Source organism: Erpetoichthys calabaricus, chromosome 3, assembly GCF_900747795.2.
Source record: "Erpetoichthys calabaricus chromosome 3, fErpCal1.3, whole genome shotgun sequence".
Lineage (NCBI taxonomy): Eukaryota > Metazoa > Chordata > Cladistia > Polypteriformes > Polypteridae > Erpetoichthys > Erpetoichthys calabaricus.
In genome coordinates, this window is record NC_041396.2 from 160,115,450 (window position 1) to 160,259,628 (window position 144,179).

Consider the following 144,179-nt stretch of genomic DNA (forward strand, 5'->3'; position numbering starts at 1 on the left):
CTTGTCCCTGTGGGAGTGGGTGTATATGGGCTTGTTCCTGCATTATTCTTAATGTTGCTAGAAACATCTCCTGATTCCCCCTTCCCTGAATTTTATTAGACAGGTTTGACAATATTATGCAGTAAATTGCTTTTCTAAGTAGATGAAATTTGTTTTTACCTTCAATAAGCAACATTATGCACATGAAACAGTACTATAACCTCTGTTACTAATATTATTACTACTACTACTTCTGGTACTATTTTGAAAATAGTATGTTTCATTTATTTTCATTGTTGTTTACAGTTCAAACTTTTATGGAATGTTATCCACAGTAGTTAAATATGTAAGTCAAACGTGCAGTGCTGGCTTGTTTACAGATAAAGATGGCTTTCCTGACCTGGACCTTGTACCTGACCACCATGCTCCCGATGGTGACAGCTGTTTCTATTCTGGTATGGTAAATTCCATGGGATATGTTTGCCTGTTATTAAAAAACAATAATAATATAAAGATAGTAAGGTTACATTTTCCAGTTGAAAACATCAGGTCAGTCTCACTTTGTCCCGCTTGATCACCTTATGCAGTAGAGACACTGGGTGTTAAATTACCAGAGCTGGTTTGCAATGAAGATTAAAACCATACATTCGTTCTCTGAAAGACCACGGCCATTAAATTTTGAACGAACACTGAACAGTATTGAGTGATATTATTACTTTACCCTGACTCCAAATAATACAACTTAAATTGTAAAATATCTTAAGATAAACTACTCAGAAATTTACTTACTGGCCTGTACTTGAATTTATCAGTTTGGGCAATTAATTATTGTAAACAGCAAAAAAGAAATAAATAATTCAGTTAAAATGATTATAGTTTTCTTCAACTTAACTTTTACTCAAAAAGAATCACTAAATATTTGATGGCATGTTAAAAGATTAACCTAAATGATATAAAAATAATTTAGAAATTTTATCATTATTATTTTTTATTGATTTTTCTTACCTCATTGTGCTATGATAACCTTTTCACAATGTGGCAATACATCTAGCAGTAATGTCCTTTAAATGGGTGGGTGGCAGTTTTTTCACCAATAATAATAATAATAATAATTTACAAGAAAGCTAATGCTTTCTATTCAGTATTACAAACTAATGGATTTGAGTAGAAACTAAAACATACGTTTTGCTGCCTCATATTTTCTGTGACCATGTGTAAGTGCTGTATACATGTATGTGTATTTTTGCCCATTATTCACATGTTCATATGGGTTGTCTTTGCATATTCTGGTATCCTCCATTATCTTAAAGATTTGTGCATTAGTTTAATTGACCAGGGGAGATTCCTTGCCTTGTGCTCAATGCTGTTGAGACTGTAATTGCAGAATTACGTAAAAGAACAAAGGCTTGCTGGTTTGTGAATGTTTGGGAGTTTACAAATTGATATATTTATATTACAAAAAATATTTTTTACACATTTTTCATCATAGTTTTCAGTAAAACAAAATGTGACCTGATTTTCTTAAAAATGTTAACTTATTTATATTTTAATAAAAACTAGAAGCATGTTCTTTATTTTTTCCATTTTTTTCTAAGTGTCTCTTATTCTTTTTTTGTTCCCTTTCTGTTTTATGTGCTACAGTCAGGTAAGCATTCTTTTTACTTCTTAACAAACATTTGTTTCTAAAAATATGATCTGTCTCTGGATGATTAGTAACTTTGTTAATTTACGGATCATGGGAAAAAATGTGAAACAATATGAAATCCATCATTTAAATCTAGTTAAGGCCATTACTCATTGCATACAGCATTACTGTAACCTTGAAAACACCTTTTCTTCATGGGTCAGCAGTGCTGTGTCATGGTCACTGATTATGTGAAGTTTCCTCACTCACCTTTTGTCTCCTTTAATTAACTGCAGTTTCGTTCATTGTTATGTTCATAAGTAAACTTTAATCACCCAGATATGAGTGAGTGCACACAATGTAGGTGTGTGAGTGTGCTCTGTGAAAGACTGGCGTTCCAAAAAAAGTTTGTTCCAGTCAGGATAGGTTGTGACTCCTTTTGGCCCAGTTTTAGAAACTGCAGGCTTAAAAAATGCATTGATAATTGTTAATTTTATTTAGCCACACAGTTTAAAATAAACTTAAATATTATCAGCAATGAAAACCTAAGTTATAACTCTAAATCACATCACACAGCAAGTGATGAGTTTGAATTGATCAAAAATAGTTATATACCAAGGAGTATGGCTCTCGCAATAACTCATATAATGACTCATTTTCAAAAAAAGGTGTCACCAATGATGATATTGTAAGAAGATATTTCTTCATATTCTCCTCCATTCTGGGGCAATGCATTTTGGGTAGTCTTGGAGTAAAGCACCATAATTATTATACTCTATCCTTTGCTGTTTATGACTAAAAATATAGTTTCTGTTAGACAATATTTACAATGTTTATTGTTCATCTTAGATGCAGAAATCTCCACCGAAAGTCTGGAAATTCAGAAAATTATTGTGGACAAGCACAACAATCTAAGGAAAGCTGTGACTCCGGCGGCAAGCAACATGCTCATCATGGTACAGTGATGGGAAATGGTTCAATGGATCAATTCATAAGAATTCTGTCTACATTTATAGAAAGCCTTTTTAAAGGAAAACATTTTACTTAAACCTCTTTCAGTGAATGCAGGCTAGATCACCATTATCACATTTCATTTTTTTTTTTTAAATATTTCTTTGAATGATACCATTGTGGCTTAAAAAGACTGAACAGAGCACATTATGAATACACAGAATAAATTAACCATACCAACACAAAAGTACAGATGGTAGCTTTATTTAACTGGCAAGTATTTTAAAGATCTTTTTATGAATAAAACTCTGCCTTGCACAATCAGAAAGCTATGATAAAGAATGCAGTTCACACTTTTAAAATACTTTCTGTTTTCATCTCTTTGTAAGAAGTCCTGTTCATTTGCAGAAATACTTCACAGAATGTCTTTGGTTATCCCCTTCCTCTACTCTGACTCCATTTGTTAATCTCCTTAATAAGGACAATGGCCTGTCTCGTCTTATTAATCATGGCCATTCAACTAAAGAACTTAGTGGGATTTTACATTTTAGAACACACATGATTTCCTAATGAATATACAACTACGTATAAGGTTGTATTTGCTGTTTCCATTAGCAGCAAGAGTGACAAATAATTGTTTTAATTTGAATTTATCTATAATCATCATGAATCTCTATATTTACAAATCATTGCTTCATATTGTTTCAGTGTACTGTGAATTTTTCTTACAGCAATGGAGTAATGAAGCTGCATCTAATGCTAAAGAATGGGCTGACACCTGCAGTTTCAACCACAGCCCTTCATTTAAAAGAAAGATTAGCAGTAAGTAATCCTAAATGTTTATGGCTCCTAAATGTTAAAAACAATCTTCTGGGTAAAAAAATTAATGCAATGAAAGCACAAATATGTTATACTGTAAAAGAAGAGTCAGTACTTATACCAGGATAATTTTAAATCACCGGCATTGTGGTTTCAAATCCCAAACCAGTTGACGTCTGCGTGAAGTTTGTGCTTTCTCCTTGTGTTTGTGAGGATTTTCTTTCGGGTATTCTGGTTTTCCTCCCACAACTACAAAGATGTTCAAGGGTTCATTAATTGTCATGTGTACAAGCACCGGTACTGTGCAAATTAAAATGCTTACTTACATATACCCTCAGAGACAGAAAACATGCAACACCAATAAACATTGTTTATTAAGTAAATAAGTAACTGATTGTTCAAGAGTTTTATCACCTTTGAGTATGAGTTGGTGATGTTGATTGATGATTCCAAAGTGGTACAGTTGTGAGTGTGAGCATGGCCCTGAATTGGATTTGAACAGTGTATAGCTATCTCATATAAGCTGATTTATGTCCATTTGGCAGTTACATTCTGTTGGGTGCATTCAGCATTAATGCACTTCAGCACTACATGCAATTCAGCACTACATTTATCAGTTCAAATCATAAATATTTGCAATACTATTAAGAATCCTACAGCAAATAACATACAATTTAGACAACAGACAAACTGCCATTATAACTTAATAAAGGAAAGTTTAAATAGAAAACGTTTAGGAGTTAAAAAAAATATGTTTATATATATATATATATATATATATATATATATATATATATATATATATATATATATATATATATATATATATATATACACTAGGGGATTCAATCCTGCTCACTTTGCTTGCCAACCACTTTGCGTCTCTGCCACTGTTGTGAAGAGGGGGGCTGCACGCACCCCAAGGAGACACGGTCGCTCCTCCGAAATCCCCTCTTAAACGGTGATATAATGGGAAACAAATACAGGTTTTTTTTGCCTCCTCTTTGCTCGATCAGCTGCTGGCTTGCTGCTGCTGCCGTGCTGCATGATCTGGATTTCACACGACACTTCGAACATTTAAAAGCCTGTACAGCAGCTGTATTACTCTTTGTGTTTTATTTCCGGCCCCAGGCATGGTTAAATCTTTTGGCACAATGTCCTGTCTCGCGGGAGGTGAGTTCTTGATATTTTTTAGTTTATAATTTAAAAACAACATCACATTAAAGTTTGATAAATTCTGAAAAGAATGATACCAAACATATATATGTAGGTTTTAAAATAAGCCGATATAAAGCATGACAAAAACGTGACATAAAATCATTGCACTTTTAGGCTTAGGATTTTATATATACGGCATTCACTCCCATATCACCATAATGTGTCAGAAGGCACGGCACGCACCCTGACCAAGTGGGGCATCAGAATAGCACATAAACCCACGAACAATCTGCGCATGGTCCTGTTTAATGCTAAAAACAAGAAATCGACAGCCGAAACACGAAACGCAGTTTATAGTATTCCATGCAATTCTTGCTCAGCGGTATACATAGGACAAACGTCAAAAAGAATCTCAACACGTGTACAGGAACATCGCAACGCCGTCAGAAGAAAGGACGCACTATCGTTGATATATGCACATACTAAATCGACAGGAAAACACATTCAACTGGGACAACGTAAAAGTAAAATTTAAGGCCAGTACTAAAAGTGCCAGAGAGTTGGCTGAGTCTTGGCTATCAGATGAAAACGCCATCAACAGACACTTGGACATAAATCCAGCATATGCCAACTTAAGAAGGACATGTACACAATAATTAAACTATACAACCCCCCCACCCCCACCCCACCCCCCCTTGATCATACTGACTTAGTCACCTCCACCCACCCCCCCCCCCCACTGAATGTGTTGCTATATATTGCCTTTGATTCTTGTAAGTCTAAGCATTATCCTCTGATGAAGACCCCTGATAGGGGTTGAAAGCTCAGGAATAAAAAACTATTTTATGATACGTGATTTGTTTCTTCTCCCTTCATGGATCTCCAGCTGCAAATATATATATATATATATATATATATATATATATATATATATATATATATATATATATATATATATATACAGAAAGTAGTTCATTCTATTTACTGCTGCTTCTGACAGGTGGACTGTACACTTGTGAAACTGAAATTTTGATTATTACTGAAATATGTTGAAAATAAATTACTGTTTAAAAAACTTTTTTTAGCTAGTGGATGTGGAGAAAATCTTTACATGTCTACAGAGCCAAATTCTTGGGAAGATGCAATTCAAGCCTGGTTTGATGAAGTTGAAAATTTTACCTATGCTGTTGGAGCTAAGAATGGGGAAGTTGTTGGACACTATACTCAGGTAAATTTGAACTTCTCATCATAATCTTACTATTAAATTTGTGTCTAAATTAAAGAAATATTCAAATATATACTTTTTTTGTCAGCATGATAACATAATGGTTAGTGTTGTTGCTTCACATCTCTAAGCACAAGCACTACATCTTGCAGCGTAAGTGTTTGCTTTATGCTTAGTGCAACTGGAATGTACAGCTATATAGCAACCCAAAACCTAAAAAAAAATGTGGCTTCAGAAGGTGAATGAAGTCTACTGAAACACAATGAGTTTCTAAAAACTTGAAAAGATAAGATCCAGAAATTCAGTAGCTCACAAATTAACTTAAAACGGTTAATTATATTTAAGTAATTAACAATTTGCACTACATTAAATATTCAATTAATATAACATAATATACTCAAAATAGGAAGTTAGCTGCAGCTTAAAGTAAATATCTTCAATTTAATGATACATCAAAAATTAAACATATTTACAATGATTGCTAATACTGTGTTTACAGTTCATTAACACACTTCCTTTAAAAAAGTAATTAAAAAGAAACCTTAAAATTTATAATAGTCATTACTCCAATGAAGGATAAAGTATTAGAAGAGCTTATAATACTATAAATTTACGATAAACATACTCCATATTTTTTGAATGAAACTGGAAGGAATCAACACAGGGAGAAACATAAAGAAGCAATGCATAGGCAAAGCGCAATGCACTATCTAATGATTATTTGTCCCTCTGGGTTTACTCATGAGCGGCATGGTGGTGCAGTGGGTAGCACTGCTGCCTTGCAGTTAGGAGACCCGGATTCGCTTCACGGGTCTTCCCTGCGTGGAGTATGCATGTTCTCCCCGTGTCTGCTTGGGTTTCCTCCAGGTACTCCGGTTTCCTCCCACAGTCCAAAGACATGCCAGTTAGGTGCATTGGTGATTCTAAATTATCCTTGGTGTGTGTGTGCCCGGGGTTTGTTTCCTGCCTTGCACCCTGTGTTGGCTGGGATTGGCTCCAGCAGACCCCCGTGACCCTGTAGTTAGGGTATAGCAGGTTGGATAATGGATGGATGGGTTTACTCATACACAGAATTTGCCCTCAGTGCTTAATTGTGTGGCTTGCCAATATTACCCAACTCACAAAAAAAAAAAAAAAATGAAAGCTTAGGTCTTGTTAGATCCCACCTCCCTTTCCAGCCCTTTTTCCACATAACATTGAGCCTGTCTACCTGATCTTCTGACTGTGGATTCATTGTAGCACTGGCACTGGGCAACCATTAAACCATTAAAGTCGACAGGGTTATTGTTGTCTGTTATGACATTTGATAGTACAGCTACAGTCATGTTACTTTTAATAGCAGAGAAATTATAATAATGTATTATTATACTATATTATATAATCTATAACATGATGCTCCCAGATTCAGTAAATTTAGAGATGTGCTATATATCAAGTCATGAATCTGTTTTACAACTCAGCTTATGCTTCAAGTTACTAAACATCATTTAACTTTAACTTTATTAATAAAAATCTACATTTATATTGGATTAGAAATGGCAAACACAGTGGCAGAGGCACAGTTTGCAGTAGAGTAATCATACCTTCTGCCCAGAAGGGATTTTTACTGAATGCCTCTCAAAAACAAGCCAAACAGTACAATTCCAGTAAAGAAGAAAAAATGGGTTCAATGATGCTCTATTGGACTTTACTGGCATTGCACCTATCATGTTGGCTGCCAAAATCAACAAGTTACGGGTAAAAGATGTTTCCCAAATTGAAGACAGGTGGTGAGAGGAACTGCCATGACTGGAAAGGGGATCTATGGTATTTATTAATACATTAGTTAATTAAGGGTAGCACAAAGACATGTTGGCTAGTGTTGCTTCTCTAAGGTCTGAGATTTCAATCCCACACCAAGGTTTCTATGTATGTGGACTTTGCACCTAAACTGCTTTCCTCTGGAAACTCTGGTTTTCCTCCACATCCCCAAGATGTATAAGTTACGTTAACTGATGATTCTAAATTAGCCCCTTGTGGGTGATTGTGAGAAGACCCATTGATAGAGTGATGTCCTGTCCAGGGCTGGTTCTTGCCTTGCACCCAATATGCTCAAGGGAATCCTACTCCACCACATCTATTACATAGAGTAAGTGAGTTCAGGACAGCGGCATTTTTTGGTAAACTTGATATTAGTTAAGTTCATCCACTGGTACCAGGGGTAGGCTCTGGCTCTACCAAACTGTGAAATTAATTATACAAGCTCAGGAAATGATTGAATGGATGGATAGATGCTCAGTGGTGGTAGAATTAGGCACATTACACATTAATGTCTCTGTCTTTATTCTATTCAAGTGGTACATATTAAATAAAATTGACAGTAAGGTAGACCTAAAAGCAAAATTAAATAATAACAGAAGTGAATCAGATGTCACAAAATAAATAATTAATTGTGTTGGCTTTTCCCGTTCAGGTGGTCTGGTACAGGTCCAACCTGGTGGGCTGTGCTGTTTCTTCCTGTGAAGACTCTGACTACAATTACTTTTATGTTTGCCAATACTGCCCTCCGTAAGTACAGTTTTCTTTTTTTATAGTATTATTTGCAAAATTTCATGCTATCATGCTTTGAATTTACCATAAAATGAATAATATACATAATTACAATCAACACTGCAAGACCACCACTCTCTTTACAGTGCTTAAACACTGTTGTTTAGCCTTTTGACAAGAAGACCACTAGTCGGCTTGCAGGCAGCTGCTTTTCACTTTCCTAACCTTATTTGCGTCACTGAAACTGCTCTGCACACACCAGCCATGTGCAGGTAATGCTGACAGGTTTTCAGGAAGACATTTGATCGACAGCTAATTATTAATTAGTTAGAAATTTCAATTTATCTTTTTATTAATACACTTATTTTATTCAGGGAATGTGGAGTGATGCAGAGGTTAACACACAGCTCAGTTTGCTGTCTGTGCAGAATTTGCAGCTAATCTCCTATCTTTAAGGTTTATTCTCTAACATTTCAAAGACATGCAGTCTAAATCAGCTGAGTCCTCCAAATGAGCCCCGTATGTTTGAGTGTGGGTGTGTGAATAAGTGTGTACTGCAAAGGACTGGAATTCTCTCAATGTGTGGGTCCTGCCTTGAACCTGATGCTTCTGCTAGAGCACCCAACAACCCAAAATAGTAATGAACAGGTTTCATTAAATCAAGAGATGAATGAGTGGACTTCCTGCAAGTAATATCACTGATTGAAATGTGTTAACCTTTAGTATGAATTGTGTCCTCCTGGTATTTTGTTACCTTTACAGTCATATCAAACATTCATTCATCATTTACTTATTTGGCTGACACCTCCAAGGCAGCTTAGAATATTTGACATACAGTTGGTTCCATTTCTTTTGTTTATCTAAGTTGAGCACAGGCATATCAAGTGACTTGCTTATGGTCACATAGTATCAGTGGCAGGATTTGAACCTAACAATCTAAGGGTTTGAGGTTCAGAGCCTTAACCACTGTGCCTGTCACAATATTTGCACTTTACAAAACACTATGAATAAATTAGCAGATTATCATGTTCCCACAGTGAGACAAAAACTTAAGACATAAATACTGTATATTGTGATCGTTTTTAAATCACACATACTGTATTTCCTTATTTTGTAAATCTGTTTTATTTAAAAGGAATAAATTTAAATGCAAGTACCAATCATTTTAAGTTCTGATAGAAAATCTATCAACTAATCACGTGAGTCCCCCCTTATACCTTAAAGTTCATTAAATAAATGTGCTATTATCTTCAGTCATAGATAAATATTCATTTTTAAGCCATGGACATCCAGAAGATATAGTGCAGGGCCAACTAATAAATAAATAATGAGAAGCAATGGATGACCATCAACTGACAAAAGCATGAAATCTATACATGTAAAGCACCTTTGGTCTTTGCTTTTGGGTCATCACATAATGCAAACTCCCTCCAAATAGTAAAGCACACTTTGGCCAAATGTGCTGTTATAGTGAGAAATGTCAGTGAGGAAGCAGGTGAGGACTTTAATCTGACTTTTCTTTGTAAAGAGGCATTTAGCTAAGATAATAACTGATAACTCAAATTCCTGATTTAAATTTTTCAATTCGTAGTTTTTATTTTTTATATATCATTAATCAATATGCTTTGCTAGGCTTCATTTTGGTTTTAGTCATTAAGCTGATTATTTTTGTTTGTAATACTGGTCATTAATTTAAATGGATCTATTGGTATTGATAAATGCAGCTGACATGACCAGCACCCTTTTCAGTTTATAGTGTCTGAATTATTAGTAGCACTGTCACAGCTATTGCATTTTATATGGATGGATAAGTTACTGTTGTTAGCCAATTGTTTACAATTTAAGATTTAACTGGAACTTTACAATATAACTTAATGAAGCACAAGTAAATGGTCATTGCTAAAGTGATTCGTCTTTTCACTTTCATAGAATAATTGCTGAACATAAAGACACCAAAAAATGGCCTGGTCCTTTCATGAAAAGTAGCCTGGAAATCATAGAGGACATGACGACATGACCTTTATGACACAACTGTCTTCTGTTATAATTACCACATCGACTCATGCAGACATCTTTTCATATGATCTGCAACGTCAGTGACTACCTCTGGGGTATGAATGGAAGGCTTTCTTAGTTTTGATGCAGTGGTAGTGGAACCAGTAATACTGTATACCACTTTTTCACCAACTGCTGAACTATGTGGTTTGCAGGAGAACTCATAATGAAGCATTTTTCTGCAAATCACTCAAACAAAACACCTCAACTTGAAGGAGCCAAACCAAACATCTTCTACTCCTTCTTTTGGCTACTCCCGTTAGGGGTTGCCACAGCGTATCATCTGTTCCATATCTTCCTGTCCTCAGCATCTTGTTCTGTTAAACCCATAACTTGCATGTCCTCTCTCACCACATCCAAAAACCTTCTCTTAGGCCTTCCTCTTTTCCTTTTGCCTGGCAGCTCTATCCTTAACATCCTTCTCCCAATATACTCAGCATCTTTCCTCTGCACATATCCAAACCAACGCAATCTTGCCTCTCTGACTTTGTCCCCCAACCGTCCAACTTGAGCTGACCCTCTAATGTACTCGTTTCTAACCCTATCTATCCTCGTCACACCCAGTGCAAATCTTAACATCTTTAACTCTGCTACCTCCAGGTTTTTCTCCTGCTGTCTGGTCAGTGCCACCGTCTCTAGCCCATATAACATAGCTGGTCTCACTACCATCCTGTAGACCTTCCCTTTCACTCTTGCTAATAACTGTCTGTCACAAATTACTCCTGACACTCTTCTCCACCCATTCCACCCTGCCTGCACTCATTTTTTCAACTCTCTTCCACAATCCCCATTATTTTGTACTGTTGATCCCAAATATTTAAACTCATCCACCTGCGTCAACTCTACTCTATTCCACTGACCTCCCTCTCATTTACACACATGTATTCTGTCTTGTTCCTGCTGACCTTCATTCCTCTCCTCTCTAGAGCATATCTCCATCTCTCCAGGGTCTCCTTAACCTGCTCCCTACTATCGCTACAGATCACAATGTCATCAGCAAACATCATAGTCCATGGGGACTCCTGTCTAATCTCTTCTGTCAACTTGTAAATCACCATTGCAAATAAGAAAGAGCTCAGAGATTATCCCTCATGTAATCCCACCTCCACCTTGAATGAATCAAACATATAGGTCCATAATCACAATATGCTGCTTCCTTAAATATACAGTAATCCCTCCTCCATCGCGGGGTTTGCGTTCCAGAGCCACCCGCGAAATAAGAAAATCCGCGAAGTAGAAACCATATGTTTATATGGTTATTTTTATATTGTCATGCTTGGGTCACAGATTTGCGCAGAAACACAGGAGGTTGTAGAGAGACAGGAACGTTATTCAAACACTGCAAACAAACATTTGTCTCTTTTTCAAAAGTTTAAACTGTGCTCCATGACAAGACAGAGATGACAGTTCTGTCTCACAATTAAAAGAATGCAAACATATCTTCCTCTTCAAAGGAGTGCATGTCAGGAGCACAGAATGTCACATAGATAGAGAAAACAATCTCTAGCAAACAAATCAATAGGGCTGTTTGGCTTTTAAGTATGCGAAGCACCGCGGCACAAAGCCGCAGGGAGAGAGAGAGAGAGAGAGAGAGAGAGAGAGAGAGAGAGAGAGAGAGAGAGAGAGAGTTTGTTTTTCAGTCAAAAATCAATACGTGCCCTTCGAGCTTTTAAGTATGCGAAGCACTGTGCAGCATGTCGTTTCAGGAAGCAGCTGCACAAAAGATAGCAACGTGAAGATAATCTTTCAGCATTTTTAGATGAGCGTCCGTATCGTCTAGGTGTGCGAACAGCCCCCCTGCTCAATCCCCATACGTCAGGATCACAGATAGTCAGCGCAAGAGAGAGAGAAAAGTAAGCAATCTAGCTTCTCAGCCATCTGCCAATAGCGTCCCTTGTATGAAATCAACTGGGCAAACCAACTGAGGAAGCATGTACCAGAAATTAAAAGACCCATTGTCCGCAGAAATCCGCGATATATATTTAAATATGCTTACATATAAAATCTGCGATGGAGTGAAGCCGCGAAAGGCGAATCGCGATATAGCGAGAGATCACTGTATCATGTCTACTCTCCAGCATACACACAGATAACAAAACTAACAAAATGAAGCAAAAAGTACACAGGGACTTAACCTGTCTACTGTTGCAACTAAAACCACGGTAAGGCTACCTGCTGTGCACGAGGCTAATATCTTTTGTGCCACCCTGGATTGCTTGATCACGTTTGATCTTTTGGTTACCATTAGGATTGTTGTGGCAAAATCTTCTCATGTTTAATTGAATGATACCAGATTTGTGAACCTTTCTTGGACAAAAATACGCACAATTTTACATGAAAGCACAGTATAGTTTTCTGAATGTGAAAATGGACACAAATTGATGATATCTCAGAAACCACCCCTTAAAAAGACATGTCTATTTTTTCCATAAACATTTAGTGTTTACACCCTTCTAGAGAGAACTTTAAACATGATACAAAGCTATATTTATAATAAAATTAGCACTAAATTAGCATTAAATTATACTACTTTGTTAAAAAAATTTGAAGGCCCCAGATCAATGCAAATTTTGGATTCATCTGTCCATGTTCATTGATGTACTTTATCAAAACAATAACACTTCCTACGAGCAAAAACAACACTGCATGGCACAGTTACTCATACACTGCCAGTTCAGTGGCAACAATTAATCTAACACACACACACCTTTGTGATCTGGGTGGGAAACCATAGATTAGATAGAAAAGCCTACGTGGGAAGTATACATAGTAGTTCTAATTACTTTACCGCTAATAAACGTTTTTGCACGATAATGTTTGCAAAACCTTGTGATGTCTCCTACGTTTACATTTATTTTCCTAACAAAGCGACTTATAAAACAGGTCAACATAATAAAGTAAACCTCAGTCTGAGGGACTGTTTTGAGCATCACAACTGACCATCTCTTAACAATTAATAACAGTTCGGCAAAACTTCCAGACTGACAGTCTTTAACACTTCTTAAACACATTACATTCTTAAATGCCTCTTAAACACATCTGTCTTTCAAAGCAACTCCATCCATCTGACAATCAATTTAGTTAATCTGCTTGTTCCATTTCAGAACCCCTTGGAACTTTTAAATCAACATTTATTTAGTAGTGAAGATGATACAATATAAACAGAAATAGACAGCACTATTGTTAAATTTCACACAATTTTAGAACTTCACTTACCTTCATGTACAGTAACTAATAACAAGATTATTAAACCAATCATCTTGCAGTTTCCTGTGTATAATAATCATGTAATATGACAATATCTGTCTGTGTTTTAACAGTGGAAATTATCAAGGTTTACTCGCTACTCCTTATAACGCTGGTACACCATGTGCTGACTGCCCACAGGCTTGTGAAGATGGTCTCTGCAGTAAGTGTGAAATAACATTCTTTTTGAACATTATGATATGCTTTCTAATCAATATCTGATTCTTGTTTTCCATCTCCTTCCATAGTCCCATCCCCCTATTCTGCAGCTCATTTCATTTTTTTCATTCAATCCTGGGTTTCACTTTTTAATTGCTGACATTCCCTTCTGTTTTCAGCTGTGTCATTCAGCAACCCATTTTTCCAATACATCTAACAGCTCTGCAAATGTTGTCAGTTAAGTCAGAATGTCAAGAAGAGTTCCTCAACATCAACAAAGTGGAGTTTATTCAGTCAAAAACATAACAGGAAAACATGGAGTACTAATTAAATTAGCAAACGCAAATAATGTTCCTCACTGATAGTTACTGGAAGGGCTGAAGAATGTTACTGATATGATAATACCTGAAGCTTCAAATCTGCATTTCATCATGTGAAGATTTACTTTACAAATTTAAGTACTGTAGAATGGCCAGATAATGCTGGGTGGTCTTTTCTTTAGTATCCACACTGTCTAGATCTTTTGTTTTTTCCCTTCTCTGGCCATCTACCCATAGCATACTTTACTAAATTGGACATTGACTTTTACCTAAATATTAGAGACTTAAAAAAAGGGGTTTCCTCCATTTGACCTATTTTATATCATTAAGTTTTCCTTTGACTATTTGTAAAGCACTTTAATTTACAATTTTGTTATGAAAATGTGCTATATAAATGGATGTTGTTATTGTATGATTATCGTCTTGCCATTTCATTAGAAGGCTTGCACATCCACCCAATGTCCTAAAGTGAACACAGGTAAACCTTTCACTTCCTATTTATCCATATCTCTTGAAAATGCCATGTCTTTAGAGTACACTGCTAGCAAGCTCATGCTCCAACCCTCCTCATGACTACAAACACAGTGGAACTCCACCTTAAGAAACAGCACAGTGACCTCGGTAGCCAGTGGAGCAACTACAGCCCTTAAGCCAAGGTTGAGCAAAGTCTATCCTGGAGGGCCATAGTGGGTGTAAGTTTTTGTTCCACCCCAATTTCTTAATTATTGATGCTGAAACACTGATTGCTTGAGCAACATTTTTATGCTTCATTTTATTTGTGTTTCTTGTTATGATTTTCAGCTTCTTTTAGTCAAACAGCTGTATTCACAGTTTTTAATTGTTCCTTATGAGGAATAAGATGCAAATGACAAAGGAACCAGCAGTTCTATAATATTTTTATTTTATTAATTTTCATTGTAATCATTCCATACAAACAGATCAATTAATAACCCAACAAATTTGAAGACTAATCAAACCCCACCCCTGAGAAGGAGAGCTTAGCTAAAGAAAAATTGCTTTAGGCTTTTTAATAAGGCAACATTAAACAAAAGAAAGGGAGAAGTAAATATCTATGTAAATAAGAGATGGAGAAGGGAGTTAAATGCGATAATAGTTATTTCTCTTATTCTAAAATAATATTGATTAAATCCTGCCATGTTTTGAAAAAATTTTGTACAGATCCTCTAACTGAAAATTTGATTTTTTCCAATTTCAAATAATATAAAACATTGGTTTCCCACTGACTTATCAGAGGAGACTTAGGATTCTTCCAATTTAACAAAATAAGTCTGCATGCCAAAAGTATAGTGAATGCAATCACCGTTTGCTTGTCCTTCTCCAATTCAAGTCCATCTGGAAGAACACCGAACACAGCTGTTAATGGGTTAGGAGGGATTGTGACCCCAAGGCTGTCTGAGAGGCACTTAAAAATTTTTGTCCAAAATGATGTTAGTTTGGTGCAGGCCCAAAACATGTGACCCAGTGAGGCAGGAGCTTGGTTGCAGCGCTCGCAGGTTGGATCCTGGCCTGGAAACATTTTGGACAGTTTTAAGCGAGACAGATGGGCTCGATATATAATTTTTAGTTGAATAATTCTATGCTTTGCGCATATAGAACTCGAGTGAATTCTCTGCTTTGCGACCTTCCACTCCTTTTCTGATATATTGATTAAGAGATCTTCTTCCCAATGTCCTCTTGGATCTTTGAAAGGTAGGGACTCTAATAAGATTTTATATATTGCGGAAATAGTGTTTGTTTCCTCGAAATTGAGCAGTATTTTTTACAGCATTGTGGAGGGTGCAAGGTGGGGGAAATCGGGCAATTTCTGTTTAACAAAATTTCTAATTTGATGATAGTAAAAGAAATGTGTAGCTGGGAGGTTGAATTTTGAACATAATTGTTCAAAAGATGTAAATATGTTGTCTATATAAAGATCTCTGCGCATTTTAATCCCAAAACTTTTCCAGGTATTAAAAACTGGATATACTTGCGAAGGTGGAAAGAGGTGGTTCTCTTGCAGAGGTGCCACTGATAAAAGATTTTCCATCTTAAAATGCTTTCTAATTTGGTTCCATATTCTGAGTGAGTAAAGCACAATTGGGTTTTTAGTATATTTGCGATATCTTTCATTTATTGGAGAGCAGAGCAGGGAGTATAAAGAAGTACTACAGGATTTTACTTCTATTGCGGACCAAGCCTGTGTATGTTCATTTATTTGTGTCCAGGTTTTTATGGCTTGTATGTTTGCTGCCCAGTAATAAAACTGAAAATTAGGTAAAGCCATGCCACCTTCTGCCTGAGGTCTTTGTAGGGTCGCTCTTCGAATATGTGGGTGTTTTGAGTTCCAAATGAATGAGGTTATTATTGAATCTAACTGTTTAAAAAACGATTTATTGATATATATTGGAATGTTTTGAAATAAAAAGAGAAGTTTAGGAAGGATATTCATCTTAACAATGTTAATTCTTCCGGCTAGAGTGAGATGAAGGGTTGACCATCTATGCAAGTCTTGCTTAATTTTTTCCATACAGACGCCAAAATTTTGTTGATAAAGAGCTTTATGTTTACTTGTGATATTTACCCCTAGGTATTTAAACTGATCTGCTATGGTTCTCCATCTAACTCATTTCTGTTTATGCCTGCATGTATTCATCCTGCGCTATCTGGTTTAATAAAATATTTGAAAGAGAAAAAGGTGAAGGACTGAAAATTACTTATTTGCTTTAGACTTTAAATCATTTGGATGATATTCTTTTGCCTGAAGAAGGGGCCTGAGTTGCCTCGAAAGCTTGCATATTGTAATCTTTTTAGTTAGCCAATAAAAGGTGTCATTTTGCTTGACTTTTCATGATATTCTTGGAAAGGAAAAGATTTATGATATAAAGACGTAACACGGTAGAATGAAATGCCTAACAAGCCAAAAAATTAAATAAGATCTGTTATTGGTGTCCAATTAAGGGACAAAAACCTGCAGCCACTACGACTCTCCAGGACTGATTTTGGCCACCCTTGTTTTAAGCCCTTTTATTTAAAGGAGCAGGTTCCCATTTGCATTCCTCCCTTGTCAGAAACGGGACCTTGCTTGTCTTATGTTGGTGTCCTCAGTTACCATATAATGTTTTTGGAATATAAAGCCATCTTACTCACAGTCATTTTGGATGTCTGTGTCTAACTACACTGGTATAAAGAATGTTTCTTCCTCTGCCAGTGTAGCTTCATTAATGTTTAGTCCTTTAATCACCATATACAATTTCTTGTATGAGGAATTTGTCATTTATCTCATACCCCAACTTACTCTCCAGAAATTTTTTTTTTTTGGTTCAGAGTGCAGGGTCAGCTATTTGTACAGCACCCCTGGAGCAAATGCAGGTCAAGGGCCTTGCTCAAGGGCATCACTCCTGGGATTTTGAACCAGCAACCATCGAGTTACTAGCCCAGATCCTTTACCCACAGAACCACCTAGACAGCGCATACTGGTGCTTACTGATGTATTTCCCTTCCCTCTACCATCTTTAACTCCCTTTTGCCTTTGCCAGCCAGGTAGACTATTGTAAAATCTTCAGTGTACAGTATAACATCTTACATTTTCTTCAGTTCTACGTATCTTTATTTCCATGCTCCATCTATCAGTCAATACATTATCAAACCCACTTAATCCAGTGCAGGGTCATGGAGGAAGCTCTACACTTTTAAAGATCAGAGTTTTAAGCTTGTTAAACATCACCAGTGTAAGATTTCAGAACACAAATGTTTTATTTAAAATCAGCTCCTTTCTTGGCAAATAGTTTTATATTAGACTAGCCGTCCCCTGCGGCTCCACCCACGTAGTAGTGAAATGGGACAGTGAGGAGGGCCCTGCCTGGCTCCTGACGTCATGCATCCTCCTTCCCCTCGGCCAGCAGCCTCTGTCTTGGATTACTATGAATATATTGCTCCTGAAAACGAACTATGATTCTTAGCTTGATGAAGTTGCAAAATCAACCGGAATGTTCAAGCAAATTATAGATAAAAACCTGATCTAAATCTGTTAAGTAGTTCTCTCATGAAAAGTGGACAGACATACAGGTAGACAGACAGACTTTAGATTTTATATATGTAGAGACATATTGATGCTTTTCATAAGTCTGCATTTTTACAAGTACACACTGATTAATGGACACATTAAGGCCAATAGAAGGAGTTGTTACTGTTTTTTTGTGGCTATGTTGCTGGACTTCAATATTCCAGTGTAATGACTACCAATGATGAACTACATGACTCTGGGCAAGTTAGTGATGATGGCTTACTGTATACTATATTTTGGAAATATGTAAACATTTGCATTGTGCACGTATGATTTATAAGTTACTTTATATTCAAGAATCAGATAAATGAAATATTACATAATTTGCACAAGGTTTAGTGTTGGTGCTACAAAGTTCCAGGTACCTGGATTTTATTTCAAACCTAGTAACTGTCTGTGTAACATGTGCACATTCTCCATGTGTCTGTTTTCTCCAAATATTCTTACTTTGTTTCACATCTCTAAGACATGTACATTAGGTTAGCTGGTGTCTCTAGCCTGCATTTGTGACTGAGTGTGGGTGCAAGTGTGCCCTGTAGTTTTTTTACTGGAGTGCGGTGAGTTCAGATGGATGAATGAATTTTGTGAAGAAAGTTTATTTTATAAAAACTAGGGGGCTTTGCATCTCTGATGCTCACGTTGTGTAGAGGGGGGCTGAACGCACCCCAAGGAGACACAATCGCTCCTCAGACACCCCCTCTTAAATGGTGATATAATGGGAAACACAGTTTTTTTTTACCTCCTCTTTGCTCGATCAGCTGCAGCCTTGCAGCTGCTGCCATGCCGCATGATCTGCATTTCACGCGGCGCACTTCTGTCACATCACCTATGTCCATATATTCGATCTCTTTTCGCTTTTACCTTTTCATCAATATCGCATTGAATTTTGATTCCGTGTTTGGAATTACAGTGTGACAACGCAATGTATAACTGCCTGTGAGTGAATATTGTATCTTTCTCTCTACAAGAAATGTGTCTGACATAACCACGCAGGACTTTTCCAAATCTCTTTGCATAAGCTCTTGTTGTCTTGCGGGATGTGAAAGTGTCTCTGAGACAATCACGTCTCATCTCCTTGCAAGATTTTTTTTTTATAATAGAGAGATATACAGTGCTTTTAATGAAATATTCAGCCTTTGGAAGTTTTCACATTTTGATGTTATGCAATCTAGAATCACAGTGGATTTAATTTTGCTTTTTTGACACTAATCCACAGTAAATGAACTTTTAATGTCAATGTGAAATCTCTGCAGACTTTACAGATATCAAACATATAAATACTCACCCTCTTCAGGTCAGATGCACCTTTAGCAGTCTTGACAGCCTTGAGTCTACGTGGAAAGATCTCTATCAGCTTTGCACATCTGGGTGCAGCAATATTTCCCCATTTTATGTTGCAAAACTGCTCAAGCTCTGTCAGGTTGCATGGGGATTGTGAGTGAATAGCTTTTTTTTTAAAATCCAGGCACAAATTCTCAATTGGACTGGGATCTGGACTCTCCAAGACATTCAAATTATTGTTTTTAAGCCATTCTTATGTAGGTTTGGCTTTATACTTGGAGTCGTTGTCTCGCTAGATAATCAAGTTTTCTTCCAAGGTTTGGGTTTCTTTCAGAATGCATTTAGGTTTTCCTCCAAGATTTCTCTGTATTTTGCTGCATTCCTCTACTCTCTCAAGCCTTCCAGAGCCTGCTGCAGAGTACCATTCTGACATCATAAACCTGCCACCACCTTGCCTCTCGGTGGTGATGGCGTGTTTTTGATAATGTGCAGTGTTCAAACATGCTGTTTAGTCTGACAGCCAAAAAGCCCAAATAGAACCTTCTTCCAGCTGACTTCAGTGTCTCCCAGGTGCCTTCTGGCAGACCCTATCTGAGATGATAGATAGATAGATAGATAGATAGATAGATAGATAGATAGATAGATAGATAGATAGATAGATAGATAGATAGATAGATAGATAGATAGATAGATAGATAGATAGATAGATAGATAGATAGATAGATAGATAGATAGATAGATAGATAGATAGATAGATAGATAGATAGATAGATAGATACTTTATTATTCCCAAGGGGAAATTCACATACTCCAGAAGCAGCATATTGATAAAAAAAATAATATCAAATTAAAGAGTGATAAAAATGCAGGTATAACATACAGTATCTTTGTATAATGTTAACGTTTACTCCCCTGGGTGGAATTGAAGAGTCGCATAGTGTGGGGGAGGAACGATCTCCTCAGTCTGTCAGTGGAGCAGGACAGTGACAGCAGTCTGTCGCTGAAGCTGCTCCTCTGTCTGGAGATGATACTGTTCAGTGGATACTTTAGTGATACTGTTTAGATGCTATGCACATGTATTTTTTTTAACAGTGACTTAAGAGTGTGCAACTCTTCCATAGGGCTACAATTAATGAGCACCTGAACAACAGTTGTTGTATGTACAGTCTCTCCAATCTCAACAACTGTGGCTTGCAACTCCTTCAGAGTTATCATAGGTCTCTTGATGACCTCCATCACTAGTCTCCTTCTTGCGTGATAGCTCAGTTTTTGTGGAAGTCTCCGTCTAAGCAGATTTGCAGCTGTTCCATACTCTTAATTTTTATACTGATGGATTTAACTGGACTCCAGGAAACACTCAGTGACATGTGCTTTTTATTAACCTTTTTAAAGAGTTGTTTAAAGTGTTATTTTGTCTTCATTTTGTATGTTAAGCCACGGTACTGACTCACCTCAAGTTGGACTTTCCTGATGAGATGCATTTAGACTACAGTCAACTGAAACCTATTGACTACAGACAATTTAGTTATTTATGTGACCTCTAAAACCAATTGGTTGCACTAGGGATGATTCAGGTGTGTCATATTAAAGGGGGTGCAACACTTATGCAATCTTTCATTTTGTATTTTAAATTTTTATTTAATTTAGTTTGATTCCAATAGATCTATTTTCAAGTTGACATTAATAAGCATCAAAAAGCCAAGTCAAATTCATCAGTGATTCAACGTAGTTTAACAATATAATGTGAAAACTTCCAAGGGGTGAATTTGTTTTACAGGGACTGTACCAGCATGCTCTTTGGTCCTGAATTAGAATGTTGCAAGTTTAGATGAATGAATGAAAGTATGAACTTTGTAAAGAAAGTTTATTTCATCAAAATATTCAACTATCAACAGAACAATAGCACTTGCATTCAATAATTACTTTATGACTGAATTATCACTAATTTTGCTTTTTACAGTAATGAGAAGTCAAGCAAAATGACACCTTTTATTGGTTAACTAAAAAGAATACAATATGCAAGCTTTCGAGGCAACTCAGGCCCCTTGTTCAGGAAAGCTTACATATTGTAATCTTTCTAGTTAGCCAATAAAAGCTGTCATTTTTTCTTGACTTCTCACTAAATTCATAATGGTTAACACGGTACAACACCCTAGTACCTTTTACAGTAATAAAGTGTTCAATCAGTTTTCATATTTGTGAAGTTTCTATTCAATAACTAACTGTTTATAAACCTGATTGTTTTGGCTTGTGCAAACTAACCTTTCTCTTCTGTTTTTTTTCTCTTTCATTTAAGACAACCCCTGTCCCTACTTCGACAAATATGGCAACTGTGGTACTCTAAGAGATAAATTTGGATGCTCTTCTTCTGTTGTATCTTGGTGTCCAGCTTTATGTAAATGTACCAGTGAAATAAAGTAAACATGTGTAAAAATAGGAATATAATTATGGCAAGCACAAATACATTGGTAATAGAACCAATAGATTGACAATGTATAAGAGAATAATAATATGTTTTACATAGTGGAAATAATTATGTCATATTTAAATGTAATATGGTGCTTTCAATCTTGTTTCTTTCAAAATTACTATTAAATATTTTGTTCATTTCCCTATATTTTAATTATCTGTTTTTTTTCTTCTGAGATAATTTGATAGAGACATAATAATGTGCTCAAGCTTGGTCAACATGAATTAAAGAACACTACGTAAATATGGTACTTCATCATTTTACAGATTAAAAACATTTTCACACAATGAGAACACAATCAGTCAACATTATGACTTTAAGGCTCCATAGTAATCCAGAATTTGGATTTTAAGAAACATTAAGATTGTGTAATACTAGGAATGAACTACAAAGATGTGCTACACAATCTGGCCATGGAGGGCTGCCATCATTTAATCAAAAGATAATTCCTGGCTGCATTTTTACTCTTGTTGTTTGTCTGATCTCTTGTTGCATCTACTTTGGAACTGTGAAGTCAGAGTTAATCAGAAATATACTCTTCTTTTTGTAAATAGCAGTTTAATGAGTCTTACAAATTAGTTACAATGAATATGCAGTTCCCTTGCTGGGTATTTTACATGCCATCAAACACACAAATCACCCTTTAAAATATATCTAACAGCATAACAATACAATTCTGTACATTAAAAGTTGTGGTTTCACCCATGCCAGCAATAGCCTAAAGTGGGAGCACAAACAGAATCCTCAGTTGCATCTTAGGAACTGGTGTGAATTTTAGCTGCTTTCACTACTCTGCTCAAAGAAATCTCACAGTGAACCACAGCAGAGTGTCCATGTTTATTTGACCTTGTCTTCAACTAGACTAATGGCAGAGCACTGCAATGTGCATGTTCATACTACCCATAAACCTTTGGGAATGTGTTATATTTCATCAGCTTCTATCTGTTTTGGTCACAGTGCAATTTTCAAATTGCCTTTACTTTTTGATTTACCCTCATATATAATGACCTCTAAGGCACAGACATCAGAAGTGTGTCTGTCTTACGGAAAGAGTGCTGATCTTATCAAGAGGGTTACTTTCCTCGGCACTGACATGTCTCTTCCAATGAGGTCAGTAGACAGATTGGGAGAGCATGGGGGGGTCATGAGGTCACTGGAAAGGGGTGTGTAGTGCTCCCGATATCTATGCAAAAGGACAAAGGTCCAAGTCTTTAGAGTCCTAGTGCTTCCTGTCTTGCTATATGGTTGTGAGACCTGGACAATATTCAGTGACCTGAAGACTGGACTCCTTTGGAACTGTGTCTCTTCGGAGAATCCTTGGGTACCGCTGCTTTGACTTTTTGTCAAGTGAGCAGTTGCTCATGGAGCCCCGAATGAGGCACATTATTGTGAGGGAGTGTCATTTACGACACAATAGTCATGTGCCACGGTTTCCCCAGGGTGATCCAGCTTGCAGGATCCTCATTGTCGAGGACCCGAGTGGCTGGACCAGTCCAAGGGGACACCCACATAACACCTGGCTAAGCCAGATAGAGGGTCATTTCTGGATGGTGGGACTGCACCGCGTGTCTGCCTGGGGGGCTGCCAATCAGGATCCTGAGCTGTTTCATCATGTGGTGTGTGTGGCAATGCACAGTACCAGTGCATGCTCCCCAACCTGACCTAACCTCGTATATACATATATTTATATTTACTTGCATAAACCCATCTTTTATTATCCTTATAAATAAGTTATATCATTTTGCTTATTGCAGTGAGCATGTTTGCATTATTTGTTAAAAAATTGTCTATAAGCACATCTGAACCACAGAGAAAGTGAGTTATTTAATGTAGATTTTTGCCAATTTATGAATCTACTTCATACATCATATAAATGTTTTTATATTTCTGTCTAGAAGGTGAGACAGTGATGCCCCCCAACACACACGCACACACACACCTACAGTTTAGACCTCTTCATGCCTGTCTCATTGTTGGCTGGTCTGATCTCCATTCTACTTTGAGTGCAAGCAGCTGGTCACACTTCCTGGGAAGTACAGCTATGTAGCTCATATTTTTCTCTGGGGTTGTTGGTACTTGGAAGCTGTGCTTCAGGTGCTGCCATTTCTGTCAAATGACCCAGCCAGTGCTTACTTAACAGATAGTAAGGCTGTGCATGAAGGTTTTTTTTTTTTAACTATGTCATTTTTTTAAAAAACTTTTTTGAATTATACACTTTTTCCGCAAACCGAAAGGTGTAGCTATCTACAGACAAAGTGCAAGCACATAGAGGTAATGTTCAATATGACTCGAGGACTTTGATAAATTATGAAACACTGTGTTTAGACAAATATTAAAGAAGCTAGAAGAAACTGGTGTACTGCACAAGTTAAAACTGTACAGAAGACAGAGCAATAAGAAAAAAGCCATTTTCTTAATCTACTGTATCAGTAAGAATGCAATTATGTGCTGCTAATGTTTAATGTCATCAGTATTGTGATGATTCGCCCCACAGGCAAGGGGTTATTGCCAGGAAGAAAAGAGGAGCAGAGAACTAGAGACAGGCCAAGGAAAGCTCAGACATAAAACAAGAGAAATAAAACTTAAGTGAGGCTTTGAGAATATGGCAACAGAATGCCAGAGGTTAGTTGATCCAACAATTAAACAAAGTATCTGGTTGAGATATTTGGGCAACTAGTTACAGGCTAACACAATGAGACTGGTGGACTGAATAGCCTCCTTCTTATGTACCAAGAACACTGAAGGTTGATGTTATAAGATTATTGTTGCCCACCCAGTAGATAAAAAAGTGTCTTGGGAGGGTTAATATAAGGATGGAACCCCCACCTAGCTGATACAGGGTAGTATATAGTCCTAGGACATGAGAAAGGAGACTGTGTTTCCAATTTTAAAGGACTGGCTGGAAGCTAGTTATTTCCTTCTCACAAACACAGATCCACGGCAGAATGACTGGCCATGTTAAGAGAAGCAGTAGGATACCTAGAAGATCTGTTATTTCAATGGCTACTTAAAGTACAGCAGTGCAGTGGTCTCATGGGCCAGTTTAGAGTTTATAGACATACATCAACCCTGAACATGGTGTAAAGGGACCTTGTGATGAGGTTCAAAGCCATGATGTGGCCAGAGCTTAATAGATCCTAAAGTAAGATGGTGGATAGGTCAAGGGCTCACTAGTTTGAGGAACACATGTCAAGATAAATACAGAAACATGGAGATGAGAGTGAGAGAGAGAGAGAGATGGTAGGTGGAAAAGGGAGTACTTGGTGTGACACTGGGATGTAGGCAACACACCAGACATTCTGACAGGGTGCAAACCTGTGCAGACAAAATGTGTCTTCCTCCAATTTAATTCTTATATTTTGCACTCTCCTTTTCCCTTTAGTCATCTTCACTTGTATTTTTTTTAATAAACATATTTTTTTGCATATTCTGATTTATTTTGCATTACTGTATTTTAGGTGAGTAGTTTCTTTTTGCTGTAAGAACTCCCCTACATTTACAATGTATATGTAACATCATCTTTGGAGTTCTTTCTCATTTTTTAATGGAAATACATCAATACAACAGAGCATACCATACTCTCCCTCCAAGAGCTCTGTCTTCTGTTGAAAATCTCTCCTGTACGGCCATTAGTGTGTTGTCAAAAACCTCAAAATAATGCTTCCCATAGAAGTCCTCTGGTGTTGAGAATGTGCAACCACCTCAACCACTTTCAATTCATACCAGATTGTCATGGAAGCTCCAGTCCAGAGACATCTGAAAGAATTAAAAGCAACACTCACTGAGACTGCAGAGGTTGTGGAAACAACAACTGTTGCCTGGGTGCTTCACCAGACACAGCTTTATGGGAGAGTGGCAAAGAGAAAAAACTGTACATGACATCTCGGCTAGAAGGCAGAAGGAAGTCTCTGAAGTCAACCGGAAGAGAGGTCTATGGTATGATGAGACCAAAATTCAGCTTTATGTTCATCAGATTAAACACCATATATGGCATTAGCCAAAAACACACCACCCCTGTCATGAAGCCTAATGGTGACAGCATCATGCTGTGGGGATGGTTCTCTGCAGTAGGCCCTGGAAGGTTTGTGAGGGTAGAGGGAAAAAATGAATGCAGTAAAACACTGGCAAATTCAGGAGAAAAACTTAATGCAGTCTGCAAGAAACCTGCGACTTGGAGCAGATTTGTTTTCCAGCAAGACATAACCACAAGCATAAAGCCAAAGCTACAGAGGAATGACTTTAAAACAACAATGTTAATGTCCTGAAATAGCTTTGTCAGAATCCAATACTCAGTCCAACTGAGAATTTGATTCTGGACTTAATAAAGATGTCTCACTCGCGATCACCACACATTCTGATAGAGTTTGAACAGTTTTGCAAGGAACAATGGGAAAAAATTGTTATGTCCGGATGTGCAAAGTCGATAGAGAGCTCTCCACACAGACTCAAGGCTGTCATGGCTGCCAAGCTTAATACTTACTCGAAAGGGTGAAAACTCACACAATGCGTTATTCTGTGTTGTATACTTGTCATTAATTTAGACCACTTTGAAGTGATCTGTTTTTACTTTGACATTAAAGAGTCTTTTTCTGTTGATCAGTGTCAAAAGAGCCAAACTAAATTCACTGTGATTCAATGTTGTATAACAATAAAATGTGAAAACTTCCAAGGGGGTGAATACTTTTTTTATTGGCATTGTAAATAACGTTTCATTCTATGTTTAAACTTTAAACATTTACTCATTTGTTTGTACATTTAGTAATTCAAGTAAAAGGGATTTGTTCATTATTATATATGCAAGTAAGTGCTTGCTTGGCCACAGGAAAACAGTGACTTAAACAGTGTAATAAAGAAAAATGGTTCATTTGACTTAAAAACAATGAACCACTTTTCAAGATTATTAATAGTGCTCAAACCTATAAATATTCATGCTCCACCTAATACTGAACTTAATCTAACAGTGGGTCACAGGACTTTGGGGTCTGTACTAGCAGCATCACAAGACAGGAAACAAATCTAAAACTTTTACGTTTATTTGCTTTGCAGAGGCTTTTATCCAAAGTGACTTAAAAAAGAGATCTGTCAGCAGGGACAGTCATACTGGGCCATTTTAGAGTCACCAATTAACCTAACAATTAGATGGGTAGCACAGGGCCATCTTAAAAGCATAGGCCCCTAGGTAAAATAGTGTGCTGGGACCCCTATTTTGATAGTAAAACAGAAACACGCATAGGCATCAGAAACATCAGTGGCCCCCGGCTGGTACCAGTGTTACGGTAAGATGTCCTGTGGAAAAAAGGAATAACACTGGAGTCCTGTGAAGAAAAAGAAAAAATAGGCAAAGGAAGGAAGATTTTGCACAGGTAGATCTGAAACCAAGAACTGTAACATGTCATGCTAGGTACTGCCACAATGAAGTATCACAATTTGCCAAATTAGATCAATTTACCTCCATAAAAAAATGTAACAAATTATGTGAGATCTAGCTGAAAAAGTAGGAGTAGGGTAAAGCACAGATGGAAGCTTTAAAATGACCACTTTATGTGTTCTTAAATGCAGCATGAATGAACAACTCCTTGTCTAAATATGAGATTAAATTATTGGGGAAAGGATTGACCTGTACAAATTAGGTCAAAATGACCCATAAAATGTATTTGATCATGTTCAAATGAGTAATTTCTGTTTTTTGAGCCAATAAAAAACACAATGATTCCCAAAAGTGGTAAATAAAGATTTCTGGATGGTGGCCCACATCCTTCTTCCTGGAATTAAAAAAAACTTTTTTTTTTCCTTATTGAGGGGTAGTATAAAACTGTAATTTCCACAACAGTTTTTCAAAGTGTTGTATTGTTAAGCCCCATATAAAAAAAAGTCAGATCTGATGTTTAAAAGGAGCTTTTTTTTGGTGAGCCGGATGTTTCAGAGTTCGTAATCAAGACTTTTTTTTGCCAAGAGTGTTAAAATGGCTTGGTAAGTGTACAAATTATAAGGCCTACTGGAGGAATGCAGATGGCTAATTTACTATTGATTTATAATAAATCAAAAAGCATGTCTAATTTAGGTAAATAGATGTTATACCAATATGCATGTGTTTACACATCCTTAATAATCCATATGTCCATAAGAAGGAACAGTGGCAATTTATACAATATATTTTCAAAAATCGCTCAGGGGTTAGACTTACCAAAAAATTGTCTTTGCTTTGTATAGAAAACAAAATTATTATTTTCAAATTACAGAACATGTTTTATACGTATGTAAACCTAATTTGTTTTCATTATGTTCCTATAAACACATTACTATTTCTAACTTGTATTTTTTAACCTTGCAGGATATGGACTTTAACTTTATATTACTTCTTTGTAGTACTCTGGACACCATCTGCAACAAAAGAAAAGGTATCATTTATTTCACTTCATTGTTGAAATCATACATTTTTTTTAATACGAGTAATTTTCTAAACCTGCTTTAATCAGCGCGAGGCTGTTTATATTTTTTCATTACTTGGGACGAATAAGTAACTCATCTCCAAGTATTTATGTTTTATGTAACATATGAAGCTAAAGTTCTGGTGGTTTTATTTTTCTTAAGTTATTAAGCGTACAGAACAGAAAGAGGATTTTAGCGACCAATGTTACCAACAATATTCGGGTCCAGTTTCACATGTGTTGCAAGGTGCTTGAGCTATTCTTTGTGGCATTTGGTGTAAAGCAAGGAGACAAACTGAGGGAAAATGCAATGAAAAACAACGCCTATTCACACTGAAACAGCAATCAATGACCCTGGGAGGAATATCTAATAAAGTGCCATTTGATGTACTGTATTTGTATTTCAGAAGCCTAAATTTGTAGAAACATTTCACATTTTATAAAACAGCATGACTGCATTTTTTAGGAACTTCTGTCTTTTTCTTGGCTAATAAAATTTGTCAGTCCTTCTTAGAGATAGATCAGGAAAAACTACAGGCAACCTAAGAGTGGAAATAGTCAAATTCTGTATGAATGTTTACAGTGTTTTCTATTTACTATGAGTAGTTCATAAAAATTCCAACGCTCTTGTTGATCCTATCACCACTCTACCAAAGAAAACCTTTCAAAAATTTGTTCGAACCCCTGAGACACAAGTAATATTTAACCAGTTAGAAGAATTATCTCCCAATTTATTTATCACCCATTTTACTGTATCCAAACACTACTTTATTATTTGAACTTGTTGGTGATTCTCCTAATGTTGAGGTTGAGATTATATTGTCTATCGATACTGACAAACTCCACCTTTGTACCTTCTTTTCAAAGAACCTCTTGATGACCGAGCACAAAAATGAAGTGGGAAATAGTGAAATGCTAGTTACACAATTGGCACTGTAGAAGTCACATCATTTTCCAGAGGTTGCAACATAGCCTTTTGTGATTTTTGCTGATCACAATACTCTCACATATTTAAAATCTGCTATACAGTCAAATGCTTATCAGACATGATGGTCTCTATTTTTCTGCTATTGTAATTTTTGAATCTCATGCTATTCTTGAGGTAAAACTATTAAGGCTAATGCTCTTTCTCATAAATTCAACAAGTAGAAAACTGACCCAGCCTTTATTCCAGTCTGTAGCACAACTTCCAAGGACAGAATTCCCAACTTTAATTAGGCAATCAGAGGAGAAAAAGGTTTAACCAGATATAATTATCTTTAAGATGGCCTATTGATTCTTGGATAGTTTTGTCTAAAGGTTCTTTTGTGTAGTTTTCATCCCTTATTGACAAAGATCTTTGAGTTAATAACCTAATACTTGTAGCTGTTATTCATGAAAAAGACATTCAGCAGTATATAGTGTCTTGTAAGAAATGTACCATTGCTAAGATTCCCTCAAACTATCTCCTTGTTTTTTTTCAACCTGCCCCAATCCTAAAAGGAAATCTTTAAGAGAGGGAGGTCGGGAGCATGTACTGATACAGTGTAGCTCTAAGGAGTTTCATTTTTTACCTTCAAGGAGTTTAACTACAATTCTAGTAATAGTGGACCACTTTTTGAAAGCAGCACATTTGTCCCATTAAATAAATTCCACACATTTCAGGAATTAGCTAAAATTTTTTATAAAGGAATATTTTAGGTTACAAGGATTCCACAAATCTCTAGTTTCTAATCATTGATCCCAGTTTGATATTTTTGTTTAAACGTTGGTGTTCAGTTAAATTTACCATCAGGGTATTACACCCAGGTAAAAAGCAAACTCAACAAGTTTTGAAAAAAAAAAGATTTGGAGAAATTTTGTATGTGTACAGTTAACAATTCTCAGAATAATTGGAAGGAATTACTGATTCCCCAGAAATACGTTAATGACAACTATGATGAATAACAAAACAAAGAAAGTTCCTTTCTCAATAAACTTTGGTAATTCTTTAAAGTGGACTAAAAAAACAAGCTCTGTTATTTATTGTTGTTGATTCAAAAGTTCAGACAAATTATCAAGTCTTCCACCATTTTTTCTATGGGAAGTATCATCATATCAGAAGTTATAAACCATATGTTTAGCAACAGGGTTTTGCAACAAACAACATGTTGGTACCCCTGAATCTAACTCAAAAAATAGTGACAGCCATAGAAAAATGGCAATATAATAACATAGAAAATTGATAAAAGTGAATAATAATTAATACAATAACACAAACACATCCAGAAATTATACAGAATAATCATGACAAAAATAAAATGTGCTGTTAATAAATTCTGTTAAACCCATAAACATTTCAACACAGACGGACTGATCCAACTGAAGACAGAAAACCACCATATAGGAAAAGTGAGAATAAGGACAATCATGTGCTATATGTAAATAAAAATATATATATATGTATTTATTAGTCCATAATAGGCCTCAATGTCAGGTTTGTTAGTGTTAAAATCCCTGTGTTACGATTTACATTTTGTCAGAAGTAAAAGGACAGTGAATCCCAAAAATCTTTAAACAAGGTGTTTTTAAAGTTGTAATTATAAATTCCAATAATTTTCAATGAATAGAAATGCACAAATAGGAAAATAACTAAGTTACATTAATGAATGAAAGCAGACAAAATAATAATCAGTATAAATTAAACTAAATATAATTATTATAAAATCACCACCAAGAGAAGAAGTGAATTAAAATAATTCATAGTTTTCTTTAAGAGCTAACAGAAGAAGAATTCCAGATACTGATATTACCAGGATTCAAAGATAAAGTGAATGAAAACTCCCCAAAATCTTCTTACTTTAATGAATAAAACTAACCAGTTGCCAAAAAAAGAAAAATTCTCATCAGAACTGAAATGTACAAGAAGCAGTGATGCAACAGTACATTATTACAAAGCAACAAAGAGAAGAACAATTACTAAGAAAGTTTTTAACTACAAAAAAAGCAATTAACTAAAATGATCTGAAATAAACCAAAAGTTGAGAGTGGAGCTCCAAAGGAGTCCTATTACCCTGAGGAATGGTGATACAGGATTAGTTCTTTCAGAAAACCAGCAAAATAAGAACATGTCCTCTTTTTTAGCCTCATGTTCTTCGTATAAGAATCAAATGTAAAAACCAGGCATACTGGCACCTTTTTGTTAAAGTGGCTTGAGTACTGTCAGTCAGTGGTTGAGTACCAACACTTCATGGTATGAACCCCTCCCCACTTTCCTTTTGGTCAAAACTGTAACGAGAAAAGGGACCCCCAAACACACAAATACATTTTGATATTTTCCATAGATACATAGGAGATTGATTCTTAGAACAATCAAACCTCCATGGGGACCACCAACCCAACCGCCCCATACCATCCGCTATATATGTATAACTATGCACTGAAAAATTTGCACAGATAGACAGTACCAGCAATTATTTGGTTCCACTTCCAGCACTGCTTAGAAGACCACCTGAATTAAACTTTCAGTGCATCTTCCTTTGTCCTTCTTTCCTGCCTTCTGTACCCTCCTTTCACACTCTGGTATCTGGCAACCATACACAGAAAGCATCATGAAGTGGGGTGTATAACTGTTGACTAGAGTTCCATGGTACATTGGACTGAGTATTGTGCGAATACTCCAGCATGGAAGCCCCAGATGTTAAACCAATGAATGATGGAGAGAGGCAGGTGTATAATTCAAAAGTGTGAACAGGCTTCCAGATTGTGGACTACATTAACTTATTTATTTAACAATATTTAGAAAAAAATGCATTTTGCATAGTGAGAGCAGATGATGGAATGGCTGGACTATGCAATATTGGAATAGCAGGAGATTTTTCCATGGATGTCTTTGATATTATTTGTTGTTGTCCAGTGTTAGTCACCATAGGCTCCCATTCTATCAGAAAATATTAAACATTTTTCTAAGCCATCACTACAAACCACATGGGGTACAATATTAAAAAAAACATAACTTTTGTTTGGTGTATTCCTGTAGAGCAAGGATTATGCCCAGTATATATTAAAGAGATATACTGTAAAACATTTTATACTGTATGTTTTAAGAATGAAATAGCTAATGTATTTTATATTAAAAATAACATTTTTGTTTTTCATGAAGAAAATGTTTACACTAATCTCTTTTTTTATTCTTTTTCTCTATAACATCGTATGAACAATAAAAATGAACAACGGTAAGACGTAAATACCTCTACAGAGTTAATATTTATACAGTATTCTGTTTACCTCTTGATTTTTCTATTAACTCATGTATTGCTTGAGTACATTTAATACACACATTTTTTAAGTTCATAGGGTTAATATTTTTACATTTATTTATGAATGTATTTTTACTGGAAATGCTAAAGATTGTATTCTGTTATAAAGGCTTACTGTATATTTATTGGGATTATTTTACACTCCTGAAAATGGAAATTACAAAACCATGAAGAGTTAAATCTTCCTCAAATTTTGCACGGTGCTTATTGGTATATTTGAGGTCCTAACATTTGTCATTGTAAAAATGTATACATTCTAACATTAAATTTGGTTAAGTAATAGATAGATAGATAGATAGATAGATAGATAGATAGATAGATAGATAGATAGATAGATAGATAGATAGATAGATAGATAGATAGATAGATAGATAGATAGATAGATAGATAGATAGATAGATAGATAGATACTTTATTAATCCCAAGGGGAAATTCACATACTCCAGCAGCAGCATACTGATAAAGAAAATATTAAATTAAAGAGTGATAACAATGCAGGTATACAGACAAACAATAACTTTGAATAATGTTAACGTGGAATTGAAGAGTTGAATAGTGTGGGGGAGGAACAATCTCCTCAGTCTGTCAGTGGAGCAGGAAAGTGACAGCAGTCTGTCGCTGAAGCTGCTCCTCTGTCTGGACATGATGCTGTTTTATTACTGTTGGTTCCATGAGTTTTTCTTCTGCCACAATTTGAAAACAGGAATGTCTCAATGACTGAGCATGAAACAGACGGGGATAAAACAGAAGAAGCAGAAAAACTAGACATCCAGTACGTGTGTCAAAATCTAAAATACTAAACAGAATTCATATCAAGAAGAAACAGAGCCTATATTACTAGACAGAACTCATCTATCTATCTATCTATTGAGGGGGACAGCACAGACACAGACAGGTAGACATGTTGGTTTCACCACACACACGTTTATTATACATTCTATTTACAGTTCAAGTGCACAATCCCAGTGCCTCAGCACCAAACACCCCTTTAAGTCCTTGGCCACACTCACAATGCCTTCTTAGTCTCTGGTCCACCTCCACTACTCTCCACCAAGCTTCATCTTCTTCCTCCCGACTCTTGCCCTTGATTGGAGAGAGGCGGCCCCTGTTATTCACCCCGGAAGGACTCCAGGTGCATCCTGAGGGCTTCCGTAGTCACACCCCTGTGTTCCCCAAAGCAACCAGGGAGGACGTCCCCTCGTGTTCTGGAGGAAGCACAAACCCTCCTCCGCTCCTCCTGGGCATCCCGGCCGGGCATGAACCACCTCCGGGTACCACACTATCTATCTATCTATCTATCTATCTATCTATCTATCTATCTATCTATCTATCTATCTATCTATCTATCTATCTATCTATCTATCTATCTATCTATCTATCTATCTATCTATCTATCTATCTATCTATCTATCTATCTATCAAGAAGAAATAGAACAGTAATTCAAAACCTTTAATCAAAATAAGAGCAGCAAGACTTTTAGTTTTTTATTCATATGCTAATGACATCAAAAGCTGTAACTTCCAGGAAATGCTATCCTGACAACCCGCACTGAACTCAGCAGGATATTTTCAAGTATAATTAAAACATTATAAGAGACTAGAAAAAAAGTTCTATTTGATAAAGTAAATAAAAGATCTAGAATCATAACACTGTTCAACAGTATCTCCATGGAGCAATAAACCCTGTTGTCTTCTCCCTTCATTGCGATAATATTTTTTATACTTTTGAGAGCTTCCCAAAATGATAATGCACTGCCTCGTACTGCTGCTGTCTCTAAGTAATCTCTTGAAAACTTCACAACTACTGAGTGGCCTAACCTCAGGTCACCTAACCTGAGTGTAACTGAACACCTATGAAAAGATGTCTAAATTTTTCCCCTTATCCAACTGCAAATGTGACTCGGCTGAGGTGGCCAGAAACATCAAACAAGTATGGAATGGCATCCTGCAAAAAACAATGTAGGTCCTCATTGACTCAATGCAACACTGCATTCAAACATGCAATCCAGTTGATGGCAGACATAATACTATGTCTTCTGATTTTATTTTATTTTTTTATGATCGTCATCATTTGTGCAATGTTAGATGGAAATTGGAAGACATATTGATGGTGCAGCAATTTGCATTTTCACCTGTGTACTTTTCTTTGCTGTATGAATTTCATCGAATGCTTTAAATAAGTTGGATAAACTTAAATTTACAAAAAAGTGAATAAATATTAACAGCTATATTATGCATCTTAAGTTATGTTTCTTCTCATTGCAGAGGTTACGGTATATAATATGTCTAAAAAATTGCAAAATACAATTGTTCGGCTGCATAATAATTTTAGAAAACAAGTAAATCCAAGTGCAAGGAATATGGTTAAAATGGTAAGAATATTTGTTACTGTGCTTTACATAAACGCAATAAAACAATTGTTTTGAGTGGTGGGAATAAGCTTCTGTACTTTATTATCCATATAGAACTAAATACAGTACATTATTAACATGGTTTTTTTTTTACAAATAATATATGTTTAAGTGAACTTCAAAAAATCTTTTACCTTGTAATATACAACCTGGATTCATTTTAGACAGTTTTAAACAAGTATTTGTGACTGATCAAAGATTTTTAGTTGAATTATGGAATGCTTGGTACATATTGAATAAGAAAGTATTCCGTGAATGACTAAGTTCAACTCATTTTCTGAGATTTTAATTGAAATATCTCTTTCCGATTGTCCTGTAGGATCATGAAAGGGTAATTCTTTGAAACTTTTTTTATGTATTGTAGAGATAAGTTCTGAATCTTCATCTAGACTAGGTAGTTTCACATGGGTGTAAGGTATGAAAAACTGTTTTGTATAATGTAAAAATGTGTGTAGCTGGAAGATTAAATTTGAAGTGTAAATTATTCATGAGATTCAAATAACTCAACACAGAGACCTCAACCCTGAGTGTTTTCCATTGGTTAAATATGGAATATGGTTTGATAAGTTTGGAAAAGGTTATTGTTGTGTATGGGAGAAACAGATATGAGCTTCTCTGCCTTAAAATGGGTAATTGGAGGACAAATTTGTTACTGGTAAATTGACAATAATTAGCATTGACTGGAGCACAGAGCTGAACATCCATACAGATTTGTGGATTTCAAAAATTATATTGTACAAATTTTTGCAGTTCAGTCTTGAAACTGAATTCCAGATAAATGATCTTACAATTGAGTCTAACATCTTAAAATAATTCAAACATGATAGTTTATATGTTACTCACCCCATGTGGTTTGCAGTAATGGCCAAGAAAAACTTTTAATCTCATATTTCCACGGAGAATAGTTTCTCATAGAAGGGGTGTCTATGGAGACCAATACTGCACAATAGCAAACAGTATCAAAAATATCTGGAAAAGAGTAATGTATAAACAAGAAATGTGTTCAAAAGTTATTGAGCTTTTGAATTGAAGACAGGACCCTTGACCAATGAATGAGGGGGAGTAGTGGATCCTAATGTGCAACGTGCATTTTAAAATATGTTAGTTGATTACCAATATACCACAATATGTTTAATTTTCATATGGGTACAGGCTGAGATCAAGCCAATAAAATCTGTACAATGTTAACTAAACATAGGCTTAAAAACATTTTTTCAAATGTGCATAACGGTGTATCCATTACAGTTTACTGTTTAGTTCACTCAGTTTAGTTCAGAAGGACATTTAAATTTGGTTCTTTGAATGTAGTTTGTTTGTCTATTTAACTAAAGAAACTAGAAGATGAAGAAGAAAAGACAAAGCAGTAAAAAAAGCGCATCTATATTAAACACAAACAAAAGATGACTAAAAATAATCTAAACAAAGACGCTTTGATAGATTTAATTAAGCTAAACTTTTAATATATTTAGTTAAATGCAGAGTTTGCATGTATTATGTTATGGTTAATTTTGTAATAAACAATGGCACTTCTGACTCCTGAGTGCCTAACAGAAAGTATAATGTAGACTTAGTACATTGCTGCCTATTATGTTCTCTTTGGGAGAGGAAAATCAAAATTCAAAGAAACTAAAGGAAACAAATTGGAAATTCATGAAAACAGTTACCAGTTTTTTCGTAAAGTCCACACCAACAGTAGTAACCAGACCTTCAGTTTTTGCAATACTGACACGAATGCTTCTATTTTACACAGATGTGGAGTCCAGAGATTGCCTTAAATGCATACAAAATAGCTAAAAGTTGTAAACTGCATCATAGCTCACAAGATGAACTGCAAATTTTAAGTGAGTAGCAATTTCATCATCCTTGATTTACTGTGTACTTTCTCTCAGTACAGCAATATTAACTGCAATGAACTGCCTTGTCATTAATGGTTGATTCCTGCCTTCCACCTGCATTAATCACATTAGGTTGACACTCCCCACATTTTGGGATGGAAAAAGGCATATTTTGACAATAAATGCTAGACAACACACAAAATCACAGAAACATTTTCAAACCTGCTTAATCCAAAACAGGGCAGTGGGAGGCTGGAGCCTATTTTAGCCTTTCATATGTTTTAACTGTGGAGGCTCAATAAATGGACTCTACAGCTGGAACCACAAACAAAATGAGTGCTCACCAGTGTTCTGTACAGTATAATACCAGAAATCTAAAAATATCATTATTTATTCCATAGAAGACACAAGCAAGACACTCAGAGGAAGGAAATATTTAAGCCTTTAAGGGTGTACTCATGATCTACACAAGACACTAATACTGCACTCACTTTGTGCCTCTGATGACTGTGTTTATAATATGAGTCACCCTATAATCATATCAGAAGTGTGGAAGTCTGGTTATAAATAGAACTTTTTCATCTTTATCAACAATATTAATTTACATATGCAACTGAACAAACAAAATGACCTTTGATGGATTGACATCAAGTCCAGTATTGATGTATACCAACAGTGCTGAGATAGGCGCAAGCTACCCTCAACAATGCATTGGAATGAAAAAGTTTGGGAAAAATAAATATGTCTCCATATATTTTGTAAAAGCGGGTTCAAATGAAAGGTTTTTATTTGTAAACAACACTTTAAAATGAGCACCAGCAACAACACAAGTAAAATCAAAGATTCTTTTCTTCCTTCCATCCTACTGATAATGTGTCACCCTCCGACTCCCAACTCTGACTCATCAAGGTGACGCAGAGCAGCTCCTTTTATCTCAGACCCAGTGATAATTCTGATGCGAGGATATGGTCCATTGGAAGTAATTCTAGGTCATGCGGAAGTCTCACACAGTCGGGATTGTAAACCTCTGCAGTAATGCCTGGCAGCACCCATAGGACCCCAACAGGGCTGTACTCTAGGACTATAGTTGCCAACATTCCCTGTGGCTATCTGAATGGGTACTGAAGCCCAGAGATACTGCCATTTAGTGTACTGGGGGAGAAAATATTCACCAGACAATATCTCCTCCAGTCCTTCCATTACAATGGCCTCCCAGTCAGGTAGGTGTGCCATTTCAACCCAGGCAGGGATGCCAGCCCATGTGTGCCATCCATTACAGCACATAAAGAACAATAGTTAATAAATAAATGCTCTCAAAATGCATTATAGCTTCGCAAAATAGTATGATTGTTCCCAGGTTCTGAAATGTTAAGATAGCAAGAAACAAATGTATGGCAATTTAAAAAGAAAACAAACCAACAGTTAAAAGAGAAGGAACTAAACTTTTTACCGACTATTTTGATAAAATAAATGTTACAATTCATGAAATCAGTTATTACTATGTGTTGTAATGTCGTGCAGGTTCAAATGAAGGATAAAATTAAAAGTGTTGGGCTACTACTCCCAGGAACTATAAAACAGTTAGTTTTTAAACTGAAAAGGTGATATTGTCATATCAGAGGTTTGCAGAAGGCTTTGAATTTAATGAATGTATATGCTAGAACAGCAACCCTTAAATATACTTTTCACTACTATAACATTTACTTTGTTAACCATGCTTTTATTATCCATGTTTGTTAACAGTATTCTGTTCTGTCTAATATGATTGTGTTTTGGGGTGCAGCATTTGTTTAACTCAAATATAGTGGTCATATTTTAAAATATACGGTGTAAGGATAAAGGATTCACCCTATTCCACTATTGCTCAAAATGTTTGACTGTTAATACTTTCTGGTATTAAGCCACAATATAATATAGATAAATGGCACCTGAGTGAACAAATGGCACTTTTATAAGTTGTTTTGTTTTATGTAATGAATAAAGTTATCATATATTAACTGTCACTTTCTAAAAAAAAGTAAATGGCTCTTATCTGCATTAACACAGTTAAAGGCATAACCAGAGTCAGCTGCTGATGACATCCCGCTCTATTCAATATAAACCTCGGTTAGTTTCACCCTTGTTATCAGAGTCAAGTTGTTAGCATAAAGATTCAGCAATGACACCATCAAAGATAAAGCTAAAAGAAATCTGAAAACAGTTTTTGGCATCTATCAGTCTGGAGAGGGCTACAAAACCATTTATAAAGCTCTGGGATTCTATAAACCCCAGTGAAAGCCTTGAACTCCAAATGAAAAAACAGTTGGAACAGTAGCAAATCTTCACAGGAATGGCTGGCCTGTGAAAAATTTTCCAAGGGCACAACATAAAATTATCCAAGGACTCATAAAGGAAAATACAATCCAGAGAACAACAGACTTATTTTGTCTTAGCATCCCTCTAAAATCAGAAAAACACCAGGCAAATATGGTCTTCAAGATAGAAACCAGTGCTAAAGAAGAACATGAATGCTTGTCCCTTATTTGCCAGAAGCAATCTATATGATGTTAATAGAATTTCTATGGGTAGATGAGACAAAGCTGAAGTTTTAGATGACATGAGTCCCATTATGTTTGACATATGCAAATACAGCATATCAGAACAAGGACATCATGCCAAAAGTTAAAGGTGGCAGTAGAGGTGGTAGTGTGATGGTATTAGATGCTTTGTTTCTTCAGTGTCTGGACCATTTTCTTTAATCAAAAGACTCTTTTTTATAAAATAAATTTCTTAAGAAGAATGTTTTTCATCCATCCATGAGCTGGATCTCAAGCTGAAGCATAGATAGGCCAGGCTGCAAGACAATGATCCAAAATACAGAACCAAGCCCACATCAGAATGGCTGAAAAGCAAGAAAACTTCCAGATCTGACCATAATGGAGACAACAAGATAGGACCTGAAGCGAGCAGTTCACTCTGGAAATCCTAGCAGTATTTCTGAATTAAAGCAGTTTTAGAAGGAAGAATGAGCTAACATTCATCCACCATGATATCAAAAACTGATGTTGAATTATAAAAAGAGTCATTGCCGCCAAATATTGTACAAAATGCAAGAGAGGAGGTCTGCCAACTGGTATTAGGTAACTTTTTTTCAGTAATTAATATCAATAAAAAATGTTTTTTGCTCGCTCAAGTGTCTTGCATTTCATACTAGATTTTGGTTGAAGAATAGATATTTGCAATAGCAGTGGAAATTAGAAGGGGAGCGAATGCTTTTTTACTGCACTGTACGGAACTTATGAACAAAACGTAAAACAACTGAGATGCAATGCAAACTTCTTAGCACTAGAAATTTGTGCATATCTGCCATGGTGCTGTGTTGGGATTTGATCTTACAGTATGATCATTAAACTTGAATGAATTCTGGAAATCTGAGTGGGGAAGAGGATGTGTCAGAACATTCATCTGTGATCATTCTGTGTAGTTATAAGTGAATGAGTGACACCAAAAAAGGTATTAAAACAGAATAATTACTTTATGCTATATGTATATGTTCACTTTAATACAGATTACATGTGTGGGGAGAATATCTACATTGCTACCAGGAAGAACTCATGGCACAGGGCCATCCAAATGTGGCATGATGAGCACAAACATTTTAAGTATGGAGTTGGAGCAATAAACAACTTCGTAACTGGCCATTACACTCAGGTAATTAACTTATAACACTTAGTGTGTCCCTGTGACTTGCTTTCCCTTTGCCGCAGTGCAAATGCTTTGACAGTGCAGTTTAGGAATTAACTTTGATTTCCTCAAAGCATTTGTTTCTATTTGACATTTTCTGCTATGCTCATTGTTCAGTTTTCTTTATCAGCTTTTCTCAGTTCTTGATCACAAGGGCCAGAACCTACTACAGCAGAATCAGTTGCAAGGAAAGAATCAACCTTGGACTGTTTATAGCAGTTGTGGAAACTGGCTCGGACACAGACAGGCAGACACGCTCATGTCACCCAATACACGTTTATTTACAATACTATTTACAATTACTGTGCCAGAAACCCCAATCTTCCCCAAAGTCCAGGCCAACCACTCTGCCTCTTCTGACTGCCTCCTTCTCTCTTTCTATCACCTTGTCCTGCTTCCACCCGACTCCTGCCTCGAATGAAGGGAGGCGGCCCCTTTTATCCGTACCCGGATGTGTTCCAGGTGTGCACCGGCAATCCCGCGGACACGCCCCAGTGTGGTGGAAATGCCGTCTGTCCTCCTGGAAGCACTCCGGGTGTTCCCTCTTTTCTTCCCCCCAGCACTTCCTGGTGTGGCGGAAGTACTGGGGTCCAGGGTCCTTCAGGCAGGGGGACGCCCCCTGGCAGTGACCACGGGCCCCTACAGGGTTGGGCTTCCAAGCCCTGTACCCGTGGCCCCCAATACAACCAGGGCGGACGCCCCCTCGCGGTCTGGAGGAGGAATGAGCCCTCCTCCTGTCTTCCTGGGCGTCCCGGCCTGGCATGAGCCCCGTCCGGGTGCCACACAGTATATTTTCCTACACACAACAATACTCATTCACACCAGACCATTTCACAGCTGTCACTTAAACTGACATGCGTGACTCTTTTGGGCTGTTTCTCTAGCTATTTAAATTTAAACTATATGTTCACACGTAGATGTAATATTTAGCTGTATGAATGAATGCACTGGTTTTGTATTGTAACAGTAGCGTCAGAATGAATTCTAACATTGTCATCATCACTAGTTCTGCTTTTGTTGTTGTTTTTGCTAAATGTGCACAAAAACAGCCTCCATTTTTTTCTAAAATCTAACTCAAAATAATTTGGTCAACCTCATAGAACTTGATCTTACAATCCCAATATTCGGCACTTTCTTGATGTCTTGAATGGGTACAGTGTGATCGCCTCATTGGGGTCATCAGGTGGGCACCCTGCTTCATCTGTATTTCGTTGATAGGCCCAACGAGACCTCCATAGGGCACAACAGCACCATGTGGCATCCCAGGTGCACTCCCCTCCACTTTTACCCATTGCTTGTCATTTTGTAGGCCATTTGTGATCCTTTCTCTGCAGTCAGATCCAGCTGATGCTTCACTCGGCAGCTTCTGAAAATGATTTGACGGCCTGTCATAAGGACTGCCTTTGTATTCCCATCCCCTTCAGCAGCCTGATTGTTGACGTGGCTACAAACCCTCTACATCCTACCTCTACTGGGAACATGTTGTTCTGCCTCAACTGCTATTTCTACATACCTAAGAATTTTGCATTCATATGCCTTGTCAGCTGCTGCCTTCTATTGTGCCATTAACTCCACGATGAACAAGGACTTCTGCGAGGTTGACCACAAGATATGGTCTGGCCTAAGACTAGATGTAATAATTTTTCCAAGAAAAATTTTCTTCTGACTTAGATCAACCTGTATGTTCCAGTCCCGGGCAATCCCCAGGAGGGTTGGTTCCTTTCTTATAGATGGTTTCACTGGAGGTTGTCCTGCTCTTTTGGATGGGATGTTGTTTGGGAATCTGGTGACGGGGGAGAGCACTGGTGGTACGATCTCCTTTCTTCCAGGAAACAGTTGTTGTAGAACCTGGTTATGCCTTCAGGTGTAGCATTCTTGGGACAGACTAGCTTTATAGCTGGTAAGGATGTGCTTTAATGCTGAAAATTGGTAGAGAGAACATGATGTATTTTCTCCAACCCACTGATGTAGGTTCATAGGTGGCTCTGATGATGAAGCTAATTCGGCTTCCTTCCATCTCCCACAGATTGTTCCAGGTGAGCTTAAGATGCTCCAGATTTTCCCAGCTAGTCCACTGGCCATGTCTGGACTGTGAAACTGCTCTTGCATGTCTCTCTGCCTCCACATGCTGCCAAATCTCAGAAACCATCAGCTGCCTTCACTGGGTAGATGTTGCCTTACTTCCATGAGGGTAGACTTGTCCCTAACCCAAAATCACCTCTTCCTCGTTGCATCTGTCCCACAATGTCTCTATGTCTAAGAATAGACATTGTTAGCTGTACAGTGTCAAATGGAGTTCACTTCCTCCTTGTTGCACATCTAGGGGCAACTGCTTGTGTTGTGGCATCTTGAGACTTTTTTAGAGTCATATCCAGCCTTACGTTGGTGCATTTGTACTCCTTTGTGAGGCTTGAGAGAGGTAGCTCCAGCGCACCATATCCATATAACCCGATGCTGCTAAGACACCATGGGAGACCTATCCATTTCTTGATAAATTAACTGACTGTCCTCTCCAGCTTCTAGAGTTTGGAGATTGTGACCTTGTAGATCGATAGAGGCCACATCAGACAGGGGAGCAATCTGAACTGAAGACACACCACAGTTTCACCTTGCTAGGAAGCAAGGTCTTGTCTATAATAGCAAGGCCTTTAATGGTTTCTTCCCTTAGTTGGTCACTCTCGTCTGAGTCTTTGAAACTTGCATTGTACCACTGCCCAACTGGCTTCTTGACTGGCATCTTCAACATCATCGGAACTGATGTTTTGCCTATGTGAAATCTCTGGTCTACAAGTTTTCCTCTGATAATGGATATGCTCCTGGATTTTCTGGGTTTCAACTTCATCTTTGCCCATGTTATATTGGCAGGCAGATTTTTCAGCAAATGCTTGGTATATTCGACAGTTGACATCAGGGTGGTGATGTCATCCATGTAGGTATGACTGGGATGTAATCGCTGTCCAGAATGCAGATGCTGTCCTCCTACAACCCATTTCAAGGTTTGGATGATCACTTTCATTTCCATAGTGAAAGCTAATGTGGAGATGGTGCACCCTGCCATTATTCCCACTTCCAGTCGTTGCCATAATGTTGTGTACTCTGTGGCTGTAATACAGGACTGCAAATCTTGGAAATAGTTCCTGATCAAGTTTGTGATGGTCTTTGGGACAAATTTGAAGGCTTTCCAGAGGAGAGAGTGGGGAACCAATCCAAAAGCATTGGCTAGGTCCAGGAATAAAACATACAGATTTCTTCCTTCCCTTCTTGCAGACCAGAGTTGATGCCATATCATGCTTGTGTCTTCTAAGCATCCCAAGAAGCCTGGTATACCAGCTTCCGGTATCTACTGTATGTGTCAATCAAATTGTTCTGTTCCAGGTAGGTTGTTATCCTTTGAGCAACAACGCTAAAGAATATCCTATCTTAACATACAAGAGATTGACCAATGTTCAAGGCATCCTTTACCTTAGGGATTACTACTCCCCTCACTCTTCGCTAATCTTTTAGGATGGCTTGAGTCTTCCATGTCATCTTCATTAGCTTCTACAAGAACTGGATGACATTTGGAGCATTTTTGTATACTCTGTAAGGAATTCCATTTGGTCTTGGAGCTGAAGCTGCTCTTGTCTTCCTCACCATTTTCTCTACTTCACTCCACTTTGGGGGGCTATCATCAAACTGATGTTCTGGTTAAAGAATAGGTGGCATATCTGGAGGTATCCTATTCTGCTCAAATCTTCTGTTGTCTGTGTGCGTTGTTTTCAGATGGTCTTCCTGCTCCCTCCTTAGTGACCCATTCTTTTCGCTTGTAAAATGTCCTCTCTCAAATCTGAAGGGATCCTTGTAGAAAGAGGCTCTTGCCCTCTCCTGTGAAATCCAGACTAATGCTGATTTACACTTTCACAAGTGCAAGTAGCTCTGAATCTGTTCTTATTAAGGCTGAGGCCATAAAAGTTAGCTTATATAACACAGCAAGACAACTATTAAAGTAATAATTTTACAGGGAGATTGGCATATTGCCACCTCACTGATCCAATGTCCTAAATAAGTTCTGGATTGGATTAAGTAAGGTTAAGGACATAGAAGTACTACAAGTACAGTGTAAAGGTGGTGTAATTCTTAGTTGAGTGTCCAAACAACATGTAAGCGGTATGTGAGACAAGAAATTAATTACAATACTTTATTTTTTTATAATATTTTATTATTACTTTACTTAAAAGAAAATATCCTGTAAATAGTGTACATTAATGGTTAAATGTATCTCATCTTTCACTATACAACTGTTGTCTGGTACATTTCATTTAATTTATCTAATGATTTTAATTAATTATAGAAACAATCTGTTGTGTTTAGCTTTTGCTGGTGCAAAGAGCTAGACTGATTGCCAGTTGAGATGCAGCACCATAAGCAACAGGCACCAGCTGGGAGGTAAGCAGAAGGAAAAGGAAGCGGGTTAGAGCTAGAGGTGTTGTGGGAGACAGCAGGATGAAAGAAAGCACAGCATTGATTCAGTCTTTTAAAGAAATGGACCAAGTGTTGCAAAGGCACTGTGAAGCAATTCTCATCAGCTGAGCTATGGTTAATGCAGTTAGACAGTGTTTTACATTTAAGTATGCTGGCAAGTTTTCCAAAAATTTTTAGCATATTGGTGAAACATTTTTATCTAAATCCATGCCACAAAATAAATTTTATCTGATACTGGAACAGCCAATATATTGCCCACTCTGACTGGAGTACACTATATGTGTGGGTGGTTGTGTTACAATATATTAGTAAAGACAACTGTTATTTTGAAATGTTCTGTGAGTGACATAATGTGCTAATCAATGTAACTAAAATGTGTGTATATACAATGGACAGTATAGTATGTACTATGAGAGCTGTTATCAGTTTATACAGTATTATGAAGTAATCCAATAAAGAAGGAGGACCTTCATTTCATTCCCTGGTGGCAACTGTTGCAATAGTATATTCTCATTCTAAGTATTATGATACCAAGGACATAATGTATTTGCACTGAGGATTGTCACATACGACTGGCATTCTAGTCGTGAATAGTTCCTAACCCAGACCAAGACAGAAAGTCTTGTTCTGTCCTCTGAAAGAAGAGCAAACAACATTTACCTTAGGCAATAGGTTCTAAAAGACGTATGTTTTTATTCAACAGACTATTCAGGCTTTTTAACTTGCAACAGGTTCACTACTTTTGTCCTATTACATGCAAATTCCAACTTCAGCTTAAAATCTCTTATTAATTCCAATTTTGTACATAACTTTTCATACACTACGCACTGTTTCACTGATCAGTGTCCATTTTCATTTTGCATGTGCCATCTGTTATTTTGTTGCTACTTATATTTCTCATGCACTATTCTTAAAGGCTGCCACAACTCCTATTTTAACACATGTGACCTGATAATGCTGCTTTCTCTCATATTTTGCATGCCCCACCTGTTAATGCTGTCATATTTTGTATGTTGCATGAGCCGCCTCTTCCTATTTTCTAATGCTTGCACTTTTGAGTCAGCATACTTTTCTTCCAGGCTGGTTTTCAAGCAAACTGAACTACTGTTTTTGGGTGCATCATCTGTTCTGTCACAAAATAAATAAAACACAGATTATCAGTTACAATATACAATGAAATGAAATTGAATGAAAACTAAACCTCAGAATATAATCATAAACAGTGCAGCCAACCATCTTCAGTAATGAATATTACACTTTTTACCTTGTGATTCAGCAGTTTATTTATTTTAGTAAATTTAAACTGTTTCTTACTGGGGTGTTGTCCATAATTGTGTATCACACTATAAACCTTTTAGTCTAAGTTTCATGGACAGTAGCATAAAAAGTAGCAGATCCTTTCTTTTTCTTTTCAGGTTGTCTGGTTTATTTCTTTTTTGATCGGGTGTTCTTTTGCCAAGTGTGGAACATCAAATCCAAAGTATTTGTATGTTTGTCAATACTGCCCTGGGTGAGTACCACTTCTGTGAAAATAATATGACAGCCTAAGAGGGCAATAAGCTGGATCACTTGCTTGGTCTTTTGGAAATCATTTTTAATTCTTTGGAAAGCAGGGCAAAAAGGAATATATTGGCAAAAGATCGATTTGATCTCCCGTAAATTGAACTTGGCACAATTTTCTGACTGCATCACTTCCTTTATTAAAAAAAACTCACTGATTAATTGCAAAGCAGAACATTTACAAAAAGTCGATTGGTGAGCTGGGACCAAGAAGCCTAATTCCAGTTTTCCATCTGTTACATGCAGTGTTTAATTTTCAAATCTAATACTAGTAAATGAGCAGTTAATTAAATTTGCAGTCCAAAAATCTAACCACTAATTAAAAGTTTGTTTTTTCATGAAAACATAGAGATATTGCAGTTACCAAGGACCACATTTGAGAACACTTTATTTAGGTTATGTTTAAATGTTACCCAACTTTAGAACCTGTATAGTTTAAACACTTCCTCTAGACCTTTACCCATGTAAATTTGTTTGGGAGAGTTGCTTTTAAAAGGATAGAAACAAAATTGACTGACAGAGTTACAATAACAGAATAAAATAAAGTGAGCAGTGTTTTTGATTTGAACAGATAGCAAAGTTACTAAAAAACTGTCTTTTAAAGGTTCAAAACAAATTTCATTTGCCCCATGCATTGTTCCTTGCTAATTTTTGACAATGTATTAAATCCGCAGTATACACTGAGTGACATTTTAACAAATCTTTGCTCAGACTTTATATCATTGGGGTTTTTCAATTGTTCTGAAATGAGTTGCTGTTGGTCGTCCAAGTGGAACCTCCACAGGTTAAGATCATTTGATGGAAGTAAAAGCAAATGCCATGTAACATTCTGAGCAAATCTGGTGTGGCCAAATCATATAATTTTTCACTATAATTGTTAGTCTGAGGCTAATTCTGACCATTAGACAACTTCTTTGTTTGACCAACTATTCTGTTTTCAGATTATGAATTCACCAAAGGCATTCTTAATTAACTTACAGTGTGGAAATCATATCAATAAGAATTTCCATTTAGTTTACTTGTGTTGTGTTATTTATTAAGAAAACAGAGGCTACATAAGTCTTTCAATCTGAAGACATTTATTAATAGTAAAGCTATATACTGTATATATATTTACTTAATTCTAGTCTGTAAAATAAGAATAATGTGTATAGTAGGTGAAAGAAGAATGCTTGTTATAAATCTTGCCTGGGAAATGGCTGTTAGTCTTTTGAACGTCACCTAATGGCATACTTGTAGAATACAGCTACCTTTTGTTCAGCCCAGTTCTAATAACCTGAAAGTATAATGCAGTAATTATGAAAAGAACAAATGAATAATAAGCCATTATCAGTGATGCAGCCTTACAGCTCTTGCACCAGTCTAAATTTCCTGGCTCAGTCAATGTACATGAGGAGTTTTCGCATTCTGCCCACATTAACATGAGATCAGTCCATTGGTACTCCTTCTGCCAAGAACTTATTGTATAATATTAATGTCTGACGTTTTTAAAAGCATAACATGGATCTATCTGTTTTGCATGCAGAGGAAATACAAATGATGACACTCCATACAAAGAAGGAATGCCTTGTGCTGACTGCCTGGAGTCTTGTGAAGACAGACTGTGTAGTAAGTACTTTATTTAAATCAGTAAACCAATACTACGCGGAGGCCTACTAGTTCACACTATTGAATGATAAATGAACTATTTCTCTTGTTCTCACTAAAACGATAACTTATTGGCGACAGGTTTACTAAAAGCTATGCTCATATCTTATACTTTCAAGTTTTTATTGCACCATTAAAATGACGTTATCCCTAATCTGGAAATTTCAGCTTAAATAAACACCCCACATTTATAAACATCTGCTAAGCATTTTGGCAGAGTAGTTTGTCATGATGGCTAAGCTTTACATTTCTATAAACAATGACACAACTCAAATTCCTAACTTATATAACTAATATCCTATTTTGATTTTCTTTACATTAACATTTTATTTACAACTTTTTGAGTTGTGAAATTTACTAAAATGCTTTAGTGTTTACAACCCTTTAAAAGGAATTGACTCATGCTGTTGCCAACACATCCAAAATGCAATGTGTAAAGTATTACACATTGGAAGTAAAAATGTTAGGTTTGAATACACAATGGGCGGTCGGAAAATCGAGAGTACACCTTATGAGAAGGATTTAGGAGTCATAGTGGACTCTAAGCTATCGACTTCCCGACAGTGTTCAGAAGCCATTAAGAAGGCTAACAGAATGTTAGGTTATATAGCACGATGTGTGGAATACAAGTCCAAGGAGGTTATGCTCAACCTTTATAATGCACTGGTGAGGCCTCATCTTGAGTACTGTGTGCAGTTTTGGTCTCCAGGCTACAAAAAGGACATAGCAGCGCTAGAAAAGGTCCAGAGAAGAGCGACTAGGCTGATTCCAGGGCTACAGGGGTTAAATTATTAGGAAAGATTAAAAGAGCTGAGCCTATACAGTTTAAGCAAAAGAAGATTAAGAGGTGACATGATTGAAGTGTTTAAAATTTTGAAGGGAATTAGTACAGTGGATCGAGACTGTTATTTTAAAATGAGTTCATCAAGAACACGGGGACACAGTTGGAAACTTGTTAAGGGTAAATTTTGCACAAACATTAGGAAATTTTTCTTTACACAAAGAACGATAGAAACTTGGAATAAGCTACCAAGTAGTGTGGTAGACAGTAAGACGTTATGGTCTTTCAAAACTTGACTTGATGTTTTCTTGGAAGAAATAAGTGGATAGTACTGGCGAGCTTTGTTGGGCTGAATGGCCTGTTCTCGTCTAGAGTGTTCTAATGCTAAACAGTTTGATCAAAAAAGAAAAAAAATGGTCTCCATGTATTTCCTTCTGTGTATATTTATGAAGGTGTCACAGTGGGTAATGTTGCCCCCTCACAGATCCAGTCTCTTGGATTCTAATCCCACGGCTTGATGTTGGCTGTGTGGAGTTTGCAGGTGGTTGTCTCTGTCTTTGTGTGAATTTTCTTTCATGTACTCTGGTTACCTTCCTATGCTCTGAAAAAACATACTGGTCAGGTTAACTGGTGGTGAGTGATAGACTTGAGTGATTGGCTGGCATGACATAATAGGCTCTCATCCCCTGTGGCCCTGAATTGTATAAAGTGGGTGTGAGAATTTTACATTGTATATTAATTAGCAGCTAGTGTTGCTAATGAATACTTGTCCCTACAAATTACAAAATATGACTTTGCCCAGCCCACTCATTCTATGAGCAGAATTTGCATGTTTTACCTATGTTCAAGGGAATTTTCCCCAAGTACTCTGTTTTCCCTCTGTGATCCAAAAACATACAAGTTAGATTACTTGGCAACTCTAATTTGGTCTGTTATGAGTAAGTGTACCTAGCAATAGGTGGATATCCCATCCACAGTTTTTCCAGTTGTGTGCTCCATCCTGCTTTTTTGGCTTCAGTTTATTGAAATTTCATAATGTGAAAAGTAAGCTCCAAAAATCAAAGAATGTGTACTGTTATAAAAGTTCACGTAACTGACAGCAATTTGCCTTGTGTTTAACATGTACACTATGAGAGGACTGTTGATCAGTGGGATTTAGTTAAGGGATTGCCATGGTGTTCTTATACTTTAAGACCAATAAATAGGCCTGGGTTTGCAAGGATTTCAAAAAACCATTAGGTGGAGCTATAGTCAGGTATCCCTGATCCAAATAGAAACTAGCAGCTAAAATTTAAAAAATTCACCGAGAACTGCTAACAAAAAAGATTTCACAAGGCATTTGCAATCACAGAGACATTGAACTTGGAGTCAAGAGAATAAGGAAAGGCCAAGGGCTTAACTGTTAAGAGGAACAGAGCCCAGAGAAGTTGAAAAGGTGTGGGTGGAGTCTCCATAGTATGATATAGTGACATGTTCTCCATGTTGTTAGACAGCGATGAAATGTGCAGACGTGGGTCTATTAGAGCTTTCAGGTTTATTTAGTGTTCTTTATTGTGTTGTTATTTTTCCCTCGTTATTTTTCTTCCTTTATTTGTAGGTTTATAGAATTGATATTGATGTGCAAAGTATTATGTGTTTATTTTTCTGATAAAATGACTGTTTTGTACACATGTTTTGTTTGATTTTGTGTTGAAGAAAGCTCAAGAACAATGCAGATATTGTCAGTCAGTCATTAGCCAATCCGCTATATCCTAACACAGGGTCATGGGGGTCTGCTGGAGCCAATCGCAGCCAGCACAGGGCGCAAGGCAGGAACAAACCCCGGACAGGGCGCCAGCCCACTGCAGGGCACATACACACACACACTCACACACCAAGCACACACTAGGATGCAGATATTGTTTTAGAGTAATATATCTTTTCAGCATTGTGTTAATTTAAAGTTTAGCCCATGCAACTATCATGTAGGATCATTAATGATTTCTTTTTTAAAAGAAACTCTACATTTGTCTATGTTTAATGTTTATTTTATGTTTATTTTCACTGCTTTTTGAGATATATTGTGCAACAGGATGTAGTACTTCCACCTGCCATGTGAATACAGGAAAATTGATGTGAACAAAAGAAGAACATTCAGCCTCCATCTATAAAATGTCACAGCTTAGAAATGACTTGAGGTTCGGTTCTAAGCTGTGACATTTTATAGATGGAGGCTGAATGTTCTTCTTTTGTTCACATCAGTTTCCTACACGGAGTCCGGTTCTTCACCTAGTCTAGTAATGTGAAGTCAACTGGATGGGCACCACATTGTTGGTCCAGTGTATGTAAGGGTACTCTGGGATAAACTTATGTGTTGCTGTGTTTTTTATCTTTATTATCAAAATATTCCATTCCCACTTTATACTGGAAAAGGCAAGGGTGATAAAAATGAATGAGTGATTTAGGTTTTGATTATTTACTAGTAAAGTCCTAATCCCTGAGTATGTTGTCAATATTCTGTCCATGTGAACAGACACATAACTAGATAGTTATGGATGAATGTATGAGACTGTGATCGAATAAGGTGATGCAGGTCCCACAGATGAAGGCTGGGGTGCCATCCTAGTCATTTCCGTTTAATTCAGTCGCAGAAAAATGTAACAAAAAGGGCCTCTATGCACACCAGTATAACCAACAAAAAGAAAAAGATAACAAGATTCATCTTTCTTTTCAAGTTATAAGGAGTGCCATCCTACAGTGCAGTCTGTTCACAACTGACCGTCTCCTTCTGGCGGCTGTGGGCCTTATAAGTAGGAAACTAGAAGGGGCTGACTTAATTGCTCTCACAGGGCATCTTCTCGGTACTGCAGATGAAAAAAAAAGAGGAGAAGGTTAGCGCAAGCTCCCCTTCTCACCCCACGGTGGTAGTACTTGTTTCAGATGAGCCTGGTGGGTGATCCACAGATGCACATGAGTGACAGTAATGCATCCCTAATCGAAAAACAACAAGCAAGCAAATTAAAAATGTAACAAACAACGGTTAGATAACAAGAGGATACTTGTTACATGATCAGCAGTGTGCTTCATTTTCACTTACTTAATATGTTGAATGATGAGCTCTCTTCTTTAGGACAGACTTGGACCAGCAATACACTACCATATCACTCGACAAGAAAAAAAAAAATTGAACTGATGTCCCTGAAGTGGCACGACAGCAGTACTAACCACTACATTACCATGCAGCTCCCATAATGAAATCTGTATATCATAATAGTAAAAATGACAAAAGAAGAAAAATCCAAGACTTTGACCACCTGCAATAAATGTCAGACATTTCTTTCACAAAATGAATATCCCACCCAGATGGGTCCCCTCACCCTGTGAACTCCACAGTATAATATACTGCCAGCAAGCTCAGAGGTAGGGCCTCACATTACATACACCAGATGAAAAGAAGACACTGTAAATTTTAACAGCCAAATGCTGGAATTATAGTTTTGTGCTAGCAGTGTTTTTATATACTATAATAATTATCAGTGGACAAATACAATAAATCTGTTGTATGCTGTACAGTAAACATATATGCTTCATTTAGAAGAAATATAAAATACAAAGCTTTACCAGCATGGGATCTTGTCAAACTAAACCTTCTGGACGATTTCCAGCCTTTGAAGATCGTCCTACACACAGCAAACACTGTAAACGGCAATTCTTCAAATGGAAGAAGGCTTTTCCATTGAAGTGGGATATGTGCACTGAGGTGATGGATGATTGGATATCTCAGTAACGCTTCTGAATAGTCAAGAATGACAGTCATTAGGTAGAGGTGAATAACTTAATTGTTAACCTGCAAGAAAAACAGTTCAATGTATTCCAAAAACTCTTGTACAGCATTTGACCAAACAATAAACAATGGAGTAAGGAGAAGGGGATGAAAACCCTGTAGTCTCTGTTGTCATCAGAAATGGCTTAATGTTTATGATGAAAAGATCCATTTCTGTGAAGAAGTTTTTGAGGAAGTAAAAAAAAGCCAATAACATCTGGTTCAGTTATGTACACATATTGTATATTTGCTAAACTAAATTTCTCTGTCTGTAATCTAGAGTTGCATCAGCTTGCATCTGCAAAGGAAAAAAGGTTAAAGGTTATCTCCGCACTGAAAAGGAAAGAAGGTTAAAGCCACAACATTTTAGCCATGTAGCCTTAGTTAGGCTATATATGGGCATATGTTTTAGGCATTTAAAAGTATATTAGCATTAGGCAGAAGGCAGGAACCAAGGTTGCATGGGACACTAGTCAATCACTGTGTACTCACACTGGGTTTATTTAGGTTTGCAAATCAACCTAACAAGCATTGCCTTGGAATATGTGAGGAAACCCACATGAAGAACACACCAATGCCATACAGATAATGGTTGGGCCAACAAGGCTTGTGATTTATTCCTCGACACCAATGCAGATGTGATATGCTTTGGTTGCCTGCAACCCAGTAGTACAATTAAACAGGTTCTGAAATTGGATAATGGATGGCATTTTGATTTTGAATAATTTGCTTTCTAATACAAATTCACAAACATTCTCTTACTTGTTAGCTAATCCTTGCATATACCAGGACAAGTACAGCAACTGTGAAGAGGAGAGAGAAAAATATGGATGTGACGATTCCTTAAATGAAGACTGTCCAGCAACATGTAGCTGTGAAAATGAAATCAAATAGTTTTTTGAGCTGTTGGCAAGGGAAAGCAACTGCTGTTACTATTTAGAAAACAATTGTAATGTAAATCATTTTTTATTTTTAAAGCAGAATTAAGAAGAATAGTAATTAAAATTGCAAATCAAGTACAAACTGATTTAGTGGTGATTGTGTACTACTTGTGACTGTGTTTATCTAAAGGCTTCAATATTGTGAAGCTAAATTTCGTTTCTGATCAGTGGAAAAATTACTTCACTAAAATGAAATATTTGAATAAGTAATTCTAAAATGTACCAGCAATAAATCTTTTCCATAATTCTAATTGAAAACTGTGTTTCTTTGATTCCTTTTCCATTCGCTTGCTTTAAACTTCTTTCATCGTGTTACTGTATATAAGCATTAAATGGCCTTTAAATTTATGGCTATGGCATTAAAAACTGATCCCTACCAGGATGAACCTTACAGACAACGGCATACAATGTAATGCTGCAGTGCTTTTGGTAGCTTATGATGGACACTGTGGACAGTGTTTTAAGACGCCTGGGTTGTCAAAAATATAATAAAGAATTTCTCAGTACACTGTACATGTGACAGTATTACTACTACTAGTACTTAAAAGATAAATTAAGAAGAGGAAAAACAAAAATATTTTTAAATAATAAATCTTTTCACTAACTATCCACAACTATGCATTGCTATCCACTAAAATGCTAATTTTTGATTGCTGCCATATATTTTTATTGTCCTGGTTTAAGCCTCTTTTGGCTATTTAATAATTATTTTCATAATTATTGTGTGCAGCATCTTGCTATCTAAGGAATAATGTTGTACTTTGCACAAAAGAATATGTAAAAGGAGACATAACAACATGAAAGGGTGTGGCACCACTCTGGTGACTCCATAGAATTGTAAGTTGCAGAAATGTCTTTTCAGATGCGAGTTCAAAACAGAATTAACTCAAAGATGGACGAACTGCTGATCATATGGCTTCTAGGCAAGAAGGGGCAGACAATGGAGGGGACTTCACAGGTGGAATGGTTGTTGGTCTTCCATTCTGCAATGGGAGGAAGAGAGAAGGTATTAGCACACAACGTGTAATTACCAACACCAGAACCCTTAAGCCGTCTCCTAAGAGCATGTGCATGACAAAGGTTTAAGCTTAGACATTTACTATAAGTTCACTTTATATATTTGTTTTAAAACAGTTTCTCTAAAGTCCTGTAAGAACCATCAAAACTCTAGGACATGGGTGGGCAACATCAATCCTGGAGGTCCGCAGGGGCTGCAAGTTTTTGTTCCAACCCAGTTTCTTAATGAGAAGTGAATTATTGCTAATGAAGGACTTATTGCTCAAGTGACATTTTTCTGCTTCATTTTAGTGGTCTCGCTTGTTAAGGTTCCAAACCCTTAATTGCTTATTTCAGTCTTAAACAGCTGCATTCCCTGTGTTTTTAATGGGTCCTTATTGGCAATAAGTTGCAAATGACAAAGGAACCAGCAGTTCTCCATCTGGTTTGTTTACATTTCCACCTGTGTGGATTCATCTTGAACTATTAGGTTTAATAAATGTGACAGACTGGAAATTATCCATTTTAGGGTTCAAAGCATTTGGATGATTTCCTTAGAAAGGAACAAAATCTTTGATATAAGAACATTACATTGCAGATTAAAGAGACATAAAATTAAATAAGGTCTGAGATTGGCAAAGATTGGTTTTCTAATTAAGCAATTGGGTTGGAATGAAAACTTGCAGCCAATGTGGACCTCCAGGACCCATACTGCCTAACCCTGCTGTAGGGCTTTTTCTTGGTCTTTGAGATTTATAGTTCTTATACTTGAACTATTAAATGGGAATGCCTTGTTTTTTACATCTGCTGATATGTAGTTACAGAATGTTCAATCATACATTCATTGCAGAATCAGTCACAGTGGCTGTAGAATATGCATACGTTTGGGAGCAATTTAGTGTTAATTTAATTTAATGTACAGATTGTTAGGATCTGGGAGAATCTGGAGAACCTAAACAAAAAACATACATATACAGGAAAATGTGCAAGCTCCACACAGATGGTGACCTGGCCTGAGCTTCAACCTGGGATTCTGGATGATGTAAGGTGTCAGTGCTGCACCACTGTCTGGCTATAATCACCTTGGTTAGCCACACTATTGGGTGTCAGTTTGACTCCATTGGTCACAGCATTGCATCCATTCCTTTCTTGCTCTTGCCATTCTTCTCCATTTAGGTCCCATCCATTTTTGTATCTTGTCTTCCCATAAAAGTGGGTGTCCTTCAAGTGGTCACTTCCACTCATGTTGGTACCACTCGGCAACTGCACACGTCCACCAATAGTTGTTTAGTCATGCGTCATGTCCTGCCCATCTGAGTTTGCTCTGCTGGTACTCCATGATCTCCTCATTCTGGATGTGATCTCTTAATGAGATTCTAAGCACTGACTGTTCCACGGCCTGCTGTGCTATGATCAGCCATTGCTCTTACCTTTTCTTTGTACCCTGTGTTTCACTTATGTATAGCATCGCAGACAAAACTGTGGTGTTGAAGAGGTCTGCGCAAGTGGTCCTGTCCATCTTTGCTTTTAACACATCTTTAAACGAGTTGAATGCCTTCCATCCAGTTCTTATTCTCTGTGAGATCTCCTTTTTCATGTCCCGCCTCATGTTCACCTCCTGTTCGAGATACACACAGTCCTCAACACCTCTTCTTTTTCATTGTTTCTGACAGTAATGTGACTGCGAGCTAAATCATTTGACCTAATGTATTTTGTTTTGTATGGTTGATTTTCATACCTACTGCTGATCCTTTGTGATCTAGAGTTTTCAACATGGTCTGTAGTTGCACAGTGCTTTCTGCAATGAGTACAGTATTTTCTGTGAATCAGATTTGGGTCAGCCAGTCGCCACTTATCCACATGTCGATGTCCCACATTACCATCTCGAGGCACGTCATGAAGAGCTTTGGAGAGATGGTGTCCCCTTGCTTAACATCCTCCTCGACCAGAACCCTTATGGGTGACAACAGCAGCAATATGTCTGTTGTGTACCCGGAATTTAGCTCCCTAAAGAGGTCCATATATTGTGCTGCAACTCCTTGCTTTTCGAGGGATCAAAGTAACACTGTCAAAGGCTTTCTCATAGTTATCAAACACGATGCACAGTGGCAGTTTGTATTCTCCCACTTGCACTGGCTATATATGGTAACTCTCTGCACCCTGTCCAAGTATGGTTTCCACCTTGCGCTCAGTTCTGCCAGCATAGTTTTAGCCCCTGTAACCCTAAATTAGGAATGTGAGATAGATAATTGATAGATGGATCAATGATTAATGCATCTAAACAAGTAACTGATATTGTAATTTTGATTTTTGTCATCTCCAAAGACATACAAGATAGGCCTAACAGGTGAGTCTATTTGGGCCCTGTACGGGTGTGTGCATGAGTGGGTCCTGTGACAGGCTGGCACCTTGTCCTGGGACCGGTTCCTGCCTTCTGTGTGATATTGCCAGGATTTGCACTCATATTTTTCTGAACTGCATTAAACAGGTTTGAGAATATTAGGTTATGTTATATAGTACAACTTGCATATATAAGCAGACTTTTTTTCCATCACTATCCTCACTGATACATTGAAATCATCTAACCCAGTTTTATAAAGGATTCTTACTTGCTAAAGTTAATGAAGATAAGATAACACTATGTGGTAACTGAATGCACACTGATTTAAAATAAACTCTTCTCAGATATAATTCTAAGAGAGTGCTTTAACAACACTTGTATGTCAAAGAAGGCGTAACAAGCAGATCTGGGAGTACTATATCTTGACTCCCCTTAATAAACGCATGAGAGGAAGAATTTATAAAACCCAAGAGCACCCTGCTGGGACGCTGTGTCTAACTAATAAGATAATATCTAAAAAATAGACAGAGGTGATAATACCACCATAAATCATGGAAAGAAACACATAGGACAGTGATACAATATTTGTCTTTCAGTTCTATTCAGTTCTATTTCAGTTTGTCTGTCTCTGCCTAAGACGTATAGTCAGTAAATTTTTTTTGTCTTCATTTATTCTTGATAATCTTTCTCTTCTATTACATTGTTTTCTCTACACATTTTATAAACTGAGATGAAGAAAAGAAATTAAGTTTTATTAAATAACAAAGTAAACAAAGCTAAAATTAGGGTAGTGTGTCAGCATTAAATGAACTTGTATTTACAGTAACATAATTCAGAAGTGACAGGCAGTTGATTCCAGTGTCACTAGATGGCACTCAGAATCTTCTTCTTATTATAAAGCTGCACTTTCTCATTAGTAGAATGCTGGATCTTCTTTAATAAACATTGCAAACTGAACATGCCATCCTTTCTTCTAGCTTGTAATACATATGGAAAACTGTCCTGGGCTGAATATTATTTTTATAAAAGTTACTGTATTGTATTTTGCAAAAATATAATGAATATTTGCAGTATAACAACTAAAATGACATGTAATCTCTTATGCTACCTACTTAATTAACAGCAGTGGTCTTCACAAACAGTCAAGGATGTGGGCAGTGTGAAAGGCGCTATATCAGCACCGACCTGACACAGACTGACAGCAGAGGCACGTATAAAATGAACCAAAAAGATTTATTTTCTTCAGCTGAGGTCCACGTCTTCCCCGTGTCCCTCAGTCCTAACACAGTACCAAAATACATCATAGTAACACAAAACACCACCACAAACACTCTTCTTTCTCCTCCACTCCTCCAAGGCAGCTTCGTCCTCCTCCTCCTTCTCCCGATTCTGGTGCACTGAGTTGTGACCGCAGGCTCCTTTTATAGCCCACCCGGAAGTGCTTCAGGTGATAATTAACCTAATTAAGGCTGTACTTCCGGGTGTGGCTGTGTTATCACCCACACAGGCTCAGGAAGCCTTACAGCTCCCCCTGGCCGTGGCCACGGAACCCAACAGGAATGAGCTCCGAAATCCCATGCCTGTGGCCCCGATGCAACTCAGGGGGGCTGCCACGTAGTGTGAATCCATTGGCTGCTCTCCCGGCTCTAGTGTCAAAGGGGCGTCCCAGCTGTCCATCACAGCAGGTATTGTAAGAACAGGGTTATAAGTGAGGGAAGACCAAATATGTCCACCAGCCTTAGTGAAATGTATCAGTTCATCCATTATGTAACCAAATTTGATCTATTACAGTGTTACTCTTGGGACAGATGACTTTCAGAAAAGTAAAGTTCTTAAACTTTTACTCAGAAAAATTGATGACTGGCCTTAAAACAGACAGGGGTTTGAATCACAAAAGAAATGAGCTAACCAAAAACTGGCAAAAATATAAGCCAGAAGAGCACTAAGGCAACCTTTTATTGTGATTTGTTTGAAGAAGACAAAGATGGAAATATTCAGACTTTTTAACTAGGGCTCCTCCAGCCTGCTTATGTTGCATGTGAAACGTCAACAAGATGATGTCACTAGCAATGTATGCAAGTGTCACAAATAAGATGGTGACGCCTGTGGAAGTCCACACACAAAATAGTGTCTGCTGCTGATAAAGGCAAACTAAATGGTCCTGTTGTGACGTTACCAGTACAGCATTAAAATAATAATAGAAATAATAAATAAGCATACTTTAGTGCAAAACTGTTTCTAATATGTTCCAAACACTCAGGGTCACAAAGACCGCAAGACCATCCCAGTTGCAATGGATATAAGCCAAGAACCAGACCTGGACAGGACATCAAACTGTCAAATGCAACCCTCTTGTGCTCACCATGTTTAGTAATGCCAGGCCAGGTTAGAGTTGCCATTCAACCTAATGGGCGTGGGATAATAGGAGCAACTAAAGCAAGCACCCATCCAAAAATCTAAAGAAACATGGTTCTAGCTTAAAAGATGCTACTGATTACTCGGGGTTTGGCATCAGTTAAAGCAGCCATGCTTATGCACCCTATTAATAAAGGCAAATTAAAAAATTACTCAAATAAAGCTGAGCAGTTTACAGTAACAATTTGTTCTCTGGCCTTAAGACATATTTTTAACAACATTCTAAACAAAGTAGCTTCTAAGAGTACTAATGGTGTGTAGGAACTTGGTAGCTGGATGAGATTCACCAATATCTACTGAGCTATCCAGTAGTTAGTGAGCTGCCGAACCTCTCACTCCATTAGACACATAAACGTCTTAACTGCATTCATATCTGTGCCATTTACTCTAGCTTGGCTGTAAAGTAAATGAAATATAATACCAACTGATTGCCTCTTATTTACATAGAAATAATAACTTAAGAAACAATAGCACTAGTATAAAACTTATAACTAAATATGCCATAACACTTTACACCATTAATGTAACTCACGTCACCACTCTGACACAGAATGTTGAAATGTTATGGCTGCTATAATGAAAATCTTGATAAGGCCGTTAAAAAGAAGTTCTAATATGTCGTGTCTGGGTCAGCATGTACAAAATGGCAAGAGGGCTTTCCCTGTCTACTGGACATTTCAGATAAGTAAATGGAAAATACATGTGCTTGTATGATAAGGTGCCCCATTCCAGAGTACAGTGGTCTTATCAATTCTAACAGTTATTCAGCGCAGCAAATTTTCAAACTGTTAGTTTCAGTTGAAGCATGTTTTAAAAAAAAAATGAATTTAAAGTATGACTTCAGTCTAACTGACAGGCAAAGACTAGATGGTGTAATGGCTGCCCGGCTTTACAAACCATCTTCCTTTTTCTCATTCCTTGTATCTTTCTATAGGGAATATTTCACACTAAGCTGATGTCTTATTAATGGAGAAAATGAAAACCCCTTTATATTGTTTTCAATTATAAGGTATAAGCTATTTGTAGTACTTTTTTAGTTAAAAGGTTATAAAGTGTCAAGTTTTATTGCTGTTAGAGTGGGTTTAAATGCCTCGCTGAGCTCTTCACCTACACTCCCAGGAGCTAAATTAGGAAAAAAAAGTTTGTAGATTTACACTAAGTAATTGCATTTTAAGCAATATTTTAATTTTGTATATGCGCCACTTAGCCTATTCTGTACATTTTTGAAACAACTGGTGTGCATTATTTTCTGTGTAGTGTGTGTGTGTGGGGGGTGTTCAAGTTATACCATTTGTAGGTCCCAGTTGAGACTCCTTTGTCTTGTTAATATGATTTATATAAAATGTCATTGCATTTCAATTAAAAGTTCTGTGTTATTATTTCACTTCTACATTAGAGAATTTGAACATAACAAGGAGGCCCTTCCTTGTCACCATAAAGTATACTGCAAAGAAAGATCATAACAAGGAATTGAAAATTTAATTTTCTTGAAATGCTGAGGCATATTTGGGGAGAAATGGCCTCTTGATTTTTTTGTTTTTTGTTGTCATTTTTTTCCAAAGTGTTTCAATTTTTCCTTTGTTTTCTTTGTATTCATTTTAAATTAAATGATTGTGTCAGTTGTGCCATCATTATATATTTGATTAAGTAGCAAGTCATTTAATGTTCTGATTTTCAAAAATAAAATCACCTATTTAAAATAAAACGAGAAATACTGAGGCTTATGACAGCATAACAAAACCAAACATCAGCAGTACACGTGACTCGCTACCTCTTTGACTATTCCCACCTCAGTGTACCTTAAAATGTTGGTGTTATCACTTATGCCCACCCTAGCTAGAAAGGCTGTCATTTAACTGTCTTTTATGTGGATTCCTTGCCTCATGGGTTTAAAATACAGATGTACACCTCAATGCCATGTTAAAGGAAGTGGATGTGGGAGGTTAATGGGCTGAAACTTATAAGAGGAGTCTTAAGGAAAACTCAAAGAAGCAACCAAATAGTAAAATTCTGAAGGCAAGCAACCAGCCACTCATCCATTCTTTTGCTGAACTGCTTAACTCAGTTCAGTTGCTCCCCACTCCTACTCTGTAGTAACCAGGCCTTCTCAATGGCCAGCATGGGATCTTGACTGGTATTCAGTAATTCCCTGCTGCTCCAGTAAGATAGTCCTGTTCCACTGCCTTTCATGTATTTCCCAGGAGTCTTCAGCACCTTTACACTGGGCCTCTTTCTAAAGGGGCGCTCACTCTTTGAAGAAATTCTACATGGGGCATTCTCAAGGTTACTGATTCCAAGTTGCAGTTGCATTCAGACGGGGCTTGATTTTTATTTATTTTTTTGGACCTTTGGTAACAGAAGGCACATAGGAAAAATGTGTTTCTCTATAAAATTCAGAAAGAGTTTTGCCACAGAGTTCACTGCCCTAGTTTGTTAACTAGCATGTTTGGCAGGACATGGTTTTGGCAATACAGGAATGTTGTGTAGCTCTGTGGTGACAGTGCATGAATTTGGAACTCATTATAAGTTATTTACAGCATTCAGTTGTGTAAGGTTTTTTCTCTTTGGTGAGAGGTATAAGGACAAAACACAAGCACAACATATAGGCAATGCAGAAAAATCCCACCACTTTTTTGTTAAATGTTAAGAAACAACAGGAATTGTTATGCCTGAAACCCCTTGGTGATGAGGCTCCACTCCGTGCTTCTGGATTATTGCTTAGGATGGTAGCTGTACTGTATGCAGCCCTACTAACTTAGTAACATTGATTTATTGCTTTTTTTTAATTGACTTGCAGTCATTTGCACACACTGTAAGTCATTTGGCTCTTTGTGCATTCAACATAAGTACCAGTTTTAATAAAATGTTTAAATGTGTAAAAGGTGACGATAAAGGGTCCAAAAAATGTTATCTTCTCAGAAAAGTAAAATATAAAGGATGAATTTAGCAGATATAGGCATGGGAGTAATGCATCTAATTAATTAAAGTGCCCAATAACAACTAGTGTAGAATTGGCTTCTAATTAAAAATATTGGCTCAGTGAAAGTCGGTAGCCGTTGGATCTCTCCAGGCCTGCATGATCCCCATGCCTAATGTATAGAGTGTGTCAGCAGCTGAGATAACAATAAGCTCTGTGTTGAATTTAACAGATAAGTAAAACCTGTGCTTTTGTACTTCAGGAACTGCAGACAGAGAGCTGGGCAAGCCATTTGATTCAGCAACAAGTGCAATTAAAAGCCATGCCTGACCTCAAGTAAACATTCAAATATTATTTAAATGAGCTTGATAACCACTGTGGACATCAAGAGGGGCTGACAAAGTCTACCTTACATATAAGGACATCACAACAATATCATTTTTTTCTAAAAACCTATATATTGTGTGCTTCTCCTGAGAAGTTGCTGAAGTGATTTTTAACATTTTTGCTTTGCGCCCTCCCCCACCATAATCTATCATCCATGGGGAAACGTGGCAAAAGCATTAGATTCGACAAAAAATTTCAATCTCGGGTTTTTTGACGGATCTCGACGTTTCAGGATCTCCTGATACCTAAGACATCAATATCTCGATGACGGGTGTGTGTCTGTCTGTCTGCAACAGTTTCTTGAGGATGGTCTAAAGCTATAACAGCTGGATGGAAAAATACCAAACTCGAAACTTAACCCTGTTATGAGATGACGATGTGCTGATTAGTTTTTGAGCCAAATCGTGCAAGAGAAAGAGGCACTCTAGAGGAACCCTCAAATACCATAATTCCACAATTAATTATGAATTCTACTTGTCAATTGCTATCGTAATGACCTATTTTATGATCAGAAAGATCACCATCAGAGCAGTAATTACTGAAATGTAACTTAGTGTGTAGGGCGCAAAGCCTACTGACGCTCACGTCCGAATTTTTCTAAATGTCATTCAACCTACTGTATAGATCATTTTTGAACTGATCTTTCATGTTCCAATGACTTTTAACATATGTATCTTAAAAAAAATAATTTCATATTTTTAATACAAGGATAGCACCACTCTTAACAGTGTTGTTTCCAATCTCCAGAGTTTGATTTGTTTACTCACCCAGTCTTGGTGTGTGTTTTTGCAAACAGACAGATGGAAGGGTATACTTCAAAATAATCAAATAATGTGCAGGTTAAATTAGTTGGTCATTTTAAACCTTCTCTCTGAGTGAAGGTACAGTATGTACTTCAGTATGCCTTTTCATGGAGACGCATCAGATCCTGGGCTGGTTCCTCCCATGTGCCACATACTGTTAAGCAGTTCCCCCAACACTGAAATGGGAGCAGTGGTGTTGGGAAAAACATGGATATGACCATTACCCACACATTTGTAAAACATATATTAAGATGACATGTGTGTTATTATTAATTATGCCAGATCGAAAATTATCAGGGATTATGAAAGAAAACTTGCAAATAAACAAATCAATAAAATAACAACAGCAGTTAAATGTAACTGTTGTCACACATGTGTATCTGAAGATCACCTTCCTGACTCATCCGTAGTAAGCAATATCACCCTGGGATAAGAGGAGGTGCTGTTATAAACACACAGAGATAATGCCCAAAGAAGGTAATTGACTCTGCCCCCTTCTGGTCGGAGGACTATATATTTGAGGTAGCTTCTAATTGTGGACTAATGCTCGACGGAGCCATTTACTTGATAAAGCTTTAAGAAGGCATAGTAGCCCTATATTTTGTGCTGTAGGCATCCATACACACTGCTGTTTGGTCTGCTCTCAATTGTTAATTAAACGGGGAGACCTGGCTGGAGCTATAGCATTTATTTTGGGTTCTATGTCATACCTTGCACAACCATACAGTGTAGCAGTAAGTCAGATTTAAAATGCTTGGCCACCTAATAATACAAGCAACAGTCATCTCAAACAGTAGGGAATGCATTCAATAAATGAAGCATCCTCCAATCAGCTCTCTTGTCTTGATGTTCAATAAATCTTCTACTGTATATTAAAGCAGTCACATGATAAAGTCATTTATGGCCTCTTCAGTATAAACGCAACATTCTCAACTATTTAGTTATGCCATCAGTTTAATTGCCTATTCTCTTGGGAAAAATACAAGATGATAAGAGAAAGGAAATTACATTACCCACCCTGAAAAATGTACAAAGTGGTAATCACAAGTGATCTAGGAATTCAAACGATTGCCAAAATGGCAAAACATTAATGCAGTATGTTTATATTGCTTCATTAACTAACCTGAACTGGAAAATGTTAAAAGTTTTCCAAATATGATGCACTTTGATTAATATTTTTTTCAGTTTAAAACCTAGTAAAGTGCCCACTCTACTTCACTGTATTACTGTAAACCATTTAGAAAAACAGTTGGTTCTGCTCCTGATTTTCTTTTGCTCTCCCACATATGTTTAGGATTAATACAACAGACATTCAGAAGACCACATGATCATACAGCAGTGCAAAGTGCACCAAACAGTACTGTATATAAATATTATTTTTACCTTTGTTTCCAGTTATACAGACATTATTTCCATTTTTGTTCCTGCTTCACTTAAGAACATTAGAAGATTATCAAAAGGCAGATATACAGACCCTCATTCTGGTTGGGATATAAATGCTTCAAAGAGGAAACTTCAGCATTCATTACAATACAAATCTGATAAAAACGTACAATTAAAAATATATATTTTTAAATAGTTGTGTCACAGTAAAAACAAGAAATAAAATAATGAGTTAATTTTGAGTTCCCTGTTTTAAATTTTGCATATGCCCTGATTATATCCTGCAGCCACTTTAGTAGAACTGAAAATTAGAATTTGGAAGAGTGACAGGAATGGAAAATAAAAATGTTTTTATCTGAATGCAACGCTGGTGGCAGTTTCCTTAAATTGTCTTGCAGACGACCTCATTAGTGACCTGGAGGCACTGCCCAAGCTTGCCATGATGCAGAACCAATGTCACAGGATGTAGTTAGGAAAATCAAGTTTCAGGAAGTACAGTGAATTAATGCCTCTTTTTTCTTTAAATTCTGTAAAAGACAGTCCTGATTGCAAAACAGGTGTCTGCAGCTAGTTTTCACTAACCCAGGCACTCATTTGCTTAAACATACCACAAAGTTAAGCGTACATTTTGAATGGCACCATATTTAATATCCATCCATCCATCCATTATCCAACCCGTTGAATCCGAACACAGGGTCACGGGGGTCTGCTGGAGCCAATCCCAGCCAACACAGGGCATAAGGCAGGAACCAATCCCGGGCAGGGTACCAACCCACCGCAGGACATATTTAATATCCATATTTTTAAGTCAGTAAAATATCAAATGAAAATACCTTCAATCGAATCCTTTTGCAGGCTCATACTGTAATCATGAGTGTAATATAAACAGATCATAAACCGCCAGACAAAGCTTGCACTGCCTCCCACTTCAAGCCTGTCATTACCTGGCAATAAAGACCCAACTGCATGTAAAAAGCCAAGGCCTGCAAGCACTCCTACCATACAGGCCCCAGCTACACTCATGTGGGATGCTGCCCTCCTTAGATGCTTTGGCTGAGGCACAATACCATTCATTGAGTGATTCTTTTTAGACACTCCTCCTTCCCAACACTATACCACGACATTACAACTTTAGTTTGCCTCGCCTCTCATTCTCGATCAGTGAAATATGTTTGAAGAGACCAGACTTGCTGGTGACCAAGTTAAAAAAGGCCACGTTCAGTTAAATGTAATGGTAGTAAGGGAAGGAGTCCTCATTATTACAGGTTACAAGAAACAATACTTTAGGTACTACAAAAATGCATCTATTACACATTTACTCTTATGTGACAAGACCTTAAGAAAGGCTTCTTTTGGTCTTCCTAACACTTATCCATATTACTAACCGAGAATGCTAAACCGGATGATGGACGCAGGCACATCCGGCAATGGGCCGTAGCTGCAAAAAGACGTACTGCGCAGGTGCAAAAAGAGTCCGCGAGAGTCGGCTGAGGAGCCGAGAAAGGCGGATGAGGGGCCGCGAGAGGCGGACAAGACCACAGAAAAAAGGAGTGAGCACAGGAAAAATTGAGAAATGAGGCGCAAAGACCACCGAAAAAAGGAAACGGCACATAAAAAAGTATTCAAACGCAAGCAAAGCACGAAACACATTGCACACGAAACTAGACCCAAAAAAAAAAAAAAAAAAAAAAGAGGCTCGCGCACAACAGCAAGGCACCCCCCCCCCCTACAGGCACCGGACGGGACACACACCAAGAGGGGGATTCAACAAGCCCATGGAACACAAAACAAAGAACACAAAACCACCCCACAGACCCTACAAGCAAGGGACGGGACACACACAAAGAGGGGGATTCAACAAGACACAGGAACACAAAAAGAAAGAAGACGCTCGCGCGACAACAATCCTCAACCCCCCCGCCCCAACCCCCCCCCCACACACACACACATCCATAAAAAGTGACACCCAAAGCCACATATTCTAAAGTGAACATCAACACCTTCACACTAGACAGCATAGGTGTCAGCATTGGTGGATCTCCTTACAATAAAGCACTATTAACCGTTCAACTGCAGAAAAGGAAACATATTAACAGTGACTGCGATCCTTCTTATTACTTATCCATATTTCGCATGCTGAGAAAGAAACAAGTCATGAATACACGGTCACGGGTACAAAACGAAAAGGAAAGGATAACAGGAACAAACACACGAAAACGAAAGAAACAACAAAATAGACGGCTATGCAGCATAGGTGGATCTCATTACAATAAGGCACTATTAACCGTTCAACCGCAGAAAAGGCTCCATATTAACAGTGAGTGCAATACTCCTTATTACTTATCCATATTTCTAAAAGAAAAAATGTCTCGACTCCAAAAACGCAAAGCTCAACTAAAGCTTCTAACTAACGATGTACCTAAAAGTAAAAACTTTATGAACTGCATTAGATCCTACAATGGTTCATTTGCTTTTGCATATACCGGAGTAAATATCAGGCCACCAAAAGGCAATGGCCCATACTACTTTCGCATATGTGCACAAATACTGCATCGCATTGGAACAGTGCACCCTGAAACAAATCAACAACGCAAATATGCACAAATCTACATCCTAGATCCACATGACGCAAACTATCAATCAAAGTGCTGCATCGCAACAGGCACGGATTCAAAACGAAACACCTCCCGTCTCAGACATACGTTAATGGCAGCGAAGGCTACAACGGGCTTCTCACACAGCACAGGCAAATCGATTACAGCTCCAAAACAACACGTCCCAAATACTACACATGCAACAACGCGCCTCTCAAACGGCACAAGAAAAACATACACCAGTAAAATTCATTCGGATTAATGAATGTCATTTGCAATCATTGTCATTCAGTTCACTTCCCTGAAGAAACAACTGGAAATACAAGTTATACATTTACACGTTGTTGTCAAAAGGGTCAAATTAGACTGCCTTCTTTACATTCATATACTGAATATCTACAGAGGCTTATAACTGACGATGTACCTGAAAGTGAAATCTTTATCAACTACATTAGATCCTACAAATCGGTATCCACTATGAACATTAACGGTGGCACTGCACGTGACATCCGTCTTGAAAAAATGTTGTTTATTGATGAATGTTCAATGGCATGAAGTCACTTACTCAACACCATTCATAAACTTCTACAAACGTTTATGAATAATAATATTCGATTTGAAGGAAAGGTACTTTTATGAGGAGGAGATTTTAGACAGTGATTAGCTATTCTTCCAGATTCCATGCACTCAGCTATTGTTCAGTGCACCTTAAAATACGCAGACAATTGGCATTGCTTTCAAAAGATACAGTTAGTAAAAAAGATACGATGTCCAGAACCAGATCATAACAATTGCTTATTACAACTGAGAGATGGTACACTCACCAATACAGATGGACTTCAGGCACATATTATTACAATTCCTCAAGCCTTTATCTGCGACAACTTAGTTACAGAGACATTTCGAACAGCAATCTCATTAGACCAAATGCCCCTTTTAACACAACGCACTATATTATGTCCAAAAAATATTAATATGGAAAACATTAATACCCAAGTCATTCCATTACTTCCTGGAGAGACACAACTCTTTCTAAGCTCTGACAAACTTGACTCTGATCACAACAATAACCATCTTAAATGACCTTACAAGTTCTGACCTGGAATTACCTTTTACACTTAAACGGCGTGTACAAAGAAATTTTCAAATAAACCTTTACACTGTGCCACACACTTTATTGTTTGCTTTCTATTTGCATCATCTACACCGTCACACTATTCTATATCTCATTCATACATCACGCTCTTTGTCATTCCCAACACCAGGGGTTGGCGAGCGAAGCGAGCAGGGGGCGGAGCCCCCTAGTTTTATATAAAACTACTCTGTACAGGGTGGCATTTTAACATGATGATAAACTGACTTGTTAATATGAAGTATTCACAGGTCTTAAACTAAATATCAGGAGAAATGCCACCTTGGACCACTCCAAAGTGAAGTTTTGTTAGTCAGTCATGTTGCAGAGATGAATAAACACTTGTTTACATAAGAGTAAATAATAGATGCATTTTTTTGCAGCACCTAAACTAAAATGTTACTGAACCAGTTAAAGCTATGTTCACACTGCACCTCGAAAAAGTTTTAAACTCTGTTTGCAACTGAGAATTCACATTCTGTCATTACATCTGCAACCAGATTCTTTTTGTTTAGGTGGCACTCCATTCACAATGTATCCCGCCTGGCCTCCCAGGATGAAAACATGGTTTTACGCTCCAAATGGATTATGGAACGAACCCATCTTAGCCAGTTCAGTCAGTGTCATTATTATTACAATTGTTGCATATTCATAAATCTCTATGGCATGTAATGGAACCCCATAGATGTACTGTATGTTAAAAATCATGCAGATAAGTAGAAGCCCCTCTGAGTGACATATGGAATGTGTGACTAAAGAGGGAAGTGGATTGCATATTGGAAATAAAGGTTGGAAAATTAAACATTTTAAAGTGTTAAAGCATCTGTTTTCCTTATTCTATAAAAGACTATACACTCACTGTGCAAATTATAAGGAACACCTATTTATGAATGCAGTTAGCTAATCTGCCAATCATGTGGCTGCAGCACAATGCATAAAAATCAAGCAGATCCAGGTCAGAAGCTTCAGTTAATGTTCACAGCAAACACTAGAATAGGGGTACGTCGGTCCTGGAGGTTTTTGTTCCAACCCAGTTGCTTAATTAGAAACCAATGTTTGCCAATCTCAGACCTTAGAGCGTGTTAGTCTGCAATGTATTGTTCTTATATCATAGATCTTTTTTCCTTTACAATAAAATCATTCAAATGATTTGAAGCCTAAAATGGCTTTTAGTCTGTCACATTTTTCTCTTAAATGTTTTATTAAACCAAATAGTGCATGATGATTCCACACAAGTGTAAATAGAAACAAGTTAGATGGAGAACTGCTGGCTCCTTTGTCATTTGCATCTTACTGCTAATAAGGAGCCATTATAAACAATGAATGCAGCTGTTTAAGACTGAAATAAGTAATTAAGGGTGGGAAACCTTAACAAGCGAGACCACTAAAATGAAGCTGAAAAATGTCACTTAAATGCTTTATCCACCATAATTGACTGGGTTGGAACAAAAACCAGCATCCACTGCAGCCCTCAAGGATGGACGTTGATTACCCCTGCAGCAGAATGATGAAAAAATGTGATCTCAGTGATTTCAACCATGGCACGATTGTTGGTACCAGACAGTCTGGTATGAGTATTTCTGTAGCTGCTGATCTCCCGGGATTTTTACACAACAGTTTCTACAACTTTAGATTTTTGAAAAAATCTAAAGTTGAGAAGAAAATTTGAAGTAGGCCTGTTTTTTGAAATGGCATTATTATACGCTATTATTATTGTTATTGTTATTTAAACTTAAAAAAATGCTAAAACCAGTATCTTAAAATTTCCCCTTTGTCGATCGGTTTATTATGATAGAAGTCTAAACTCAAATTATTGAACAAAACAAGGTGCAGGTAAATTTACTTTTGAAAAGTTGCAATGGGGTAAACAGGATAAAAAAAGTTGGGAACCCTTGCTCTAGAGTTCACTAAGAATCAAGTAAAAACCAAAATACATCCAGTGAGTGGCAGATCTGTGGACAGAAACACCTTATTGATAAAGAGAGGTAAGAAGAGAATGGCAAGAACGGTTCAATCTGACAGAAAAGCTATGGTAGCTCCGATGAATGTTCCATATACCTTTGGTGAGCAGAAATGGCACGTGCATCTCCTGGTCTGCGTGTTTTAACTTCTTTGCAGTTGCTCTGTATCTCCCTTTGCCAGCAAATAGTTGAGGGTAGTTAGTTGCGGGTAAAGGATTGGCAGCTGCAACAAAACCACTTTGTGCTTTTGTGACTGGCATGTCAAAGTGCTGTTTAAAAGCATTAGACAGTACAGAAAATGAATTGCTGAGATATCACATATTATGAAAAATAAAATTTTACATCACAGAATGGCTGGAAATGAGCCACTTAAATTAAAAACTGATTACTATGGTTGAGTAGCAACAGATTCAGTGCAGATGGAATCATTGCATTACATTCTTGTCCATTGCTTCTGATGAGGAAGACAGTAAAATTAGTCTGCAGCTTTGAAGTGAAATGTAAACTAAGATCAGTATAGACCACAGGATGAAGAACATGACAACAGTACATCAGAAATCAAACATTTACAGCTCTGTTTGCATTTCTAAAGTAAATCATGAATATTTTTAGCATGAATGGTATATATCCTGTTCACATTACCGCTCTCATGAAAAGGATAAGGGAATGGGACTTCTTACAAAAGAAATTAGTACTTGAGGAAGCTGAAAAAGTGAAAAGCAAATAAATGGATAGAACAGAAGAACAACTGAGTAAATAAACACGGGTATACATTCAACAAGAGGATGTCAGATACCAATCTCTCATTCAATCACTTGGTCCCTTCTATACTATTTAACAGCTAAAAATATTGATGTCTTTTGTAACACAGATGATGTTGTTGTTGTTAACAAATACATTAGAGGTCAAGCTAACTCACTTTCCTTAAAAGCAGCAATCAGTCTTTTGTTCATAAACCATGTTTTTACAGCTTTAAACTAAAAGATGAAGCCACACTGCATATTTTTATTGTTAAAATTAGAATATCCATTCTTCAACTTGACATTTGTAATTAAACTTTTTAGGTTCACAGTGCCATATAATGCCCACCCAGCAGTTTGCCTAATACAAGTACAGTTCGGAGCTTAAGCAGCATATGTGAAATTCTTTTTTGGGATGCTTGGATTACACACATTTCCAGGATTTGCTCTGGAGTTGAACTGCACTACCGCGGCCAAATTTTACAATCAGCATTGGCACTTAACCAATTATATAATTAGGAACTGATTACAAAGTGTTCCAATGTATTCTGGAAGGAACACCAATGGGGACAGGAATGGCCTAAAGTGGCATCTACTACTTCTTGCTAGCAGCCATCAGCCTTTTCCTTGACTATAAAAAATTAATCTCCCAATTCAAGTGTTTAATTTTAACCGAAAATACCAGCAATCTCAGTTCATAAAATAACTAAGAGGCAGTCATTGCAGGTTATTGACATACATTTTATCTGAACGGGAATTTTCATTGCCATTTTGAGTTGTGGTTTGAGAACATCTTCAGATTGTAAAAAAATCAAAACTTTATCCAATTTAAGGAACACAAAAGAAACATCTATAAATCATCTGTAAATCAATGACAAATACACGTGAAAGGCGAAACGTATATTGTACTGCCATAGTGGAAAGAAGGCAGAATGTAGGGAATAAAGAATCAGAAAACAAGATTTGAGACGTAAAGTTCATACTGAAAGGTCCGTCATCAAAGTTTAAAACAAAACCTAAAAACTGTAGTAAAAAAAAAAAAATTAGAACAAAAAAAAGTTTTTTGCTAGTGACACTAACCAGAAATATACACGCTAGAGATCTGAAGATTCTCTCAGTAATCTCACATAACCAGGAACAGTAGAGCACTGAACTTCACATAATTGATAACATTACACACTACACACTCCTGGTAATTCATGGGTACGAATGCTAGAGAAACGTGTATAAATAAAACGCACAAAATGCCAGTGCCCATAAAAATAATCATGGTATTGCTATGAGACTTTAACAATTTTCAATACGATTAAATACAATCATAAACATTTCTTTGAGATTCTGGTGTATGTTGACATTGTAAAAAGGAGATAAACAAACATAAAGAGTTGGCGTATCACCTTGGTGACCCCATATAATTGAAAGTTTTGCAAAACAAAAAAAAATGCAATAATTGTGGGGATGTCTTCTGAGATGTGAGTTTAAGAAACAACTGGAAAAATGATGGGTTATATTATCAGGTGTCAGAATGGGGTGGGTCCAGGTGGACGGACAATGGAAGTGACATCAGCAATGGTGTGACTGTCAACTTTCAGTTCTACAGAGGGAGAAGAAGAGAAGGCATTAGCATACACCGTCAACCCCTTTTTTGGTGGGTAATTACCACCACCACAGCCCTTAAATTGCCTCCCATGTGTACATGAGTGACAACATGTTTGCATCACACATTTTCTGTGGATTTGTTAGCTGAGCATTCATGCTTTGAATCTCCTGTTCTACCACATCCCAAAGAAGTTCTATTGGATTAAGATCAGATGATTGGGAAGGACACTGAAGAACACTGAACTCAATGTCATGTTCATGGAAGCAGTTTGAGATGGCTCTTGCTTGTGACATGGTGCATAATCATGCTGAAAGTAGCTATAAGAAGATGGGTAAATTGTGGCCATGAAAATATGCATTCAGTCAGCAATAATATTCAAAAAGACCATGACATTCATAGAGTGTTATTAATGGCCCCAATGTGTGCCAAGAAAATATTTCCCACACCATTACACCACCAACAACCACTTGGACTGTTGACACAAGGCAGGTTGGGTTAATTAATTCATGCTGTTGGTGCTAAGTTCTGACCTTATCATCTGTGTGCCTCAAGATTTATCAGGCTAGGCTACAATTTTCCAGTGTTCAGCCATCTGGTTTTGGTGAGCCTTTGCCCATTGCTACCTCAGCTTTCTGTCCTTGGCTCCATTCTTGGCTTGAAAGGAATGGAACCTGACATAGTCTTCTGCTGTTATAGCCCATCCACCTAAAGGTTCGATATGTTATGCATTCCTAGATGCTTTTCTGCTTCCCACACTTGTACACAGTGGTAATCTGAGTTTCTATAGTCTTTCTATCAGGTCGAAGCTATCTTATCATTCTCTTCTGACCTCTCTCATGAAGAAGATGTTTCCTAGATGTTTTTTGGTTTTCAAACCATTCTGAAAAAACTGTAAGAGAATGTTGTGCATGAAACTCCAAGAAGATCAGCAGTTACAGAAATACTCAAACCAGACATAAACAATCATGTCAAAATAACTGAAATCCCATTTTTCCCCATTCTGTTGTTTGTTTTGAACATTAATTGAATCTCTTGACCTGTATCTGAATGATTTTATGCACTGCGCTGCAGCCACAGGATTGGCTGATTGGATAATTACATGGATAAGCAGGTGTACACGTGTTCCTAACAACTTGTATAATGAGTATATGATTTAAATGTGAGTTCTCCATGACTTTTTCTTCTTCTTTAGGCTGCTCCCGTTAGGGGTTGCCACAGCGGACCATCTTCTTCCATATCTTTCTGTCCTCTGCATCTTGCTCTGTTACACCCATCACCTGCATGTCCTCTCTCACCACATCCATAAACCTTCGCTTAGGCCTTCCTATTTTCCTCTTCCTGGCAGCTCTATCAGCATCCTTCTCCCAATATACCCAGCATCTCTCCTCTGCACATGTCCAAACCAACACAGTCTCACCTCTCTGACTTTGTTTCCCAACCGTCCAACTTGAGCTGACACTCTAATGTACTCATTTCTAATCCTATCCCTCCTCGTCGCACCCAGTGCAAATCTTAGCATCTTTAACTCTGCCACCTCCAGCTCTGTCTCCTGCTTTCTGGTCAGTGCCACCGTCTCCAACCCATATAACATAGCTGGTCTCACTACCGTCTTTTAGACCTTCCCTTTCACTCTTGCTGATACCCGTCTGTCACAAATTAATCCTGACACTCTTTTCCACCCATTCCACCCTGCCTGCACTCTCTTTTTCACCTCTCTTCCACAATCCCCATTACTCTGTACTGTTGATCCCAAGTATTTAAACTCATCCACCTTCGCCAACTCTACTCCCTGCATCCTCACCATGCCACTGACCTCCCTCTCATTTTCACACATGTATTCTGTCTTGTTCCTACTGACCTCCATTCCTCTTCTCTCTAGAGCATATCTCCACCTCTCCAGGGTCTCCTCAACCTGCTCCCTATTATTACTACAGATCACAATGTCATCAGCAAACATCATAGTCCACGGGGACTCCTGTCTAATCTCGTCTGTCAACCTGTCCATCACCATTGCAAATAAGAAAGGGCTCAGAGCCGATCCCTGATGTAATCCCACCTCCAACTTGAATGCATCCGTTACTCCTACCGCAGACCTCACCACTATCACACTTCCCTCGTACATATCCTGTACAATTCTTACATACTTCTCTGCCACTCCCGACTTCCTCATACAATACCACAACTCTTCTCGAGGCACCCTGTCATATGCTTTCTCCAGGTTCACAAAGACGCAATGCAACTCCTTCTGGCCTTCTCTAAACTTCTCCATCAACATCCTCAGAGCAAACATTGCATCTGTGGTGCTCTTTCTTGGCATGAAACCATACTGCTGCTCACTAATCATCACCTCAGTTCTTAACCTAGCTTCCACTACTCCTTCCCATAACTTCATGCTGTGGCTCATCAATTTTATTCCCCTGTAGTTACTGCAGTCCTGCACATCCCCCTTATTCTTAAATATCGGCACCAGTACACTTCTTCTCCACTCCTCAGGCATCCTCTCACTTTCCAAGATTCCATTAAACAATCTGGTTAAAAACTCAACTGCCATCTCTTCTAAACACCTCCATGCTTCCATAGGTATGTCATCTGGACCAATGGCCTTTCCATTTTTCATCCTCTTCATAACTGTCCTTACTTCCTCCTTGCTAATCTGTTGCACTTCCTGATTCACTATCTCCACATCATCCAACCTCTTCTCTCTCTCATTCTCTTCATTCATTAGCCTCTCAAAGTACTCTTTCCCTCTGCTCAACACACTCTCCTTGCTTGTGAGTACGTTTCCATCTTTATCCTTTATCACCCTAACCTGCTGCACATCTTTACCAGCTCAGTCCCCTTGTCTAGCCAATCGGTACAGGCCCTTTTCTCCCTCCTTAGTGTCCAACCTCTCGTACAATTCATCATACGCCTTTTCTTTAGCCTTCGCCATCTCTCTCTTTACCTTGCGCCTTATCTCCTTGTACTCTTGTCTACTTTCTGCATCTCTCTGACTATCCCACTTCTTCTTTGCCATCATCTTCCTCTGTATACTCTCCTGTATTTCCTCATTCCACCACAGGTTTCCTTTTCCTCCTCCAACTTGCGGTGCATATGCACTAACAACATTCATCATCACACCTCCAATTTTCAGCTTCATAATCATTACTCCGCTTGACACTCTTTTCACCTCCAAAACACTCTTGACACACTGTTCCTTCAGAATAACTCCTACCCCATTTCTCCTCCCATTCACACCATGATAGAACAATTTGAATCCATCTCCGATCCACCTGGCCTTACTTCCCTTCCATTTAGTCTCTTGCACGCACAACATATCAACCTTCCTTCTCTCCATCATGTCTGCTAATTCTCTCCCCTTACCAGTCATACTGGCAACATTCAAAGTTCCTACCCTCAGTTCCACTCTCTTTACTTTCCTCCTCTCCTCCTGCCTCCGGACACGTCTCGCCCCTCTTCTTCTCCTTCTTCTTCGACCAACAGTAGCCCAATTTCCGCCAGCACCCTGGTGGCTAACAGTACTGCTGGGGGTCGTTGTTAACCCTGGTATGGAAATTTGTATTGTTGTCTGCATATTGATTTGGCAAAATTTTACACCGGATGCCCTTCCTGACATAACCCTCCCCATTTATCTGGGCTTGGGACTGGGACGAAGAAACACACTAGTTTGTGCATCCCCTGTGGCTGAGTTCTCCATGACTAAAACCCACAAATAGGAACCAAACTTGTCATGAAAATTCAAGAATATATACAAGACAAAATCCAAAGGAATCCAGACCATAACACATATACTATAAATATAAAATACAAAATAAACAAAAGAAAAAAAACTGCTACCTGGTCTCTTTCCAGTCTGTCTGTTTTGATGACACACCAAACTTCCCCACTTCAACATACCACCATTGTTTTATGGTTTCTCTTCCTCCCGCTAGTGAGTCCTTGCCCTATTCACCTCCCAACTTTAGATTCAATAAGCCTCTGGCCATAGTTAATTTAAAATACCAACTGTTATAACACAGTAAATTCTGATAAATACTTTTGGGTTCAGTAAATTTTTATTGTCATCAAGAACTTCAATTTTTTTTATTGTTCACATATTTTTTTATTTAGATGTTCTTTATTTTTATTGTTTTGTTATGAATATTTCTACTGCCATTGTAGCTCCATTTGTTGCATTGTGGTCCCGGAAATGGCACTTTCTAACATTAACATAATAGTTTATATGTTAGTAACTGACATCCAAGACTGTGACTAACTAAAAAGAAACTCTCTTCGCGTTTCCCTTGTTAAATTCTGGTTCACAGTTGCTGCATCTTCTTGACTTAGATTTTTATCAGCGATTAGCATCTGATCTTTCCAGTATTTTGATTTTATATCTATTAAAAAATTGTGCTAAAGTCTGATGATTTTTTCCGTATCGTGGTCCCTATCTAACTTTTTTACTTGTTCATCTTGGCAGAACACCATCTTGGGTCACTTTTGTGGCCACAGTCAGCTCTACATATGCTCCTGGGACAGTAGGTTAGTACTCTCTGTAGTGTACCTCCAAGCAATCATTTGCTTTTCTGCTCTTTTAAATCTTTTAGGGACTTCACATGCTGCCCGAGGCAGGCACAGTCCCACTCCTGCCCTGAGAGTGTGTGCTGTTATAAAATGGGCTCAGTGGAAATAACTGGACTCTTGCTACTCCTATGCTTTAGAAAGGCAATAAGTCTGATTTCTCACCTCCCATGTGCTGCTGTCTATTAGCAAATTACAGTCACCTTATAACCCCCCCATGAACTCTTTCTAAACTTTAGATGGTCAGATATTACTGGTAATTGCAGGCTGTTCTGTTTTTCAGAAGATACATAAAATTTTATGTAAAAGGACTGGGAGAATAACACGTGGTCAAAAATATGTGCCAGAGTCAAAAACCCAAAAGTTAAACTGATCTTTCACCAGTCCTAATCACTAACATGAAACTCAGAGTTTGTATAAAACAAATAGAGATTCAGTAACCATAAAGTCAGAACCAAACAGTAACTACACATAATACTTTTTGAATCCAGATCTCAGATAGGGAGGACTCTTGTGTGACAGCCTAAATATTGTCATGCTGATGTTGTCAGCAATCACGACCTCCTGGTGGATGATGGCAGTGTCACCCTAGTAACAGGAATGTAAAAATGTCATCGCGGAACAACAAGAAAAAATGTAAAACTTTCAAATGACAATCTTTATATATACAGTAATACGCTACCATGGCTGTTCGTTTATCTGTCCAGGATTTTAAATCACCTGTAGCTCGTAAACCGTTTGACCTATTGACCTGAAATTTGGTACACATATACTACTTGATGTCTACTATCCGCTTTTGGTGTGATGATTGACCTCCAAGGTTATTCCTCTTTTATTTTATTGTAGAAACAACTCCACTTTCACTGTCACTCCTCCTACCTCTTCATATCTTAAATCATTCCTGAGGCGGATTGAAGACTTAAGTTCCAGCTTAAGTGAAAAATGAAAGAAAACATACTAAGTAATTGCAACACAAACACTGACTTAATCAGTTTTAACGTGAAAAGATGCCAACGAAAGAAGAGAGGAAGCAGCAAACACATCAACCTCTGAGCAGACGAATGCTAAACGTACAGAGGAACAGGATGAAAACTATGAATGCTCAAGTCAAGTGTATTATTGCGCTGTTACTGGTTCAGAATATTCTATTAATGGTTAATTTGATTTTTTGTATATCCTGTGTATATTTTGATTCAAAAAACTACAGAAGTCTGGAGAAAAATTAAAGAAAAGAAGCAATTTGTAAAACATGCTCAGCTGAATATTTCCCAGTTTCTCCATTGTCAGATTTTTTCTTACTGCACTACCTATTTTGTTTATGGCAGAAAATGAAAACATTATTAAAAAGCAGTCATCAGAATTATTTGCATGTGAATGATCTGCCTTATCCAGCGATTCCCAAATTGGTAGTTTTATATTCTAACATTTCAGCACTTTAGCTGAATGTCAATTACCAAGAAGAAAAATTAGAGCATTGCACTCTTGGTTCTTCTTTCTTCATCCTGTTGTGTCATTTTGGTGCCTTCAACTATAAATGTACTTTTTTACAATGCAATCCTTTGAGGAATGTTGATTTCTCTTTTTTTATTTGACTTATCCTTCTTTAAAGGTGAATTACTCATTGTGTTATGGCTTCCTAACTTTGCTGCCACATTTTCAAACTCATGAGAGGCTAGCACTTAGATATGAATGGCAATTTAAAAATCTGAAGCTAAATAAATACCTTGGAGTATAACTTTCTTCATTTGACAAAAGAGTTAACTCAAAAAGAGTCATGAAGACTCATGCACTACCTGAACTTGGATCTATTTAAATAAAAATAAAGACATATTTGAAAGATTAGAATCTGGTAAAATATAAAACATGAAAAGAAACTCACAGATGTAACCAATTTTTCAAATGTTTGAAGTTTATGTCATATATGTAGGAAGGTCACTTTCTTTGGGTTTAAAAAAATATCAACTGAAACATATTGTTTCATTTAGAAGAGAGAAAATAAATAGTGCAAATACCCATGTAAACCAGTCTAAAATCATGTTAACAGTTCCGTGTAAGTGCTCAAAGTGGCACAGGAGCAGTTGCTAGACATGACACGGTGATCTCAGGTTTGATTGAAGGAATTTTTGTGGATTTTGCACATCATTCACTTGCTTGCAAGGCATACCTAAAGATATAATTAATGGGAAATTATTCTTTATTTTGATTTTATGCATCCTACAAGTGAATGACGTGGGAAGACTAAAACCAGGAAAAAGCATGGAAACAAAGGATTTGAGAGATATGAGAGTCCTGTAACCAATTAAAACATGAAGGTCAGAAGTCCTGCTCAACTAAATTACAAGACAGACACATTTGCTTGAGATGACTACCAGGCAGTTGTAGCTATGAGGCCTGAGGGAAACACAGTGTGGGAGGCATACTAAAAGACATGGCAATGGATATGTCTATGAATAAAACATCCATCAATCCATCCATCCATTTTCCAACCCGCTGAATCCGAACACAGGGTCACGGGGGTCTGCTGGAGCCAATCCCAGCCAACACAGGGCACAAGGCAGGAACCAATCCCGGGCAGGGTGCCAACCCACCGCATTGAATAAAACATGATAACTGATTTCATAAACATGTATTATGTTTTGTTGCATTTAACAAGACTTTCAATTTATGAATGATAAACAAAGCTATAGAACCATTTTAGTTTTGATGCATTTTTAAAATAATTCACAAGGAAATGGCATGACCTGATTACTCAGTATTTCCATGGACTCTTATGTAATGTACTTTGCTGAACCTGACAACAACAAAAAAGTTACCTTGCTTTGGGAGTTACAGCCCATTACAGCCAGCCAAGACTAATATATAATAAACTAGGAGATATCGCAAGCAAGCAAATTCTAAGGATTTATGTTCTGTGTATGTTTCATTTATTTCAAAAAGAACCAATGGTTTAAAACCCTCAGGCTGAGAAATGGTGAGCTGATGTGTTATGCGTTAAAACTGCATAAACTGTTAAAAACTATTTTCTCCATTCCATGAATATGAAGCAAAGTCTTGCATTGTCAAAAACACTACAACAACTGTATCAGATGTTACTGTTTTCAGTTCTCCATGGTATCCAACTGAACTACATATATATCAACAAAATCAAAACTCAGAGCTGTTGTGAAAACTGTGTGGATGTAACACTTCCCTTCTCCAAGTGAAAAAAAGAAAAGCAGTGCAAGGTAGGAATTGAGAATGTGCTGAATGCTCAGTCCAAAGACACAATAAAACAGCCTTCTCCACATTTTGTCTGTTAGACCATAATAGATGCACAAATAGTGTCATATTTTTTCACTCTTCATCATTTTAGAACATTCCTGAATTTCCAATATTTAATTATTCTCTTATTTAGTTTTAGCGTTATGAGGGTGACATCATTTCACTTGTACTTTGTCTTTTGCTGCCATCTTGTCTACAGTTTCCAGGGCCATTGCGGATCATGTGGCAGAACATTGCGCCACCATGATGTCATGTTTGTATCTCTATAACAGATGAACGTGGCGATGGTCCAGTATCTAACATTCTGGGCAAATCCAAAAAACTTTCACCAACAGTTCAAGGGACTTTTTGTTTGGTGAAAACTGGAGTTTTCCCTGCTTTGAAATTTGATCTTTGATTATAATTTTTTCTTTGCCTCTCTGTCCTCTTGACGTTGCCTGCAACATCTCTTGCCTATTCCAAATAAAGCTAATTTCTTTATGCTCTGATCATTGAAATACCCTGACAATAGACTTCTGTTAAATGTAATTTTTCACTCATTTCAGTTCAGTTTTTCAGTCAGGTAATTTATAAACCCAGGTTTGTTAATCTAACGATTTTAAAATTGGCTCCAAACTAAACTGAAGCCAGTGAAGTGATTCATGAACTAGAGTTATATGGCCATACTTCTTTGCTCCATTTATGATCCATGCTGCCATGTGTAGTATAGTAAGTGAACAATTAGAGCAGCATGACCAGAAAGCTTTCTATAGTTATTTATAATAATAATAATAATTCTTTGCATTTCTGTAGTTATTTAAATGTTAGACAATTAAATGAATGAGAATGTAAAGATCCTGCAACTTTAGTTTTGCAATATCTCTAAGCTGGAGATTGATGGGAATTCATTTTTCTAAAACCTGCTAAGATAAAAGCTGAATTTTAGATGGATTTAATTACACTAAAATTCAAACCTTTTGAGTTAAGAATGTTCAGTTGTGACTTGCTATTTGCATAGTTACCACTGACTAAAAGTATGTGAATATTTTATAGATGGTTTTAGATAACTGCTTTCTCTTTAGCAATTTATCTCCAATTTTGAATTCAATTAGGGAAATGTCAAGCTATTTTAGGCTCTAGCAATACATAACAATTCTCCAGACAAGAGTCCTCAACATTAAAAAATAAAATTACAGTATCTTGGCTATACTTGTATTATGTGAGGAAATGAAAGTTTTTCTAGCTTAAAAATTATGAGCTAATAGTTTAGCTAGTATAGCTGAACTGACAGTGTTAAATGCCCTCGTATACTGATGTGTCCAAATATACACTTTTAAGGCATATATAACTCTATAAGAGTTCATCTAAAACTGGTGGATTTTGCTGTTGTGGAAACTGGACATATCACTATAAAGTGTATTATGCCTGAACAATCAAAGCCTATAAATCTCTTAATGGAAACTGTAATTATTTTTACATGATCAAATAAATTAGCTAATTACTACAAAAAAAAAACACCATTTTTGCTTTAGGATGTTAATTTCTTGTATACTGAGCAACAGAGATATACTTTAGATGGCACTGAATTTACCGAAGTACCTGGACATGTAGTTGAGTTATGAGTGTTAAAATAAACACTAGGTCCTATTTTATGAGGTACAGGATTAAGGTTGCTTCTCTCCATATTGCTTTTTTCTTTGAGATTATATTTTCAGGCTGTGCTATTAGCAAACGATAAAATCATTGTAAGACAGACAGTTTTACGATACTTATGTACAAGTATATTTTACGATATGGTCATCCAAGGAGTGGAAGAGTTGTCAAAGGAAGAATTTTGGATCCTAATGCAGCTCACTACATTTAATCTCAGTCCATTTCAACAAAAAACAAACTCTTCATGGTGTAAAGAACAAAACAACACTGCTGCCATGTGAGGCAAGTGGCTCTAACTAATCCGGCTCTGTCGTTGGGTCTGTCTGTACAGAGCTCTTATGCTCAGGTCACCTCCGTATCAAGTGACGCCTTCTTCTGGGCTGTCATCCTTTTGAAACACAGGGACAGGAAGGGGTGAAGTCAGTTGTTCTCACTGGGCTGGAACTATTGGAGGAACAAAACAACAGGACAGTTAGTGACAGTGCCCCCTCTCGGCCCAGAAGTCTTTAGAGCAAGGTCTTGAAAAGGGAATATTCCTAATTGCAAAATATCAACCAAAAATTAATTGAAAACCTTTAATCTAAGAAATTAATTATGACAAGAAGATATTGAAATAAAGTCACATTGTGCATGACAAGCCAGAGTCATTCACTATTTCTTATGTATGCAATGAGAAGATCTCCACTGGCCCCAATTAATTTAACTTACATTTTGGTAGAAATCCCTGTGGGTTAATGGATCTACTTAAACAGGACTATTAAGATACCTCTAATAAGGAAGAAAAATCAGGGAGTAGTACAACAGGTTTTATAAGCTTACCAAAGAGGTGCCAAGAAAGCAGAAAACCCTGGCCCACTAGTATAAACTGACTTGGCCAGAATTGGACTAGAGAGACTCAGATGATAAAATACTGAAATTAGCTCTGGAAAAAGATTAAGTAATGAACTGAACATGCGAATGAGAATACCACACTTCTGGTCTAATTTTGCCCATGAACCTCAACTTTTAAACTGTGAGGTTTTTTGAAGTTCCCCTATTAGCCTCCATAGGATCACTCCAAGCATCACTCTAGCTGTAAAACCAGTGTTAAAAACGTTAGTCCAGAGTGTCACTCAGGCAACTGTATAGACACATCTCACAAAAGACTCAAGGATTACTCAGGCTTTAAAAGGGCCAACAGTGTTAGTCCCAAGTGTTGCTTGGGCAACAGTGTAAACGCCTCATAATGGCATCTGGTAAGAAATGTCTCTCATCAGCGGTTGAAACAGTCAGTGAAACCAAAAGTGATTCTGGTGAATCTGAAAGTGATACGCATCACTTGCACAAGTGCAGTGTGCTGTTCATTATTATTATTATTCATCATCATCATTATTATTATTGTTATTTGTATCATTTATTATGCATTTTACACTTCTGACTTTGAACTTTTAGTGTTTTGCATGTTTTACAGTAAAAAGATCAGATTTAATAAAAATGTAATTTTTTTAAACCACAAAATGCAACAAAAATGTAACACTAGGGAGTTAAGATCTGAACTATGCAGTGGGGTAATTTCCATCCATCCATCCATTGTCCAACCTGCTGAATCCGAACACAGGGTCAAGGGGGGTCTGTTGGAGCCAATCCCAGCCAACACAGGACACAAGGCAGGAACCAATCCTGGGCAGGGTGCCAACCCACCGCAGGACACACACAAACACACCCACACACCAAGCACGCACTAGGGCCAATTTAGAATCGCCAATCCACCTAACCAGCATGTCTTTGGACTGTGGGAGGAAACCGGAGCAAACCCACGCAGACACGGGAAGAACATGCAAACTTCACGCAGGGAGGACCCGGGAAGCGAACCCAGGTCCCCCAACTGCGAGGCAGCAGCGCTACCCACTGCGCCACCGTGCCGCCCTGGGGTAATTTCTTGTTGTAAAAATTCCTGTGTGGAACTGGAGAAAAACTCAAATATTATGCTTTGAAATATTACTAGATTTTAAATCAAAGTTGTGCTGTTTAGATAATAGTAAGTGTAAAGCTTGGGATACATTAGAAATAAGTCAGTATTAACTCTGCAAAGAAATGTTGATTTTAATTACACTGCTCAAACAAATTAAGGGAACACTTTAAATGTGTTCTCTGTGAAGAGAACAGGGCACCAAAGGAGGAATCAAAACTTTGGACGATGTTTTCCTTTGCCCGGATGCGGGTCACCGGGGACCCCCTCTGGAGTCAGGCCTGGAGGTGAGGCTCGATGGCGAGCGCCTGGTGGCCGGGCCTGCACCCATGGGGCTCGGCCAGGCACAGCCCGAAGAGGCAACGTGGGTCCCCCCTTTCCATGGGCTCACCAACTATGGGAGGGGCCAAGGAGGTTGGGTGCAGTGTGAGTCGGGTGGTGGCCGAAGGCGTGGACCCTTGGCGGTCTGATCCTCGGCTACAGAAGCTGGCTCTTGGGACGTGGAATGTCACCTCTCTGAAGGGGAAGGAGCCTGAGCTAGTACGTGAGGTTGAGAGGTTCTGGCTAGATATAGTCGGACTCACCTCGATGCACAGCTTGGACTCTGGAACCAATCTCCTTGAGAGGGGCTGGAGAGGTGCCAAGCGGGTGTGGGCATACTTATTGCCCCCTGACTTGGAGCCTGTTCATTGGGGTTTACCCCAGTGGACGAGAGGGTAGCCTCCCTCCGCCTTCGGGTGGGGGGACAGGTCCTAACTGTTGTTTGTGCATATGCGCCGAACAGCACTTTGGAGTACCCACCCTTTTTGGAGTCCGTGGAGGGGGTTCTAGAGGGCATACCTTCTGGGGACTCCCTCGTTCTGCTGGGAGACTTCAATGCTCACAAGGGCAATGACAGTGAGACCTGGAAGGGCGTGATTGGGAGGAATGGCCCCCCCCGATCTGAACCCGAGCGGTGTTTTGTTATTGGACTTCTGTGCTTGTCACGGATTGTCCATAACAAACACCATGTTCAAGCATAGGGGTGTTCATATGTGCACTTGGCACCAGGACACCCTAGGCCTCAGTTCGATGATCGAAAGTACGGCTATGGATCATGCATTGTTAAATAAGCATAACTGTTATTGGGCTTAACTCTCATTTGGTGTGTGTGCGCTTCAGTGTTACCATGTCTATGCTGTGTACGGTACTATTTATGATGTTATTAATTGGCAACAATTACGTGCCGCTTATTGCAATATCCTACCTTATTATGTTTTCCTTCTTCTTTTTATTATTATTACTAGCAAAATACCCGGCGGAGAAGTAGTGTGTTAAAGAGGTTATGAAAAAGAAAAGGAAACATTTTAAAAATAACGTAACATGATTGTCAATGTAATTGTGTTGTCATTGTTATGAGTGTTGCTGTCTTTTATATATATAACTAGCAAAATACCTGCGCTTCGCAGCGGAGAAGTAGTGTGTTAAAGAGGTTATGTAAACATATATATACATATACATATATACATATAAATACATATCTACATATACACATATCTACATATACATATATATACATATATATATATATATACATATACACATCCACATATATATACATATATATATACACATATCAACATATATATATACACATACATATACACATATACATAAACACACACATATACATCCATCCATCCATCCTCTTCATATATACATATATACATACATACATACATAGTGCGTAATAACACGGGCTGTGATTGTTACATGGGAGGGAGACGACAAATCACAGCTTCCTGCTTTCTAATCGGGCCTGTGATTGGTGCTTTGACTGATGCCTAGATCCCACAGTATGTCCCCTTAGGAGAGGCGTTAGGCAAGTGTAATTGAATAGCGGTGCTGCAAGTTTAGCTTTACACCTGTTTTTAAGGCTTATTGACTGAAAGGGGCTTTCATGAAAAAACTTAGGGCTTTGCTACAGGATACACCCTCCACAAGTTAAGGAAGTAATAATAAAGGTATATATTTCTGTTTTATTTAAACCTTTTAAGTTTGTATGCGGGCAGTATGGTGGTGCAGTGAAAGGTGCCAGTTAGGAGACCCGAGTTCGCTTCCCTGCGTGGAGTTTGAATGTTCTCCCCGTGTCTGTCTGGGTTTCCTCCGGGTACTCCGGTTTCCTCCCACAGTCCAAAGACATGCAGGTTAGGTGCATTGGCGATTCTAAATTGTCCCTGGTGTGTGGGTGTGTGTGGGTGTGTGCGCCCTGAGGTGGGCTGGCACCTTACCCGGGGTTTGTTTCCTGCCTTGTGCCCTGTGTTGGCTGGGATTGGCTCCTGTATTTAGGATATAGCGGGTTGGATAATGGATGGATGGACATTTGTATGCATAGCCGCATTTGCCCGTTTTCGTTTTTTTTCATTCTTCAGTAATATTTCAGCAAACCCGGAGCTTGTCAGTTCAAATCCTGGTACTGACACCACTGTGTGACCCTGAGGAAGTCACTTCACCTGCTTGGGCTGCAAAAAATCAAAGTAATGTAACAAATTGTACCTCAGATGTTGCAAGTTGCTGGAATAAAGGCATAAGTCAAATAGATAAATATGTATTATACACATAGGAACTATTCATTTATTTTTAGTTAAGTCATCTGCAGCAAACCTTTATAAATGAGGGTTTCTCCTTTTTAGATAGTGCAAACTGTTTCTTCTTCATTGAGGTTTTCTCTTGGAGAGCTTTTTTCATTTCATTGAAAATTAAAGCAGCAGCTGCCAAAATATGTAGCTTTCTTATTAATTTTTCAGCATTGTGTAAAATAACTATAAAGTAACATAAAAGGTTTAAATACTCGTTATCCTTTTACACTAAAATATTACTAAAGAGATACAAAAAAAGTAAAATGCATATGTTGTTTTTCTTTAAGGAGATTAAATATTACTGAAGAAAAAAAAAAAAACCTAAAACAGCCAAATGGGGCTATGCATACAAACTTAAAAGGTTTAAATAAAACAGAAATATATATACCTTTTATTTTTACTTCCTTAACTTGTGGAGGGTGTATCTTGTAGCAAAGCCCTAAGTTTTTTCATGAAAGCCCGTTTCAGTCAATAAGTCTTAAAAAGAGGTGTAAAGATATTGACAATAAGCTATGCAAACCCACCAAGACATATAATCGTTTAAATCAAGGCGCGAGTCGAAAAACACCATCCGATACTATTAGTTAACGATTAACACATTTCTATATGTATTGTAAGCATACAATACAACTGATATGTTGCGCTTATTTATCTGGTGTACCGACATTTTTGCATGTTTAATGGCTGAAATCTAACGTGGTTTGTGCCCTTCAAAATGAAACCAGTTTGCATTTACCTTTTTAATAAAAAGCGAGCTTTTAAGCCTGAGAAATCACTCCGTAAATGCACACGTTTAATTCTTTATCACTTCAAACAACTGAACTATCCAGAACATTTCAGGCATACATCCAGCATTCAAACTATGTATAAAAAGCACAACTGTTAAAGGAATTCAGCATTTCTTAATTGAAAATGTTCCTTTAATCCTCAACATGTCTCAATGAGTCGTTCTGGTGGTTTTACTTGACATTTTGATATTCTGGTTAATTGTGTTTGCAGTTGAGATGTTCTTTCCTGATTTATACTTGTTTTCTCGTAAATATTTGTTTCGCTGGTGTTAGTGTTCTGATTAGAGGTTATTGGTCCTTTGATGTCTTGACGGTTTCTTCTTAGAACAGCTCCTATTACGCAATTCCGTCACATACTGGTCTATTGTTTCTCCGCTTTTCTGGAAACATGTAAAAAAAATTTGTGCCGCTCAAACGTCACATTGCGCTTTGGGTTGCAATACGTTTCGAATTTTTCAACTATTTTGTTCAATTTCATATTGTCTCCATCTTCTTCAAACTGAAAATTGTTATACACCTCAGAGCCTTTTCGCCAATTACATGTAGAAGCATAGACGCCTTCATTTTTTCACTTTTCCTATCTGCTTCAATCGCAGCAAGATACAACTCGAATCTCTGTTTAAATCTTTTCCAATTTTCAGCTACATTTCCCTTTAACTGGAGATTTGGTGGGGGCTGTAATCCTAACATATTTTTTTTTGCTAGAGCGTCTTAGCGCTTTCTGATCACGTTTTCGGGTTACTCACAGACACGCGACTCGTTCAAAAGCTGAACCTCTTCTTCAGATTCCTCTTCCAATCCGCCACTTCTGACACCATGTAGTGATCTTGTTAGGTTCGTAGTTTAATCAATACACAGGATTGAAAGATATAATAACTTTTTAATAGACAGACTTTAGAGACATTTACTGTACAAGTTACTAATCGTTCTTTAGTTCACGCCCATTCTCCTACTTGCATCGGCATTCACAGGCATTACTAATCATTCTGTAAGTATCCCTTAATAGACCTTACTAATCAACTATCATTACAAAATCCAACGTGGTTTGTGCCCTTCAGAATGAAAACAGTTAGCATTTACCTTTTTAATAAAAGGCGAGCTTTTAAGCCTGAGAAATCACCCCGTAAATGCACACGTTTAATTGCACATGTGTTAATATGTATGCTTACACAGTATTAAAAGACACTCGAAAATTTACGTCATTTACCTTTGTTCCCGCGTTTGAGAAAAAGCGAGCTTTTAAGCCTGAGAAATCACCCCGTAAATGCACACGTTTAATTGCACATGTGTTAATATGTATGCTTACACGGTATTAAAATACACTCAACAATTAACGTCATTTACCTTCGTTCCCGCATTTGACTTGTGATGTAAATCTCTTCCTTGTTTTCAGTTCATGTGATTACGTAGGAGGCGTGATGACGCGATACGTGACTCCGCCTCCTCCATTTGAGTATATGGACAAAAAACACGTTCCAGTTATGACCATTACACGTAGAATTTCAAAATGAAACCTGCCTAACTTTTATAAGTAAACTGTAAGGAATGAGCCTGCCAAATTTCAGCCTTCTACCTACACGGGAAGTTGGAGAATTAGTGATGAGTGAGTGAGTGAGTGAGTGAGTGAGTGAGTGAGTGAGTGAGTGAGTGAGTGAGTGAGTGAGTGAGTGAGTCAGTCAGTCAGTCAGTCAGTCAGTCAGTCAGTCAGTCAGTGAGGGCTTTGCCTTTTATTAGTATAGATTATTACTATGGTGAAGTGGTAGAGCATTAGTATCAGAAAAGTACAAAGCATCATCATGATTTCCAACGAAACTACAAAAAGTCATCATAAGTACTACAGGGTGATTCTTATGGACAGGGCCCCAGAGTTATGATGTATTATTGTCTTAATAATGAAGCAATACAAACGAAACAAAGATCACAGAATTCCTGGATAAATGTATGAACGAGTGAGGCACAGCACTGTTCTGTCGAGACTGTCAGCGGGCGGCAGAACAAGTACAGCGAAACATTGAACAAGAAATTACAATGCTTGTAGATACCTTTGTCAATATGAAGCGCCATGTCGATCTATGTTTGCAAGAAGAAGGCGACCATTTCCAACATCGAATGTGATTGGATCATTTGCACAACTATCAAGGTATCCACTGTATTTATTTTGTTTCTATCGCTTCATTATTACGTAAATAAACACATCAAAACTTGGGGCCCCGCCCATAAGAATCTCACTGTACTTTGTGACTTGGGCTGCCGTAAAATTGTGACATCATTCATTCTCTAATGCAAACTCTTCCTCCAAGCTGGAAGTAAGAGTAGGATGTTTCAGAAATACTTCTCATGTCTTACTCTGTGGAGGTACAGATTCTTATCTTAGTTGGACTTTTAGTGTAATTCCTACGACTAATTCTGAGACAGTTGATAAATATGGACACGGGAAAATAACTGATATCTTTAACACATATATTCTTTTGATAATTTTACTGCTAGTATGATTTTGTTTTTGTGTTCCATAATAAACCATGATAGCATGTATTCCCGGTTATTTTTCAGCATGCTTCCTCCTTCAACAGATGGTTACTTAAGCAAATGCTGAAACAGAGCAACACATTATTGACGCATAATATAAAGATAGACTAGTATAGTGCAGGATCGTCAGCCAGTTTTGTGGAGTATGTGAGATTACACATATAGAGTGTCAAAAGGTTTCTGTCAAAGAGATTCTTTTCAGCATTCCTAGAATAGCTAACGCTAATGTAAAACATCTGTTAAAGGAATAAAAGAAACAAAATGTGCCCATCAATCCAGAGATAAAAGACTTTACTAATATGATGAGGATCTCTATTGTCATTCTCTTCACCACTTGATTTAACACTGCCTCTGGCTTGACATTCCATGGAAATTCACACAAAACCATCTGAAGTCATACAATAAAGTCTCATGAATTGTGATGAATCTAGCACATAAATGTAGAGTACAGTAAAATTCTTACTTGCACATCTGGCCACTGGCAATACTAGTACTACTATAATGATTACCATGACGGACAAACAGTTTTGTGGGACAAAAGGAGAAACAGATGGCACAAGATCAAAAATTGCCTACCTGGATGAACAAGAAAACAATACACCTTGTAGGTTGTAAAAAACACATCCTACAGCCAATGATATTAAAATAGTATTTCGGAACCAGCAATAGTCCAGGTTGTGTAATGGATGCCTTAGAAGGGAGTTCTCTGTGACAACACCAGATTAAGGTCAATTCCTTGTAGATACTGCAGATACTGTATGGCAAAACATCAATTTTATTCCCCACACTGCAAGATCAAAACAGGAGGTCCCAGTCAGGTAACACTAACACACGACTGTTTATGGTGGAAGGAAGGTCTCCCAGGGGCAGTTTTGGGTATCTGACCCTTTAAATACAATTGGACTTAAAATTGAGCCTTTCACCATCACTGGATACTATTCTGAGATATCCTTGGTATTTTGTTGTCCACCATGTTGACTAATAAGGAGAGACCAGACCTACTTACTTACCCATCCAGTAAAACTCTCACATACAGATACAGATATACTGTTTGTTTTACTTCTTTTTGTTTGCAGCTTTCTTTTTGTTTTGTATTTTTTCTTTATTGGTCATTTTGCATTGTCATGTTTTAATTTTGTTAGGTATTACTCTTATGTTTATATGTTGAGCCAAAGGAGGCAGGCAAAGATCGCTTTTGGCCTATGTATGGCCTGACACGTCTCAGCTCAGAGCAAGACATTAGCTCTCACTTGTGTTATTCAGTTTCCCATCCTTGGATACTTCTTTTGTAAGTTCTAGTTTGCTTTGTTTGGTACTTTGTTTACTTGGTTTTTGGTTTTAGATTTTTGATTTAGCAGATTTTTTTTAGTCTTGGATTGCCTTTCTTTTCTACTTTGTTTAATTATGTCTTTAAATACAGTATGCTTGGAATTTGGGACATTTGGCTAATTTTTTACTATTTATTAGGTCATTTTACTAAAGAAATATTGTTATGATTCCCCTCTCCCATCTAGGCCTAAACAAATTTTTCACTAATTTGTGATTTCAGGTCTTTTCTGGGCATGAATTTCACAACATTCGCACATATTATTTATTTATTTATTTTCCTTTTTCTCATCATTCTGTACCGCTTTCTATCATGGTCTCTCCACAGTGGTTCTTTGTACAGTATAAGGAGCATTTTTTGCTTATTTTGGACATACAGTAGCAATTTTGTTCATGGTCAAAGTTTAAAGACATGTGCAGTGGCCTCTAAGGGCCTTTGGAGCACCCAGACCTCACACACAACCTCACAGACACAAATTCTGGTGAAAATAAAAGGTGTTATCATACAAAGTATATCTTGCACAAATGCTTCAAAGTGTCATAAACCAACCACAGTTTTTCTTCTCTCTCTCATCCTCCTTTAGACCTCCCAAGTGAGCTTGTGTCTTCATCCACCCGACTCCAACATGCCTGGGTGAAGCTGAATGGTGTCTCTTTTATCTTGGATCTGGGAGTACTTCCAGTGCTACAGCATAGTCCCACAAAGTAGTGATTAAGAATCCCATCAGCTTCCCCTGCAACCCCCACAGAACTCAACAGGGCTGCATCACGGGCCTATAGGTCCCAGCATACCCTGCAGGAGTCCCCATGGAAATCTTAATCCAAGGAGGCTGCCACCTAGCGTAATGGTGGAGAAAATATTCAGCAGTGTTCATGTCCCTCATCACTGGCCTCATAGCTGTGTAAGGATCTGTATTCAGTCCTGGTCGGGATGCCAGTGCACATGTGCTGTCCATTACAGTACTTGCTTCTGTACGTAAATTGAAAATTTTGTGTTTGCCATTTAAATACTTACACTTTAGTACACTGCGGAACACTAGAAATCATTTTGAAGCAAGATGAGTAGTGCGCCAGTCTTTATTCATGAAATCAATGTAGTAAAAATATGTAAGGAATTGGAGCAGGTAGCATAAGAAAATTATATCTACATCAGCAATAAACTGCTTTTGTCTACAGGAAAGAAAGGGGTCCTTTTGTCTTGCAAGAACTGCTTACTTCAGCACAGGATGGGCTTCTCAACATTATACTGTAGTTGTTGAAAGTCTTCCAGCAGTTAACCAAATGGATATTCAACCAAGTTTTTTGTCTTCAAAGTTCATTGGAATTATTTTTGGAAGTATTTCTATGACATGTGTAATATCTTCATAGTCATGTTAGATCTTAAATCAATGCTAATGTTACGGTGATTCTTATGGGGCTATTTCCAGAGGTTTATGTTTCTCTTATTACGTATCTGTAAAAATGTATATACTGTAATATGCACATTAATAAAGCAGATCCCAGGTATATTTTTGCTGGGAAAAGTTGTGGGATTTTGTTGCTTTTCCTCTGCTTTGTTTGTATTTCACATAGAACCGATGTTAACTCTTTTGCAGATGTTATTGCCATCCATTGTTCCATTATATACTGTATATATATATAATTTTGTTTTTTTCTTGAACTTCTGTAAACTTTTAATTTTCTCTTGGGGACAAACACATTAGTTTTGAATTGATTTAGTATGTAAAAGCTTCAAATTTACAAACGGAAGATAAGTATGTCTTTCTTCTTGAATGCATGTCTCTGCATTTATAGTATTCCTTACTTTGCCATTTTTTAAAACTTTTTTCTAAAGTTGTTTATTCTTCTTGCTGTTGTTTGGGCTAGTATTTTTTAAGTTAAATTTGAATTGAATTTAATACAAGTTAGGTAAAGCTGCATAACCTCAGTGTGTGCTTCAGAATAAAACCTCAAAGAAAAGACACATGCGTAGCATCAGAGGTTGCATATAAAATAGTATTTATGTAACACACGCTAAGACAGCTGCTTAGTCCCTGAGGTTTTATTGTATGTACAGGCTAGTTAAAGAGCAGTTAACCTCTAAAGGCGTTAAACCTCTATTAGCCATAGTAATATTGCTTTCTAGGGGTACATCATATAAAAAAAGCTTTTCAAATAATAGTAAGCCAAGCAAACTCAAATATTATAGTAACTTATAACTAATATATATCATGTAAAATTGCTTTTTTAGACTAAAAGCAATAAACTGGAGTCAGATTAATGCTCCACACTACTATTATATCATTGATTAAGAGGCACAAGGCTGTAGTGAAACTGGGTGAGAAACTTAACATCTGTTTAAACTCATAACAGGTAAATATTCTTGTTTTTTAAAAGAAACTTCATAATCACTCCAGACATTTTAAAAATTCCCTTTGGTACTATGGGAAGACATGCTGCAACTTCTGTTGAAAGACGGTATACCAGTGCTTGTTCATAACAAAAATGTGAAGTTTTCAAGGAAATAAACTGCTTCTTCAATCTTAAAACAAAGATACAGAACTGTTTCAATTTAAAAAATACAATTTTGCTTAGTGTGGTGGTTTGGGTTGATGCTTCACAGTTCCAGAGTCTGAAGTCCAAATCCTGTTGTGGTCAGTACTTTCTTGTATTTTGCATGTTCTCTTTATGTCAGCACTGGCTTTCCTCTAGAGACTCTGTTTTTACACATTTCAAAGACATGTTTTAAGTTAACTGGAAACTCTAAATGAGCCCTATATGGTTATGAATAGCGAAAGATTGACACCCCTGGCCCCTTGTACCTGACACTGTTGGCATTAGTTGTCAAACATTAATGCTTCACTGAATTAAACAGGTTTTAAAGTGAATGAATGGATGGATAGATACTGAAATTACACATGAGGAAGGGTGTCATGATATAGGCTGAATATTGATGTTTGTTGCCTTTTCCTTTTAGAGAAGGCTTATTGTGTACTGTTGTCAGGGTCATGTCCCTCATTTCTAGGGGTGTGGTCTCCAGGGTTGTGACCTTGATTTAATCAGCAAACAGCATAAAAGGTCATCTTTTTCCGATCTGAGGATAAAATCCTTATTTTCAATTTAACCTGTCACATGGTTACTTTTCATGACTTGCCTAGATTTTGACTAATTGCGTGTTATTTGACTTTGAATTTTGTCCCACTTCTAGGTTTCACTCACTTTGTTTTTTTTTTATTTTGTTTTGTTTCCCTTTTGCTTGCAACTTCTGGTTTTCTCAAGAAAGTAGTTATCTGTTTTCCTGCCAAGTCAGGATGAAATATTGGATCAAAATAAGTGACCCTGAGATATGGCGTATTTTCAGGGACATGAAAGTTATGCAAGGGGAAACAAAAACTCTAAAGAAATAAGAAGGAGGTGTGCAGGCATCTGTGGAACAACTGGATCAGTTAATGCTTACGGTTAACACCTCTGCAAATCCGGCTCCTGCTCCAAGTTGCAGCCACCATCATGAGCCTGAGATTCCGGATCCGTTTAATTTTTCAGATGATCTTAATGAGTGTCAGGGTTTCCTAAATCAGTGTCACATTGTTTTTGAAGCACAGCCTAAAATGTATCCAGACAATTGTTCATTTATATTGTTTATAATATCTCTGCTTAATAAACAAAATCTCTTCTGTGAAGTTCCATAATGTACAACAATAACAATCCATGCTGCTTTTCATTGGCCTTGTTTATTGAGGAACTTAGGAAAATGTTTGCTATTCCTGTCCTTTCAAAAGTAGCAACTAACACATTATTAGCTTGTCACAAGGGCTCAAAACCCATAAGTAAATATATTTGCAGAATTCAGGATGTTAGCTACGGGGTGGTGTGTTGGAAAGACATGGCATTAGTTACAGTGTTTAAACCAGGATTAAACTCTGAAAATAAGGATGAGTTAGTCAGCCATAATATTGGTGACACTCTCAATACGTTGATAGAGGTAGCCAGCCCAAAAGGTGGACACACATCTATTAGAAAGAAAATCCGAACAGAGTGGGAAAGAGGGCTTACCTTTAGACCAAGTGAGTCCAAGGCCACTCAGGACCCTATGGATTTGGACAAAACAGCAAGTGGTATTAGTGAGCAGCAGTGCCAATTAAAGGAAAAACTCTACATCAGGCTTGGAAGGGTAGGTATGTCTAGTCAAACCCTGTACAAAGAATTTTTTGTAATCCCTGTGTGTTTAATAATACTGTCACAGATGCTATGATTGATTCAGGAACAGCTGAGAATTTTATCAGCTCCTCCATGACACTGCGTTTACATATATCTACAGTTTTTATGAAATTAAATTTAAGAAGTGCATATGATCTTATTTGAATTTGGGAAGGGGACGAATGGAAAACTGCCTCTAATACCACGACTGGACATTACAATTACTAGGTAATGCCATACAGATTAGCTAACGCTTTGGCCATTTTCCAGTTCTTTGTTAATGATATTTAAATTTATTTTCAATTTGACTTCCTGTCTGATTTTTTTTTCATGTCTTGCCTAGTTTTTGACTTATTGTGTGTTATTTGAATTTGACTTTTGCCTCTCGTCTTTGTTTTGGTCACTTCAGTTTATTTTTATTTTCTTTTGTTTGCCTGTTCCTCACATCTCTTGGTTTTCTCGAGAAATTAGTTATCCATTTCCCTGATGAGTCTGGACAGAGGATTGGTATGTGCATTAATGTTCCCTGTGATGCACTGGGTTGGTTCCTGCCTTGTATTCAATGCTGCTAGAATAATCTCTAGCCCTCACAGCCCTAAACAGAATTAAGTGGGTTAGGAAATGATGAGAAACATTGAATTAGCTACTGTGTTTATCCAGTCCATGTAACAGGACAGTTTTTCGTGGCAGTAACAATGTAAGTGTCTACTGTAATTCAAAATGCAGTCCTGATTTTACTAGAAATTAAACAAGATTTCTAATATATACCAATTGTAAATATACAGTATCAGTCTGGCATTAATGAAAAGGGATGTTTCAGGCTTTAATATGCATTGAATCAGGACTGTTAAAAAAAACATGAATTTAGTTCAGTGTGTCAGATCAATATTATTATAACTTTTATGTTATAAAACTTGCTGTAAAAGAGGAGGCACTGACATTATTTTCAATATTTAATTTTTATCATTCATTACTTTCAAATGTTGCCAGAAGTGCAATGCATGAAATGTCTTCTCAGAAAGAACAATCAAAACTGTTCAAAGTCAGGACAACATAAAAAAAAAAAAACAAACAAATGATAGAATGAATAGAAGGTAATGGGACAAATCCAAAACCAAAATAAAAATTGTGGTTAAAAAATATTAACAAAAGGTCCTTAGAAATGTTTTTTTAGAAGTGACTTTTAACTTTTGCGGTCACTAATAAGGACATATTTGTTATATTTTTATTTCATTTCTGTTATGTGTAATTATGCATTGTCTCTTCCAATGTTCTGAAATTCCCTGTGCTTTGTGAGTGGAACCCCAGGAGGTGGGGCCACTCTGACATCACCACTCCTGAGCCCTCCCTCTGGCTATTTTAGTCACAGCAGAGCTTTCGGAGTAAGGTAACATTACAGTTGTGGAGGATTCTAACAGAGCTATTTTTGCTGTTTTTTTCTGGTTTTCTGGACTTATTTTGGTTCTGTCATAGGATTTTATTTAAATCTCTTTGCCTATTTTTACTCTTTTCAGATTTTCCCTTTTATTTTTTGGCATTCTTTTTCTATTTTTGTGAATAAATCTTTTTTTTTTTTTAGGAATATAATATGAATTTTTTCAATCAACATCCTCCATGTAAGTGTTTTTGATATATTTTGGGACATTTCTAGTTATTTTGGCAGATTGTATTGTTTAGACCTGCTAGGAGTAGCTGAATTTGGGGTGAGTCTTCTCAGGTTGACTGGTGAAGTATCTGTCATGGCTTCATGGCCTTTTTACGAAGCCTGCAACAATACAACAATATGGGTATCAAGAGCTAGGCACAACCATATTTTATAGGCAGGCCAAAGATGACATAATATACCATTTTATCTTGGTGTCCCATTACCGGAAATATATGTAGCAATCGTTAATGGTAAGGCTGTGGTTGTGCAAAGGTAGTCACAAAATTTGTCAGCAGGCACATCAAAAAACAGAACCTAAAATGGTCTTGTTAGAATGATGCTAAAAAAATTAAAAATTACAAAAACAAAGTACAAGAGTGCAAAAGTACCAAAATGAGGATGCAATATTCAAAATCCAACATTACAGCATATCTAGTCAGGTAAAATGTCACCAGTCTAGTACCTTGATAATCAAGAAAACATTAAATACATATCTTAATTTTAAAATACATAAATCAGTTTACCTGATTTTCTTTTCACTCTCATGTCTCTATGCTGCCATTACCTGAAACCTGTGGAAAAATTAGAAAAATTTGTTATTTGTATTGTTAGCATATATATATATATATATATATATATATATATATATATATATATATAATAGAGAGAGAGAGAGAATAAATGGTGAATCAGAAAATGTCTACAGCAGAGGGCATTTCAGAAGAAATAACTGCAGAAATTGCAAAGGCTGCAGCTTATCCTTGAATAAGATGGGCACCAAAACGATGTTATCATGTCCTAATGGCACCACACACATGCAGAACACACCTCAGCAACAACATCCAACTATACAGTGGTGACACTTGATCACATAATCAACAAATCAACTGAAGAAAATAATAAATAACAGCAGTAACAATAATATAAACAAAAGAACTATAATTTTTCTTAAATATCATTTTGTTGGTTTTATTTCTTTGTTAAGATTTTAATATAATTTTACAGGCAGTGGAGATGCGCTATGGGCCTACATGCATGTCCACTAAGCCAGCTGCACTCTTTGATTTTAATGTAGTTTCAAGTTAGCCTTTTGAAATGATGTGTGATGCCAATAATCTGAATAGCTTCAGAGAGACTCCCATCAGTTAACCCTTAACATACCAAGGGGGGTCTCAGAGGACCGCAGAGAATGATTTTTGGTGATTCTGCCGTAACTATAACAACCAATTTATTCTTGATTTTTGTATGTGTCCCAGATCAATTTAAGATAAATATTATATAATTAGACTTATAATGCATTCTTTCAAAAAACGTAAAAAAATAAAAACAAACTTTGGTGTCCCAACAGGACCCCGCATGGTATACTACGTTACAGGGACATTGAGAGCAAAAAATCCTGACATTCCTGCAATGATGGAAACTGCAAAAGGTAGAGACCTTCTTTCATCAAAATTCTTCTTCTCAGATGAGGTAGCAGTGGTCAGCTACGTCCCAAAGAAAAACAAAACAGCCTGTGTACTTTACACTCAATTTCTTGATGATTCAGTATCCAGTGAAAGTCACAAGAAGCCCAACGTGATACTTGAATACAACCATATCAAAGGCGGGGTGGACAATGCAGACAAGTTGGTAAGAGAATATTCTTGTGCCAGACGTACCTCAAGATCTCCTCTGAGACTTTTCATAAACATGCTTGATATTGCAGCCATGAATGCTTTCATAATTTGGATGTCGAAAAACGAAGACTGGAACCATAGCCAGAAAAATCGCAGATATCGATTCCTGTTGGAATTAGGCAAAGAAATGACAAAACCCAACATTCTGTGGAGGGCAAGCAATCCAAATGGTCTGCATCTTCCAGTTGTCAGAGCTATGGAAGCTGTGGGAGTATTTGTTGCGCGCAACAATGCAGCTCAAAGCACACAATAGATAGATAGATAGATAGATAGATAGATAGATAGATAGATACTTTATTAATCCCAATCAACATCAAGGTAGCAGCAGATCCACAAGAGGGGAAGATGCTCATACTGTCCTAGAAGCAAAGACAGGAAAGTCAACACAGACTGCTGTGAATGCAAACATTTCGTCTGTGAGACACACAGGAAGACCAACACAACCGTGGCATGTGCTAAAGATTGTAGTGATGGCAACAAATGAATCTGTACCATTTGTTTTTGTGAAATTATGTAACTGGTTTTACATGAATATTATACTGTATATAATCAGACAGAAAAATGTACAGTACTCCATATAATCAGATATGAAAATGTACACACTGTATTGTTAAAATTATTTATTCAGATTTACAAACACAAAAGTATACAATTTTATGAAGAACTAACTACTGTTGAAATAAACAAAATATTTGATGCTCGTATAACTGAAATATATTTTCAGTCACCCAAAAAACCTAATTTGAGTAATCTTCCATAACAAACAGTTGAGAAATTAAAAAAAAAAAAACATGGGGTCCTCAGAAGACCCCAGCTTGGTAATCAATGTTGACGACTTAGGCTTGGTATGTTAAGGGTTAAGGGACTGATTTTGGTAACTGACACTCATATTTGGTAGTTAGTGTTTTAAGGTGTTGTAAAGGACAGCCGGGTCCCATGCTGCATCTGTTCCGGGGGAGCAGCCATGGACACTTCAATACCTCCCCCGGGACGCTTGGTGGCAGCCTCCCTGGTGGACGATGATTCTCCAACCTAGCGCATGGCTCCATGGGAGATGGAGTCTTCCACAGCCTGGCTGGGGGCTCGGATGGCCGCTAGGGGGAGCTGCATGGAGTCTGCAGCCCGGCTGGTCGAATCTGCAGCCCCACCCGGAAATGCAATTAGGACCTGGTGGTCAAGCACCTGGAACGCTTCCGGGTGGGGTATAAAAAGGGCCAGCCACCACCACTCAAGGAGCCAGAGTTGGGAGGAAGGAGACGAAGCTTGCGGAGGAGTGGTGGGATTGAAGAGTGTGTTATTGTGTGGTTTGGAAAGAGGTGCTTTTGGGACTGTGTATTGCCTGTGGGTCACGGGGTGAAGAAGAAAATAAAGCCCTTGTGTGTTATACGTGCCTCTGTGTCATTCTGTGCCGGGTTGGGCGCTATATAGCACCTTTTCTACAGTGTTTTAGAAGAAAAGCAAAAAAGAGTTTTTTCTTGTGGGGAAAAAAGATATGGAAAATATCCAAGAGAAACTTGAACTGAATGTTAAGAAGAAAAAGAAACTCTGATTGGACAAAAAAACAAAGCATAATTGCATCTGAAGCTAAAAAGGAATACTTGAAAAATTTAATGTTTTCATTTGAACATTTGTGTTTAATGGGGAATGGGCTAAAAAGACTTTTATTGTTTAAGGAAAAAAACAAAGCTTTGATTATGTGATTATGAAAACTGAGGAAAGGAAAACCTTTGTTCTTAGGGAGAAAACTACAAAGATCATTCTTAAATGCATGCATGACCCAGAGGCTCAGGTTGGTGAAGCACATAGAAACCCATTTATTGCAAGAATATTGGGAGATAGACATGTGAGGAGCAAGGATGTATATACCACATAGTAGCAATGCAGTTTTAACAAAAGAGAAATTGGAAGAAAGTTTGAATGTTTTGCAAAGGTTTGAATGAGAAATTGAGGGGTTTTGATATAGATCTTGATGCTCCTTCTTAGTTGTTAATACTTGTTTTGACTCTCCCTTTATACCAACACGCTAATTAGGAAAGATTCACTCGCTCTGAACTTGACTTTGCCCTGATTAAGATTTGTAGTCACTCCCTTAGCTAATGACTTTTGAATTTGAACAAGTTAGAGGTTACAACCCCTGCTTTGGTATTTGAAGTATGTTTTTCCTGTGTCCATGTGATTGAACATATGGCATTAAAAATAACTGATCAAGCAACCACTAAGAAAAAAATGCAGCCTTCATTTATCCTCCTAAATAAATTATGCTAGCCGAGTATTTGGACAGATGCTCCAGTACACTAATGATGGACTCCCATGTACAGAGTAAAATGTAAAATTTGTTCCGATGTACTTATCTAGTGTTGGTTTTTTCAGCTTAAAGAAATAGACAAAAAAGGACTAGCTGGCACACTTTATTTTTTTATCAGCAAAAATGTTCAAACAAAGGAGGTTTACAACTATACAGTACAAACTGCTTAGCTGTGAACTATTTATATGAAATATTTACTTTTCTTAGATACAGCATTTGATTTTGAATGCATACAACTTAAATTCAATAGTATGAAAAAAGTAAATCCGCCTGCTGCATTCTATATTATAAAGGACCACATGCTTAAATTATTTTATACATGTTATGTGTAAATACCCTTTTCTTCAATGAATTTAACCCTGAAGGAAACAATCAGTAGGTTGCACTTATAGGCACAATCATGACACGTTTATAAATTTTTTTAGGGAAGAAAAGAACTTTCTCTTAAAGTACCAGATTTTCAAATTACATTGAATGATGCACACAGTTACCTCATAGACCCAAGTGCTAGAGTGAATGCATTTTTATCAGAGTAAATCACATGAAGAAGACATGGCTGTGGGTAGGGAATTTAAAAATGGGAATTGTTATTTGCCAAGAAATGCTGTATGCAAGATGTAAGAAAGAAAAAACCCAGTGAACTGAAAAGAAAGAGATTAGATTAAATGTCCAATATTCCAGCATTGAGTGTGATTCAGATGTTTCTTATCTGGTGGAATGTATGTGTTTTGATGACCTGCGCTTCAAAGAAAAGTGGAATTGATTATTCAGATTAATATTCAATAACTGATAGACTATTCAGATCCTGTTTTGATAAAATGATCATGAGCTGAAGATTGCCAAGGATCAGGGTTACTTCAGTTCCAGGAATTCTCATTATTACACAGAAAGCCTTGTCCATGATGTTCTCCATGTCCTGCGTGGTGGTTACAGTTAAATCCCTTTGACAGTACACCTGTTCAAATACTTTTCCTCCATATATTTATATACTGTATAGTAACAAGGTGAAAGATTAGAGAAGTCCTAAACATAGCTGGGGAACCATCCGGTCAGCCTTGTTTAATGCCAAAACAAAGAACAGAAATAGGTATTCTGTGGCGCAACAGAAAAGAGGCATTTCAGGTGTCTTCTGAGCCTATTCGACCGAGTAGGAAAGTGAGGTCTTTTGAGTGTGTCAGGGTCAGGGAGCTCTGTCATGTGAAAGGACTATTCCCAACTGAGACACCTTCTTCCAACAACAACAGCATTTATTTATATAACACATTTTCATACAAGCAATGTAGCTCAAAGTGCTTTACTAGACGACAAAAAGACAGTTATATGAAATGAAAAACAATGAAGATTAGGCAATAATATTAAAGAATAAATAACAAAGGGAAAAGGTATGGTCAGATGACCAGGAGGCCTGAAAAATAAAAAAGGCTTCAGATAGGCTGGAGAAAAAAAAAAAATCTGCAGGGGTTCCAAGGCCAAAAAAAAACACCCAACCCCAAATGGGCATTCTGCTTAACATAAATGATCGTAAATTAGTCCTCTTTGTTTTCAGCTTTAACATGATAGTGTTTGATGATGTTGGTCTAGTGGACAGCTGAGACACCCACCATCAGTCTATCAACAGTTCACCACCACAGAAGAACTGGAAAACACAGCAGAGAATTAGTACAGATTGCAGAACCTTGAAGAATATGATAATTCTATGCCCATATAGTCAATCAGGAAATACAACTAAAATGTAGCTAGGAAAAAGGCACATTAAAATGATGAGATTTTAGCAGTTTTTTTTAAATGATCCACAGGACTAGCCTGGAGAAATTCTATCAGTTAAGTATTCCAGATTTTGGGTGCATAATAGCAAAAGGCTGCCTCACAACTTCTTTTTAGCTTGGCTCTTGGAATTATAAGCAGACCTCCATTCAAAAATTTAAGGTTACGACTTGGGGTGTAAGGGGACAGACATTCCAATATATAAGACGGAGTGAGATTATTTAATCCTTTGTAACCCATTAGTAGTATTTTAAAGTCAATTCTCTAAATGACATGGGTAACCAATGTAACAACACTAAAATTGGTGAAATATGCTCAAATTTTCTTTTCCTAGTTAAGATGCTTGCTGCTACATTCTGTTCTAATTGCAGTAGATTGGCGTTTACCTTAGGTAATCCTGTTAGGAGTGCATTACAGTAATCTATTCGACTAAAAACAAAGCGTGTACTAATTTTTCAGTGTCTTGTAAAGTTATATTATTTAAGTGAAAGAATAAAGACCTACTAATCTGGTTAATCTGTGATTTAAAGTTTAGGTCAGAGTTAATAATTACCACTAAATTTTTTACCTCCGTCTTGACTTTTGAACCTAAGGGTTCAAGTTAGTTTCTAATACTCTCACTATATCCATGTTTGCCAGTCACTAAGATTTCTGTTTTATCCTTATCTATTTTGAGAAAGTTACTATGAATCCAACCGGAAAAACAAATAAGACATTGAATCAGACAGCCAAGAGCATCAGGGTCATCAGGTGCTATTGATAAATACAGCTGTGTGTCATCTTCATAGCTGTGGCAGCTAAACTTGTTCTCTGAGATAATGGAAGCATGTAGACTGAAAAGAGCCACAGACCCAGAATAGATTCTTGTGGTATACCATATACAGTATCATGAGACTCCGAAGTACAATAACCACAATTAACAAATAATTTTCTACCTGTTCAAGAAAACTGAAACCATTTTAGGATGCAGCTGGAGAGGCCCATCCATTGTCTAAGGTGATTTATAGGAATACTATGGTCTGTGGTGTCAAATGCTTCACTCAGGTCTAAAAGAACAAGAACAGATATATGACCTATGCATGCATTAGCTCGCAAATCATTTACTACCTTATTTAGTGCAGTTTCTGTACATGATTTGTTCTAAAACCTGAGTGAAACTTGTCAAGAATGGAATACTGAATCAAGTAATCATTTAACTGCTTAATTACTGCCTTTTCTAGAACTTTACTTAAGAAATGCAGGTTAGAAATTGGTCTAAAGTTATCAAAAACAGCAGAGTCAAGATCATTTTCCATGAGCAGATGTGTAACAACTGTAGTCTTAAGACAGTCAGGGGTTTGCAGTATTAAAGGTCCCAACAACCAGAGATGGGAGTAATCGGAAACATGAGGGAGGAGGTCAGCTGGTCTTATTCGATGTCTTCTCATTATTGAGGAGGTAAAAAGAGGAAATATAGTTAGTGATAGCATCCCTTCTCATCTTGGGGTGGAATTGCCTACTTTACCAGAGTGTAGGAGATGATCCTCAGATGCCCATGTGTGACTACTGCATAGTACAGTGGTTCTTAAACTTTTTTTCTCTCAACCCAATTTTACCTTTTATGTTTCTTTGCCACCACCATTCGCCACAGAGCGTCACCTCGGGGAAACCGTCTGCCTTGAAGAATCACTACCAGTTGTTATCTTGGGGGAAGAAGTGGTCCCCATTGGAGAATCACTGCCAATCATTGTCCATCAGCGGTGCTCGCAGTAACTCATCTATAGGCATTCTGGAAACTGTTTATGATCCAGTGAAACCCAAGTTCAGACCCAAAGAGCATTTGACTTAGTACATTTCAGGCTCATGGTGGATGAGTGTCAAGCAGGAACAACCCTAAATGAGGCACTAATCCATGACAGGCACTCTACTCACAAACACTCCTAAAGGTTCAGTATGGGACCTTTGGTTAACACAAATGTGCACAGGAATATGGGAGGTAAACTGTAGTTTCTGGAAGACAACCCATTCAAACATTGGAATAAACTAATACTTAATACGAGCAATGAAAGAGTATGAGTTTTGAAACCAGGTGATGGGATCCATGAGGTCCTCTAATGTATATATACTGTGCATAGTCTAGTAGTGAGGCTTGCAATCTGCAAACCATTTAATTTTTCTCATGGAATGGATAACACAGTTGTTTTAATAGTACATATTAAAACATCAACATTTATAGAATATTAATAATTTTTACTCATTTTGTAACTGGGTTTTTCTCAGAATTTTTATGTTTATTGTTATATCCTTGCCTACAGAGTCCATCTAGGGTTTAGTAGTTTTGCTTTGATATAGTTGTGTATAGTTTGTACATCTTTATTCTCACCATTTTGTTATGTACGCCAACATTTAGTGGTGAAGTTGCCACAGAATCGCAATGATAAAATTAGACCATGACAACATGGAGGGTTTAAGGTCCGTCTGTCCACTTTATATACAGTATATAAACACACACACTGCTGTTAAAAGGAATTTCCTCCTTTCCTGATGTCCTATATTATTAAAGACTTCTGACACTGAATGTTTTAGGTCTTGGTGTTGGATAACTTTGTTCATTCAATTAATGACAGTAAAAAGTGTTACTGACTCAGGATGGAAAAATATTGTCTGTATTATGTTGTGACTGAACACCTGAAGGTATTCAGAGTGAAAGATTTCCAACAATGCAGGAGATTGAGAGAAAATTAACTGCTTTTTTCTTTTCTTTTTCTTTCTCCAAACATACTGTAGTTTTCTACCAGATGCACTACTATATAAGACCTTTTTAAAGGATTATTTTTAGATAATAGTTGAAGCCACACTGTTGTGGGGAATGTAGAATGCACTTCAAAAATAATGGCAGGTGCATGGATTTAGTAAATCTTTATCTCTTTTATATTGTAATTACAGAGTAGATGACTCCAACAGGGGGAATATATTGGATTTCTGTCCCTTTCTTTCCATTACTTGCTCATCGTTTGCAGTGTTCTTGAGTTCACCATTGATATAAAGAAATAGGCATACCTGCCCATCTTCAAAGATAGCATATTTTGATGTCTTACAGTGCATCCGGAAAGTATTCACAGCGCATCACTTTTTCCACATTTTGTTATGTTACAGCCTTATTCCAAAATGGATTTAATTCATTTTTTCCTCAGAATTCTACACACAACACCCCATAATGACAACGTGAAAAAGGTTTACTTGAGGTTTTTGCAAATTTATTAAAAATAAAAAAATTGAGAAAGCACATGTACATAAGTATTCACAGCCTTTGCCATGAAGCTCGAAATTGAGCTCAGGTGCATCCTGTTTCCCCTGATCATCCTTGAGAAGTTTCTGCAGCTTAATTGGAGTCCACCTGTGGTAAATTCAGTTGATTGGACATGATTTGGAAAGGCACACACCTGTCTATATAAGGTCCCACAGCTGACAGTTCATGTCAGAGCACAAACCAAGCATGAAGTCAAAGGAATTGTCTGTAGACCTCCGAGGCAGGATTGTCTCGAGGCACAAATCTAGGGAAGGTTACAGAAAAATTTCTGCTGCTTTGAAGGTCCCAATGAGCACAGTGGCCTCCATCATCCGTAAGTGGAAGAAGTTCAAAACCACCAGGACTCTAACTGGAGCTGGCCGGCCATCTAAACTGAGCGATCGGGGGAGAAGGGCCTTAGTCAGGGAGGTGTCCAAGAACCCGATGGTCACTCTGTCAGAGCTCCAGAGGACCTCTGTGGAGATAGGAGAACCTTCCAGAAGGACAACCATCTCTGCAACAATCCACCAATCAGGCCTGTATGGTAGAGTGGCCAGATGGAAGCCACTCCTTAGTAAAAGGCACATGGCAGCCCACCTGTAGTTTGCCAAAAGGCACCTGAAGGACTCTCAGACCATGAGAAAGAAAATTCTCTGGTCTGATGAGACAAAGATTGAACTCTTTGGTGTGAATGCCAGGGGTCACGTTTGGAAGAAACCTGGCACCATCCCTACAGTGAAGCATGGTGGTGGCAGCATCATGCTGTGGGGATGTTTTTCAGCGGCAGGAACTGGGAGACTAGTCAGGATAAAGGGAAAGATCACTACAGCAATGTACAGAGACATCCTGGATGAAAACCTGCTCCAGAGCGCACTTGACCTCAGACTGGGGTGACGGTTCATCTTTCAGCAGGACAACGACCCTAAGCACACAGCCAAGATATCAAAGGAGTGGCTTCAGGACAACTCTGTGAATGTCCTTGAGTGGCCCAGCCAGAGCCCAGACTTGAATCCGATTGAACATCTCTGGAGAGATCTTAAAATGGCTGTGCACCGACGCTTCCCATCCAACCTGATGGAGCTTGAGAGGTGCTGCAAAGAGGAATGGGCGAAACTGGCCAAGGATAGGTGTGCCAAGCTTGTGGCATCATATTCTAAAAGACTTGAGGCTGTAATTGCTGCCAAAGGTGCATCGACAAAGTATTGAGCAAAGGCTGTGAATACTTATGTACATGTGATTTCTCAGTTTTTTTATTTTTAATAAATTTGCCAAAACCTCAAGTAAACTTTTTTCACGTTGTCATTATGGGGTGTTGTGTGTAGAATTCTGAGGAAAAAAATGAATTTAATCCATTTTGGAATAAGGCTGTAACATAATAAAATGTGGAAAGTCTGTGAATACTTTCTGGATGCACTGTATATTAAACTACTGGCTTATAAGGACTATTAGCTCTTAAACCCTCAAAAAACCTTCATATATATACATACTTATATACATACATATAAAAACTTGCCATGCAAAAACTCGCCAACCACTGGAACTTTAACCTTGATTGTGGTCTTAATTGAGAGCTCATGATGTGATCTATGTAATATGCTCCAAAAACTGGAAGTGTGGGCTACCTTTGACACACAATTATTCTTCTTGTTATTCTTATGGCAAGTAGCAGTATGGCTACACACCATGGCTGACAGGAAAAGAGCAGCAGCAGTTTGTGCACAAGGCATTTCTGAGAGTGCTGCGGTGACACCTTTAGACAGTGAAACACACTGCACAGACTAATCGATCATTTTCATCGTAAATTCAAGTCATACACCTACATAAAAGTAATAGACAACCAAAGAAGTGGATGTGCAAGCAGCCTTACCCACCTAACTGGGGTTTAAGTTCTTCTCATGGCAGATTGTGGCATGGCAACACAACATGGCTGATATGAACAGCGGCATGGCCACACAGCGGCACAAGTCATACACTCCAAATGCAAAAGACAGTCATGAACATCTGGGGTACTATGTTTTGTAGGAAGCACGTGAACCACCTTTCTTCAATGTCTGCTGAAACTAAAGAAAGTTTAACATTAATATTCATCTTTTTAAGAATTAGAGGCTCACAAAATAAAATAACAAGTTGAAGGGAAATTAAAAGGGGATTCGCAGAAAGTTTTCTTTTTTCGTTTCTTAATTGTCATTTGAATACCACAGAGAATGGGAAGGGTATAGCTAAAAGGCTATTTACATTTTTAAATTATTACCTTATTTAAATGAATATTTTGTTAATCCACTTATTCAAATAGTTTAATAAACACAAAATTTTATTATAATAGGGAAAAAAGGCAAGAGTGAAAACTTTTGCAGATACACAAAGTTTCGCTAAAGACCTGAAAGAAAATTTTACATGGGTTCATATGCACTTTAGGAAAATGTAAATAATTTATTTATGACAATTAAACATGCAGCAAAAATCAAAGTTCAATGAAATGGACCAGATTACCATGGGCAGGCACACAGGCACCTGAGTAGCCATTAGTGACGGTCTTGGACAGATATACTTAGGATGGTGGAAATATCTCCTTTAAGATCCTGGATAGTTGAAATTACCATAAAGATTACAAAACCGATTTTTTAGATGAACAGGCAGCTGAAGTCATATTGATAAACGCACTACACCAGGATGAAGATGGACAAGATCCCCATTTAAAATGATACATACAGTATTATCAGTCCCAGGACCACAGAGCAAGCAATTAACATGTTCAAGTGCTATCAATAATGCAACAATGTTATATTGTTTTTGCCTCATTCTGTTTGACCCTGTGTTCGGATTCAGTGGGTTGGAAAATGGATGGATGGATGTTTCTAAAACAATCAGCATGTCTCTCTATTATAATAAAACAATCTTGGGAAAAGAGAGGAAATATGACTTTCTCCGAGAGACACTTTCACGTCCCGCAAGACGAGACTTTGTGCCAAGAGATTTAACCATGCCCGGGGCCAGAAATAAAAAGAGTAGATGATAAAGTAGAATGTCGTAAAGAATTATAAAATGTTGGTGCGGTACACATGCAGAGCAGGTTAGAGATAATGAAAGTACGAAAATTCAAAAGGTTTAAAAAAAAAGATAGTAAAGATCACATTAGCGCAAAAAAAATGGAAATTATTACTCGGTTTATAGCGAAAAGAGATTGAATATATTGTTCGGATTTAAACTTTAAGTCGGAGACTTGTAGATCATCTAATTTGTGTTGCCATCAGGGAAAAGTAGTGTTTCTTCCCAATGAAGAGGCGTATCTACGAGAATGAAAAGATTTGTTGTTTAGTGAAAGTGAAATGGACATACGCGAGTGACAGAGACATGAAGTTGCTGGTGTGTAACGCAGACAGGCAGGGGGGTTGGAGAGCAAAGCAAGCAGGGGGCGAAGCTAAATGTTTATTACGTTTTTTGTTTGTAACAGCTTGCTTATTTTAAATGATGTGCATTTTATTGTTTCTTAATTAGTGAAGCCATGATTGTTGCTGATGGTAAACTCTGTGCTTACCAATAAGGATGTAATAGCAGTCCAAAATGCCCATATCTGTTTCCATCTATTTTAGAGAAATGAATATGCCACAAACATGCATTAATGGGCTAATACAATAAACAAAAATACAGATTTTTGTTTTTGCATTAATACTGCAAAAGGTCAACAATGTAAAGAATTCAATACATTTCTATTGAGAATAGAAGCACCTGTGGGAATAAACTGGATGATCCAACCCCTGTTCCATTTTCTAAATCAACTTTATTCAACACAGAATAGCAGGGAACCTGAACTTAACCAACAAACTGAATGTAGAAGGCCTACTGAATGAGATGTGAGTCTGTTTCACACACGCTATCTTATACAAGGCCAACAAAGTAGGAGGTGCCAAATACCATGACAAGCAGTGACACCCTCAGTGTGAATTGCTTACATAGAAAACACACAAGCCAGTATAAAAAACAAATCATGTATATGTGCAAATATATTTATGCACATAAAATGCTGAATAAATAAGTTCAATACCTGATTAAAACAAGGGTAGCATGGTGGCGCAGTGGATAACACTGCTGCCTCGCAGTTAGGAGACCCAGGTTCGCTTCCTGGGTCCTCCCTGCGTGGAGTTTGCATGTTCTCCCCGTGTCTGAGTGGGTTTCCTCCGTGTACTCCAGTTTCCTCCCACAGTCCAAAGACATGCAAGTTAGGTGCATTGGTGATTCTAAATTGTCCCTAGTGTGTGCTTGTGTGTGTGTGAGCACCCTGCTGTGGGCTGGCTCCCTGCCCGGGGTTTGTTTCCTGCATTGCGCACTGTGTTGGCTGGGATTGGCTCCAGCAGACCCCTGTGACCCTGTAGTTAAGATATAGCGGGTTGGATAATGGATGGATGGATGCCTGATTAAAAAAGATTATTCTTAAGCCGTTGTTGTTAAATTTGGATTTATAGGAATGCTTTCCAAAAGGGGCCTAGCCGTGTGATAAACAACCACATGACAAGACAAAGATATCACTTGTGCAGCATTGTGTTACTAACAAGGACAAAGCCCAACTTTCAAGAATTACTGTAAAGTGGTCTTGCTATCTTGGATAAGGTTAAGGGAAAGAGGTTAAGAGTAACTTCTCTTCAGGAACTAAGCAAAGGAAAGTGTGGATTCATCACAAAATGTAGAAAATTACAATTGAAAGTTAAGGAGCAAAGTGAAGAGAGTATTTGAAAATCATTGCTATGATAGTGAAGATCATGGAAAAACAACAGTATGCTTAAGTTTCTTTACTGGGATAACAAATGTTATTTGAGTGCCTATATCCCCCAACAACAGAATCTACAGGCTTTAGTAGGTTTAATATACTGTATCTTTTAATGAGTGATGCTGTTGTTCTTGCAAACACATTTTTGGCTCTTTCTCTTTAGAAGGACATATGCAGTATCACAGAGTGGTGATTATAATATGGGCTCTTCTGGTAGAGTAGAACTAATTTGGAAAATCAGTGCAGGAAATGTAGAAGACACTACAAACGGCTCACATTTGGGTGGGGTGTTTTGCCCCTTTACCCCTTTTTAAGGTAAATGATGTTTAATAACTGAGGTCATCTCAGTATTGTGGCTGACATCATGTGAATCAACTCCCAATACTGATTTTCAGTTGGAGACATAACAGCCAGGACAAAACAAAAATTCTGAGAGTTTGGGGGCAACATAAGGTGGGAGAATGTGCAATACACAATTGTTAACATTTTAAAAATGAAAAAAAAAATGAAGGCTGGAGGTAAGATTGGGCGATCCTACTGTGTGTCTTGTGGGAAAGCATGCAGACGGCTCAATGTGATAAGCGAACAAAGCTTCTGCCTAGTCATGCCTGAATTTACCAGATATAGTAGGTGTTTACAACTTTTGTATTTTATTTCTGTTTTGTAACAGAACTCTACAAGCCTTTATGAATGTTAGAGTTAAATAGTATATTCATATATACATATTTTAATTCTAAAATCCAAAATCATTTCAGAAATCTATTGAAACTTAAACCTTAGACCTAAGTGGTGTATGTTTTTCAAAGTGTGTTTCCAAAATATTTCACAATTACCAGTGCAAAGTCTATAAACATTTGAAATGGTCCTTGGCCATTATTGTTCATTTTGAAGCTAAAACAATGTTCGTCAAATTAATGGCCTATTCATGAGTTTCACTTTGTTTATTTTTCAACGTCTGTAAAGCAATACTGATAATTTTATTATTTATTTTTTTTGGCAATAATTATCAATGTGGATAGCATGGTGGTTCAGTGCTTCACAGCCCCTGGTACCGGGGTAGAATATTACCAATTTTAGCAATAATAGAAGACCATTCTGTCTATTAAGGTTTTAATTTGGTAGTTACGTTCTGTTAATATCACATCTAAGTGTCTAGGGTTCAGCTTCAAGCACATGACACCGTTCAGTTCCATGGCCTCTTTGGGTTACCAGCTACAGTGTTTGCCTCACCCAGGGCATTGTCTGTATTGAGTTTGCACAGTCTCCTGATTAATGTATTTCTTCCTTCATCCCAAAAACATATACTTTAGGGCAAATGGTGAGTCCAAAATGAACTTTAGTAGATTGATAAGTTTCTGCTTTACATCTGATACAACTCATCGCATCTCCACCATGGAAGAAGAATAGATGCATAGATATGGATGGATTAATAAATGTATGTCAATCATTGATCCTGCAAACTGAAAATGGAAAAATAAATTAGGCGTTAAAGTAGGTGTTGTTCATAGATTGTAAGGTTACTGAATCAGTCAATCATAATATCAAATACTGTAACATAAATAATACTGTGTGTATATATCTCTCTATTATAAAAAAAAAAAAAACTTGGGATGAGACTGCGATGAGATATGATCTTTTGAAGAGTGACAGAGAGACGCTTTCACATCCCGCGAGACGGGCAAGGTACGTCATACTTACAACCTTTGGAAGCAAGTCCCGTGATACACATGCAGAGCAGGTTAGAGATAAAGGAAGTAGGAAAATTCGAAAGTCTCAAAAAAATAAGAGTAAAGATCACAGTGCAAACAAACGGAAAATATTACTCTGTGAAATAACGGAACAGTGAAAAGAGATCGAATAGTGTTTGAGGATGTCTGGGGGACAAGAGAGACAAGGCAGGGACTTTAAAATGTTCGAAGTTCTGCACGAAATGCAGATCACACCGCACAGGAGCAGCAGCAAGCCAGCAGCTCATCGAGCAAAGAGGAGGTAAAAAAAAACAACTGTTACTTGTTTCCCAATGTATCACCGTTAAAAAGGGGTTTCGGATGAGCGACCGCATCTCCTTGGGGTGTGTTCAGCCCCCCCTCTTCACAACAGTGTGAAGCGCTGGTGGGGAGGGTGGGGTAGGTGAGCGAAGTACAGATCATGCAGCACGACTGCAGCAGAAAGCCAGCATCTGATTGAGCAAAGAGGAGGTAAAAAAAAGCATTAGTATTTGTGGCGGACAGCCGGGATGCCCCTGCTGCATCTGTTCTGGGGGAGCAACCATGGGCAGCTCAATACCTCCCCCGGGATGCTTGGTGGCAGCCTCCTTGGCGGACGGTGATCCCCCAACCTGTCGCATGGCTCCATGGGAGATGGAGTCCTCCACAGCCTGGTTGGGGGCTCGGATGGCCGCTAGGGGGAGCTGCATGGAGTCAGCAGCCCGGCTGGACGAATCTTCAGCCCTACCCAGAAGTGCAATTAGGACCAGGTGGTCAAGCACCTGGAATGCTTCCGGGTGGGCTATGAAAAGGGACAGCCACCACCAGTCAGAGAGCCAGAGTTGGGAAGAAGGAGACGAAGCTTGAGGAGGAGTGGTGGTAAAGGAAGAGAAGAGTGTTTTGTTGGTGTTGTAATGCTTTATGGACTGTGTATTGCCTGTGGGTCACGGGGAAGACGTGCACCCATGGGTGAAGAAAATAAAAGCCTTTATTAGTTTCATACGTGCCTCTGTGTCTATCTGTGTCGGGTTGGGCGCCTATATAGCGCCTTTGTTACACTGGCGTAGTCAGCAGGATCCTGGTCCATCCATTTGGACTGGAACCTGGACAATATTTGTGTAACGGCCCGGCACAGCACCCAGAGGCATGTCTAGCACAGCGTGGAGAGCGCACACAGCACCGCAGCAGCAAGCACACTCCCAAGGCAGAGAGTGTGCTCCATCAGAGTACAGCGTTGAGAATGCCCTTTGGACTTCAGCGCGGGGCACGCTCCCAATGAAAGCGCGCCAGCAAGGCCGCAGCACAAGGTGGGGCTGAAGACTCGTCCAGCCGGGCTGTTGATTCCAGGCAGCACCCCCTAGCAGCCACCCCAGCTCCCAACCAGGCTGTGGAGGACTCCATTTCCCATGGAGCCATGCAGAAGGTTGGGGGATCACCGTTGGCCAGGGAAGCTGCCACCAAGGTAGGGAGGTATTGAGCTGCCCATGGTTGCTCCCCCGGAACATATGCAGTAGGAGTGTCCCGGCCGGGCATGGGGCCCGGCCACCCATCACAGTATATACAGTATATATTGCATCCTGTGAATGGATTTTTTATGTGAGCGTGTGTTAGTATTGCTTTATTGTCACTATAATGAGAAGACATGCAAATAAGAATTTCTATGGATGGATGTCACATGGAATTAAACTTGAACTTGAACTTAATCCAAATATGGGTGGCACAGTACAGTAGTATAGTGGATTTTTCTGCTTCTTCACTGATCTAAAGTCCTGGGTTTGAATCCCAAACCCAGTCACTGTCTGTGGGGGTTTTCCTCCAGGAACTCATCCAAAGACATTCAGGAAAGATTAACTGGTGTTTCTAGACTGGCCCCAGTGTGTGTGGGTGTGTGTGTGTATAAGAGGGAGACATGCAATGTACTGATGTCCTGCCTTGTCCTGTTGTATAACCATCCTTTTTGTACTTGAAAGTGCACATCTGAGGAACTTTTAATGAACCAAAGCACAGTACTTAAATAAAAGTGTCAGTTATCCAATATTGGATGCTCCAAATTATACTTAATTAAACTGCAATCCCTCCCCTTCCTTGTAAGTCTCCATATAATAATCAACATTGATTTTTATCAGTACTGTTCTTTTGGATGAAAAATACACTGACTAGATTGGACTGCAGCCCACTTTTTGACAAAGAAAATAGGAAAATCAGAGAAAACATCCTGGTGTGGAATCAACTAAATTTTGTTATCATTTTACAGAGGAAGGAAAAAATGCACTTGACATGGTGTTTTATCACTAACTGTGTAGGCTTGTCACGCACACAACTGTCCAAAATGGGGTCTGGAGGAAGCAGCCGAGATCAGTTAGTTTTTCTAGCTTTAATATGAAACTGTATTAAGCACACACTGAATGTATTTAGAGAAATACTACAAAGAATATCAATGTACATTTAAAATGAAAATTCTACAAATAGAGCAGAGCCTTTTGTCAAAGCTGTTTTAACTATAAATAAAATGTGACAACGGTGGCGCAGTGGGTAGCGCTGCTGCCTCGCAGTTGGGGGACCTGGGTTCACTTCCCGGGTGGAGTTTGCATGTTCTACCCGTGTCTGCGTGGGTTTCCTCCGGGTGCTCCGGTTTCCTCCCAAAGACATGCAACTTAGGTGGATTGGCGATTCTAAATTGGCCCTAGTGTGTACTTGGTGTGTTTGTGTGTGTCCTGCGGTGGGTTGGCACCCTGCCCGGGATTGGTTCCTGCCTTGTGCCCTGTGTTGGCTGGGATTGACTCCAGCAGACCCCCGTGACCCTGTGTTTGGATTCAGCGGGTTGGAAAATGGATGGATGGATGGATAAAATGTGACATAGATAGATAGATAGATAGATAGATAGATAGATAGATAGATAGATAGAACAAACTTTGTTTGTCCCCAGGGGGAAGCTCTTTAAATAGATAATATGAACAGTACTCATGTAGAACATTCTACAGTAACTTTACACTTGAGATTTAAGCAAGGATGAGCTATACTTTCACTTTAAAAGAAATAATCAAATGAAGGTCAATTAAAGCATTAATATTTTCTTACTGCCTTCCACAGAAATTTGCTTTAAAATCATTAGTTTTAACCTAAGAATTAAAACATATATGTATATAATCAGGTATCAGTTGGAGCAGAGCTCATGACTAGCCAGTACTTGCTTCAACTATATTCAGTAAGTCGATGAAACCCTAAATACAACATAAAAATTCCTGCCAGCATAGGCAGGCTAACTGGCAGATTACTTGGATCACTAGATGTGGTAAATACTTCAAATGCATTATCATAGCCATCCATTCATTTTCAAACACACTTATCCTTTCCAGTAAGCATCAAGCACAAGACAGGAATAATCCTTGGACAGTGTGCCTGACCATTGCAAAGTGAACACACTCACACAAAAACACATACATTAAAACCAATTTAGCATTACTATTTCACCAAAATTGCATGTCTGTGGAAAGAAACCAAAGTGAACATGGGGAAAACATGCAGACTGTAAGCAGGGAGTACCTGGGACATGAACCTCTACCATTAGGGCTCTACCACTGTGCCACTTTGCTACCCACATACAGTTGTGGGCAAAAGTTTTGAGAATGACACAAGTATTGGTTTTCTCAAAGTTTGCTACCTCAGTATTTTTAGATCTTTTTGTCAGATGTTTCTGTGGTATACTGAAGTATAATTACAAGCATTTGCCATGAATAAAGGATGGTACCAAACATCCCCCGAAAGCAACTTCTCCCAAACATCCAAGAACAGTTTGGTGGCAAACAATGCCTTTTCCAGCATGATGGAGATCTGTGCCATAAGGCAAAAGTGACAACTAAGTGGCTTGGGGAACAAAACATCAAATTTTTGGGTCCATGACCAGGAAACTCCCCAGACCTTAAATCCCATTGAGAATTTGTAGTCAATCCTCAAGAGGCAAGTGGACAAACAAAAACCCACAAATTCTGACAAACTCCAAGCATTGATTATGCAAGAATGGACTGCCATCAGTCAGGATTTGGCCCAGAAGTTGATTGACAGCATGCCAGGGTGAATTGCAGAGGTCTTGAAAATGAAGGGCCAACACTGCAAATATTGACTCTTTGCATAAACTTAATGTAATTGCCAATAAAAGCATTTGAAACTTATGAAATGCTTGCAATTATACCATAGAAACATCTGACAAAAAGATCTAAAAATACTGAAGCAGCAAACTTTGTGAAAACCAATACTTGTGTCATTCTCAAAACTTTTGCCCATCACTGTACATTGTCATGTGCTCTTATGTAGATGGTGTTTACTTGCAGAGTTTCCTAGAGCCAATCATCCCCAATGAGACATTTGATCTCCCATTGCAATAAATAAAACATACTGTAAATGGATGAGGTTAAGAAGAAATACTTCCAGCTACTTCTGTCAGAGTCCGATGTGAAACGATACATTCATTCATGATCTGAATCATCCTCTACAGTCATGGGCTCTCATTCCCTTTTCAGCTTCATCCTTTTGTCAAGTTTGTGAATGTGACTGTTTTGTTTTAAATTTTGGATTTTTCCCTTTTGCTCTTGTTATAAAGATACTTTTCTTTGTTATGGCTGGTATTAATTGTTCATTTTTAACATGTTTTTCTGGACCTATTTTGCTTTTTTATGCAAATATAGAATTTTGGATTGGAGATTTTGATTCTGATATCCTTTTCTTGCTGGAGTGCTGTTTTCAGATAATTTCCAGTGTTATTGACTTTTTCCAATGCATTTTTGTTTTTCATGTGTACCATTATTTTAAGCAGTGTTTGCTACGATATGGTTATGCAACATTCTTCCCTGACCTCTATTGATGTCTTTTTGGTCTAGTTTACAGTGTTTATATATGTTTGTTGTAAGTTTTCACTTTAGATTAATAGTAGCCCATTTATGTATTATGTTTCTGTGTGTGAAACTAAGTTCTCCTCTGTCCCTATCGTTTTGTGGGTGGTTCCCCAAGAGGCAGGGCCACTCTGACATCACCACATCTGAACCCTTTCTCTGGCTATTTAGGTCAGAGTGGAGAAAACTCCGGATAGTGGTACACTGAAGTTATGACAGATAAAAGGTTGATGTTGTGTACCTCCTGGACATCTAAGTTTACAGATAAATCGAAAGAAATCTCTAAGTGGTTATTGTCTATGCTCATTCATAATGCTACTAAAGACTCTTTTCTGCCTTCAACTTCATTTTTGGTTAGCGAATAGGTTTTGTCAAAAGACAGACCAGATTTCCCATAGAAATTTTTTGCTGGTATTTTTGACGTTTCTTCTCCTTGTCATTTCCATTGTTTAAAGTTTGTGCTTTTCTTCACAGCAAACATAACAGTATTTTGGATTTATGTAATTAGCTTTATTGTTGGTTAAAGTTTTTTTTTCCTTTTGTTATTAATATTTAAAATGATTTGGGGTTTCTTTTAACTACTTTTCTAATTAGTGATGTGTCCCTGAATTCAGTTTTGATTGCTTAAAATGCCTGATTATGTATATTAAAAGCTTTGAAGTAGGCACATTTTTAAGCAGTTTTGGCCATCTCCATTAGGGCCAATAATACAACAAGCTGTTTTTATTTTTTTGTTTGTTGCTGATTTCTTAGATGTTAATAATTTCACCCCTGCTCTTCCAGATGACCTCAAAATTACACCCCCACCTTAATCATGTAAGTATTTTGACTTGTTTGGTCTTCTCTCTTTATGAATAAAACAAATTGGTGATGACAGACGCATAAGCTGACATTTAATAATTCATTGATTCATTCATTTTAATCCTGCCTATTGGAGTACAAAGTTTAGACAAACATTGTTGGAATCAGGTGTATAGCAGGAACCAACAATGGATGAGAAAGCAGGCCATTATAAGAAGAACTGACCCAACCCCATACTCTTACTTGGCCAATTAACGTTACCAATCAACATGAGATGCCCATTTTGGAATGTAAGAAGAAACCACAAAATACTTACGCGGACACAATAGCAACAGCAACAACAACATTTATTGCTATAGCACATTTTCATACAAACCAGGGAGCTCAAAGTACTTTACAAGATGTCAAAAAGAAAGTTACAAGAAAAAAAAACCAAATAAGATTAGGTAAGAATATCATTTAATACAATCTTATAAAACACAGACACATAATTAGTAGAAGGTTAGTGTCCTTATATGCCATTTAACAATGTAAGGAGAAAATGCCTACTTCACACAAGTAGTGACTGGGCTGAGAAATCAGACTCAGTGAGCACTCTTAACAATAGCTCCACAGTGTTGCCCATAAATGAAAATGTAATATAAATTATATATGTTACTGTGGAAGATCAGCCTCGACACAGACAGACACTGAGACACACAATGTCCAAAACACACACCGTTTATTTTCAGTTCTCCCTTTACAGAACACACAGTGTACAAAGCACCACAAATAGCTCACAGTCCTCTCTTTTCTCTTCTTCTTTTCTCTCTGCTGCCTCCACTCCTCTCCCACAAGCTCTGTCCTCTGCTTCCCGACTCCAGCTCCTCGAATGGAGTGAGGAGGCCCCCTTTTTAATTCACCTGGATGTGCTCCAGGTGCTCCGTAATGACCTTCCTGCAGCACTTCCTGGTGTGGAGGAAGTGCTGCAGTCTAAAGCTCTGTAATCATCCTGGTGCCCCCTGGTGGTGGCCACGGGCCCTTACAGGGTTGAGCTTCTAAGATCCGATCCCGTGGCACCGATGCAAACCAGGGAGGCTGGCCTCTCATGTCCCAGGGAGGTATTGTCCCTCTCCCGGTCCTTCCATCTAAAGTTATGACTTTATAATTAGAGAATAAACTAGTTGAAACCTCATATCGTTTAATTCCTTAAATCTTTTTTTCACAGCAAGATCCCAGGAAAACTGTTCAAGTAACAATGGCTGAAAAAAGTGACGTGATGCTAGTCTGTCACAGGGCACTCTTAACTGATTAAATATTAAAAATCACCTTAATAGCATGTCTTATGATAGAAGGAGGAAACTTAACTGAGATCCAAGTTTTACAATGCAGCACCACCATGCCAACCGCAAAAATTAATTTACGACACTTCTCACATAGCCCTTCCGTATCAAGCTCTTGTAGACCGGGCTGCTCTGTGTACATACAGTACAATCTACATTGTTTCATTATAGTATGGCCTATTGGGTGCTTTATGTTCTTATATCTGGGTTGGCAGCCAAAGTCACACCTCTGATCAAGACAGTGCATGCAGAATACATGCAGAGTAAATGTGATGTGGGTGGTGATTTAGGATTTAACATTTAGGATTCATCATAGGGTAACTCAAATAGGGAGATTTATAAATAATACGTTTAAAAAGGCCTATAAAGCAACAAGCATTTAGAATTTCAAAAGAAAGTCACTGATTACTTAAGTTTCTGGCAAGATGGCATTCAAGCTTGGTCACACACCGAAAATATCTGTGCCAGTGACTAGGATTAATACTGTTTCATATGTACCATATAAATCGGTAGTAGTCATGAGATTCAAAGTAAAACTATTAAAGTAATGTTAAATGTGTAAATATCAGTAATTTTAATCATTTGGTTCAGCTTTCTGATCTGCACTCTGTTTTTCGTGGAGCTGTCCTGTTTATCTGATGGTATTTTGCCCTGCCTAGCCCACTACAAAATACTCGCCATTTTAGTAGAGCTCCAATGGATGGGGCAGTATAGATCTTAGCATTGGTGCGAAAATACACACACATACACGGTTTTCCTGCTTATCATCTCCAGTATAATGACAGCATGCAAGAATGCAATTTGCAAAGGTATGCAGCAAATATTGCATGTCAGTACCGCCGCTCCCTATACGCAGAGTACGCAGTCTGCGTAGGGCACCAACTCCCAGGGGGGCACCATCCCAGCTGCTCAAAAAAATCATTTTTATATATTATAATAATAAATTAATATTAATAATATACATATACAAATAAACAAAAATATAAACTTATATATTGCATTTTACGGTGAACACAGAGTAGGCTAAGCACACGTGATGACGCACGCGCCCTCACCTCTGTTACGGCTGCCTAACTAATATTTGGGGGAGGGGGCACAAAAGTAAATTTCTGCTTAGGGCACCCATTTGGCCAGCAGCGGCCCTGTTGCATGTACTTAAGTATCAAAGTTCAAGCAGCCTGTTTTATAGGAGGTGTGAGCCAACAGTGACATTCAGTGCAAGTGAACATTTTAATGATTATATCCTATATTATATACTATAAAAGAGGGGCATGCAGGCTTTCCCCACCTTAAGAAGAAGCTAATTATTTTTGTTCAATTAACACTTTAGTCATCAAATAAACTGTAAACAAGCACTTTATCTAGGCTTTATTCCTTCTAGATTCACATTTAGACGATTTACCTTTTGGCTTTTGTTTTGCAGCAGTGATGCTCAATATATTGTGAGAAGGCATGTGAGCAGCACATGTGACAAAGCAAGTAAACCACAGCATGTGAATGCACAAGTAGACCTCCCTGCAAATGGTGGAGCAGCTGCCATGAGGACAATGTCTGAACAGCAGCAACATCATCTCTGGAAATAAATGAGACTGGGATACCATGTCACCAACATTTAGCTCCACTCCATTATGCAGGCTGTGGAAATGTGTATTTGGAATGGCTCTGTGGCTGATCAAGTGATAGAGACAGAAACAGGTCAGGTCAGGTGGGGTTGGGGAGCATGCACTGGTACAGTGCATTGCCACACCCACCACATAATGAAACAACTCGGGATCCCGGTTGGCAACCCCCCAGGCAGACACGAGGTCCAGTCCCACCCTCCGGAAATGACCCTCTATCTGCCGCAGTCATGTGTTACGTTGGAATCCCCTTGGCCTGGTCCAGCCACTCAGGTTATCAACAATGAAGATCCTCTGAGCCAGATCACCCTCAGGGAATCACGCCACGTGGCCGTAGTACTGTAACTGACACTCCCTCACAATGTAGGTAATGTGCCTCATTAGGGACTCCATGAGTAAATGCTCATTCAACACAAAGTCAAACCAGCAGTACCCAAGGATTGTCTAAGGAGACACAGCACCATTTAAAAATTGTCCCAGAATCTACTGACTTATTTAAATACTGGCTGTATCAGCACAGCCCTTTTGTCTTCTGGTTTAATACTGCAGTAATGAATGTGCCTAGCAAAATATATCAGAATAGAAGTAGCTGTTTGTATTTGAAAATTTAGTGAAATAAAAGTAGACTAAAAATGTTATACTTTACTCAAGGAAATATCCTCAAAACATACTCAAGTATTTCTACTTCATTACTATAGAATACTGGACACAGGAAATCAAACAATGTTGTTTATTTGTCATCCATTTTTACTTTAGTGGGTTATGACTGTCTTTAAATAGTTTCTCCATGAGCATTCTTACTTTTTATGTCTATATTTTTAGGAGATAAATTAATACTGTTAAAGCCTGCTCAACTTTGGTCATCAAAAATTACCTTGAAAGCCCATATGATGTTTCAGATCTCTTGACAGACCCTGTGGGGTTTTTGCTGATTCCTACTAAAATATCTGACTCATCCTTCATGAAGAAATCATCAAAAATGGACACCTAATATATTAGCAGACACAAAAATAGAACCTTGGAGAGCTGTCTGGCCACTCTGCCCCTCAGCTCTGTAGACCAACCTGAACATGAGCTCATTCATTTCCTGAGAGGGAGATGGATTTTGCATAGACCAGAGAACTATAGTTCTTAAAATAAGAGAGACAGTATTTAATAACTGAAAACTGCATGTTGTAATACTTTTCATCCACTAACACAAACATGCAGGAAAAGATGGTCATGCCTAGCGCTAATCATAAGCACCTATTGTAATTAGCGTATGCCCATTTAATCAGTTTTCATCTTGGGTCAAGTAAACAACAGAAAGACTGTTGTAATATTTATATGCCATGCCATCAACAGGAAAGTGAAAACGTTTTGAGCTTATGACTTAAATGCTAGTTATATGATACCATTAAATAGGGATGAGCATCCAAATGACTGAAATTACATTTGAGCAAATGGCAGTAGATATTCTAAGAAATTGTGAAAAGTATTTAGAGAGGTACACATTATATATTAAAACTGCACTTCACACCCTCTGTGAAGAGTTTTAGAAGAGTGACACAAGCTTCCACTGGCTTTTGCCCATTTGCCTCGTTTGGTGAACAGCCTGTTTAGATGATATTCTTTTTTTGTTATTTGGTAAACTGAGTTAGTGACATCTTCAAGCATGTTTTATAACTATTTGAATTGCATTCAACTGTTAAAAACTAAAAAAAAAAGACATATTATGCTTAGACTATAAGATGCACTTTTGAGAGTATTGTGTGCAGTTGTGGTCACCACAGTAAAAGCCCTTATAGCCCTTATAGCTATGCAGAGGAGAGCAACCAAGTGCATCCTGGGACTAACGGGCATGTGTTACTGTGAAAAGGTCAGGGAACTAAACCATTTTAGTCCTTGGCAGAGAAGAATACATAAGGACCTAATTCAGGTCTACAAAATTCTCATAGGCATCAATAAAGTTGATCCAAAATTATTTTGATTAAATAACAAAGCACATACTCAAGGATACCAGTGGAAATAAAGGGAAAGAGTGTTTAATACTGAAGTCAGGAACCACTTTTTCATGCAGAGAATTGTGGGAGCCTGGAACAAACTATAGAGCCATTTAGTTAAACCTTAAACAAACCTTGACAACCTTTCAGAAGTATTTGGATGTAGCTCTTAGCTAACCAAACGAATTTGACGGACTGAATGCTCTGCTCTCATTCGTCATACATATGTTCTTATGTTGGTTCGTATAAAATATATATTTTTTAAACATCTTGTAACCTCTTGCCTATAAAGTATTAACGATAATTAATATCTTGGTAACACTTTACATTAAGTGTCCATAATTACACTGTAATTAATGTAAAATGTTACCAATATCTTTTATTTAAATGTTTTATTTGGTTTCATATAGCTTATGTTTACTGTATATATTAAACTTCTAATGTGTTTTTAAGGATTATCATTGCTGCATATTAAAGAAAGTGGCTAGTAAATATGTAATAAATTTAAAATGAGTTCATGCGGACACTGTTGGAAACTTGTTAAAGGTAAATTTTGTGTAAATATTAGGAAGCTTTTCTTTGCACTGAGAATTGTAAACAAATGGAATAAGTTACCAGGTAGTGTGGTAGACATTAGGACTTTAGGGACTTTCAAAACTAAACTTGATGTTATTTTTAGAAGAATTAAGTGGATAGGACTGGTGAGTTTTATTGGGCTGAATGGCCTGTTCTCATCTAGATTGCTCTAATGTAGGTTTTCAGTGTCACAGTTTGTGCCATTTGCTCATTAAAAATGATATGGATGCACACAGAGATGTTATAGTGATCTACAAAAGAACTGCAGATGCCCCAAAGCTTGCTCTGCTTTCTTACATGGAAGGACAAGGAGTTCATGGAAAAAGGTATCACCCAGGAAGACCACCGAAAGCAAACCCTGGTAAGCCCTGCCCAGTGCGGGTCATCTATGATCCAATATAACTTCCAGTCTGGTGACTCTGGAGACACATAAAAGGGAGTCAGTGTGAATCCCAGGCAGTTCACTTCTGCTTTAAACTGTATCAGATATAGATGTACAGTAACTGATAAAAACAGGTTCCTAAGATTGTAACTTAGGAATTGGCAAAAGAGAAGGAGCTTTTGTTAGTGAGATTGTAATAAATTCCTTAGTCCAAAGCGATGTATAAAACCAGAACCAATGGGTTGTTTTCAGCTTTTCCACCGTTCACCCCCAGTCACATCACATGAAGCTGCTCTAAATATTATTAAATGAAAAGTTCAGATACTCACAATATCCAGACTCTATTCTACATTTCTCAGAACTAGGATGCACTCAGACCAGATGCGTCAACAGGTATAATACCTAAGCAAGAGCAGGAAGTTGTAGGGAATTGTAAGCTCAAATCTACTTTATATTTGCATTGCTTAATGACAGTGTTACAGCATGCCCATCTGTGGATCAAACTCTGGGCTCATCTGAGGAAGGTAATGCCACCCCAGGTTGAGAGGGGGGCGCTTACACTAATCTTCTCCTCTTCTGTATGGAGAAAACAGCCAGTGAGGACAACTGAGTCCCTACCCCTTCCGGTCCCCTGTCTTTAAAGCCTGTAGCTGCCAGAAGGAGGGGTTTATTTTGGAACAGACTGCACCACAGAACAGAGTTCCTACCACCCTGACCAGAAGCAATAATTTACCCAGCCTGATGGCATTCTTAATTTGTTTTTTGTTTTTTTTTTTCTTGATCACGTTTTGATGCTTATGGCCACCACTTGTCGTTATTATTTTTGGACTGAATTGAACAAGGACAACCGGGTTGGCACCCCAACATTTATCTGTGAAACGTGCAGTACTTCCTTCAGCTATAACATTAAACTGTACATTTTATTATTATCAAAATCTTATTACTGGTATTAAGCATTTTAAATTAGAGGACTGACTGTGAGTCTTTTTTCCTTCCTGTTCTGTAGAGGAATAACTTACCAGTACAAGTCATCTGTAAATTTAAGTTTTCCACTAGATGTATGAAAATACGAGGGGGAAATCATGTAATTTCAGCAGCGTAAATATATTAATGTTCAGTTTATTCTTACAGGTTATCAACTGAAAATGTTCTAAATAATATCACAATAATAAATATAAAATCATTTGACTTTATGATTGGTGGTATGCAAGTTGGATTTTGTTCACAGTTACAGTATGCATTGGAAAGTTCACATTAAAACATCTGCCAATCTGACATGGGAGGCATGGATGCATACTGTATGTAGTTAACATCACCACCTCCTAGCACTGCCACCATGTACTAATCGGTGGATTTCGAGCATTGTTTATTTTGGATCCTTTTAACATTTCAGAGTGTTTCTGCAATATGGGCTCTTATCTTTAATTATGCTTGCTTTTTTAGTTTCTTAGGAGTAAATTGTAGTACTAGGGTGTTGTACCGTGTTAGCCATTATGAATGTAGAGAAAAGCCAAGCAAAATGACACCTTTTATTGGCTAACTAAAAAGATTACAATATGCAAGCTTTCGAGGCAACTCAGGCCCCTTCTTCAGGCAAGATGTAATACAGAGACTGGAGTTCCCTATGTTTATATACACACTCTAGGACAAGAAACAACATTGGTAAATTTTTAAGTGAGAAATTTTAAATGTAAAAAATTAATAGATGCATTCAGGCTAGGGTTAATTTAACAAGAGAGAAAAGAACAATGTATTGTCAAGATCTTTGGATAAGGTAACTGTCCAACAAAGTCTTTTGAAGTTTGTAATGAGTTTTTCAAAACAATTTGGATCTGTAGACAGGTTGTCTGTCATTCTGAGAGATGTAAACAATCCTCATATCTGGCCATAAAACTCTTGTCTTTATTCAAGCCATGTTGTAAAGTATTAAATTTTAGCATGAGTTTAACTTCCCATTCTTTTCTCTCTTGCTGTATTTTGAAGTTTCCCATAAGCACTGTGACTTTAAAGTCCCTCTCACAGTGTCCATGGCTGTTGAAGTGGGCCGCTACAGGAACATCTGTGTGGCCATGTTTAATGTGGAACCTGTGTAAATTCATTCTCTGGCAGAGTGTTTGTCCAGTTTCTCCCACATAGAGTGAAGTGTCAGGACATTTCATGCAGAGAATTAGGTAGACCACATTAGATGATCTGCAGGAAAATGATCCCTTTATGTGATGTTCAAGTCGGCAGTGTGGTATAACTATACGGTCTGTATCATAAATGTGGGCACATGTTTTGCATCTTTTCTGTAGGCATGGAGATGTGCCATTTTCTGTTGGTTCTCTTAGGGAACTTCGGACAATTAGTTGTTGAAGGTTTGGTGGTTGTCTGTATGCCAGGAGGGGAGGTTCAGGAAATACATTTTTCAGTGTTTGGTCATTGTTTAGTATTGGCTGAAGTTCTTTTATAATTTTTCAAAGTGTTTCAAGATGTGGGTTGTAGGTGACAACAAGGGGGATGCGGTTCTTGTTGTCTTTGTTTTTATATTCCAGAAGGTTGTTTCTGGGTATGGCAGTAGCTCTTCTTATTTGAGTGCCTGTTGTTTTGGGAGTGTAACCTTGTCTGATGAAATCTTGTCTGAGCTCCTGCAGTTGTTGATCCCAGTCTGTCGGGTCTGAGCAAATACGATTGTACCGTATTGCTTGGCTGAAAATAATGGAGCGCCTTATATGCTTGGGGTGGAAGCTATCACTTAGGGGTAGATTGAAATTTTGGTGGTGTAGTGGTTACCAATGTTGTCATAAACGTCCAACAGATTCAACTCACCCCAGTCACCATCTGTGTTGTGTTTAAATGCTATCACCATGTCTTATACTAGTTTTTATGCAGAAACTGAGACTTTAAATTGGTAGTAGCAAATGCAATTCAAATCTGTGTGTTAGAAAACATGTTGAGTAAAATATTCTGTTAAGCATTTACCTAAGGCTGACACTTTCCAGCCCTTACAGTGTTTATAGTGTTCTGTAATCGTGTTTGCTTGCTTTGTCACGGAGCATGGTTATTCTACAAGTGTCAGTCTGCCATTTTTGTTTATGGGAAGGAAGGTATGCTGTGATGTGTATACAGATGTTTGGTACATTGCATAAACCAATCGCACCTCAGTTTAGGGAACACCTTCAGGTCGCCAGCAGCCCCTTCATCTCCTTTTTAAGAAAAGTGTGTATTGTACATGTGGGGCAGGGGTTACCAGCCCACAATCCCATTCAAAGAATATCAATTTAAATTTCTCTCCATCCCTGACCATCATTAAAAAGTTCAAGCCTTCCCTTCACTAAATGAAAAAGCTAAGTTGCTTGTGCACCATAGTATTTGGAGCTGATAAGGTACATATTATATTTCAGTTTTTATTTCAGGCACTTTTTAAATATAGACATTTCATTGATGGACAGAGGCAACATAATTAATTATATTTTACTGTAATAGTGATATTTGTTGTAGCTTTTATGTACCAAACTGATGTGTATATATACAGTGTGGGAGATGGCCGGCTGTTCATCCCGGCCAATACCCCCAGGCCGCTAGATGGAGCCCTCTCTGTAGCATGGAAGTGCCCCGAAGACCAGCAGGGAATTATGGACAATGGAGTTTTTATTCCCAACCCTGCTGGACACCGTGGGGCTCACCAGAGGACCCTGCAGGGAGGCTCAAGGACTTATACATGCCCTATAACCCGGAAGCACGTCATGATCAGATGACCAGAAGGAACGACGTGTTTCAGGGTTGAAGAGAAGGACTTTTTATCTGACCCGGAAGTGATAAGAAATCACATGGACTGTAGGAGGGGAAACACTTCCGAGTCAGGCGATATAAAAGGACTATGGGAAATCCCAGCCGTCGAGCAGAGCTGGGTAGAAGGGTGGCAACGCTTCTGGGAGTGGAGGATTGATTATTGATTGGTTTATTATATTTGTTATTAATTATATGAGTATAGTGGAGTGTAGAGTGCTTGGTGCACTTTATTATTATAAAATAAAGTCATATTGGACTTTTATCTGGTGTCTGACGTTTGATCTGAGGGTTCAAGGGGACGACCATGCCTCAATCTTTCACAACAGTATATACATATATATATATATGTGTGTGTGTGTTTTTTTAAGGAATTTATATTAGGATATTCTTAAACATCAAATCTGAATTTTTCAGTCTTTGTCATAAATTTGTTACTGTGTGGTACACTAGGTGCCTACTTGAAATGGGAGGCATATATTAGAACAATTCTGGTTTAACAAGAGTGCATAAAAAAGAAATGTGAAGCATGCTTGGTTTACTTTAGTCTAGTGTTATTACAGGAAGTAGATAGAATAGAAAGCAACTTCCTGCTGGGAGTCAGAATGCTTGTGCAGCATATAAGTGGTTCAGGCTAAAACTTCAGAAATGCGTATTTATCGATGACAGTTTCTTTCATCAACAAGCACAATGCATATTCAATGGCCAGAGTTCTAGTCCATAAAATTGCCATGAAATTTAATGAGTAAAGCATTGAAATGTTTACTGGTGTGCAAACATTGACAGACAGAAAGTTTACATTCAAACTTTGGTAGTAATAGTATAACATATAGCATGGGTAACACTTTAGGATGATGTCCTAATTCAAGTATAATATGTGGTTAGGTCCATAAGTATTAGGACAGTGATACAGTTTCATAGTTTTGGCACTGTGCACCTCTACAATTGATTTGAAATGAAGCAATCAAGATTTTAATTTAAAGTGTTTAATAAAAACATTGTATGAGTCATTTAGAAAAGACAACCATTTTTATACATGGTCCCCACATTTTCAGGGGTTGAAAAGTATTTGGACGAACTAACATAATCACGAATATAATGATCATTTTCATTATTTGGTTGAAAAGGGCGGCACGGTGGCGCAGTGGTAGCGCTGCTGCCTCGCAGTTAGGAGACCCGGGTTCGCTTCCCGGGTCCTCCCTGCGTGGAGTTTGCATGTTCTCCCCGTGTCTGCGTGGGTTTCCTCCGGGCGCTCAGGTTTCCTCCCACAGTCCAAAGACATGCAGGTTAGGTGGATTGGCAATTCTAAATTGGCCCTAGTGTGTGCTTGGTGTGTGGGTGTGTTTGTGTGTGTCCTGCGGTGGGTTGGCACCCTGCCCGGGATTGTTTCCTGCCTTGTGCCCTGTGTTGGCTGGGATTGGCTCCAGCAGACCCCCGTGACCCTGTGTTCGGATTCAGCGGGTTAGAAAATGGATGGATGGATGGGTTGAAAATCCTTTACAGTTAACATCTGCCTGAAGTTTGGAACCCATGGCCTTCTCCACGTGTTGGGTTTCCAGCCTACTGATGCTTTGCCAGGCCTTTATAACAGTTGTCTTCAGGTACTGCTTGTTTGTTGGACTTTATGCCTTCATTTTTATCTTCAGCAAGTGAAATGCAAGTCCAACTGGGTTGAGGTTAGTTGATTGACTTGGTCATTGAAGAAAATTCCGCTTCTTTGCCTTGGAAAGCATTTAGTTTGCTGTCACAGTATGTTTTTGGCTCATTGTCAGTTTTGCAGAATTTGTCTGAATCTGAGTAGACAGTACAACGCTGTACACTTCAGAAATCATGCCAGCAGTCATATCACCAATAACCACTAGTGACCCACTTCCATAACTCTGCCTCCACCATGTTTCACAGATGATATGGTATTCATCAGATCATGAGCCGTTCCTTCTCTTCTCCATACTCTTCTCTATTCATCATTCTGGTATATATTGATCTTAATTTCATTTATCCTAAGAAAATTGTTCCAGAACTAGACTGCATTTTTAAAAATATTTTCTGGCAGAGTCTAATGTGTCCTTCCTATGTTTGAGGATCAGCAATGGTTTACACTTTGTGGTAAACCCTCTGTATTTACTTTCATGAAATCTTCTCTTGATTGTATACTTTGGCAATGATAGGCCTACCTCCCAGACAGTGTTCTTTGTTTGGCTAAATGTTCTGAATAGTTTCTTTCTTCACCAAGGAAAGCTGTAATCATGTAGCACTGTTGTCTTCCATGGATGCCCAGGCCTTCTGCTGTTGCTGAGCTCAACAGTGCGTTCTTTCTCTTCAAGAATGCAGCAGATGGTTTATTTGTCCACTCCTGGTGTTTCTACTGTCTCTCGGATGGGCTTCTTTTGTTTTCTCTGCCTAATGATGGCCTGTTTTTACTTGCATGGACAGCTCATATTGAGAGGTCACAGTGACAGCTTCCAAATACAAATTCCACACATGGAATTAACTCCAGACCTTCTACCTGCTTAATAGTTAATGAAATAATGAGGAACCTGCTCACTCCTGGCTTGTCAGGTAATTGTCCAAATACTTTTGAGCCCCTGCAAATGGGGGGAACATATATAAAAATGGCTGTTATTCCTAAGTGGCTCATACTATATTTCTGTTAAACCCTTTGAATTAATGATGAAAGCCAACACTTCAATCATGTAATTATTTCATTTCAAATCCATTGTGGTGGATTAGACAGCCAAATACTTATGGACCTAACTGTACTACTTTTTTTTTATTTCTTCAATACAATCATGACATTTAGTTTTAGGGATAAGCTCAGAGATATGCATACTGATGAGCCAATGGTATCCCGGATAATGGACTATCTGTCCACAGTTTTTGAACTCAAGGACTGTTTCTGATGCGGATGTGAGCAACACCAGAGCACCACCAGGAACAGTCCAATCTCCGCTTCTCTTTACTCTGTACACTTCAAATTATAAACATACTGTAACAGGTCAAGTCACTCAGATGAAAATTCTCAGATGACTCTGCACTTATAGGATGTATTGATAATGGGGATGACAACATCAGCAAAACCAAAGAACTGAATATTGACTTTCACCACACCAAAGAGTCCCTATGTCCGGTCACTATTCAGGAAGTGGATTTAGAGGTGGTCCACTCCTACAAGTGCTTGGGGGATGCATATTTAATGAGTGGTTGGACTGGTCTCGGAACAGGGTGATTTACGGTGTCTGAAGCAAGACTATGTGAGAAGTGTGACACAACTTTGAACTAAACGACAGTCTACTGCAGGAGACACTAACACACAACCACACACACACACACATGTATAGGCAACATAGGGGCTGATATAGAATCACCAGCTAACCTAAACAACTGTTTGGAGATGTAAGAGGAAAGACAGAATGCTGACAGAAATGAAAAATTGAAAAATGAACACAGACAATGAGAGTGTGTGGGGTTTGCATGCTGGATGGTTCAGCTAGCAGTACTAACCACTGCTCTGCCATGCCACCCTAGATGGAAGTAACATTCCATGTTAAACACTGTAACAAAGGTGCTATATTGGCGCCCGACTCGGCACAGAAGAATACAGAGGCACGTAATAAACCAATGGACTTTTATTTTTCTTCACCCGTGGGCGCACGTCTTCCCCGTGACCCACAGGCAATACACAGTCCCACAAAGCACAATTACCACACAACACTCTTCTCTTCCTTTACCACCACTCCTCCTCAAGCTTCGTCTCCTTCCTCCCATCTCTGGCTCTTGAGTGGTGGTGGCTGGCCCTTTTTATAACCCACCCGGAAGCGTTCCAGGTGCTTGATCACCTGGTTCTAATTGCACTTCCGGGTGGGGCTGTAGAATCACCCAGCCGGGCTGTTGGAAGGAGACAGCTCCCCCTAGCGGCCACCCCATGCCCCAACCAAGCTGTGGAGGACTCCATCTCCCATGGAGCCCTGCGGGAGGTTGGGGAATCAGCGTCGGCCAGGGAGGCTGCCACCAAGCGCCATAGGGGAGGAATTGACCTGTCATACACAGCAGGGGTGTCTCGGCCGGGCATAGAACCGGGCCGTTCATCACAACACATAATTATCAGGCTACTATTATAAAGTACATCTGTAGTTTATGTGGGGATGCTAAGAGAGTTGAAAATTATGAATATTGAGCCTACAAAGACAGAAATTCGGGGATTTTTGAAGTTTTCATGAAAGTGAAAAATTAGAAAGTGGAAAGTTTGCCATTCTCCATGGACAGCATTTGGAGCACTCTTCTTTTCCAAGGTCAGTGCATCAGCTTTCATTGCATGCCTTAATAATCGTGTCCAGATGCTTGCGTCTCCCAAGACGCTTTTGGGCTGCCTGCACGGTATTGCGAAGAAGAGGAATGCACTTATGAAATGCTACTGACATGCTTTTCAAGACTGAAAATTTTCCCTCATTGCAGAACTTCTTTTCTTCTGTGCTACATACTGTAAATTCAATGTTGACATTTTCTCTTAAAGTGCAATTATCTGGTGTTCCTCAGATAAAATTAAAACATTATACTTGTTATCACAAGAGGAGAAAGAATAATACAATGAAATAATACAATAAATTAAGTTGGTAGAATTAAAAAAATGTTTTATCATCTTTAAACCCATAGGTAGCACTTTAGTGTAAACATCCATTATAAGCAGCTATTACCAATGTGCATGTTATAAAATATATTACATTTCTTTAAAATGACAGTAATATTCTGTTCCTCTACTACTTTTTTGTGAACAAATTTTTATTTGTGAATTGGAAATCAAGAACAATTATACATTCCAAATCATATAACCCAAGTTTTCATACACACTTGGTTTTGTAAGACCAGAGAGAGCCTTGGAGTGGAAGGCACAACCAAATTAAAGGAGAAAAAGGCTAGAGAAAAGTCTAGTGGAGAACAGACTAGAGCTCCCATCTAAATGGCTGCAGACGAGCTGAACCGAGGACTGTTACTTTAAAATATGGGATGTGAACATACCATTAATTTGTGGCACAAATAATTCTAACAATGTAAGATTAAAAGAGGAGGCTTTTACCACAAATCAGAGGATAGTAAACTAGGAAATTTACGGCAGGAGGCTCAAAACAGTTTAATAGCAATGGTGCCTTGAGAGATGAGACTTTGATGGAAAAGAGAGACAGCAGAAAAGTTGAGGGGAGAAAGAGATTTTGTAGGAAAGGAAAGACTTTGAGACATTACATCAGAAAACCATAACAGTGAGACATTCCCTGAATATACATAGGAAGGTACACACAGATTTAGAGGAACAAAGGAATACAAAGGGCATAGGAAGCTGTCTGTGACAGGTTAAATTTAAGTGGTGCAGAAATTTAAACTGTGTATGTTGGTAAATGGGATTCTTAGTAAAGTAATACTTTTAAAAACAGTATTCCAATCAAGAATAATGTGAGAAGGAAAGTTGTTCTCCCAAACCAAATGAAATGGTAATATTTAAAGAGAGGCTTTTGGCAGGGCTATATAAAATACAGAGACGAGTTTTATTTTAAGAGATACAGACTGAATAAAGGATAGCAAAAGGATGAGACTACAAGTGAGAAGACAATGACACATGGTGAGACTTAAGAAAAAATCTAATTTGACAACAAAAGAAAAAGGATGAGGATGAAACAGAGAAATGAGACCTTAAACAATGGAACATCCAAAGCCCTAAATCATCAAAAATGCTGAAAGCAAGGCAATACCGCTCTGCCTCCAGGCCAGAAAAGAAATCAGGTTACCCCCAATAAAAGTCTTATTACTTTAAATGATCATTTATTACTGACAATAACATAGCTAATAAACTGTTTATATACTGTTATTAGTTGTTTTATAATGAATAGCTAAACTAAAGTGTGACCAACTTGGGATGGGTAGAAATAAGATAGGGCTGGATTTCTGCTACCTTTCTCTATACCTTTTATATAATCTACACTAATCTCCAAGAATAAGAGGAATAAATGATTAAGTCATTAGTGATCACAAAGTTCCATCATCCCAAGAGTGTTATGCATTTTGCCTGTTCTACAGAAGGAATACTCTGGCCAAAAATGATCATTTTTGTATCTGTTAGTCAAAGTGCTGGTTCTAGTCTTCCTGAGGCTTTAAAGCAAAATTCTATTTGCATGTCCACCATATCAACCTTCTAATCAAAGTGTTCTCTGCTCCTTTCCCTTATTAAAATATTGTGACCGCTGCTGCAGGGGGATGCTTCCCCCCTCAGAAACCCCATCTTAAACAGTTTTTCAATGGGAAACAAGCACACTCGGTGGAGGAGGAGTGGTGGCTCTGAGGCTAGGGATCTGCACTGGCAATTGGAAGGTTGCCGGTCCAAATCCTATAAATGCCAAAGGGACTCTGCTCTGTTGGGCCTTTAAGCAAGGCCCTTAACCTGCAATTGCTGAGTACTTTGAGTCATGAGAAAAGCGCTATATAAATGCAAAGAATTACTCTTACAGCTCCTTGCAGGATCAGCTTCTGGCTTGTTGGCTTGCAGTCCGATGTGCTCCAGACATGGGGCTTCGAACATTTAAAAGACCAAGCCGCGGCAATCCTGAAATCTCACTCTCCTGACTCTCTTCCTCCAGACTCCCTCTGCTTCGGCCGCTACTTCCGAGCCACTGTACCCACTTAATGAACAAGACTTTGTGCTCTTTTGAGCTGAAATTGGGGCTGCTGCGTCAAGTTTGACAGCTGTTCCTTGTGAGGCCGGATCGCCACTGAAAGAGACTTGCATTTGTATCTGCCTGAATAGCAATAACGTTTCTACTTCTACACAGTTAGCAACAGTGTCCACCTTGTCATGGAGTGGTACCACTTACATTAGCAGCACCAGAAAGATGATCCCCAGGCGTACATGCGTAACAATGTGAATTCTGAATTGTGATTAAAACAAATTTTAGTACTTACAAATGGAACAATAACACAAATGCAAATAAAAACATGAATAGCATTTATAAATATAATAACTACCACTTGAAGGTTAGTTCCAATATATGCGAAAAAAGAAACAGCAATGTGTACACTAAATTGCCGTGGTGGTTTTGACCTTAAATAATTGTTATTTTGGGCACCTCCTAGCTATTCTGAGAGAACCATAGAAAAACTAGCATGGAATGTCAAAACTTAGGTGTAGGCCTAGACCTAAATAGTCATTACACCATATGATCAAGCAGTCCATAAGCAGAGAGCGAGACCATGCAGTTGGTGTATGGGTGGTCAGAAAAATTTTTTAAAAAGCATCTGAGATGATGAGCAAAACAGAAAGAAGCGCAAAGGGTATGCAATGTCAAATTTTCAAATCATAGCCATCACAGTAGAACACAAGAACAATCAAGTCATTCCTTAGCAGAGAGAATAGGCCGTGTCTTCAGGTTAAAAGCTTAATCTTGTTTGATCTTGTTTGAGCCTATTTCATTGTCAGGTGCCTGAGGATTTTCCAGAAATAATCTATTTAACAATATTTTAGCGGAAAAAAAAAACGTCTATAAATCATTACGATTATAGATTTGGATTATGTGACACAGTTAATTTGAGATTCTTAAAAAAACATTTTGACATTGTTTGCTGTTGTACAAATATATAGATACAATGGATTCAGAAATTTTCAGCAGCCTTATGCTAAAATCATTTCATTAATTTTTCCCAACATCAAGCAACTTGATACCCTGGAAAGACAAAGTAGACAAAGGATTTTGTAAATCTGTGCAAATTAAATAAAAAACTGAAATATCATATTGACGCAACTATTCCGGCCCTTTGCTATGACATTTGAAATTTGGCTCAGTTGCATTACATACTATTGATCATTGTTAAGATGTTTCTTCACCTTGCTTGGAGGCCAATTGTGGTCAATTTAATTGATTAAACATGATTAGGAAAGGTACACACACATGTCTATGGAAGGTCCCACATTTGGCAATGTGTATCAGAGCAAAAACCAGGACCATGAGGTCGAGGTCAAAGAAATTGCCTACAGAGCTTACAGACAGAATTGTTTCAAGGTACAAAAAATCTCTGCAGCAATGAAGGTATCCAAGAGCACAGTGGCCATCATAACTCCTTAACGGAATAACCACAAGTCTTCCTCGGACTAGCCCCCCCAGGCAAATAGAGATTCTGTGGGAAAAGGGCCTGGGGAAGAGAGGTGACCAACAACTAAAGAACACTCTTGCTCATCTCCAGAGAACCTATCAGGAGATGGGAGAAACTTTCAGAAGTCCACTGATCTGGGCATTACAAAAAGTGACCAGACAGAAGCCTCTCCTCAATAAATTACACATTGAAACATGTTCGGAGTTTGCAAAAAAGGCACTTAAAGGACTCTCAGGCTGTAAACAACAAGATTCTCTGATCTGATGAAACCAAGATTAGCATCATGCCAGGAGGAAACTAGACACTACTAATCCCCTGTGCTACCATTCCAACGGTGAAGCATGGTGGTGGCAGCATCATGCTATGGGGTTGTTTTTCAGTGTCAGGGGGTGGGAGACTAGACAGTGTTGAGGGAAAGCTGAACAGGTCAAAGACATATCCATAATGAAAACCTACTCCACAGTGCTCTGGACCTCAGACTGACCCAAAAGTTCACCTTCCTGAAAGACAATGACCCTAATATCAAAGCAAAAACAACACAGGAGTGACATAAGGACAACTCTGGGAATGTCCTTGAGTGCTCCAGCCAGATCCCAGATATGAGCTGAATCCAACATCCTTGAAGAGACCCGAAAACAGCTGTCCACTGATTGTCTCCATCAAACCTGGCACAGTTTAAAAGGATCTGCAGTGAAGAATGGCAGAAAATCCCCAAATCCAGGTATGCGAAGCTCATTACATTATACTCAAGAAGACTCCAGGCTGTAATGGCTGATAAAGGTGCTTCAGTTAAGTACTGATCAAAGGGTCTGAATATTTGTTTCAGTGTGATATTATAGTTGTTTTTGTTTTATTTGTAATAAATTTGCAAAAAAAAATTCTAAAATCCTATTTTCACTTTGTCATTCTGGTGTATTGCGTGTTGCCTGAAATGAGGGAAAAACAATTAAAATAAGTTTAGCACAAGTCTACAACATAACAAAAATAGATAGATAGATAGATAGATAGATAGATAGATAGATAGATAGATAGATAGATAGATAGATAGATAGATAGATAGATAGATAGATAGAACTGTATTTTTACTAATTTAGCTTTTTACAGAGTCAAATAAATAAATATGATTGCAAGCTCACCAGAATTAAAAAGAAAGAAAGCTTCTGACTTGCATAAAGATTAAAAGAGCAGTCACAGTCCTGGGCATTACACTGGCATACTGATGTTGGTATAAAGGAGCCCTATAGCATTTCTTGACACACTTCTGCTGAATAATTTGTTGTCTGAAGTTCTCAGTGTTGATGTATCAGAGAGAGGATGTCCAGCATTGTTTATAATGGCACTCACTTTTGCTTATATTGTCTCCTTTGCTACTACCTCCAGGGGGTCTAGAGCGTATCCTCTAACTGAGTCCACCTTCTTATTAGCTGTAGTAGTTTGACAAGTCACAAACCATAAAGTGCATGAGAGGCATTATGCAAAGATGGGCCACGGGACAAAAACATTGAGTCCAGCCCCTTAAAACCTCCTGTATTGCTGCTTATCTATTGTTCATTTGAAAGTACTGAAATTGGCTTCCACAGGTGTGTGGTCTCTTACTTGTCCTCCCAGTTCTCCTGTTTTCAGAGTAACAGAGTCTACAATTGTTGTGCATTTTGAAAGTGGTCTGATATTTATTTTGGATCCCTTCACTCAAGGATGGAAACCTTAAAATTAACAATTATAAACAGCAAGACACAATTCAGAAGGAAATATAGTTGCTGTACCATTTGTAATGGGTATGAGTATTGCCAGCATAACACGTTACCACATTTGAGATTACCTTCTTAGGTTCACCCTTCTTGGTCCTAATGTGAGGCGGAAGAAGAAACATAACATCAAGAACCACAGTAAAGGAGTCATATGAGCAGGAGCAACTCAATCGAATACCAGTCTATCATGGGGTGACAAACTCATTACAAATTGAGTGTCACTATTTAAGCAAACAGTACTGTAAGAAAGACAAAGCTGCCCAGAGTAAATCCACATGAACACAAGGAGAGCTCAACACAGAAAGCTGCTAAGTAGGGGTTGGGCAACACTCTGAAGCAGTGCTTGACACTTCTGCCTCAAGGGATCTGGGTTCAAAAACCATCTTGAGCATTGCTTACATGGATTTTGCATGCTTTCCCATGTTCATGAGTGCTTTCTTTAAGACATTAAATTTGAGGAAATTGGAGATGGTGAACATATCTAATATCAGAGAAAAAATTGAGTAAAATTGATCTTGCACCTGATGTTGCTACAATAAGTTCTGGCAGCCTTCATCCTGTAATAGAAAAGCAAGTTTGAAAAAACTAATCACAGTTTCTGTTGTAAAGAGGGTTTCAAGATAATGGTTGTTAACTAACTTATTCACTATTATATGCCCCTAGATTTGAATCTACAGTATGTTCAGTATATATTTCTTTTACTTTTAGATGAGAACAAGCCATTAGGCCCAAAAACCGTGCCAATCCTATTAACTCAATTTGTTTTAAGATAACATTGAGCCAAGTCTTGAAGGTCCCTAAAGTCCTGCTGGTTACTCTCCACACTACCTTTAATTAATTCAACATGTATGTGGTTCTCAGTGTGAAAAAACAAAAATCTTTCTGAGATATGAGCAAAATTGATCCTTAACAGGTTTCCAACCGTGTCCCTAAGTTCTTGTTGAAGAATTTATTTTAAAGTAACAACTGGGATTCAATGTACTAGTTCCCTCCACGACTTTAAACAATTCAGTCATGTCACCTTATTATCTTTCTTGAACTAAACTCCTTCAATCACTCTTCATAGCTCAGGCCTCTCAATCCAGGTTTCAGACTAGTCATTGTCCTCTGGACTTCCCAAGCACTGCTGTGTCTTCTTCGCAATATGAAGACCAAAACTGAACCCAGTCCTCCAAGTGAAGGTTCACCAGTTGATTAACTAACTTAAGCATAACCCCTCTTGATATACATCCTACACATCATGCTATATAACCTTACATCCTATTAGCTTTCCTGATCCCTTCTGTACACTGTATTGTTGGTAGTGACAAGTCCACTGTGACTCTGGGGTCCTTTTGATAAGATATATTTTCAGGTTTCAAACCTCCCATTGCATATTTAATTGTAATTTTTAAAAAAAAAATATCTACATGTAATAATTTACATTAAATTTCATCTGTCACAAATCTACTCACACCTTTATTCTGTCTGTTGTGTCATAGGAGGCAGGTTTTGCCTGGCATCTGGGCTGGGATGGTTGGAGGCTCTTTTCCTGGCTAGGAGGCCACTATAATGTAAGGAAAGAGGGAGACTGCCACCTGGCATCACTTGTTCTCACAGTACACTGGAGGACAGCAACCTTCTAGTATGGCTCCTGTAATTCTGGTGGGCAACCCTGTTGTGGTCCTTGGGTGCCACTGGAGAGACTTACTGGAGGTTCTACCTGGGTTTGAATTAAAAGGGGAGGTCTCTGACTCACCCAGGCAAGTTGGAGTTGGCAGAGGTGAAAGACAGGAACAAGGCAAAGGAAAATAATCATGTCTGATTGTACTTGTGGTGAGTGGAGTGGAGAAGAAACCATTATTGCAAGGTACAATATTTGTGAGTGCAGTTGTGTCTGTTTTGTGTGGGTCTGAGACCTTCCCTAGTAGTCACCCTAAGTACTTTTGTAATGATTCGGCTGATTCTGCATTATCTTCCACTCCAACTAGTTTGGTATCATCTGCAAATTTAACCATCTTGTTATGTACAGGTATAGTCTTATGAAGATCACCACTTTTAACATAACCTTATTTTCATTATGGTTCCTAGCACCATAACCCTTTTGGTCCTGGTGTTTATGTCAGTTTTGAACACATCTACACATTGCACCTTGACCTCATACTTTATTAAGTTTGATCACATTCCTCTCATTTGACGCCTTTACAAAAGTTTTCCAAAAAATTGAGATAAATAATATAATGTGCATCCCTATGATCATATGTTATTGCTGCTTCTTCATAAAACTCCAGAGTAATAATGAAACACAATAGTTTCCATCTGAAATCATGCCAACTGCTCACTAACACCCCATTCTTGATATGTGACGCTTGATCTTTTTCTTAGTAATTGCTTTCAATAATTAATCTGTGATGCATGTTAAGCTTACTGGCCTACAGTTACTTACATATCCCGTGTTCACTCCTTCCTCTCCTTCTCTAATGCTGAAAAACTTGTCCATGCTTTTATCACATCCCGCATCGATTATTGTAATTCCCTACTGGCAGGTGCCCCTTCTAATCTTATATCACAGCTCCAGCTTATTCAAAACTCAGCTGCAAGAGTCCTTACTCGAACCAGCAGCAGCGAGCACATCACACCCATCCTGCGCCGTCTCCACTGGCTCCCTGTGTCTTACAGAATCGAATATAAAATCCAACTAATAACCTACAAAGCCTTAAATAACCTCGCGCCAAACTACATCAGTGACCTTCTCCATCACTATGTGCCTGCCCGCCCACTAAGGTCCTCTGATTCTGGCAATCTTGTTGTACCCCACACTAATCTACACTCCATGGGTGACAGGGCCTTTAGCTGTACAGTGCCCAGACTCTGGAATGACCTACCGAAATTAATCAGGTCAGCTGACTCCACGAATTCTTTTAAAAAACAACTCAAAACTCATCTGTTCAGGAAGGCTTTTAGCTCTACTTGACTTTATTACCCTTCTCTCAGTTTACTTCTCTGTCAAGATGCTAATGTAAACTGTGTGTGTGTGCTATGCCATCAATTATGTTGTCTGTTTTTTTTTTCAGAATTCACTGTCTTAATCTTCTTTATTTATTTATCTGGTTTGTACAATGCTATATACTGTATACCCTGCCATTCTTTATTATATTCTGTAAGTGCCTTGAGCATGGGAAAGATGCTATATAAATAAAATGTATTATTATTATTATTATTATTACATCAGCCTGATTACCATTTTTGTGCAATGTGATTACATCTTCTAATTTCTGGTCCTTAGGATTTTCTCCATGTGTATTGATCTCTCAAAAATATGCTTCAAGAGTTCATATATGGCCTGACTAACCTCCTGGAGTACTCCAGAATAAATGTTATCTGTTCCTGGCAGTTTGTTTGATGCCGGTTATCCAAGCAGCACTTCTCTGTCTACAATTTCTGAATCACTAAGTAAGATGTTCAGAGAAGAGGGAGTTGAGGTGCTTTGAGTGAAAACAACTAGGTAAGTGAGTAGTCACTACTGAAGCCCAGCAAGCCTTTCTGCTTTATTGTCATATGTGAGCTTTCATTTTTCAGCTTTCCTTTAAATGAAGATTAAGCTCTTGCCCTTACGTATGCTGGTCTTTGTTCCAGTTTCAACTGCACTTTAGTTTAGGCTAATAACAAAAATACATTCTCGTTAAAATAATAAGACTCTTGAAATATGCTACAATAATTTTTCAATCTCAAATATATCATTCAAACAGACTTATAATGTTTTATAAAACACACACATTTAATAACTACTTAAGACTAAAGTGTTACTGATGCTTCATAACAATGGATATTCATAGTGTTCATTCACTGCCTGGTCCACAGACTCAGAGTCACAGTGACAAAGAGACGGAGTCTGAATGAACATGACATTAAATCACAGAGTACAAAGCACAAGCAGCATTCATTAACTTGCATAGCCAGGAAAAACAGCCAGAGTGTTGCATAGTGAAAGGACTATAGAGAGGTCAGCGACCTCAGTGCAATGACAAAGTGAATACGCTAGATTCAAATAAGTGTATTTATATTTCTTTGTTGTGGGAGTGGATGTTCATCCCAGACATCCTGGCGTGCTTTAATAAAGCCGAGAGCTCTCGCTGCAAGTGTCTGCATCTCCAGTGACCTCGCCCCTTATTTCCTGTGCCTACAGCTCAGGGAACAGCTTGGATCACTCTGATAAGAAAGTCCGAAGGAAAGTCAGAAGGGGACAGCAATCAGCCTTGTTTGGAAATATTCTGAAATGTGTAATTCTTGTTTTTGTACTGAGATTTCAAAGCATTATGTTCTGCCATCTACCAAGCATTGTTTCTATTAAACACTATAAAGCAATTGTATTATATGAGCAATATTAATAATAATAATATTTATTATTATTATTATTATTAGTAGTAGTAGTAGTAGTAGTAGTAGTAGTATTAAGCATTGTTTCTATTAAATACTATAAAGCAACTGTTAAGCATTGTTTCTATTAAACAGTATAAACCAATTATATTATATGAGCAATAATAATAATAATAATAATTATTATTATTATCATTATTAAATAATGATGAAGCTCAATGGATATGGAATGTGTCAAACTTAAATAAACTGTAGTCACTGGAGCTGTTCAGATGAACTTTTCAGAAAAGTTAAATTGCAATTTAAAATGAAGCCACTATAAAATAGCCTTAATGCAGTGGTTCTCAAATTGTGGGGCAGGCCCCACTAGGGGGGCGTGAAGTAACAAAAAGGGGGGGCACGAAGATGTGAAAAAAAGAAACCAGGAATCAAAAATATGAAAAATACATCTATTGAAGCCAAAACAAATTAACTTAAACTACATTCTGATACTGGAAAAATAAATATAGAGTTAGATAAATGTCGATAAAAGTTAAGTAGGTATAATAAAATATGCATCTATGATATATCATTAATTAAAAAAGAACAAATTGATAGTAGTGGGCTTCTTTCAAAAAAATGTTAGGGGGGTGCGATTAAAATTGGTATGAAAACTCGGGTCACAAATACTTAAAGGTTGAGAAACGCTGCCTTAATGGAAAACAATCAAAACTTTTCACTTACTCTTGGGAGCAATGTATGCTATAAAATAGCAATGTCACCTATCTCAAAATGTCTGAAGAAAGCTGTGAAAAGAAACTACTGCTATTACTAATAATAGTAATACATTTCTATTGTTATAAATATCCATCCATCCATTATCCAACCTGCTATATCCTAACTACAGGGTCACGGGGGTCTGCTGGAGCCAATCCCAGCCAACACAAGGAGCAAGGCAGGAAACAAATCCCGGGCAGGGCGCCAGCCCACCGCAGTTGTTATAAATATTCACTTGCTTTATGAACCCAGCCATGGCCCCATATTATAATGTATTAACCTAGCCAGAGAGGGGTCTCCATGTTGCCAGAGGTAGGATGATGGTAGTTTCCTGACATACACTTGCAGTGCTCCCTCCACCACTGGTTCACGTGTAGCTCTAGCCTACTGCAATGTTTCTGCCTAATCCTCATCCTTCTGTTTAAATTTCAGTCCTAAAATAGAAATACTGGTAAACTTGAACAGAGTTTATGCATTTACTTATTACACTCTTCCACGTCAGCTTAGAATATAATTTGCAGATAAAACTTCACAAATAAAATACTGACACACTTTAGTCATAAACTAAAACACATAACACTGCAGTTGATACTAAAATAACCTTTTCCCATTAACTACAGTGCCCTGTATTATGTCTGCGACAAAGACACATTTTTCCCTTGATTTATGCCTTTGCTATGCATTTTAAAATTACAAAGCAAACAATTCAGATGTGATCAAAGTGCAGACTTTTAACTTATGGGTATTTGCTTACATTTCAGTCATACCATGTGTGAATTTCCCATTGGGATTAATAAAGTATCTATCTATCTATCTATCTATCTCTAGAAATGACAACACTTTTTCTTCATGGTCACTGCACAAGTATGTACTGATCACTA

General features: G+C 37.9%; 1 protein-coding gene across 1 annotated transcript; it reads left to right on the forward strand.

The window, feature by feature from the left end:
- The first annotated feature begins 286 nt into the window (after positions 1–286).
- Positions 287–53,965, forward strand: LOC114648423 (uncharacterized). The gene is made up of 16 exons (XM_051924723.1): positions 287–434; positions 2,453–2,559; positions 3,286–3,376; positions 5,617–5,759; positions 8,209–8,303; positions 13,661–13,749; positions 21,706–21,828; positions 23,634–23,694; positions 27,817–27,849; positions 28,211–28,277; positions 34,852–34,956; positions 36,746–36,836; positions 40,378–40,520; positions 46,430–46,524; positions 48,100–48,182; positions 53,574–53,965. The coding sequence occupies exons 1-16, from the start codon at positions 302–304 to the stop codon at positions 53,696–53,698; spliced, it is 1,584 nt and encodes a 527-aa protein (XP_051780683.1). The 5' UTR covers positions 287–301; the 3' UTR covers positions 53,699–53,965.
- Positions 53,966–144,179: the final 90,214 nt, after the last annotated feature.

Bases quoted from the DNA above. Each gene is read 5' to 3' on its own strand.
- LOC114648423 (XM_051924723.1), top strand. From the start codon at position 302: ATGTTATCCACAGTAGTTAAATATGTAAGTCAAACGTGCAGTGCTGGC. The intron at 3,377-5,616 runs GTAAGTAATCCT...AACTTTTTTTAG, and splicing joins ATTTAAAAGAAAGATTAGCA to CTAGTGGATGTGGAGAAAAT. The intron at 28,278-34,851 runs GTATCATTTATT...CTCATTGCAGAG, and splicing joins CATCTGCAACAAAAGAAAAG to GTTACGGTATATAATATGTC.